This window comes from Bubalus bubalis, chromosome 6 (assembly GCF_019923935.1).
Source record: "Bubalus bubalis isolate 160015118507 breed Murrah chromosome 6, NDDB_SH_1, whole genome shotgun sequence".
Lineage (NCBI taxonomy): Eukaryota > Metazoa > Chordata > Mammalia > Artiodactyla > Bovidae > Bubalus > Bubalus bubalis.
This window is the reverse complement of record NC_059162.1, coordinates 1,941,425-2,052,968: the sequence shown is the minus strand read 5'-3', so window position 1 is coordinate 2,052,968 and position 111,544 is coordinate 1,941,425. Positions and strand designations below refer to the sequence as shown.

The 111,544-nt window shown below is 39.6% G+C and overlaps 1 protein-coding gene and 1 long non-coding RNA gene across 3 annotated transcripts; both read left to right on the top strand.

The window, feature by feature from the left end:
• Positions 1–15,863: 15,863 nt before the first annotated feature.
• Positions 15,864–73,248, top strand: MAEL (maelstrom spermatogenic transposon silencer). Of its 2 annotated transcripts, none has more exons than XM_025287430.3 (12): positions 15,864–16,110; positions 16,355–16,486; positions 17,697–17,796; positions 18,753–18,908; positions 20,924–20,965; positions 41,103–41,227; positions 42,016–42,070; positions 42,190–42,331; positions 68,686–68,748; positions 69,493–69,625; positions 72,094–72,169; positions 72,704–73,248. In XM_025287430.3, the coding sequence occupies exons 1-12, from the start codon at positions 15,979–15,981 to the stop codon at positions 72,889–72,891; spliced, it is 1,344 nt and encodes a 447-aa protein (XP_025143215.2). In that variant the 5' UTR covers positions 15,864–15,978; the 3' UTR covers positions 72,892–73,248. The 2 variants fall into 2 exon arrangements, with proteins under 2 accessions (XP_025143215.2, XP_006057361.2); XM_006057299.4 differs by having other exon boundaries at positions 15,869–16,110; positions 16,355–16,447.
• LOC123333945 lies at positions 36,315–39,154 on the top strand. The gene is made up of 2 exons (XR_006551541.2): positions 36,315–36,632; positions 38,588–39,154. It is a non-coding gene; the product is annotated as an uncharacterized LOC123333945 (long non-coding RNA).
• Positions 73,249–111,544: the final 38,296 nt, after the last annotated feature.

The following is a 111,544-nucleotide window of genomic DNA, read 5'->3' as shown; positions in this document are numbered from 1 at the left end:
GGTGTGATGCTGGTTCAACCCAGAGTAGAATTTATCCTGTCTTTCCTTGATCACTCAGAGCTTTTTGAACCAGGAGCACATGAGACAAGAAGCAGAGTCCTCAGAGAATCGGTTTTGCCACTGAGGGGACAGCAGCCTCCAGTGTTCACAGGTCAACGATGGCAGATATCAGGCCATCAGACTACTCTGAGGTGAGATCTTGGCTGTGCTTTTGGTTGTAAAGCCTCTCTGAGTTCCAGTTTATTTTCTGCACCTGGCTCTTCAGGCTTCCCAGCAATTCTGTGAGCTACCCCTTGTACATTCCCCCTTGTACATTCCCTCTTTGCTTGATTTAGCCACAGATGATTTCTGAAGTTTGCAATTAAGAACCCTGACTAAGATGCTGCGTGAGAGAAATTTGAAGGATTGTTTTATTTCATATACAAAAATTAAGAAAGAAAATAGAAATAAAGGAGATACCTAACAATTATTGGTTTAGATGCTCAGTTGTTCCCGACTCTTGTGACCCCATGGACTGTAGCCTGCCAGGCTCCTCTGTCCATGGGATGTGCATTTCTAGAAATAGTCCTAGATGTTTTACAAGCTTTCTCAATTAATCCAAATAAGGAAACTCAGGCCCAGAGAATTTAACTCCTCTAAAATCAGCTAGCTAATAAATGGCAGTGGTTAGATTTGAACTAATATTTTTTAAAATTAATTTACTTTTTAAATTGAAGGACATTGTTTTACAGAACTTTGCTGTTTTCCGTCAAAATCAACATGAATCAGCCATAGGTACACATATGTCCTCTACCTCGTGAACCTCCTTCCCGTCTCCCTCCTCATCCCACCCCGTAGGTTGTTACAGAGCCCCAGTTTGAGTTCCCTGAGTCATACAGCAAATTCCCATTGGCTGTGTATTTTACATATGGTAATGTGAGTTGCCATGTTACTCTCACCCTCTCCTCCACCACACCCTGAGTCCGTAAGTCTGTTCTCTATGTCTGCTTCTCCAAGGCTGCCTTGTAAATAAATTCATTGGTACCATCTTTCTAGATTCTATATATATGCATAAGTATACGATCCTCCTTCTGACTTCAGTTTAGTTCAATTGCTCAGTCATGTCCAGCTCTTTGTGACCCCATGACCCACAGCACGCCAGGCCTCCCTGTCCATCACCAACTCCCGGGATCCACCCACACCCATGTCCATGGAGTCGATGATGCCATCCAACTGTCTCATCCTCTGTCATCGCCTTCTCCTCCTGCCCTCAATTTTTCCCAGCATCAGGGTCTTTCCAAATGAGTCAGCTCTTCACATCAGGTGGCCAAAGTATTGGAGTTTCAGCTTCAACATCAGTCTTTCCAATGAACACCCAGGACTAATCTCCTCTAGGACAGACTGGTTGCATCTCCTTGCAGTCCAAGGGACTCTCAAGAGTCTTCTCCAACACCACAGTTCAAAAGCATCAATTCTTCGGCGCTCAGCTTTCTTCACAGTCCAACTCTCACATCCATACGTGAACACTGGAAAAACCATTGCCTTGACTAGACGGACCTTTGTTGACAAAGTAATGTCTCTGCTTTTTAATATGCTGTCTAGGTTAGTCATAACTTTCCTTCCAAGGAGCAAGTGTCTTTTAATTTCATGGCTGCAGTCACCATCTGCAGTGATTTTGGAGCCCAGAAAAATAAAGTCAGCCACTGTTTCCACTGTTTCCCCATCTATTTGCCATGAAGTGATGGGACTGGATGCCATGATCTTAGTTTTCTGAATGTTGAGCTTTAAGCCAACTTTTTCACTCTCCTCTTTCACTTTCATCAAAAGGCTCTTTAGTTCTTCGTCACTTTCTGCCTTAAGGGTGGTGTCATCTGCATATCTGAGGTTATTGATATTTCTCCCAGCAATCTTGATTCCAGCTTGTGCTTCCTCCAGCCCAGCATTTCTCACGATGTACTCTGCATAGAAGTTAAATAAACAGAGTGACAATATACAACCTTGATGTACTCCTTTTCCTATTTGGAACCAGTCTGTTGTTCCATGTTCAGTTCTAACTGTGGCTTCCTGACCTGCATGCAGGTTTCTCAAGAGGCAGATCAGGTGATCTGGTATTCCCATCTCTTTCAGAATTGTCCACAGTTTATTGTGATCGACACAGTTAAAGGCTTTGGCATAGTCAGTAAAGCAGAAATAGATGTTTTTCTGGAACTCTCTTGCTTTTTTGACGATCCAGCAGATGTTGGCAATTTGATCTCTGGTTCCTCTGCCTTTTCTAAAACCAGCTTGAACATCTGGAAGTTCACAGTTCACGTATTGCTGAAGCCTGGCTTGGAGAATTTTGAGCATTACTTTACTAGCGTGTGAGATGAGTGCAATTGTGTGGTAGTTTGAGCATGCTTTGGCATTTCCTTTCTTTGGGATTGGAATGAAAACTGACCTTTTCCAGTCCTGTGGCGACTGCTGAGTTTTCCAAATTTGCTGGCATATTGAGTGCAGCACTTTCACAGGATCATCTTTCAGGATTTGAAATAGGTCAACTGGAATTCCATCACCTCCACTAGCTTTGTTCATAATGATACTTCCTAAGGCCCACTTGACTTCATATTCCAGGATGTCTGGCTCTAGGTGAGTGTGAGTGATCACACCGTTGTGATTATCTGGGTCGTGAAGATCTTTTTTGTACAGTTCTTCTGTGTATTCTTGCCATCTCTTCTTAATATCTTCTGCTTAATATCTTTCTGACTTACTTCCCTCTATATAATAGGCTCTAGGTTCATCCACCTCATTAGAACTGACTTAGAAGTGCTCCTTTTTATGGCTGAGTAATATTCCATTGTATATATGTACCACAGCTTCTTTATCCATTCATCTGTCAATGGACATCTAGGTTGTTTCCACGTAGATTTGAATTAAGATCTATTAGCTCCAAAGCATATGCCCTTTGCATTATGACAGGGACATCTAGACCAGAGGGTTGATATAATGAGGTATGTTTATTGTCTACAACTTATTTACACACATGTACTGAGGATGTGTCTGGGTGCTGGTGGGCACGTGCACACAAAGCATGAAAGAGAGTCTGAATAATGTTTAGTATCTAAGCATATAACAAGGATATTTTATGCAAAACTTGAAAGATAATGCTGTGAATGTGCTGTACTCTTTTGTACTTTTCCAGGTAAGAATACTGGAGTGGGTTGCCATTTTCTTCTCCAGGAAGGAGCAGCTAAACTGGACTGAGTCATTGGGGGGTGTGTGCCCCTCCCCAGTACACATATTATTACCAAGGTAATTGAGGATTACGAGGAACTTTAGGTATACCTAATGATTCACAACCTGCAACCTAAAGAGAGAGGTAAGAGGTGGTTCAGACAATGGCATTATTTTGCTGAATTGGTGTTCATAGCAGGATATGCCACTAGAACCCTGATGCTCTTCCAAGTGTGGTTTTGAACTTCTAGCATCAGAATCACATGAAAGTGTTTGATTAAATGCAGGTTCCCAGGCTCTACTAAAAACTTTGAGATCAGAAACTTTGGGTGGGGCCTGGAAATGTGCATTTTAACCACCTTCCTTGCATACTTCTAAAGCTCACTAATATTTCAGAAGCCGTACTTAATCACTTTCTTTGTTTTCTGGGGAAGCTGTTGACTTGATGTTTGCCAATGCGCCTCAGATTCAGATCCAGTTGATCTCTAATTATCTATTTATCCTGGTCAAATAGGACAGGACACCCATAGAGATGCATCTTTCACCACCAAAGGAAGGGTCTGGATCCCCAGTGCTTCAAACTTTCTTCTGCAACCCAGAGACAAAAATGTCAGAACATAGGCCCATGTGGGACCAGATCAGGATTCCTAGGAAGCCACAGCTGGAATTGTGTGTGATGGGAAGAGGGTGTGGACTGACCAGCAGCTTCAGCAAAGTTGCACCCTTTAGAACAGAATTAGGACATGGAGAAAAGAGAAGTGAACCACCGCAAGGAGACAGGCCGGTAGCTGGTAGCAACCACATAGTTATAAATATAATGTAGCTGAATCCTCTTTAAAACATGATTTCATTGCAGGCACATAGGCATGTATGCACATGAATTCTGTGGCGTGTAGGTCTTTTTAAAGCACACAGATAATACATTTCTACTTCTGTCCAATCTGGTCTTCCAGGAGGAATCTATGAGGTGTGACCTTCAAACAGATACCGTGTTTCTTATCTGAGTTTTGTTTCTCTTCCTTGTGCTACCTTTTCAGTTTATCTTTCCCATCCCTCATCTCTTCAAAACCACCTTCAATGAATTATAATTTTTTTTAAAAGTCTAAATTAATGTGAGAAACTAAAATAAATAAATAAATATGAACAAACAAATACTGAAGACTTTAAGCACCCTGTACTAGAAACTGGAAACATGTTCAATCTGAAAGCCCTTTCATATTGAAGAATAAATTGTTTCATTAAGAAAATGCTTTAAAGAAAGGAAATGCAAATATAAAGTGCATGATGCCAGAGAATTCTAAAAAGCTGTACTGCCAAGAACAGTAGAAGATTGGGAGAACATACTGAAAATTTCATGAACTTGAAGCAGATTTAACCCAACAGCCTGCTGTCTCAGGCTTCAAATCAAACTGCAGTGGTGCTGGGGACGGGGGTGCTACAGAATTAGATGTCGTCAGCTTGCCTCATCCTGAGGCCAGACCCCACCATCAGTAGGCAGCCCCACCTGAGTTAGCGCTCTATATTTTCCCCACAGTGGCCCCTCCAAGGATAGTGTGCAGGAAAAAAGAGCAGAACATCAAGTTATATTTAGAGCACAGTCCCAAATATGGAAAATGCATTTAAAGGAGTCAATGGAAATAACAACAGAGTAATAACGGTTATATATATATATATATATATATGCAGTCATTCCTTTATATTTTCTTCTTTAGATTTCCTCTATGCGCTAATAGTTCTGCAGTGTAGAAACTGTTGCTCAGACAATAGGTACAGCTGTGCCACAGTTTATTCAGTCTCTGGGACATCCCTGGAGGAAGGAGAGAGTCAGCGAGAAGAGATGACAGGGGTTTTGTCAGGCCTATATCTTTAGCCAGATACAAAGCCCCCAGATGTACACCTGCTCTCATTCTGTCTCAGTCATGAGCTGTTGATCAAGTTAATTATGAGCAGTTGAAGCCCTGGGAGCCCTTACTGACTGACAGTTCAACCTATAATTTTTCTGAGTAACAGAGCCAAACATGAAGTAAGTCTGCTTCTCTTTTATGAGCCCTATCTTTGGTTTTTGCTTTTGTTTCTGTTTTTGTTTCAGTGTTAGCATCCTTTGGAAATCAGAACAGCATTGACAGACCCCCAAATTAGCAGCAGAGCAGAGTCTAGTAATCAAGCAGCATCCTTTAGCCAAAGGGGTAATGATGAAGGGAGCCTGTCTTTCTGTATTTTATCAATTCTTTGGGTTCTAGGTTTTGGTGATTAAGCTAGAAGATTGCTTCTCAGCCCTAAGCATTCTCCTAGAGGCCTTCTCCCCTGGCACAGGTCTAACATGGACCCTAAGGGAAGGAAGTGAATAAGTATGTCATCCAATGACCTCACCCCCAGAAAACAGGCAGGCGAGGCAATTGGGAAAATGGAGCCAGAACACTGAACATCATGAAAGGAAGCTGCTCAAGCAACAGAAGGGTCATTTGTGGGCTCTTGAAAACTAGTGTTAAAAAACAGCAGCCGTGACTTTTGTGTTGGAGTTGTAGCATGAGCCTGTCTCATAGACTGTTAATTCTGTACTCCTATCACAATCCTGAGGGAGTTCCCTGTACACAAAGATGATCAAGATGTTTTTTGTCTGATTTCAACCTGTTCCAAGGCCTACTTCCTTTTCCTCATCTTCTCTTCTCTCTTTCTTGAATTCATTCATTTATTTATTCCATACACATTCATTGAGCACCTACTATATTTTAGACAGTGTGCTGCCCAGAAATGCAAGATGAGTAGGTATTCAAAGATGAATGAGTCACAGACTCTTCTGTCAAAGAGCTTACAGTTGAACTGTAGCTATATGTGGGTGTGGCTGGGTGTGTGTGTGTGTTGAGGGGGTGAGAGTCAGACACATGGCCTTTGAATGTGATAGTGTGGCAGGACCTATGTAGGGACATTTGTAGGTATGGTGGGGGCACAAAGGGAGAGGGGTCACTCACTGTGGGAGTGCCAGTCAGAGATGTCATCATGAAAAGGTGACCCCTGAGCTAAGTCCTAAACATGATCTGGGCAGAGTTTCTAAAAGCAGAAGTGGAGCAAGAGGTAGGGCAGATGCACAGCAATGGGCTGAGTTGAGAGTGGGGCCTGCTGCCAGGAATGTGAGTCAACAATGAGGCTGGAAAGGCAGGCTGAGGTCAGAACAAGGGGAGCCAGGCTACCAGGCCTGGACTTAACTCTGCAGGCAGTGGACCACCCATAAGGATATCTAAGCGGAAAAACAAGATCAGACGTATATTTCACCCAAGTTATTGCAGCCACAGGCTGTAGGATGTACTGGTGGAAAGAGAAACAACAGGCAGAGGCCTCTTCAGTGGGAGAGCTCATCATAAGAACCCAAGAAGGAACAAGCACCAGAACTCAGCTATAGGGTGGCAGGAATGGGAAGCAAACTGTGCATGAGAGACACTACAGGGAGACATAGGAAGTGGAATCATATAACCTGACAAGAGGTTGTATATGTATAGACTGAGCAAGCTGAGAAACCAACCAGACTTAAGGCTGAGTTACTCAGGAATGTGGTGTGAATTCAGGCAACATCTAGAGATGATGGGGAACTTGGAAATTCCCCCCTTTTTTTTTTTGCTTTGGCAAAGCCTTGTATAATAAACATCCTTGAGCATCTATAATGAATAGCTTAGAATACTTGTGTTAAAGAAGCAGGGATCTCACAGAGGTCAGAGCCATTCATGGGCTGTGTGGCCTGGGGAAGCCCCAATTTCCCATTCTGCAAAATGCAGAAGATCATAGAATTTATTACATAGGGATGTTATGGAGAGGAGAGATCAGATAACCCTTGTGCAGTGTTTAGCAGGGAGTCTGACACAGTAGCTTTCAGTGAATGTTAGCTATTATTATTATTATTAGCACAGGTTGGAGGATGCACTCTATACTGTCAGGGCCTTAATTTAAACTAGCATCAGGAAAAAAATAGCATAAGATAAACATTCTCTTAAAATGCTGTATTTTTTGGGGTGGTTTCATACTCACTTGGCTGAAAATCACACCTCATACTTAATATTTTAAAAAAGTAGAAGCCATGCATGTTTCTAATGGCTTCTCTCCCATTTAGATTGAAATCCAAAATTCTTAGACTGTCTTTGTAAGCCCTGTATGATTTGGCCCAAGCTCCCTCTGCAATAACCTCTCTGAGCCCCTCCCCCCCTTGCTCACTTCACTCCAACTACAGACTTATTTAGCTGTTCCTCAGACATCCCTGACATGTACCCACCTTGGAGTCTTTGAACTTGCTATTTCCTTGATTGGGAGTGATCTTTGCCTGATATCTTCATGGTTTGCTTTCTCACTTCCAGAGTTTACTTAAATGTCATTTCCTCAAATAGGGCTTTTCTGACCACGCTAAAGTTGTACCCTCCATCAATCCCTATTCCCTTATCCTGTATTGTCTTTCTTCATTGGACTTATTGTCCAATAAGGTGTTCAGACAACATATTATATATGTAGTTATTTATTTCTTTATTTTCTGCCTTCCTCATTATGTTATAAGCTTTGTTCTGTTCTACTTATTATTGTGCCTGAAGTAGAGCCTGGTGCTGCATAGACTCTGAACAAATATTTATTAAATGAATGAAGCACTTCTTCTTGGAAACTCTTAGTTTTCCTAGTTTTCTCCCTGCTTCCTCAGACATTCCTTCTTCCTTACTTTTACTAGGTTTTCTTTTTCTAATGAAAGTTGCTCTGTCATGTCCAACTCTTTGCAACCCCATGAACTATTCAGTCCATGGAATTTCCCAGGCCAGAATACTGGAGTGGGTAGTCTTTCTCTTCTCCAGGGGATCTTCCCAACCCAGAGATCAAACCCAAGTCTCCCACATTGCAGGCAGGTTCTTTACCAGCTGAGTCACCAGGGAAGCCCAAGAATACTAGAATGGGTAGCCTATCCCTTCTCCAGCAGATCTTCCTGACCCAGGAATCGAACTGGGATCTCCTCTTTTGCAGGGGATTCTTTACCAGCTAAGCTACCAGGGAAGCCCCATTCTTTTTCTAGTTCAGTCGCTCAGTCATGTCCAATTCTTTGTGACCCCATGAACTGCAGCACGTCAGGCCTCCCTGTCCATCCCAACTCCTGGAGTTTACTCAAACTCATGTCCATTGAGTTGGTGATGCCATCCAACCATCTCATCCTCTGTCATCCCCTTCTCCTCCAGCCTTCAATCCTTCCCAGCATCAGGGTCTTTACAAATGAGTCAGTTCTTTGCACCAGGTGGCCAAAGTATTGGGGTTTCAGCTTCAGCATCCGTCCTTTCCAATGAATATTCAGGACTGATTTCCTTTAGGATGGACTGGTTAGATCTCCTTGCTGTCCAAGGGACTCTCAAGAGTCTTCTCCAAAATCACAATTCAAAAGCATCGATTCTTCGGCATTCAGCTTTCTCTATAGTCCAACTCTCACATCCATATATGACTACTGGAAAAACCATAGCTTTGATTAGATGGACATTTGTTGGAAAGTAATGTCTCTGCTTTTTAATATGCTGTCTAGGTTGGTCATAACTTTTCTTCCAAGGAGCAAGCGTCTTAATTTCATGGCTGCAGTCACCATCTGCAGTGATTTTGGAGCCTAAAAAAATAAAGTCAGCCACTGTTTCCACTGTTTCCCCATCTATTTGCCGTGATGGGACCAGATGCCATGAACTGACTTCTAAATGCTGGTGTTCCTCAGGACTCCATTGTGGGCTCTTTTTTTCTCTCTTCACTCTCAGCCTAAGTGATCTCATCCATTTCCATGAATCTATGTACCAGCTTTATGTGGCTTACTTCCAGATTCTATTGCTAGCCCAGAACTTCAGATAGATAGCCGATTGACTGCTTGACATCTCCACTTGAATGTATAATAGGCATTTCAAAATTAACATCCATAACTGAATTCTTGACTCCCCTGCCCTTGCCATGCATTCCCCAAACAAAAACCTGCCACCCTGTAGAATTTCTGAATAGGAAGATCCATGTGGCTGGTAAGAGGGGAACACTATTCTGTTTACATAGGACCTTAAGTAAAACCAGAAAAAAATCAGTTGTAACAAAGAAGGAGAGGAGCAGATAGTAGTATGAGGAGCAGATCCTCTTTGGTACTAGAAAGCCTAGTATTCCTCCCTTTCTCTCACTTCTATAACCAATCCATCGGCTAGTTCTATTTTTCCACAAAGTACAATTAAAACCATGGTCACTTCTCCGTGTCTGCTCCATGTCTCTGTTCTAGGTCATCATCATTTCACATGGACTCCTGAAGGAACCTTGTAACTCATCTCCTCATGCCCATTGTTGATTTGAAACTGTTCTCTGACTAGCATCAAGAGTGACCTTCTTAAACTCTAAACCATGTGACACTTAAAAAATCTCTTAAATGACCACCAGTGTCCTTAGGATAATACTTGAACCCCTGATACTGGCCATGTCCAGGTCCTTGCTGGTCACTCCATCCTCAGTAAGCACCACATTCCACCTGACTGCATACACTTCAGCAACACCAACCAATCTTCTGTTTGTTCTGAGGATTCACCAAGCTCTTTATTGTGTGAGGCTTTTTCATACACTGTTCCCTCTGTCTGGAATGCACTTCTTCAACTCTTAACATGACTAGCTCCATACCTTTGCATTCTTTCTCATTTTAAATGACATCTCAGAAAGATTTGCCTCTGCACCTATCTAAACATTTAACAGTTAAATCCAAGTATTATTTTAAGTGTTTAAGATAAAGCAATCTGAGCCAAGATGGAGTAACAGGAAATGAATTTATCAACTGGTCAAAATACATGAAACAATCTTTTCAGAAATGACATCAGGGAGCAGAGGCGAAAAATCCCTGAGAGAACAGAAGCAAACAGGGTGAGCCCTGTGATTGCCCCAGGTTGCTGCTCAGAGAGAGTATCCAGAATCCAGAATCAAGAGTAGTAACCTAGGCAGAGCCCTGTGGCCTCCTTGAAAGATGGAGTTTGTTGTCTAGGTAGGCCAAGGTGGCTAGAGTTCACAGGGCAGAGTACCAGACAAAGAGAGCAGCACAAAGAAAAGCTCTGGAAATCTGCTGAGGATCTCCCTTGGAGCTGCAGCTGAATACTGATGAGTGCATGTGTGGGAGGAAACTATACAGTGCCAGGGAAAGAACAACCTGAAAGGACTGGAAGGAACAATCCTTGAAATTCACACAGGGCTAGAAATAGTCTGTGTTTCCATTAGCCAAAGTGGAAAACCCTGCAAATTCATGGGTTATCAGCACAGTACTCAGAAGCATGTTATATCAGCAAAGGAGAAAATTAGTCCTAAAGGTTGCTCTAAATCTGAATAACTAAGCATAAAAGCAAACCTCAAAAGGAGGTAAAACTAGACCCAAATTGTTTCCAAAAACATAGTACAAAGCACAAGAATATTTATTAGAAAAATATGCAGCATCCAACAGGGTAAAATTTACAATGGTCATCCAACCAAATATTGCCAAGCTTACAAAGAAGCAGGACAAAATAAAATCCATAATAATAAAAAAAATCAACCAGTAGAAACAGACCCAGAAATGACATAGATGATGGAATGAGTGGACAAAGACAGTCAGTAGTTACTGTAATACACTCCATGTTAAAGGTAGAAGACAGATAGACCATGTTAAGTAGAAATATGGAAGACATAAGAAAGATTTAAATAAAATTCTAGAGATGAAAACTAAATGATCTGATACAAAAAAATATATGGATGGGTTTAGTAGCCAATTAGATCTCTCAAAAGAAAAGGTTAGTAAACATGAAGAAACAGTAGAAACTGAAAAATAAAACACAGAGAACAAAGACTGAAGGAAAAACAAATGAACAGAGTATCAGTGATTGTAGGGAAACCTCAAGGAGCGTAAGGGGGTAGTAAGAGAACTTTTGGGGGTGGATATGTTTATTATCTTGAGGGTGGCGATGGTTTCACAGCTGTACACATATGTTAAAACTCATCTAGTTGTATGCTTTAGATATATGTATTTAATTTACTATACTTCCATCATGTCTCAACATTGGTATAAAAAAAAATCTGAAACTAAACTCCCAGATAATAACAAGTGGAATGGTGGAGCAGTGAGTTGGGATACTAAGTGAGGGGGAGCAATAGTTTTCTAAGCTTCTTGTCTATTTGAGAAGAATGGATGTGGATACCTGCTAACTGTATAAGTTGTTATAAAAATATGTTTTAAAACAACTATCTTAAAAGTATAGATAGCTACAGAATGAAGCAAAATAGAAAGCATGACTTGAAACCAGTGTAAGAAAAAGCAGAGTAAAAAATACTGATCAATCCATCTAAAGCAGAAAAAGGAAAAATAAGAAACCTAGAACGATAGTAAACAGAAACTGAAAATACTTGAATGAAGCTTTTTATTCAAGAAACTAGAAAAAGAACCACAAAATAGCCCGAAGGAGATACACAGAGGGACTCCATAAACTTAAAGCAGAAATAAAAAGGAACAGGAAAACTGTAAAGTTCATCAATAAAACCCAAAGCTGTTTTTTTTTTTTTTAAGATCAGTAAAATAAACATTTGCAAGAGGAAAAAAAGACACGAGGTAGTAATAACATTAGGAATGAAAAGGGAAAGCAATATTAGAATATGTATGTTTTAAATTATAAACAAATGTTATAATTGTTTTATGCCAATAAATCTTGTTTTTTAAATCAACTTTATTGAAGTATAATTTACACACAGTAAAATGCACACCTTTTAAATATATTATTTGAGAAATTTTGATAACGATATGCCACTTGTAACCACTACCGCCATAAACAAGGTATAAGATATTTCTGACAACCCAGGAGTTCTCTTGTCAGTTCTCAGTCAGTCACCTCCCTCTACCTCTCGCTGCTGCTGCTAAGTCACTTCAGTCGTGTCCGACTCTGTGCGACCCAATGGACGGCAGCCCACCAGGCTCCCCCATCCCTGGGATTCTCCAGGCAAGAACACTGGAGTGGGTTGCCATTTCCTTCTCCAATCTCAGTCAATCCCCTCCCTCTACCTCTTAGCCCTAGGTAACTGCTGATTTGAGCAACCCTGGTGGCTCAGTGGTAAATAATCTGCCTGTCAATGCAGGAGACACAGGTTCCATCCCGGGTCTGGGAAGATCCCCTGGAGAAGGAGATGGCAACCCACCCCACTATTCTTGCCTGGGAAATCCCTGGGGCAGGTGTGGGGGGTGGGGGGGTAGGGTGTGGGGGGTGGGGGGGTAGGGTGGGGGGGTAGGGTGGGGGGGTGGGCAGGGGCAGCGTCGCAAAGAGTCGGACACCACTTAGCAACTAAACAACAACTGTTCATCTTATTTCTATACAATAGTTTGGCCTTTTCTTGAGTTTTGTATAAATGGAATCAAGATATCTATCTACCCTTTTATATATTCTTTTTTTCACTCAATGAAATTATCCTGCAATTCATCCATGTTAAATATCAACAGTTCATTGCATTTCTTTCCTGAATAGCAGCCTAATAAGTGTGTGTGTTAGTCACTCAGTCGTGTCCGATTCTTTGCAACCCCATGGACTGTAGCCCACTAGGCTCCTCTGTCCATGGAATTCTCCAGGCAAGAATACTGGAGTGGGTAGGCTTTCCTTACTCCAAGGGCTCTTTCCAACCCAGGGATCAAACTCAGGTCTCTTGCATTACAGGCGGACTCTTCACCATCTGAGCCACCAGGCTAGCTAATAAGGATATACCACAATTTTAAAATCAATTCCTCTTTTAATGATCATCTGGGTTGTCCAGTTTGAGGCTCTTACAAATAGAGCTGCTATGAAAATTCATTTCCAAGTGTTTTTTTTTTTTTTTTCATTTCTCCTAAATGAATGAAGTTCTGGGTCTGATGGTAAATGTAAGTTTATCTGTATAAGACACTGTCACTGTATGAAAACCCTAGTTGTGTCACATCCTTGCCTACATTTTACAGCACTATAAGTGAAAACCTAAATGAAACAATTTTCCAAAGAGGAATATTACCAAAATTAGCTGAAGGAAAGTGGAGAAACCTAAAGAGTAATAACCATGCAAAATACTGAAATGGTAATCAAAGGTCAACTCCATTCTCCATAGATATACTAGGATCAAAGTGTTTTATTAGTGAAGTTCTATCAAATTGTCCAGAAATAGATAATGCCATTGTTCTTCAAAGTGAACAGAGAAAAAGATGGCAGTTCATTTTATGGTTGCTTATACCAACATCTTGTAAGGATCGCATGGAAAAACTCCATCATTTAATATCACTTCAATCAAGGAGGCAAAAATCCCACATTGAATATACTTTAAAAAATAAACAATGCCAAGCATGATTGAGAAGAGGTTATAGTAGTAGTAATGGTAGGATGCTTTAACAGAAAAATATAGCAATATCATTTACTATACTAAACAAAGGATAAAACCACATGGTCATCTGAGAAGATGCACAAAAAGCATTTAAAAATATTTTAAAATCTTGTTCTTGCTTTTAAAATATATATATACAACATGCATACGCATACTTAACCAAATAGAGACGGACAGTTCTCTGGGAAGCACATATCCAAGAAAATCCAAGAAAATTGACTGACACTATTTGAATCAATTTGAGAATTCAGCAGTATCTAAATACACAAGATTAACACTAAAATCAATATGTTTCTCTACACATCATCAGTAACTAATTAGAAAACATAATGGAAAAAAGAAACATGTATAATACTTCTATATACATTCTAGGAATAAAACTAACAAAGGAATAAAATGAATCAGACCTTTATGAGGAAATCTATAAAACTTTATTCAAGGACAGTATGTAACATCTCAGCCTCTTACTGTGTTTCCTTTATAATACTTATGAAAAGCTTTTTAAAAACCATATTCTTAAGTAATGTTTAAGAATCAGGGCGGAAACCAAATCAAATCATTCTGGTTGGTTCTCTTGCTTTTGTCATCTTACCTGCCCCTCCCCCCATTAGACTGTAAACTTTTTGAGGGAAAAGATCTCATTTGTGGTGTTCCTCCCTCTGTCCACCCAAGACCTTCCACAGTCTTGGCACAGAGTTGGCCCCTTACAACCATGGTGGTGGTGGTCGTTTAGTTGCTAAGTCATCTCCTACTCTTGCGACCCTGTGGACTGTAGCCCGCCAGGCTCCTCTGTCCATGGGATTTTCCAGGCAAGGATACTGGAGTGGATTGCCATTTCCTTCTCCATGGGATCTTCCCGACCCAGGAATCTAACCCAGGTCTCCTGCATTACAGGCAGATTCTTTACTGACTGAGCTATGAGGGAAGCCCCCTTACAACCGTAAAGCACCTATTTCTGCTTTATTGACTATGCCAAAGCCTCTGACTGTGTGGATCACCACAAACTGGAAAATTCTTCAAAAGACAGGAATACCAGATCACCTGATCTGCCTCTTGAGAAATCTGTATGCAGGTCAAAAAGCAACAGTTAGAACTGGACATGGAACAACAGACTGGTTCCATATAGGAAAAGAAGTACGTCAAGGCTGTATATTGTCACGCTGCTTATTTAACGTATATGCAGAGTACATCATGAGAAACGCTGGGCTGGAAGAAGCACAAGCTGGAATCAAGATTGCCGGGAGAAATATCAATAACCTCAGATATGCAGATGACACCACCCTTATGGCAGAAAGTGAAGAAGAACTAAAGAGCCTTTTGATGAAAGTGAAAGAGGAGAGTGAAAAAGTTGGCTTAAAGCTCAACATTCAGAAAACTAAGATCATGGCATCCGGTCCCATCAATTCATGGCAAATAGATGAGAAAACAGTGGAAGCAGTGACAGACTTTATTTTGGGGGGCTCCAAAATCACTGCAGATGGTGACTGCAGCCATAAAATTTAAAGATGCTTCCTCCTTGGAAGAAAAGTTAGGACCAACCTAGATAGCATATTAAAAAGCCAAGACATTACTTTGCCAACAAAGGTCTCCCTAGTCAAGGCTCTGGTTTTTCCAGTAGTCATATATGGATGTGAGAGTTGAACTATAGAGAAAGCTGAGAATGGAAGAATTGATGCTTTTGAACTGTGGTGTTGGAGAAGACTCAAGAGTCCCTTGGACTGCAAGGAGATCCAACCAGTCCATCCTAAAGGAAATCAGTCCTGAATATTCACTGGAAAGACTGATGTTGAAGCTGAAACTCCAATACTTTGGCCACCTGATGCGAAGAACTGACTGATTGGGAAATACCCTGATGCTGGGAAAAATTGAAGGTGGGAGGAGAAGGGGAGGACAGAGGATGAGATGGCTGGATAGCATCACCAACTCAATGGACATGAGTTTGAGTAAACTCCTAGGAGTTGGTGATGGACAGGGAGGCCTGGCGTGCTGTGGTCCATGGGGTCGAAAAGAGTCGGACAGGACTCAATGACTGAACTGAACTGAACCGTAAAGCATGGAAGAACCTGAAGCACTGGCTGGTCCTCTTTACCTACTTTGAAGGATATTACGCAATAATGTACAGAAATTTCTCCACGCCGTCCTCGTGACAACACCCCCCACCGACTCATCTCCACCAATCAGAATGCTTGGCACCCGTGCCCTAGCTCCCCCACAACCCCGCCTCCAAGGTCGCACGAGGCGGAGTCTTCCGGTCTCAGGCTGTTTTTCTCCTGGAGAGGCCGATGCGCCTGCGCATCGCGCCCTGATTGGCTGAGAGCTGAGGACCTGCGCGTGCAGGCCGCAGCCTCGGTTACTAAGGGCGGGAGCCCGGCGAGGGCGCCGGCTGCTGGTGCTGTCTCAGGCTCGCTTCAAGGCCTGGCTACGCTCACCATGCCGAACCGCAGGGCCAGCCGCAATGCCTACTATTTCTTCGTGCAGGAGAAGATCCCCGAACTACGGCGGAGAGGCCTGCCTGTGGCTCGCGTCGCCGATGCCATCCCCTACTGCTCCGCTGACTGGGCGGTAAGGCTGGAGGCCCATGGCCTGGGGCCAGGCAGTTGGCAAGTGGGAGAGTAAGGCGGGAGGGACAGAGGCCTTGAGAAGGCCAGTGACCTCTGGGCCCTGCTGGAGGGGGAGGAAGCTCCCCGTCCCCGGTCCAGGGCAAACCGACGCCGGAACCGCTTCCCAGTAGTGTCCAGGCATCTGCCGGGCCCCAGGCACTAGGCCCTCACTGCTGCTGCTTGTTTTCCCTTTCCATCTCCTCAAGCTCCTGAAGGAGGAGGAAAAGGAGAAATATGCAGAAATGGCTCGAGAGTGGAGAGCTGCCCAAGGGAAGGACTCCGGGCCTTCGGAGAAGCAGGTAAATTTAACCGGAGAAGAGCAGCCACCTGCCTCACAGGTAGGCATGCTCGGTAAATGCTGGATGAGTGAATGGATTAATGTCAAGAGTAGACGACTGGGTGATTTGGTTGAGTGCAAAAGAGTTTTTCATTTTTTTTTCTTGGCGTCAGAATGCTTGCTGAAAAACGAGCAGGCTCCTGAACTAGGGCACACGTTGGTTTCGTTTGATGGTGAAGGCCAGGGAAAATCCCAGTAGGAAGCCTGCAACCAATAAACCTTGATTAGCAAAAGGGAGTGTTGATATTTAGGATTTGTACTAGATCGCCTCTAAGGGTCCTTGTGAATTCTTTTATGATTGAAGAATCTTTTTCAGGTGTTTAACAGTAGTTTGGTCCATTCTCTCTTTTTGAATGACACCAGTCTGTGTTTAAAATATTGAAATAACAGTATCTGTGGATGTTGATTAATATTTTGTGTGCCTTAAAAGGTAAGAGTTGAATAAAGTTATTTGAATTTATGTCTGTGTAGCAAAATGTTAAAGCGCTGAAAAAAATCTGTTGCTTATTCATATGTAGAAAAGGCAAGGTAAATGTGGAATTTTACCCCCTTCCTCTATATTCTTCCCATTCTGACATAGCAAAAATTCTGTTCTTATTATAAACTGCTAAAATTGGATTGAAATTCAGTAGTTTTGCTTGTTTTAGGTTTGAGAGATTTTTATATTATGGATTTATGTTTGAGTAGAAGCTCTACTCAGTTGAATTCGTGTTAATACTTAATTATATTTGTGAGCCCCGATTTTTTTTTGTCTTCTTTTCACTACAGTTTCTTATTTCCCTTCAAAATAAAAGTCATGTTCTACATATACATCATTGAGACTTGAAGTCAACACAATCTGGTTTTTACTTTGAGGAAAAAACAGTATTGGAGTACTTCGGCAAATGATATTCTTTTGGCCACTGGACAAGCATGCATTATGTGACTCCATAGGATTAGATTATCAGTAGTGGGGAAATGGCTTTCAACAATAATTGGATTGGTTATTTACCACCTAGCCCCTTGATTCAAAATATTTTTAGATTTTGCCATCCTCTGCCTTTGGGTGTAGGTGTTATAAGCATTATTTATGTACTCATTGAGTTTACTGGCTTGGAGTGGTTATTAAAGTAATCTATGGGTTGTTTCAAAGTTATTTTGCTAAATTTAAGTATATGATATAAAGTGGGCAAGAGTTTAAATATATGGTCAATGATTATCTTTCTCTTTAGAAACCTGTTTGCACCCCATTGAGGAAGCCAGGCATGCTTGTACCAAAGCAGAATGTTTCACCCCCGGATCTGTCAGGCTTGTCTCTAAAAAGTGATCAAGGTAGAGTAATCCTACAGTGTTTTGCTTGTATAAATTTGGGCACTTAAAATTCTATGTTATGTTGATCAGTAAACTTGTCTTCTCTTCATTTTGATTCTGCATTTCAAAGTAATTGACTATGGTGTTCAAACAGGATGGCACTAAAGTTGTAAAAGATCAGGTAATATGCATTTGTTGAAGTAATACTGGGTTTTTTTTTGTTTGTTTTTTTTTTAAACAAAAATCTGGTCTCTTGGTTTCTACCATTTCATATGTTATTAGACATACTTTTTGAATTCCAGTGTTTATAGCTAGACACTTAAATATGTTTGTTTTAAAATTAAAGATAAATTGAGCCTAGGACAGCAAAGAATATAGTTAATCAGAGTCCCTGCTATTCCTTTTGGCTGTTTTTTGTTTTTGTTTCTTTTTTAATTAAATGTGTTCTGACTTTGTTAAAAACTTACTAATCTTTAGCAGTCCTTAAGCGTGGCCAATCCTGGTAAATAATACCCTTCTTACATTCTCACATTTCTTTATTCCTTTAGAGGATTTATAAGTGGTCTTGTGTGTATTGGTAAAAGGTAAAGAGTGAACTAAAGTGTCCATAGTTTGTACTAGAATTTTTCTATACTGATTCTACTTGGCTTTATTTTCCATACCCTTATATTTCTTGAATATGGGTTACAGCTTTTCTTAAGTCATTACTCACATTTAAGTCTTATGTATAGCTAAGTTATATAGAGCTAGCTGTAAGTTTGAATAATTTTGTTATTTCATGCAAAGAATGGTTACTGCTTTAATCCTTGGTAAATGTTATAAAAATGTATTTATCTGATACACCTGATTTATTTTCTCTTTTCTAATTCATTTAGAAATATAGGAACAGAAGGAGAAAGGTTCTAAAACTCTTGTTTTTATCAAAGGAGTATATCTTGAGATGCTTATCTGTTTGTGTTGCCTTTTTTTTTTTAAAGCTCTCCTTGGAGGCATTTTTTATTTTTTGAATATTTTTAGCCATGGCGAGCTACCTCCTCACTGTGAACAGCGCTTCCTCCCTTGTGAAATAGGCTGTGTTAAATATTCTCTCCAAGAAGGTATTATGGCAGATTTCCACAGTTTTATAAATCCTGGTAAGTAGCCAATTAGAGTAGATGCTAGATGTTAAAAAGTTACTTTTTTATATTGAACTTATTCAATAATAGTATTTTTCTTAAAAGCTGTTGCATGGGTGAGTTCTTCAAATGTAGACTGTTTGAAAAACTATTGAGAATGAAGTGTTGACAGAGTTTTTGGTTTAGGCTTTTAACCTCAAATAAGCATTAAAGTAGGAGGAGAGTGAAAAAGTTGGCTTAAAGCTCAACATTCAGAAAACTAAGATCATGGCATCTGGTTCCATCACTTCATGGGAAATAGATGGGCAAACAGTGGAAACAATGTCAGACTTTATTTTGGGGGGGGGCTCCAAAATCACTTCAGATGGTGATTGCAGCCATGAAATTAAAAGACGCTTACTCCTTGGAAGGAAAGTTATGACCAACCTAGACAGCATATTCAAAAGCAGAGCTATTACTTTGCCAACAAAGGTCCATCTAGTCAAGGCTATGGTTTTTCCAGTGGTCATGTATGGATGTAAGAGTTGGACTGTGAAGAAAGCTGAGCGCTAAAGAATTGATGCTTTTGAACTGTGGTGTTGGAGAAGACTCTTGAGAGTCCCTTGGACCACAAGGAGATCCAACCAGTCCATTCTAAAGGAGATCAGTCCTGGTTGTTCATTGGAAGGACTGGTGCTAAAGCTGAAACTCCAGTACTTTGGCCACCTCATGTGAAGAGTTGACTCATTGGAAAAGACCCTGATGCTGGGAGGGATTGGGGGCAGGAGGAGAAGGGGACGACAGAGGATGAGATGGCTGGATGGCATCACCGACTCGATGGAGATGAGTTTGAGTGAACTCCGGGAGTTGGTGGTGGACAGGGAGGCCTGGCATGCTGCGATTCATGGGGTCGCAAAGAGTCGGACATGACTGAGCGACTGAACTGAACTAGAAGCATTAAAGTTGAGCAGATAGAATGCCTGAAAAAATCTGTAGCCTGCTGTTTGCTTATCTGTAGTCTTACAATTTCCTGAAAGCTTTGCTGTTTTCTTTCTTTACCCCATCCTTCACCTCAGCAGTTCTTAGTTTTTAACTTGGTCTTGACTTGTAACCTTGAGCAAAATATTTATCCTTTCTGAACCTATTAATCTGTGAAGTAGGGATAATACCTGTTGGAGAGCTGTTCTAATGTGGGAGACCTGGGTTCGATCACTGGATTGGGAAGATCCACTGGAAAATGAAATGACCACCCACTCCAGTATTCTGGCCTGGAGAATTCCATGGACTGGTAGTCCATGGGATTGCAAAGAGTCAGACACAGCTGAGCGGCTTTCACTTTTACTTTTCTAAAGAATACATGAGATGGTATGGAAATAAACTAGTATTTAAAAGACTTTCAGCTATTATTATTCCTACTATTCCACTCCATCAAAAGCAGTTAGTAATGAACACATAGGATTTGATTCAGTTCTCAAGTTGGTAGTTAGTAGTTAGGGGAGTATGAGGAATATATAGGGAGAACTATTTGGGGAAAGAATAATTTCATCTTTGGTTTTGTCAGTTGCTTTAAAATTCATTAGGACAGTCCAGCACTTTTCCTTGTTTTGAAATAACAGGAAAACAAATTTTCCTACTTAATGAGAGTTGCTGCTTAGGATAATTTTTGAGCAGGTGTAAAACGTTAAAAAGGCAGAACTTGGAGACTTTCCTCTGAGAAATTTGTCAGTTATCTTGGTATATCAAGGGCCTCATGAACTGTGGACTTTTTATGGACTCCTGGCTAAGACTCCTTTAGCACAGATTTTCTTCACCTAGTATTTCTTTCTCTGTGAGGACTAACTTTTTAAAGTAGTGTGAATAGTATACCAAGATTCTTTGATAGTCATCATACCATTGGTTAGGAAAAAACTCCTCTGAGGTTTAAATCTTCTATAATTTCACATAACAATAGCAATTACCTTTGTTATGATATGGTCATCCTATGGAATATTACTGTAGTACAACCGAGAGCTTATGGATTTCTGCATCTCTCAATAAAATATTTTTAATTACAGGTGAAATTCCACGAGGATTTCGTTTTCATTGTCAGGCTGCAAGTAAGTATAAAGGAGTGGGATAGAATATAGGCATTGAGGATAAGCTACCTGGTTAAGATGCTCTTTAAACAGACACATAAAACACTGGGGGAAGATAATGTTAAATTATTGTTGGTAAATCTTCTTAAAAGTGGTAGTGTATGTAAGCCTTAAAAGTTTTTAAATTACAAGCAATGATAGAATAATGTCCTTTTCCTTTTATGGAGATTGTGTTTTTATTTCTGTTTTTTTTTTTTTTTTTTGCTTATGTCCTTTGGCTTGAAGATCAGTGGCTTTTACTGGCCAGGTGCTTGGGTAGGTCTTCTAACAGGTATAAGGTTATCTAGATTTAGGGCTATTCACAGAAACGGCCATTCAAAAGTAAGGGGGGAAAGTTTATGTTTCAAAAGTAACAGAACAATAGTGTTAAACAGATGAAACAGCTATGAATTGATTTTTCAGATGAGAAAAACAGGTTTTCCTTGTACTCTTGTCTAGAAAAGAGTACATAGGTTTCTTTTTTTTTTTTTTCCTAGTGTTTCTGTAACATTATTATTTTTTTTTAATTTTATTTTATTTTTAAACTTTACAATATTGTATTACTTTTGCCAAATATCAAAATGAATCTGCCACAGGTATACATGTGTTCCCCATCCTGAACCCTCCTCCCTCCTCCCTCCCCATTCCATCCCTCTGGGTCGTCCCAGTGCACCAGCCCCAAGCATCCAGTATCGTGCATCAAACCTGGACTGGCAACTCGTTTCATACATGATATTTTACATGTTTCAATGCCATTCTCCCAAATCTTCCCACCCTCTCCCTCTCTCACAGAGTCCATAAGACTGTTCTATACATCAGTGTCTCTTTTGCTGTCTTGTACACAGGGTTATTGTTACCATCTTTCTAAATTCCATATATATGCGTTAGTATACTGTATTGGTGTTTTTCTTTCTGGCTTACTTCACTCTGTATAATAGGCTCCAGTTTCATCCACCTCATTAGAACTGATTCAAATGTATTCTTAGAAAAGAGTACATAGGTTTCTATGTAAAGTACATAGTACATAGGTTTCTATGTAAAGTATCTTGCAACCAAAGGATGTGTCTGTGTAAATCTGACCTCTTGTACTCTTTTCTAGAAACTAGATTTTAACCAGTTTTTTATTTCTTTTCAAATAAAAATCAGGATAATAGGTTTGTCTTTTAGTTTTTATTCAAAATGTCAGTGTTTAAAAGTTTTTTCTTAAAAATGTAGACAACTAGTCTGTAGAAGTGTTTGAAATTAGAAATAAGTTTTTCAAATCTGCTATAACAAGCAGCTGTTTTGTTATACTTATTCATTTTTGTTAGTGTTCTTTGAGTTTTTCCCAGTCTTAATAAAAAATATGTGTTAGTCCCTTTTTTGTTTGTTTTGTTTTTTTGAGTCAGAGCTGTGGGCTTTGGAATAAGGAGTTTAAGGCAGTCTTTTAGTAAGTTCTCTTATGTAGCTTTGGGTGAAAAAAATGTATAGAATAAAAATGCTGTTGTATCTTTGAGATGTGAACCCAGCTCATCTCAAGTGTTAAATTGTCTGAAGCTATTTGGCAAAATAGGTAGTAGTGTAAAAGTAGAAACTTAGCTGGTGAATTAATTTCACCTTTTTACTTAAGCTCTGTTTATGGTTTGTTCATCTCATGAATGCATTGGAATCCCTATATGCCAGACACTCATTTGTGAGAATGCCCCTTACTGTTTATTTTGTTTCTGATTAATTTTTTTTTAAAAAATCATTTAAAAAACTTATTTTTGCAATGGTCTCAAAATTAAGCGATTAACATAAAATGTGGTTCTTGAAAACAATCCTATTAAGGTCTCCAAGAATGTTTTCTTGAGTTACTTTTCACACTGTTTGAAACGAAGCACGATGTTTTCCATTCAGGAAACCTAAGATACTTGGAGCTTACCAATTTAAGCATGTCTTAAATTGCCAGTTTGATAACCCTAGGGAATGTATCAATTAAATAAGATAAATGACTGTATTGGAATGACAGCTATGTCAACAGAATAACTGAAGATACCGAGGATAGCGTAATCCAGCTGATGTCTCACACAGTGACACACTGAAAGAGATACGCATGATTAATAGCTAAGGACACTGCATTCAGATCTGCCTGACGCTCCTGCGCTATCTGCTCTTTAGGAAGTACGTGTGAGACCAAGTGAAGGCTTCATGGGCATTATGGTTTAGCACATTACATCGAAGAATTTTAAGATTGGAAGAGATTTGATAGTCTCCCATGTCCTGCCCACCCCTACAATGTTCCTCTGAATGGGAGTTCAGGTTCTGTGTGTGTGTTGGGGGTGCGGGGGTGGGTAGGAGATTTGGGCCCTCTCATTCTCCAGTACTTCACCAGAGGCACTCTGCTTCTTTCCTTTTTATAGTTAATCATTTTGAGAGATAAGTTCTGCTTTAACATGAGCCAAGCCTTAGAAACTGCTTTCAGCTTCCTGTATGGAAGGTCTATCAGCTTTTAAAATGAAGCTTCATACACATATAAAAAAGATTATAACATTCACTTAAAATTTGAAGAATATTAATGAACAGTGCACCTGCCGGTCAGCTGAAAAAATAGCACTTTGCTGTTATCACTGAAGGTCCCTGTATTTCTGATTTCATACCCCCTTAAGAGAACCACTGTTCGGAATTTTGTGTTATTTCCTTTGTTTTATGAATAGTTTTATGATAAGTACATATTTAAATAATGTATTTTATTTTGCTTGTTTGAACTTCTCAGTCGTGTCTCTTTGCAACTCCATGTACTGCCCCACCAAGCTCCTCTGTTCATGGAATTCTTCAGGCAAGAATACTGGAATGGGGACTTCCCTTGTGGTGCAGTGAATAAGACCCTGCTCCCAATGCACGGGGCCTGGGTCAGTCCCTGGTCAAGGAACTAGACCCCACATGGCGAAACTAAGTTCCGGGGCAGCCAAATAAATACATGTTTTTTTGTTTTGTTTTTTTTGTTTGTTTGTTTGTTTTAAAGAATACTGTAATGGGTAGCCATTCCCTTCTCCAGGGCATCTTCCCAACCCAGGGACTGAACCCAGGTCTCCTTCATTGCAGGCAGATTCTTTACTCGGAGCCTTCAGGGAAGCCCCACATATTCTGTATATTTCCGTGTATTTTTTAAGTGACGTCTTTCCCACTATTTCTCTGTTGGATTGTTTGTCATCTTTATTGGTGTATGGAAGTTTATAGTATATCTGTTTTTATTGATTATTTTAATCGTGTGCAGATACCTGTTTTCATTTTTCTCTTATGGGTATTTTAATTTATAGCAGTTTTTATTTTTAATGTAATAAATGTATCAGTTTGTTCCCTGATAGTTTGTGGGTACTTGGGGGTCTTAATTTAGGAATTCCCTTTTACTTTTTTTGTAGTAAACTTTAAAGAATTTATTTTCACTTGACCTACTTATATTTCTCAGAATGAGAATATATACATTATTTACCAATAAGTGCTTAATACTTTGAACTTATAATTACCTTACTTGCAGAAATTTGGAAATCATTCCAATTAACTGGAAAAAAATACAAACATTTTTTGTTCTTATAATTCAAAGTATATTTAAAATAAAATTTCTACAGCAGCCAAAACCTTTAACCAAAAGTTCAGAACTGCAGTCTCTTAAGGGTAACAAAATGGCCACATACTAATTATCTTGATTATTAACACAGGAAAAGAAATATTTGACTCTTAAAATAAGGCTGGCTAGCATTTAGTACAGTTTTACTTTCTGGGCATACAAAGCTGTCTTTATTTCATCTGTTCAAACACAGACAATTGCTCCAACTTTAAAGTTTAAATGAACTTTCAACATTTAATATTGGTGATGCTTGCTAAGATTTAATAACTTCCAGCAATGAGAATCATAAAATGACCACAATTAAAATTATCCTAAAGGACTTAACTACTACACAGAGTAATCTGCTATTCAGTAGTGTTTTTGAATTACATGGTATTTTTTCACAAACATAACACCCCATTAAATATCTTGTAAACCACTTTGTAGTTACAATAAGGGTTGGGAGGTTAAGTTCCAAAGATAATTATGTAATTAGTTTCACATAACATTGCAAGACAGTGCAAATTTCAGGCAAAATCAGCATTAGGAATGCAGTCTGTTGATCACTACAGTCCATGGAGTCGCCCATACTCTAAGGGGATGCTGCTGCTGCTGCTAAGTCACTTCAGTCATTTCCGACTCTGTGTGACCCCACAGCCCACCAGGCTCCCCCGTCCCTGGGATTCTCCAGGCAAGAACGCTGGAGTGGGTTGCCATTTCCTTCTCCAGTGCATGAAAGTGAAAAGTGAAAGTGAAGTCACCCAGTCGTGTCCGACTCTTGGTGACCCCATGGACTGCAGCGTGCCAGGCTCCTCCATCCATGGGATTTTCCAGGCAAGAGTGCTGGAGTAGGGTGCCATTGCCTTCTCCAACTCTAAGGGGATGCTCATCTATAATGGGCAACATCTTAATTCAGTCATGGTTTTAATACTACGCTTCCAAAATCCAAGTAGATAAACAGTGAAATGGACTCCTGCTTTACAAATCATCTATTAAATATGCTTATAAAACTAAAAAAATTTTTTTCCGAAAGGTCAGATTAGTTACACTTATTTTATCCTTAAACCCAGGTAAAGAATTCCCTTCTCCTTGAAGACCATGAAGGTATCTTTATTTTATAGTTCCAAGATCTTATCCAGTTGGAATTGACTTGGGTATGATGTGAGGTAGAGGTTCAGTCTCTTTTTTTCCCTGTGGGTAATGCGCTGTCTCATTTATCAAATGATCAGTGTGTCCGCATGAGCACTGCCACCTGTGTCACGCCATACTTCTGCTTATGCATGAGTCTTTTGGATATCTTCTGGCCTATGAATCTGCTTGTTTCTCAGTGCCCGTATATTGTTAAAACAATATTTTCATAATATTTTTACTTTGTTTTTTCGGAATATTATGGCTGTTCTTGTCTCTTTGCTCTTACACATAAAATTTATCGTGCTTCACAGAAAGGTTATTGATATTCAGAATCTCCTGATTTAGAATCACAGGATTCTAATCTTAGGATTTGGGGGCTTTTTAGGGGAGTGTTAGTGCATTTTTATTTTAATTTTTATACATTTTTTAAAGATTACTTTCCACTTTTGGTTATTACTAAATGTGGGTTATATTCTCCATGTTGTACAATACATGCTTAAGTCTATATATTATGCCTCATCCTTAGTACCTCTCATTCCCCCACCCCTGTCTTGCACCTCTGCCCACTGGAAGCCACTGGTTTGTTCTGTATATTTATAGTCTTCTTTTATATTCACTAATTTGTTGTAGTTTTTAGATCCACATACAGTACTGATCTTGGTCTGATTAATTTCACTTGGCATAGTGTCCTCCAAGTCCATCCGTTACAGCAAATAGCAATGTTTTATTCTTTCTTAATGACTGGGTAGTAGTCCTATGTATGTATATATCACATCTTCTTTTAAATTTTTATTTTATATTTGAATATAGTTGATTTGGGCTTCCCAGGTGGTGTGAGTGGTATAAAAAACTCAGTTGCCAGTGCAGGAGAGGTAAGAGACATGGGTTTGATCCCTAGGTTGAGAAGATCTCCTAGAGGAGGGCACAGCAACCCTCTCCAGTATTCCTACCTGATGAATCCCATGGTCAGAGGAGCCTGACCGGCTGCAGTCCATGGGGTTGCGAAGAGTTGGACAGGACTGAAGCAACTTAGCACGCACAGCACACGCATGATTTACAACATTGTGTTAGTTTCAGGTGAACACAAACTGATTGTTGTACACACATGTATATCTGTTGTCCAGATTCTTTTCCCATGCAGGTTATTATAGAGTATTGAGTAGGGTTCCCTGTCCTTGTTGATTATCAGTTTTATATATAGTAGTTCAGTTCAGTCGCTCAGTCATGTCTGACTCTTTGCAACCCCATGAACCGCAGCACTCCAGGCCTCCCTGTCCATCACCAACTCCTGGAGTTCACTCAAACTCATGTCCATCGAGTCACTGATGCCGTCCAACCATCTCATCCTCTGTCGTCCCCTTCTCCTCCTGCCCCCAACCTCTCCCAGCATCAGGGTCTTTTCCAATGAGTCAGCTCTTCGCATGAGGTGGCCAAAGTATTGGAGTTTCAGCTTCAACATCAGTCCTTCCAATGAACACCCAGGACTGATATTCTTTAGGATAGACTGGTTGGATCTCCTTGTGGTCCAAGGGACTCTCAAGAGTCTTCTCCAACACGGCAGTTCAAAAGCATCAATTCTTTAGTGCTCAGCTTTCTTCACAGTCCAACTCTTACATCCATACATGACCACTGGAAAAACCATAGCCTTGACTAGATGGACCTTTGTTGGCAAAGTAGTGTCTTGTGTATACGTTAATCCCAAACTCCTAATTTATCCCTCCCCTCCTTACCTTTCCCCTTTGGTAGCCATAAGTTTGTTTTCTAAATCTGTGAATATGCTTCTATTTTGTAAATAAGTTCATTTGTATCATTTTTCTTTTTTAGATTCCACATATAGCAATGCCATATATATCTTTGTCTGGCTTACTTGGTGTGATAATCTCTCTAGGTTATAGAGATTGTCTATGGGTCTATCCGTATTGGCTGCAAATGGCATTTTGGGGGGGAGGCCCCTCCCCCCACCACACACAATGTGGTATTTCAGTTCCCTAACCAGGGATTAAACCTGTGCCTCTGCAGTGGAAGTGTAGAGTCTTAACCACTGGATGCTGGGTAAATCCCTCCAAATGGCATTATCTTATTCTTTTTTTTTTCCATTGTATATGTGTACTTCATCTTTATCCATTCATCTGTTGATGGACATTTAGGTTGCTTCTATTTCTTGGCTATTGGAAATAGTACTGCAGTGAACATTGAAGTGTATGTATATTTTCAAAGTATGGTTTTCTCTGGATATATGCCTAAGAGTAGGATTCTTAGATCATATGGCAACTCTCTTTTTAGTTTTTTTAAGGAACCACCAGACTTCTTTCATAGTGGTTGTACCAGTTTACATTCTTACCAACAGTGTAGGAGGTTGCTTTTTCTCCATACCCTCTCCAGCATTTACTGTTTGTAGACATTTTGATGATGGCCATTCTGAGGTGATGATTTTTATTTGCATTATAATTTTTATTTGCATTATAATCAAAATTATAGTGTAAATTCATTTTATAATTGTAATGCAAATTTTATAGTAATTTATATTATAAATTATAACAATTTATAATATAATTTACAATAAATTATGCAAATTTTATAATTTATAATGCAATTTTTATGTGTTATAAGATTTATAAAAATATAAAATTTATTTTAAATTTTATATAATTATGCAAATTTTGGAAATCAAAATTATTGAAATAATATTTATTTGCATTATAATTTTCATTTGCATTTTGATAATTATCAAAGTTGGGCATCTTTTTATGTGCTTTTTGATCATCTGTACATCTTTGGAAAAATGTTTATTAAGATCTTCCACCCATTTTTTTTTTTTTTTATTCAGCAACATGAGCTGTTTGTAGATATAGGGAATAATGCCTTGTGGGTTGCATCATTTGAAAATATTTTTTCTAATTCTGTGGGTTGTCTTGTGGTTTAGTTTATGGTTTGCTTTGCTGTGCGAAAGCTTTTAAATATTTATTTATTTTTATTTATGTATTTGTTGAGCCAGGTCTTAGTTGTAGCCCAGGGGATCTTCAAACTTTGTTGCAGCATATGGGATCTAGCTCCCTGATGAGAGGTCAAACCAGGGCTTCCTGCATTGGGAACTTAGAGTCTTAGCAACTAGACCACTAGGGAAGGCCTGTGTAAAAGCTTTTAGTTAGGTCCTGTTTGTTCATTATTGTTTTTATTGTTATTAGGATGTGGATCCAAAAAGATACTGCCGTGATTTATGTCAGAGAGTGTTCTGTTTTCCTCTTAAGAGTTTTACAGTATCTGGTCTTACATTTAGGTTTCTAATCATTTGGAGCTTATTTTTGTGTACATTTTTAAAGAATGTTTTAATATTATATCATTCTGTCTCATGTGTCTGGCCATTTTTCCCAGCACCACTTACTGAAGAGACTGTCCTTTCTCCACTGTATATTCTTGCCTTCTTTGCTGTATATTATTGACCATATGTGAGTGGGTGTATTTCTGGGCTTTTTATCCTATTCCATTGTTCTGTGTTTTTGTATGAGTACCATACTGTTTTGATGACCTTAGCTTTATAGTATAATCTAAAGTCAGGGAGCCTGATTCCTCCAGCTCTGTTCATCTTAAGATTGCTTTGGCTGTTTTGGAGTCTTTTTTGTCTGCATACAAATTTTAAGGTTGTTTTTGTTTTCTAATCCTCTAAAACAGTGCCATTGGTAATTTGATAGGGATTGCATTGAGTCAGTACACTACCTTGAGTATTATAATCATTTTGACAATATTGATTCTTCAGATCTGAGAACATGGTATATCTATCTGTGCCATCTTTAGTTTCTTTCCTCTGCACCTTCTAGTTTTCAGAGTACAGGTCTTTTGCCTCCTTCAGTTCAGTTGAGTCGCTTAGTTCTGTCCAACTCTTTGTGACCCCATGAATTGCAGCACGCCAGACCTCCCTGTCCATCACAAACTCCAGGAGTTCACACAAACTCAGGTCCATTGAGTCGGTGATGCCATCCAGCCATCTCATCCTCTGTCGTCCCCTTCTCTTCCTGCCCCCAATCCCTCCCAGCATCAGAGTCTTTTCCAGTGAGTCAACTCTTCGCATGAGGTGGCCAAAGTACTGGAGTTTCAGCTTTAGCATCATTCCTTCCAAAGAACACCCAGGACTGATATCCTTAAGAATGGACTGGTTGGATCTCCTTGTGGTCCAAGGGACTCTCAAGAATCTTCTCTAGCACCACAGTTCAAAAGCATCAATTCTTCGGCGCTCAGCTTTCTTCACAGTCCAACTCTTACATCCATACATGACCACTGGAAAAACCATAGCCTGGACTAGACGGACCTTTTTTGGCAAAGTAATATCTCTGCTTTTCAGTATGCTATCTAGGTTGGTCATAATTTTTCTTCCAAGGAGTAAGTGGCTTTTAATTTCATGTCTGCAGTCACCATCTGCAGTGATTTTGGAGCCCAAAAACACAAAGTCTGACACTGTTTCCACTGTTTCTCCGTCTATTTCCCATGAAGTGATGGGACCAGATGCCATGATCTTCGTTGTCTGAATGTTGGGTTTTAAGCCAACTTTTTCACTCTCTTCGTTCACCTTCATCAAGAGGCTTTTTAGTTCCTCTTCACTTTCTGCCATAAGGGTGGTGTCATCTGCATATCTGAGGTTATTGATATTTCTCCCGGCAATCTTGATTCCAACTTGTGCTTCTTTCAGCCCAGCGTTTCTCATGATGTACTCTGCATATAAGTTAAATGAGCACGGTGACAATATACAGCCTTGACGTACTCCTTTTCCTATTTGGAACAAGTCTGTTATTCCATGTCCAGTTCTAATTGTTTGCCTCTTTAGGTTAAGTTTATTCCTAGATATTTTACTCTTTTTGATGTGATGGCAAATGAGATGGTTTCCTTATTTTTTCTTTCTGTTCTTTTTTTCTTAGTGTAAAAGTATGCAACAGATTTCTGTGTATCAATTTAGTCTCCTAAAATTTTACTGAATTAATGAACTGTAGTAAGTTTTCTGGTAACATCTTTAGGATTTTCTATGTATAGTATCATGTCATTTGCAAACAGTGACGGTTATGCTACTACTTTTCCAATTTGGATTCCTTTTGTTTTCTTCTCTGATTGCCCTGGCTAGGACTCCCAAACTATGTTCAATGAAAGTGGTGAGAGTAGACATCCTTGTTTTGTTCCTGGTCTTAGAGGGAATGTTTTAGCTTTTCACCATTGAATATGGTGTTGAATTTGTCATATATGGCCTTTATTATGTTGAGGTATATTCCATCTGTGCCCACTTTTTTATGGATTTTCTTTAATTTGTAAATGGGATGCATCACACTGACTTGGAGATACTTAAAAATACTTGTATCTTTGGGATAAGTCCATTTGATCATGATGTATGATCCTTTTAATACACTGTTGGATTTAGTTTGCTAGTATTTACTGAGGTTTTTGCATCTTTGTTCATTGATAGCGGCCTCTAATATTTTTGTGTGTCTTCTTTGCCTGATTTTGGCCTCATAGAATGAGTTTGGAAGTGTTCCTTCCTGTGCCATTTTTCAGAATAGTTTCAGACGGATAGATGTTAACTCTGCTCTAAGTGTTTAATAGAACTCGCCTGTGGTGCCATCTGGTCCTGGACTTAACTTTGTTGGGAGTGTTTTAATTAGTTTCAATCTCAGTACTTGTGATTGTTCTGTTTGTATTTTCTGTTTCTTCCTGGTTTGGAAGGTTGTACTTTTCTCATAAGCTTCCCAGGTGGCTCAGTGCAGGAGTCATGGGTTCCATTCCTGGGTTGGGAAGACCCCCTGGAGGAGGAAATGGCAACCCACTCCAGTATTCTTGCCTGGAAAATCCCATGGACAGAGGAGCTTGGTGGGCTACAGTCTATAAGGTCTCCAAAAATCGAGCACAACTGAGCAACTGAGCACAGATATGCACACACTTTTCTAATAATTTGTCTGTTTCTTCTAGATTGTCCATTTTATTGATGTGTAGTTTTTCATAGTAGCTTCCTATGATCCTTTGTATTTCTGTGGTATCCATTATAATTTCTACTTATTTCACTTCTAGTCTTAAGTTCAACCCTCTCCCTTTTTTCCTTGATGAGTCTAGCTACAGGTTTATCAATTTTGTTTATCTTCTCAAAGAACCAGCTTTTGGTTTCATTGACCTTGTCTATTGTTTATTTTGTCTCTATTTAATTTATTGTTTTGTCTCCATTTCATTTATTTCTGCTCTTTCTTTCCTTCTGCTAATTTTAAGTTTTTGTTTTTTCCTCTGGTTGCTCTAGGCATAATGTTGGATTTTTTTGTTTGATGGATTTTTCTTGTTTCCTGAGATAAGATTGTATTGCTTATAAACTTCCCTCTTAGAACTGCTTTTGATGCATCCCATAAATTTGGATCATCGTGCTTTTGTTTGCATTTATCCCTAAGTATTTTTTTATTTCCTCTTTCTTCCCCATGATCCATTAGTTATTTAGCAGCATATTGTTTATCCTCTGAGTTTTTTTTTTTTTTAGTTTTTTTTTTTCTTGATTTTTAAAAACTTCTAGTGTTGTGGTTGGAAAAGATTGATGTAATTGCAGTTTTACCCAAGCTTGCTTTGTGGCCTAGCCTATGATCACTCCTGGAGAATGTTTCATGTGCACTTGAGAAGAATTTGTATTCTGCTGCTTTCAGATGAAATGTTCTATAAGTATCAGTTAAGTCTGTCTGTCTAATGTGTATTTAAGACCTGTGTTTCTTACTGATTTCGGTTTGGATGCTCTGTCTGTTGATATAAATGTAATGTTGAAGTCCCCACTCTTGTGTTACTGTTGACTTCTCCTTTCATGGCTGGTGCGTGTGTCTTGTTCAGTTGCTCAGTTGTGTCTGACTCTTGTGACCCTATGGATTGTAACCTGCCAGGCTCCTCTGTCCATGGGACTGTCCACTGTCCAACAAGAATCCTGGAATTGGTTTCCATTTCCTCCTCCAGGCCCAGAGGCCCATTTCTTCCTCTTCCCAACACAGAGATCAAACCTGAATCTCTATGACTGTTAGCATTTGCATTATATTATTATTGCTCCTATGTTGATTGCATGTAAAATTGTTAATTCCTCTTTTTGGATTGATCTCTTGATCATTATACAGTAGAAGTGACAAATAGATTCAAGGGATTAGATCTGATAGACAGAGTGCCTGAAGAACTATGGACAGAGGTTCGTAACATTGTACAGGAGGCAGGGATCAAGACCATTCCCAAGAAAAAGAAATGCAAAATAGCAAAATGGTTGTCTGAGGAAGCCTTACAAATAGCTGTTAGTACAAGAAAAGTGAGAGGCAAAGGAAAAAAGCAAAGATATACCCATTTGGATGCAGAGTTCCAAAGAATAGCAAGGAGAGATAAGAAAGCCTTCCTCAGTGATCAGTGCAAAGAAATAGAGGAAAACAACAGAATGGGAAACATTGGAGATCTCTTCAAGAAAATTAGAGATACCAAGGGAACATTTCATGCAACAATGGGCTTGATAAAGGACAGAAATGGTATGGACCTAACAGAAGCAGAAGATATTAAGAAGAGGTGGCAAGAATACACAGAAGAACTATACAAAAAAATCTTCATGACCCAGATAATCATGATGGTGTGATCACTCACCCAGAGCCAGACATCCTGGAATATGAAGTCAAGTGGGCCTTAGAAAGCATTACTATGAACAATACTAGTGGAGGTGATGGAATTCCAGTTGAGCTATTTCAAATCCTGAAAGATGATGCTGTGAAAGTGCTGCACTCAATATGCCAGCAAATTTGGAAAACTCAGCAGTGGCCACAGGACTGGAAAAGGTCAGTTTTTATTCTAATCCCAAAGAAAGGCAATGCCAAAGAATGCTCAAAGTACCACACATTTGCACTCATCTCACATGCTAGTAAAGTAATGCTCAGAATTCTCTGAGCCGGGCTTCAGCAATACGTGAACTGTGAATTTCCAGATGTTCAAGCTGGATTTAGAAATGGCTGAAGAAGCAGAGATCAAATTGCCAACATCCGCTGGATCATTGAAGAAGCTAGAGAGTTCCGGAAAAACGTCTGCTTTATTGACTATGCCAAAGCCTTGGACAGTGTGAACCACAACAAACTCGGGAAAATTCTTAAAGAGAAGGGAATACCAGACCACCTGACCTGCCTCTTCAGAAATCTGTATGCAGATCAGGAAGCTACAGTTTAGAACTGGACATGGAGCAACAGACTGGTTCCAAATTGGGAAAGGAGTACTTCAAGGCTGTATATTGTCACCCTGTTTATTTAACTTATATGCAGAGTACATCATGAGAAAAGCTGGGCTAGATGAAGTACAAGCTGCAATCAAGATTGCTGGATCAATAACCTCAGATATGCAGATGACATCACCCTTATGGCAGAAAGTGAAGAGGAACTAAAGAGCTGCTTGATGAAAGTGAAAGAGGAGAGTGAAAAAGTTGGCTTAAAGCTCAACGTTCAGAAAACTAAGATCATGGCATCTGGTCCCATCACTTCATGGGAAGTAGATGGGGAAACAGTGTCATACTATTTTTTGGGGCTCCAAAATCACTGCAAATGGTGACTGCAGCCATGAAATTTAAAGACGCTTCCTCCTTGGAAGAGAATTTATGATCAACCTAGACAGCATATTCAAAAGCAGAGACATTACTTTGCCGACAAAGGTCCATCTAGTCAAAGCTACAGTTTTTCCAGTAATCATGTATTGATGTGAGAGTTGGACTATAAAGAAAGCTGAGCACCAAAGAATTGATGCTTTTGAGCTGTGGTGTTGAAGAAGACTCTTGAGAGTCCTTTGGACCACAAGGAGATCCAACCAGTTCATCCTAAAGAAGATCAGTCCTGAATATTCATTGGAAGGACTGATGCTAAAGCTGAAACTCCAATACTTTGGCCACCTGATGTGAAGAACGGACTCTTTGGAAAAGACCGTGTTGCTGGGAAAGATTGAAGACAGGAGGAGAAGGGGATGGCAGAGGATGAGATAGTTGGATGACATTACTGACTCAATGGGCATGAGTTTGAGTAAACTCTGGGAGATGGTGATGGACAGGGAGGTCTGCTGTGCTGCAGTCCATGGTGGTCACAAAGAATCGGACACGACTGAGCAACTGAACTGAACTTGATCATTGGGTAGTATCCTTCTTTGTATCTTGTATGTCTTTATTTTGAAGCTCATTTTTTCTGATACGAGTATTATTCCATTGTTGATTTTCTTTTGCATGGAATGTCGTTTTCCATTTCCTCACTTTCAGTCTGTATGTATCCCTAGATCTGAAGTGGTTCTCTTGTAAACAGCATATATGTGGTCTTATTTTTGGGCATTCAACCACTGTATGTCTTTTGGTTGGAGCACTTGATCTGTTTACATAGAAGTCTATATATCCAAGATTAAGTTGCTGGTCTCTTAATTTCAAATGTGTTTCCATTATCCTGCATTTGTACTCTACTCATTCTGTGTGAGTTATTTCCTGTTTTTACTGTGTGTACTGGTGAGCTTTCCTATTTGTAATTTTGTTTCTAGTTGCAGCCTTTTCATTTCCATTTAGAGAAGTTCCTGTAGTATTTGTTATGAAACTGGCTTGGTAGTGCTGAATTCTCACAACTTTTGCTTGTCTATAAAGCTTTTGATTTCTGCATAAAATATGAATGAGAGCCTTGCTGAGTAGAGTATTTTTGGTTGTCATTTTTCCCTTCATCATTTTAAATATGTCCAACCATTATCTTCTGGCCTGTAGAGTTTCTCCTGAAGAATCAGCTGATAACCTTACAGGGATTCTCTTAATGTTATTTGTTGCTTTTCCCTTGTTGCTTTTAATATTTTATTTTTGTCTTTTATTTTTATCAATTTGGTTAACATGTGTCTTGGCACATTCCTCCTTGGGTTTCTGTTGTACATGACTCTGCCTCCTCAACTTGGGTGACTTTTCCATAATAGGGAAGTTTTCAGATATTATATCTTCAAATATTTTGTCAGGCCCTTTCTCTACATCTTTCAGGACCCCTATAACATGAATGCTCGTGCATTTAATATTGTCTCAGAGTTCTCTTAAACTGTCCTCATTTCTTTTTATTCTTTTTTCTTTTGTTTTCTTTATTCTGTTCCACAGCCGTGAGTTCCACCATTCTGTCTTCCAGCTCACTTATCCATTCTTCTGCCTCATTGATTTTGCTATTGATTCCTTCTAGTGTATTTTTCAGTTACTGCATTTTCCACTCTGTTTGTTCTTTATATCATCTGGCTCTTCGTTGAACATTTCTTGTGTCTTCTTGGTCTGTGCCTCCATTCTTTTTCCAAGATTTTGGATCCTCTTTACTGTCATTACACTCAATTTTTTCAGGTAGATTGTCTGTCTCCACTTAGTGTTTTTTTTTGTTGTTCCTTCATCTGGAACCTATTCCTCTGTCATCCCACTTTGTCTCACTTTCTGTCTTTGTAGTCCCATTGGCTACAGGGTTGTAATTCATTTTTCTTCTGGTGTCTGCCCCCTGGTGGTTGGAGCTGGGTCCTGTTCCTCTGGCGGGCAGGGCAGTGGCAAAGATTGTGTTTAGAGGCAGCTTTGAGCTCAGGAAGATCCCCTGGAGAAGGAAATGGCAACCCACTCCAGTACTCTTGCCTGGAGAATCCCATGGAGGGGAGGAGCCTGGTAGGCTACAGTCCATGGGGTCGCAAAGAGTCAGACACTGAGTCGGTCACTTCACTGAGCTCAGGAAAACTTGAAGCAGCTTGTCTGCTGAGTAGGGATATGTTCCCAGCCTGTTTATTTTTTGGCTTGAGGCATCTCAGCACTGGAAGCTTCAGGCTGTTGGGTGGGGCTAGCACCTGGCATTAAAATGGTATCCTTCAGGACAGCTCACAGCAGTGTGCATGGCCCAGAACCTTTGCCACCACCAGTGCTCTTGTCCCCACAGTGAACCACAGCAGCCCCTGCCTCGCAAGACGATCCTCTAGGACCAGCAGGTGAGTCTAGCCCAGACTCCTATGAAGCTGCTGCTTTTCCCCCTGGGTCCTGGTACACGTGAGATCTTGTGTGTGCTCTCCAAGAGCGGGGTTTCTGCTTCCCTCCAGCCCTCTGGAGCTCTTGTAGCAAGCCTTGCTAGCCTTCAAAGCCAAATGGCTCTGGTGGCTCCTCCTCCCAATATCAGGCCCCCAGACTAAGGAGCTTGACACAGGGCTCAGAAGTGTCATGCCTGTGGGAGAACTTCTGAGATATAATTATTTTCCAGTTTGTGCTTCACCCAACTGGCAGGTGTGAGATTTGATTATTTTGCAAATGTGCCCCCACCATCTTGTTGTGGTGGTGTTTTTTTGTTTTTGGAGGTAGAATATTTTATGGAGAGGTTCCAGTCCTCTTGATTGCTAGTTTTTCAGCAGTTAGTTGTGATTTTTAGTGTCTCCTGCTGCTGCTAAGTCACTTCAGTCGTGTCCAACTCTGTGCGACCCCATAGACGGCAGCCCACCAGGCTCCCCCGTCCCTGGGATTCTCCAGGCAAGAGTACGGGAGTGGGGTGCCATTTCCTTTTCCAATGCATGAAAGTGAAAGGTGAAAATGAAGTCTCTCAGTCGTGTCTGACTCTTAGCGAGAGGAGGTGAACTCAGGTCCTTTTACTTTGCCTTCTTGTCCTCTGTGCAGAGAAACTAATCTCAGTATTTTGAATATATTTAAATCTTTGAATCATTTTGAAAAGAACTGACAGCTTCATGATATTCTTTATGTTTACACATTTTTGACCAGAGACATATTAATGCCACTGGCGTTGGTTTCTGCAAAAATTCCCCAGTTAGAAATGTTTTAATATAGAGCTACTCTTATTTTTTAAATGTGTAGTTCTTTATAATAAAGTCTTAGTTTTCTCTAGAGTCTTTATCTTATTAGTTATAGCTTATCATTTTTCTTGCTAATTATATGTAATAGATCTCAATTGTATTTTTTTCTCAGAAATAAAATTAATTTTATTTAAAAATTATTCTCTTTAGTATTTTTTAAATTGAATCAAAATTATATTTTCTAATTGTTTATTTTTTGTTTTGGTTTTATCCCACCTTTGCTAAACTCTGAGGTTTTTAGAAAGTTCCTTATATTTGTGAAATGACTTCTTTTAGTCTGTATCTTTTATTTAAAACACTTAAAACCTGTTTGTCCTGGTGTGCTGGCTGTGAACTCTCGTTTCTAATCTTTCACCAGTGAGTGTTCTGTTTGCTATCGTTTTTCTCTCTCTTTTTTAGTTTTGGTATATACTGTTTATCAGGATAAAGAAGTTCCCTTTTGTTCCCAGTTTCACTAGAGATATCAGTTGCATATTTTAATGAATACTCTTTCTGTATATCAGAATTTGTGTCTTTTGTTTATATGGTGATTTACTAATCTTAAAAACTAACCTTACATTCCACGAACAAATCCAGCATTTTCACTATATAACTCTTAAATAAATTGCTGGATTCAGTTTGCTAATATGCGTTGATCAAAAAGTTCCTTTGGTTTTTAAAAAGTAAAAGGACACGTTTTTCATTTTTACCAAGAGCTTTATTAAACAGTGATTCACCATTTTTTTCCACTTACTTCTACCATTTTTCAGCAACTTCATAATTCCATCTTCCTTTTAGAACAAAGAATTATTCCAGGTGCATTTTACACCAGGGAATTGAAATTTTTTTCTTTAAAATAAGTTTGTAAAGATAAAAATAAATGGAAATTTGAAGGTGCAATGGCTAGTGAGTATGGTGGATAAATCAGAACTTCCCAGCCAAGCTTTAACAACTTTTGCCTGGTCATCAAAGAAACATGCAAACTAGTGTTATCCTGATGGAAGATTCTGTTTTCTTTTGGCTAATTCTGGATGCTTTTCATTGAGTGCTGCTTTCTGTTGGTCTAATTGGGAGTAGTAATTATTGGAATGAATCGTTTGGTTTTCCAGAAGAAGCTCATCCCTTCCAGTCCCACCATGTACACACCATCACCTTCTTGGATGAAGATCGGCCTTTGGTGTGGTTGGTGGTGGTTCATTTTGCTTGCCCCGTGATATCTTCCACTTACATTATTATACTGTATGTGCTTTTTATCACCCATCACAATTTATTCAGAAAACGAAATGTTTTTGTTATGTTTTAAGTAGAGAATTGCATTCAGAAATATGATCAAGAAGGTTGTGTTTTTTTTTTCCTCATGTGCAGCCCAAACATATTTAATAAAAGCAGTTACCATAGTGTTTTGATTTTCAGTGGTTGAGTTGATATTCTGAGTATGTCACTTATCTCCCATGGGGAATAAAGTTCATTGTTCTCCATGTCTCAGTTTGATTGCTGTCGCCTTCAACTGGTCTGCCCAACCGTGGAGCATCGTCCAGCAAGAAATCTCTACCATGAAACTGGGCAAACCACTTTTGGCACATCTGATCAGTCACAAGACCTTTTCTATATACTTTACAAGTCTTTCTTTGTGCTTCAGTTGCGTTTTTACCTTGAAATAATAAAGCATATTATTCTGAAAATGTGGCTTTTTTTCCCTTCCGTCTTCAATATTAAAATGGCTTCAGAAAAATTCAGCAGTTTTGGTAAACTCTTTAAAATGCACACTGATATGACAACTGTTACAATACAATGCAACAAAACTGTTTTGAATGAAGTTAAAGACACCTAAGCACTACTAGAGCCGTTTTACAGAAAAACCAAACTTTTTGGACAAGCCAATAGTTTGTTTTAGGATTTGTGCATTCCTGTTAAACCTGAGGTTAATCTTTATTTTCTCATCAAGGCTGTTTTGCCATTCTAAAATGGTTTGGGGAATGTATTTTCAGTTTTTGAGTCTACATTTGTTCTTTTTTATGGTTCTGTTTAAGTTATCAGTAATTTTATTTCCTTGAACATAATAAACCTTGTTTTTTAAAGTTTTATGTTGGTTAACTATTATGGGGATCTTCTTTTTTGGATATATTTTTGTAGTCTGTTTATCTTGATGTTCAGTCACATATTCAGCTCTCTTAACAGGTCTTGTCATTTCTGAGTGCTGAACAGTAGATATGACTTGGCACACATGCAAAGAAATCATCAGTAAAGTCTATAATGGGCTTCACAGCATTAACAGTGGAGGCCAGAAGACAATTGAGTATTTTTTATAAATTTTTATATATACACAAGTAATTCTGGAGTAATAGTTTAAATTCTTACTAGCTCTAGGTCTGTAGAAATCTCAGTTTCTCAGTCTCTGTATCTCTTCTACCCAACTGCCAGATTCAGCTCTCTAGGATTTCTTCATTTTAAGATTTTGGACTTACAATTCCTCTCTTCATTTGTATCTCTGCAGTGCCTTCAAGCAGGTGTTTGATGTGTTCTATCTTTTCCTTAGTCTGTCATTACCAGAACTTGAACTCTTCCTGTATTATTTTTTTAATTGGCTGCACAGCGCTGCTTGAAGGATTGAACCCAGGGCCCCAGCAGTGAAAATGCCAAGTCCCCATCACTAGACCACCAGAGAGTTCCTAGCATTCTTTTTCTTAATAGTTTCCAATTTTATGTTGAAATTTGTAATTTGATCTCATCAAATAATAAGCATGATTATTTAAAATCTATGTCCAGAAACTTCTGCTTCTGGACTCGATTTTGTCTTTCAACTTTTGTCTTGGTTCTCACTCTTTCGTGTGTATTTACCTGGTTTATTCATATAGATTATCTGGAAAAAAAATGGTTTAAGGTAACGAGGTTGATATTTCTCTTCTAGAAAGGATTTATGATTGCTTTTTCTAGACACCAGGGGTCTCACAAACCAGGCCCCCAAAGCTGTCTGGAACACAACTTCTTAGCCAGTAAACTTCCTATTAAGGAATTAGCAAATGACTCCAGGGTAAAAACTGCCTCCGGAGTTAGGCTGACCTCTCTGACTTCTTTGCATTTTGATCACCTCTCTTTGCATTTGATCACCTCTGTGGCTTATTTTGCTTTTGACCTAATAATTCCTTGCTACTGTAGCTGTTTTTGATATCCTAAATTTTTGTGGGAAGTTTGTATTACTTGGTCTGTATTTTACTGGAAGTGGAAATACCATTTTACAACCTTCTAAAAACCAGTCATTACTGGTTTACAAGGTCTCCAGCCTTTTTAATAAAACAGATTCGTGAAGAGCAGCTTAGAAATGGTGAAAACACTGCTACTTTCACTTTACAAGCCTGGGCTTGAGTCCTGACTCCACTGTTCACCAGCTGTTAACTTACTGTTAACTTCTGTGATTCTCAGTTCTCTGTTCTCTAATATGTATATTACCTATTTTATAATATTATGGGATAAAATTTGTAAAGTACCTGACCATAACCAGGCTTGGTACAAGTACTTAAATACAAGTTACCCACTACTCCTTCCTATACCCACCCTTCTATACCTAATCCATAATATCTGTCTTGGTCAAATTTTAACTCCTACCTATCTTTTTATTTCCTTCAGGTGATTCTAGTCACAAGATTCCTATTTCACACTTTGAATCTGGGCATGACCAAGCAACTGTGTTAGAAAATCTTTATAGATTCATTCATCCAAACCCAGGGAACTGGCCCCCTATCTACTGCAAGGTAATTTCAACATAAGAATTTCTTTTAAGTCATCTACTTAGAAAATCCATGAAAGATATCCAAAGAAAGAACTTTCGCCTGTGTCTTAACTGTGTGTTAAAATATGTTCATTTTTAGTTGCTTTGAATGTAATTAGGTATGTATAATGCCTTTTCTTCTACATTTGTGTAATATTGGAGGGATTTTGAAGACTGCAGTAACTGAATATATTTCACCTTTGGTAGATTTCATGTTCATAGTTCCTCCTTCTGAAATATCTTCAATATCTTTTTACCCTGAAGGATGGGTTTCTAGTTTGTACACCTATCACTTCCAGGCAAGAGTACCATTTATTCAGAACTATTTTTGTAGTAATTCCTTGATCTTCTTTTTGCAATTTTATTCTTTGTTTTGTGTAAATTCTTTCAGGCTTGAAGTAGTAGAATTGGGTTTTAACCTTACTGTTTTATTAATAAAACAGTAAAAATCAAACATTTCTCACCATGAACACAAATCATCTTATCTTTTTCTGAACATTGGTTTCGTTTGCCTACCCTAAGTCTCACTTGCTGTTCATAAAGTATGTTAACAATGCCTTATGAACGTAACTGGTTATTATTAGCAGTATTTTCTAGTATAGGTTGCCCTTTTTTTTTTTTTTTTTTTAAACCATTCTCATTTAGTTATCGTGGACTCTTCAGCCTTTCCCTTCCCCTTGCCCATCCTCCCTCCCACAGTTTGAAAGGGCCTTATTAATTGAAAGTAACAGGATAGAAGAAAATACAAGTAAAATTTTTTCCCTTCTCTAGTCTGATGATAGAGCCAGAGTCAACTGGTGTTTGAAGCATATGGCAAAGTCATCAGGTAAGTTAAACTGGGCCACTGCTCAAATGCATTTTAGTATGTGTGTTTCCATTTTGATGTACATGTTCTGTGTACCTGAATTCACTAATTTTATGTTTGTTTTTATTTACCAATGGAAGAAATCAGACAAGATCTAGAACTTCTCACTGTAGAGGATCTTGTAGTAGGGATCTACCAGCAAAAATTTCTGAAGGAGCCTTCCAAGACCTGGGTTCGGAGCCTCCTAGAGGTGGCCATGTGGGATTATTCTAGCAACACAAGGTACTTAATGTGATTTTGTGATAATAATACTGACTTTTTTCTGAACTGAGAAATACAGTAGGATTAGTTTGTGCCATTTAAAGCAGGACTTTCCTATGAAACTTTGGAATCATTGTATTTCCTTGAATATAAGGTTTCACTGATTATAAGATACATTGTTACTTTGTTTATCACTAAAAGCAAAAGCAAAATACTAAATAAAATGACAGTGTTTTATCATTTAGAGTGTCTGTATTGATGAAAGTATATAGTATCCATTTAAATAAATACTCTATTACATAGAATTCTTAAAAGAAATATAAAAATGAAATGGAAAGTATTTTTTATTTTGATATTTCAGGCTTACAGAAAATTTGAAAGACTCTAGTACAAGGAACGGAGAAGGCAATGGCACCCCACTCCAGTACTTTTGCCTGGAAAATCCCATGGATGGAGGAGCCTGGTGGGCTCCAGTCCATGGGGTCGCTAAGAGTTGGGCACGACTGAGCGACTTCACTTTCACTTTTCACTTTCCTGCATTGGAGAAGGAAATGGCAACCCACTCCAGTGTTCTTGCCTGGAGAATCCCAGGGACCAGGGAGCCTGGTGGGCTGCCGTCTGTGGGGTCACACAGAGTCGGACACGACTGAAGTTACTTAGCAGCAGTACAAGGAAATTGTATATACCATTCTCAGATTCTAATTGCTAATATTTTAATATGTTTATAAAAATAAACAGTTTCTTTTTCTCAACCACTTAAGAGTGAGTTGCTGCCCCATGCCTTTTCACCCTGAATATCAGAAATGTTCGTAAGAACAGGAACATGTGTATTGCCACAATACAGTTATCAAAACAGTATATTACCATTGCTACAATCAGTTCAGTTCAGTTGCTCAGTAGTGTTGACTGTTTGCGACCCCATGAATCACAGCACGCCAGGCCTCCCTGTCCATCACCAACTCCCGGAGTTCACTCAAACTCACATCCATCGAGTCAGTGATGCCATCCAGCCATCTCATCCTCTGTCATCCCCTTCTCCTCCGGCCCCCAATCCCTCCCAGCATCAGAGTCTTTTCCAGTGAGTCAGCTCTTCGCATGAGGTGGCCAAAGTATTGGAGTTACAGCTTCAGCATCAGTCCTTCCAATGAACACCCAGGACTGATCTCCTTTAGGATGGACTGGTTGCATCTCCTTGCAGTCCAAGGGACTCTCAAGAGTCTTCTCTAACACCACAGTTCAAAAGCATCAACTCTTTGGCACTCAGCTGTCTTCACAGTCCAACTCTCACATCCATACATGACCACTGGAAAAACCATAGCCTTGACTAGACAAACCTTTGTTGGCAAAGTAATGTCTCTACTTTTGAATATGCTATCTAGGTTGGTTATAACTTTCCTTCCAAGGAGTAAGCATCTTTTAATTTCATGGCTGCAGTCACCATCTGCAGTAATTTTGGAGCCCCCCAAAAAACAAAGTCTGACACTGTTTCCCCATCTATTTCCCATGAAGTGATGGGACCAGATGCCATGATCTTCATTTTCTGAATGTTGAGCTTTAAGCCAACATTTTAACTGTCCTCTTTCACTTTCATCAAGGGGTTCTTTAGTTCCTCTTCACTTTCTGCCATAAGGGTGGTGTCGTCTGCATATCTGAGGTTATTGATATTTTTCCCGGCAATCTTGATTCCAGCTTGTGCTTCTTCCAGCCCAGCATTTCTCATGATGTACTCTGCATAGAAGTTAAATAAACAGGGTGACAATATACAGCCTTGACGTACTCCTGTTCCTATTTGGAACCAGTCTGTTGTTCCATGTCCAGTTCTAACTGTGGCTTCTTGACCTGCATATAGGTTTCTCAAGAGGCAGGTCAGGTGGTCTGGTATTCCCATCTCTTTCAGAATTTTCCACAGTTTATTGTGATCCACACAGTCAAAGGCTTTGGCATAGTCAATAAAGCAGAAATAGATGTTTTTCTGCAACTCTCTTGCTTTTTCCATGATCCAGCGGATGTTGGCAATTTGATATCTGGTTCCTCTGCCTTCTCTAAATCCAGCTTGAACATCTGGAAGTTCATGGTTCACGTATTGCTGAAGCCTGGCTTGGAGAATTTTGAGCATTACTTTACTAGTGTGTGAGATGAGTGCAATTGTGCAGTAGTTTGAGCATTCTTTGGCATTGCCTTTCTTTGGGATTGGAATGAAAACTGACCTTTTCCAGTCCTATGGAGACTGCTGAGTTTTCCAAATTTGCTGGCATATTGAGTGCAGCACTTTCACAGGATCATCTTTCAGGATTTGAAATAGCTCACCTGGAATTCCATCATCTCCACTAGCTTTGTTCGTAGTGATGCTTTCCAAGGCCCAGTTGACTTCACATTCCAGGATGTCTGGTTCTAGGTGAGTAATGACACCATCATGATTATCTGGGTCATGAAGCTCTTTTTTGTAGAGTTCTTCTGTGTATTCTTGCCACCTCTTCTTAATGTCTTCTGCTTCTCTTGGGTCCATACCATTTCTGTCCTTTATCGAGCCCATCTTTGCATGAAATGTTCCCTTGGTATCTCTAATTTTCTTGAAGAGATTTCTAGTCTTTCCCATTCTATTGTTTTCCTCTATTTCTTTGCATTGATCGCTGAGGAAGGCTTACTTATCTCTCCTTGTTATTCTTTGGAACCCTGCATTCAGATGCTTATATCTTTCCTTTTCTCCTCTGCTTTTCACTTCTCTTCTTTTCACAACTATTTGTAAAGCCTCCTCAGACAGCCATTTTGCTTTTTTGCATTTCTTTTCCATGAGAATGGTCTTGATCCCTGTCTTCTGTACAATGTCATGAACCACCATCCATAATTCATCAGGCACTTTGTTTATCAGGTCTGGTCCCTTAAATCTATTTCTTACTTCCACTGTATAATCATAAGGGATTTGATTTAGGTTATACCTGAATGGTCTAGTGGTTTTTCCTACTTTCTTCAATTTCAGTCTGAATTTGGCAATAAGGAGTTCATGATCTGAGCCACAGTCAGCTCCCAGTCTTGTTTTTGTTGACTTCTCCATCTTTGGCTGCAAAGAATATTATCAGTCTGATTTCAGTGTTGACCATCTGGTGATGTCCATGTGTAGAGTCTTCTCTTGTGTTGTTGGAAGAGGGTGTTTGCTATGACCAGTGCTTTCTCTTGGCAAAACTCTATTGGCCTTTGTCCTTTATTCCATACTCCAAGGCCAAATTTGCCTGTTACCCCAGGTGTTTCTTGACTTCCTACTTTTGCATTTCAATCCCCTATAATGAAAAGGACATCTTTTTTGGGTGGTAGTTCTAAAAGCTCTTGTAGGTCTTCATATAACCATTCAACTTCAGTTTCTTCAGCGTTACTGGTTGGGGCATAGGCTTGGATTACCGTGATATTGAATGATTTTCCTTGGAAACGAACAGAGGTCATTCCGTCATTTTTGAGATTTCATCCAAGTACTGCATTTCAAACTCTTTTGTTGACCAGGATGGCTACTCCATTTCTTCTAGGGGATTCTTGCCCACAGTAGTAGATATAATGGTCATCTGAGTTAAATTCACCCATTTCAGTCCATTTTAGTTCGCTGATTCCAGGAATGTTGACTTTCAGTCTTGCCATCTCCTATTTGACCACTCCAATTTGCCTTGTGTTGGAGAAGACTCTTGAGAGTCCCTTGGACTGCAAGGAGATCCAACCAGTCCATTCTAAAGGAGATCAGCCCAGGGTGTTCTTTGGAAGGAATGATGCTAAAGCTGAAACTCCAATACTTTGGCCACCTCATGCGAAGAGCTGACTCATTGGAAAAGACCCTGATGCTGGGAGGGATTGGGGGCCGGAGGAGAAGGGGATGACAGAGGATGAGATGGCTGGATGGCATCACAGACTCGATAGACGTGAGTTTGAGTGAGCTCCGGGAGTTGGTGATGGACAGGGAGGCCTGGCATGCCGCGATTCATAGGATCATAAAGAGTCGGACATGACTGAGCAACTGAACTAACTGAACTGAATTTGCCTTGATTCATGGACCTAACATCTGATCTGAACATTCCAGGTTCCTATGCAATATTGCTCTTTACAGCACCAGGCCTTGCTTCTATCACCAGTCACATCCACAACTGGGTATTGTTTTTGCTTTTGCTCCATCCCTTCATTCTTCCTGGAGTTATTTCTCCACTGATCTCCAGTAGCATATTGGGCATCTACCGACCCGAGGAGTTCCCCTTTCAGTATCCTATCATTTTGCCTTTTCATACTGTTCATGGGGTTCTCAAGGCAAGAATACTGAAGTGGTTTGCCATTCCCTTCTCCAGCGGACAACATTCTGTCAGACCTCTCTGCTATGACCCACCCATCTTGGGTGGACCTACAAGGCATGGCTTAGTTTGATTGTGTTAGACACGGCTGTGGTCCGTGTGATCAATATTACTGTCTAATCTAAAGGCTATATTCATATTTTGCTGGTTCTAATAAGGTCTTCTGTAGCAAAAAATAAACACCTAGGGTCCAACCCATGATGACATGTTACATTTAGTTATTATGTCTCTTTAGGATCCTTTTAACCTGGAATTATTCATTAATCTTAGACTTTGGTGGTCTTGACCTTTTTGAAGAGTGCAGGCCAGTTACTTTGTAAAATTTTTCTCAGTATGAGTTTGCTTATATTTCCTCATGGTTAGATTGGGGTTGTGTGTGTGTGTAATTTATTTATTTTTAATTGAAGGATAATTGCTTTACAGTATTGTGTTGGTTTCTGCCAAACATCAACATGAATCAACTCTCTCTCTATATATATATCTATCTATCTATATATATATATAGATATATATATCCCCCCTCCCTTTTGAACCTCCCTCCCACCTCTCTCCCCGTCCTTCTGGTCTAGGTTGTTACAGAGCCTCAGATTGAGTTCCCTGAGTCATACAGCAAATTCCCATTGGCATCTATTTTATATACTGTGATGTATATTTCCATGTCACTCTCTCCATATATCCACTCTCACCTTCCTCCCCTTCTTCCATGTCCATAAGTCTGTTTTCTATGTCTGTGTCTTATTTCTTCCCTGCAAATAATTTCACTAGTATGAGGTTGTATATTTTTAGCAAGAGTACTTCAAAAGTGATGTCTCTTCTCAGATGTGTCAGATCTGGAGGCATCTGATTTTAATCTCATTACTGATAATTTTGATCACTTGCTTGAGATAATGTCAGCCAAATTTTTCCATTGAAAAGTTATTCTTTTTCACTGTACAATTAATATTCTGTTTGGAGAGTCTTTGAAATTTGGTAGATTATCTATTCTTTAATCTTTAATCTGCTAGCTTATCATCTGCTAGTCAGTTATGACTATATTTGTGAAATGGTGGTGCTGTAATTTGGTTGTTGTCTGTGCATGTACTAGCATTCTACTGTACGAAGCTTTTCCTTTTGGCTGACTTTTTCTTTCGTTTATGATTATGGGCTTATATATTCCTAGTATCTTACTCAGTGAGCTGTAATGTCTTATTAACTTATTTTTTGCTCAGATTGGTTTCTTTATAGCCAGTGGTTTCTTTGTTGTTTGTTTGGAGTTTGGGTTTTGTTGTTGTCAAATTTTACAATGCTGCCTCATTCTTTCAGTGTTTCTTTGCTTTTCCAGCTCCAAATATTCCAGGTTCATCTTTTACTTTCCCTTCTCTAGCTTTAAATTAGCCATTTATCCAAGGAACCCTGATTCTGTTTAATGGAGGAGAGTATTTAGGAGATAGAATCTGGGTGCTAGGTGTACATTCCTACTAGAGCATCTTTGGTTCTAGTTCTCCTTAGTGGAGAGAGCTAGGAAATGTGTTGTGTACTACCCTTAGTACACATTTTTACGTGGCTAGACTCACCTGCCCACTCCTTCCTCCCTTTCTTCCTCCCTCTCTGTCTTCATCTCATCATGAGTTCATACATAAACCTGCAATTGCCATTTAAAACCATAGAGTTCTCTAGTTTTCCATTTTTGTATTGCTTTTCTGTGTGGAAAAACCTGATGCTCAACAATTTTGTTGGTTCAGTCCTAGAATGTATTAGGTTGTTGTAAAATTAAGTGATACCACCATTTAAAAAAGACATATTAACAGTTTAGAATCTTTTTTTCAGTTTTGTTTGTTAGTCAGAGGTTAGTCAAAAAGTTATTGGTGAGGGACTGGTGGTCCAGTGGTTAAGAGCTCATGCTCCACTACAAGGGGCACAGGGTTTGATTTCTGGTCAGGAAGCTAAGATCCCTCATGCTGCAGGATATGGCCAAAAAAAAAAAAATTACTGGAATTTGTTCTTTTTTTTCTCCTTCGCTGTGGTTAAATTATTCATTTGAAATAGTTTATTTGCTTGATTTATTCCAGTTTGTTTTTGCCCATATTTGTTGGTTTTATTACATTTTGAATATGAAGTATATTAGCACAGTTCAAACAAAACAATTCAGTCTAGTTCTGTAAAATTTCTTTTAAGTGTTAGTCACTCAGTCATGTCTGACTCTTTGTGACCCTGGGGACTGCAGCCCACCAGGCTCCTCTGTCTTTGGGATTCTTCAGGCAAGAATACTGGAGTGGGTAGCCATTCCCTTCTCCAGGGGATCTTCCTGACCCAGGAATCAAACCTGGGTCTCCTGCATTGCAGGCAGATTCTTTACATTCTGAGCCACCAGGGAAGTTCTGTAAAGTTCCTTGGATTGCATTAAATTTATAAACTAACTTGAGAACTGAAATCTTCACATATGAATTCTATCCAAGGACAGATGTCTTTTCATTGTTCAGATCTATGTTTGGGTCTTTCAAGTTGGTTTTACAGTTTTTCTCACATAGATTGTGTGTATCTGAAACTGGTGAGTTTTTGTGGGGTGATAACTTTTGGGGGCTCCAAAATCACTGCAGATGGTGACTGCAGCCATGAAATTAAAAGACGCTTACTCCTTGGAAGAAAAGTTATGACCAACCTAGATAGCATATTGAAAAGCAGAGACATTACTTTGCCAACAAAGGTCCGTCTAGTCAAGGCTATGGTTTTTGCAGTGGTCATGTATGAATGTGAGAGTTGGACTGTGAAGACAGCTGAGTGCCGAAGAATTGATGCTTTTGAACTGTGGTGTTGGAGAAGACTCTTGAGAGTCCCTTGGACTGCAAGGAGATCCAACCAGTCCATTCTGAAGGAGATCAGCCCTGGGATTTCTTTGGAAGGAATAATATTAAAGCTGAAACTCCAGTACTTTGGCCACCTCATGCGAAGAGTTGACTCATTGGAAAAGACTCTGATGCTGGGAGGGATTGGGGGCCAGAGGAGAAGGGGATGACAGAGGATGAGATGGCTGGATGGCATCACTGACTCAATGGACGTGAGTCTGGGTGAACTCTGGGAGTTGGTGATGGACAGGGAGGCCTGGCATGCTGCGATTCATGGGGTTGCAAAGTGTCGGACACGACTGAGCGACTGAACTGAACTGAACTTTGTTTATTCTATGAAAGTTGACTTGATTAGACTTTCTAATTTTAATTGCATCAATTTTGGTAATCTGTACTTCCCTAGGAAATTATTCATTTTATATAGGTTTCCAGACTTATTTAAGTCTGCAAACTAAGTCTCTTATAATTTAAAATTCCTTGTTTTATTGGTTTCTTATATATTTGTGCTTCTGCTTTCCCCTCCTAAATCACACCTCGTGTATTGTCTTTTTTTTTTTTTTTTTTTAATGGCAGGATTTCAGTTTATTAGATCTACTAATTTTTTTGTTCCTCATTCATTTCTGTTTTTGTATTCTTGGTACTTTGTGATTCTTTGTTTAGATTTGTGGGCTCAGTGTTAACCTTTTTGATTTTTTAATTGATAAGTGTTTTTAGTAGAGTGAATTTTCTCAGACATGGCTTTCAGTGCATCCCGTAAGTTGTTGACATAGCATTTTGTCATTTTTTTTTTTTTAATTCTGTAGTTCCAGCTCTCTTTAACCCAAGAGTTAATTTGAGGCTTTTAAATGTCCAGATGGAAAGAAAGCCTTTCTGATTTTTGTTGGTAAACTTTAATGTCTTTAAATTCTGTTCAAAGTATTGTTTATAACATTTCTACCTTATGAAAGTTACCAGTGTTTTGCATATTAAATAATCAATTTTTGGACTGTTTTATGGATATATGAGAACAATATGTATTTGTCAGGGTGCAACTTTTGACAAGTACCCATAAGCTCTACATTATTATGTCGTTTAAGCTGTGTTACCTCTTTATGTTTTTTCTCTGCTTGATCTGTTTTATATTGAAAATGGGGTGGTCTCATTACTATTGTTTATGTCTATGTCTTAGGACATCTCCTATAGTTATAAGTGGTTGCTGTGTTATTTGATGCCTTTACAGAAAAAGTTCGCTGAATCTTGATCTAGTAGATCAAGGGCTCTTGGGAATGACAGTAACTGTGTTCTTGCGTGCTTAAAACTTTTTCCATTGGTTTGCATTTTATTTCCTTGAGTTTTTAAAAAATACAGCTGTACTGTATTGCTTTATGTTGTTTTTTAGAAGTTTGGTCATTAAATTCTCTTGATTTTTTTTTTTTATCTTTTTTGCCTGGAGACCTTAAGAATGATTTTTTTTTTCATCTTTAAACTCGAATAGTTTTTTAAGAAATTTATTTATTCATTTATTTCTTCTTGCGCTGGGTCTTCATTGCTGTGCGTGGGTCTTCTCTAGTTGTGGTGCACAGGCTTCTCACTGTGGTGGCTTCTCTTGTTGCGGAGCATGGGCTCTAGGGTGAGTGGGCTTCAGTAGTTGAGACCCATGAGCTTAGTTGCCCCACCACATATGGACTCTTCCTGGACAGAGATTGAACCTATGTCTCCTGCTTTGGCAGGTGGATTCTCCACCACTGTTCTACCAGGGAAGTCCTGAAGTCTAACAGTTTAACTGGGATATGTCTCTGAGTTCATTATTGCAGGTGAGTTTTCCCAGGTCTTTGGCAGCCCCTTTTAGTGTGCAGAATCAGGTCTTATTTCTGGATATTTTTCTTAGATTGTAGTGTAATATTTTTTTCTATTTCATTTTTCTTAAGGATGTCTGATATATGTATGTTTGGTCTATTTTACCTATCTTTATGGTCACTCTTTCTCACCCCTGTTTCATCTTTCATTAATCTCTTATTCTTATGTTAGTTTTCCAATTTCTTTAGTTTTTCACTTCTCATTTGTATCTGTTCTTCCTTAGGTAGTTTGAAATTCAGTTATTTTCCTATACGATTTTTCTTTTCTGAGTTTTGTCAACCCTTATGTCTTATTTTTGTTCTTAGTTTTGAAGTTTCTTATTTAGGCCATGTTTTCATATTATCAGCATTTTTGTTTGAGGATATTTAATTCATATATTAATAACAGTGTAGAATGTGTGTGTGGTCGCTAAGTAGTATCCAACTCTTTGCAACCCCATGGACTACAACCCTCCAGACTCCTCTGTCCATGGGATTTCCCAAGCAAAGATACTGGATTGGGTTGCCATTTTCTTTGTACAGGGGATCTTCCTGACCCAGGGATCAAACGTGCATCTCCTGCATTGGCGGGTGGATTTTTTGTTGTTGTTTTTTACTACTGAGCCACCCCGGAAGTCCTTGTTGTGTTATGGTGTTACGTTACAGTTTTCTTTTCCTTCGTGGTTTTTTTTTTTTTGGGGGGGGGGTGGGTTGGGCAGGAGTGAGGGTGGGGAGAGTTATCAATGACAGTGATTCTCGTTTTCTGTTTTCTCCTACAGTGGCTTTGTGTTGTTCCTTTGCATTTCTTGGACAGAGGTGGTTATTTCCAGTGGTTTGAAATGTATAGTTTAAGTACTCTGTCTTCTGTCAGTGTAAAATAAAGTATGGTTTCTTTGAATGCTTTCAGGGCGGTGGGGATGTGGTTATGTCTTTACTTTTTTTTTTCTTCTTCTGCTTTCCTTGTTCTGGAAAATATTAAATTTCCCCCTCTTTGCTTTTTTACTCCTCACACAATCTCTGAAGGACTTTATCCTCTTGCCTTCTGCTGCCTAGAAACATTGCCTTCCAAGCTGCCTTCTAGAGTCTTCAGGCACTTCTAAGTGCCTTTCCTGTAGTCAGTGCTCTGATCTTACCAGGATTCTGAATATTTATGGACCTCCTCATTGTGGGAATGATTATGATTTAATCTTGGGCTCTTCATTTCCCTTCTCTCTTCCCTCATGTTTTCTGGGCTCCACTCTCTATATGAAGTTATGTAAAGGCTTGGGTGTGAACTTGAGAAATGACTCCATTGGAAATTAAGAGGTGGGTTTTTTTCCCTCTATTTATAGGTAACTGATGCTTGTAGTCTTATAATGTTCTCTTAGTTATGCTGCAGGCCTGTACTTTGTTTTGTTTATTCTTGTTAGGCTTTAAGTTTATGGATGATGTATTAGGATATTTAGATTTATATGCCATTGCCTCAGCCACTCACTAAAGTATGCCTAAAATTTCATATCCAGAATCATTGTCTGTGTTTTTAGACTTTATTGTCTCTGTGCCATCCAGAGTGGTAGTGCAGCATTTCTTAAAAGATAACTGCACTATTATCTCAGGATTTTCTACCAAGCCAGTGATAGACACCTTTTATGCAGATTTTGATGCTGGTTCTTTCTTGATCTTGTGAGATGATATCAATAGAAAATTTCAGAGACAAATCAATATTTTCTCAATGGTTTATTGACTAAAATTTTGAAAGATTACAGTTGTTAGATAATCAAGAATAATAAGCAAATGTATATTCAAACCAGAAACAGAGTCACAGATACAGAAGGCAGACTAGAGTGGTTACCAAAGGGAAAGTGGGTGAAGGAGGAACAAATTTAGGAGTATGGGATGATCAGATTCAAACTAATATATACATAATAGATACACAACAAGGATATACTGTATGGCACAGGGAATTACTATACCATTATCTAGTAATAACCTGTAGTGGAATATAATCTGTGAAAATACCAAATCACTATGCTGTGTACCTAAAACTCACACAATATTCTAAATCAACTATACTGCAATAAAAATAAAAATACTATATATGACTTCTTTGAAAAATAAAAAATTTGTACTTGTTTAGGCAATTTCAACTGTTTCTAGACTGACCAATAGCAATTGTAGAATGCTTTACTTTGTATGTTGCATTTCACCTTCAGTTAAAATGTGAAAAAATCATTTTAGAATTGAAGAAACAGAGTTGAGTCTCAGATTATGTACGGGCTGCAACAGGAATAGTGTCGCTTTGGTGTAAGGCGTTTTGGGGGGTCTGTGCCATGGGATCCTATTAAAGACAGAAGCATTACATAGAACTTTAAGCACTGTAATGATACATTTCTTTGGAAAGGATGGATCTGCCTTTTCCTGAGCTTCATAATGTCGTATGATTCTGAATACATATATTCAGAAGATTCCAAATAGTATCTTACAAAGGAGTTCTGGTTTTAGTGGACAGTTGTTAGAATTTGTTAGTTAATATAAGCTGATAGGACTCAGTTCATATAAGCTAGATATGACTCATTTCAAACACTGCTCTTAAACTTCTTAAAGTTTATTAAAATTTGTAATAAGTTTTTGATAAATATTGTCTCTACCTCCAGGAGAAATGGGTGGGTTTTATATTGGTGAAATTGAATATAGTTGCATAAAAACAGTAGCAAGAGTCTTAAACAGGCTGTTAATGACAATCATGTTATTTTGAAGGCTAGAGTATTTATAACTTTTATAAATTCCCCCCATTCTCCTTGTTGTTTCCTGTCATAATTGTCTTTTGACTAATTCACTGTGACCTGCTGACTGAAACAAGGCAGCTTTTATTTAATCAACAAATATTTATTAAGCATGTCCCAGTAAGTGTCCTAGGCACTTACCAAACATATAGTGGTGAATGAGATTAATATGGTCTCTGCTTTCATGCAGCTCACAGTTAAGTGGGAAAGAGAAACACCCTGTTAAAAAAAAAAAAAAACAACAGTGGTTTTAACTGTGATCAGCGATAAGGAAGTCAGCAGGGTACTATAGTAAGAAATACTGTGCAGAAAAGTAGACTGCTTCCTAGAATGTTAAGGAGACTTTTTTGATAACTTAACATTAAAACTGAGATCTTAAGCAAGAGGAGAGAAGCAGCCTTGCTAAAAATAGAAGGAACAGCATCCTGAGCAGAGGGTTGCAAAGACCTTGAGGTGAAAACTTGGTGTTTACTGGAAGCTGTTAGACAATCTGTGTGTCTCACTGGAGAGTTAGTGAGCAAAGGGGAGATTTCATGAGATGGAAGCAATAAGCAAGGACCATAAAGATAGGGCCTTGTTAGCTAGGGGAAGGAATTTTATCAAATTAGAGAATCAACAGGATTAGCTAAGATTTCTAAAAATTTGTGAGTATTTAACAGATGTATTAGGAGAGGTCAAGAAAGAAGGTATTGAGCCTGTACTTATTAGTCATTTCTCTGGTCCATGTAAGAAATGGCTTGAACAAGGATGGTGGCAGCAAAGTTAGAGCTGAGTAAGGAGCTGTCAGATTGGTCAAGATCAGTGGACCTTGCTGATGGGCTGGGTACAGGAAGAGACGATGAAAAGAGGAAGACCTAAAGGCAGTGCACGGGTTTCTAGTGTAGACCTCAGAGTAGAGGAGGAAATGAAAGAGGAGGAAGTTTAGAATATGTTGAGGCCCTGGTGAGGCAAGTTCTAGAAATAGTATGTAAGCAGCTGGTCGTTCTGGCCTAGAACTCAGTGGAAAAGTTTGGATAATGTCAGCATTCGTTTCACTATATTTCAGGCACTGTTCTGGATACTGAAAACGCAATGAAGAAAGCCAAATCCTCTGCCTAAATGGATCTTACAGGGTATAGATGAAGATCATCTAGGCAGAGGATGCAGAGAGAAGAGGGCCCAGCACAGAGCCCTCACAAACTCTGACATTTTCAAGCTGGGGAGAGATTGACTTTTTGATCTTCTAGAACCTTTCAGCCCACCGTTGCTGTCCATATAAATCATCATAGCCAATCATCAGTGTTGATGAGGGTTGAAGAGATGAAGAGAAAACCTAGGATTATAGATGCAGTAATTTCACAAATCTCACTGGGGTACTTGTTGGTGGGGCAGAAGTGTTAGCTTGCTTTGTTTCCCTGGATTATCTCATCCTTTTGGGTTGGGAGTTGTGATCCTCCTGTTGTTGTTGAGTCACTCAGTCGTGTCTGACCCTGCGAACCCATGAATTGCAGCACTCCGGGCTTCCCTCTCCTTCTCCGTCTTCCTGTGACCTTCCTATGTGGACCTTTCTTGTGTTGCAGGCTTTCCTTGAATGTCTGAATTGTCCTTGGCTCTGTTCACATTTTAGAATGAGGCTGTAAATAAGCGCTCACAGAATAAGTGATCTGTGTTGTCCAGTGGGGACTGTCAACTGACCAAGCTTTGCTGAGGGAAAGCAGACAAGGAGCTGGTTGTAAAGCTGGAGGTGGAATCATGAACTCCAGAATCCTGAGGGTTTTTCCCTGGTTTCCAGCACCCATGCCTGCTGCCTACTTCTCCAAGAACAGGTCACTTCCGTGCATGGAGTCAGGGAAGTTAACTGTTCTCTGTACAGAAGAAGTCCAGTCTCATAGCTTGCCTCTGCTCTCTGGCCAGGGACATGTCCATGAGTTCAGAGCTTCTCCAGAGGTCCATAGGTAGATTAGCGTCTGTGCTGCCTAATCCCTGAGCACTGAAGGCTGGGACTTCATTTGTCTAGTTCCATCAGTTATCACTCCTTCATTTACTTTCTGTATCCCACAGATTTGTTAAACTCGCTTCCTTGGAGGCCTCTTCCTGTTTTCTCCTTTATTGTGGGCATCTACTACTATGACTGTTTGACTTTCATTTTGATAGGGTCTTAAGGGCAAGAGGAGATAAATTTAGGCATCTTGAGCTAGAAGCATTCATAGTTTTAAGAGGTGCAGTTTTCTATTTTGACATCACTTGAGAAGGTTTTTCTTAGTCCAACTTGAGGTTTTGATATTTAACAAATATAACTTTTGTATATAAGGCATGAGACTAGGTTCTGTGGGAAACAAGGGAAAGAGTAACAGGATTGCCCTTGCCCTCAGAGTCTCCTATCTGATAAGAGCAGTAAAGCACATTATGTGTGAGTTATATATGATAATTCCTGAAAATTCTTAAAGAATTTCAAAAGATTATGATAAATCACATGAGGGAGGAATTGCTTCATGTATTTAATATATGAAGTACTTTATAGAATAAATGTTTTATTTGCTTCTTCTGGAAAGATGGATAGAATTTCTTTCTTTTTTTTTATTTAACTTTACAATATTGTATTGGTTTTGCCATATATCAAAATGAATCTTCCACAGGTATACATGTGTTCCCCAGCCTGAACCCTCCTCCCTCCTCCTTTCCCATGCCATCCCTCGGGGTTGTCCCAATGCACCAGCCCCAAGCGTCCAGTATCGTGCATCGAACCTGGACTGGCAACTCGTTTCATATATATTATACATATTTCAATGCCATTCTCCCAAATCATCCCACCCTCTCCCTCTCCCACAGAGTCCAAAAGACTGTTCTATACATCAGTGTCTCTTTTGCTGTCTGGTATACAGGGTTATTGTTACAATCTTTCTAAATTCCATATATATGCGTTAGTATACTGTATTGATAGAATTTCTTTGAGCAGAAATTTGGGTTAAAGGGAGGACCTTTCCAAAAGAATAACATGGCCTGAGCAGTGATTCAGGGTTGAAAACATAGAGAGTCTGATTGAGAAAAAGCAGTGAGTCAGTTTGACTAGAGTGGAGGGCATCAGTAACTGTCAGATGACGGTGGTTCCTAAGAAAAGGGAAAGGCAGGCCTATCCTTGAAAAGGAGGAAACTTAGCCCTGAAATAAGAGGAAAAGAGATCAGAGACCTTGGGATATCAAGGGAAGAGTGCAAAAGTCCTCTATGCTGCACATAATTTTAATGGATAAGATAGTTTTGAAACTTCGGGAGTGAGTTGCAGACTTAACAGACATACTCACTTATGATCTTATGTTATTACTTTAGAGTGGAACTTCATAAAGGAAGCACATTGGAAATGTATTAAAGTTGAAGCTAGATTTGAGGTTGCATAATGCATATTATCATAACAGTATACAAAGTTCTGATTATTGACAGTTTTTAGAATGAATCGTCCTTTACTAGAAAATACATTCATCTTTGGGGATAATTTGGAGGGAGATCAGTAAGTATAAATAAAAACAGATCAAAATAATGTCCTTTTCAACAGTATGATGAGATTTGGAGACATTTTTCCCTGGAGACATTTTTCCCTGGAGTCAGATTTTTCTGGGGTTTTTGTTGTTGTAGTTTATTTTAATACCGGGATACATTGTAACATTTTCAATTGCTTTCATTTAAAATATCTCCAATGGAAAATGTGTATATTAAGTAGGTGCTCTTGGGAATTAAGATCTGAACAAGGGGCAAAACTAACTGGAAACTTAAAATTTCTTGATTCCACATGGACATGTGAGAACTAGATTTAGTTTTCTTTTGTTTGTTTCTTACTGGAGTATGCTATGCTATGCTAAGTCACTTCAGTCGTGTCCGACTCTGTGTGACCCCATAGACGGTAGCCTACCAGGCTCCCCCGTCCCTGGGATTCTCCAGGCAAGAACACTGGAGTGGGTTGCCATTTCCTTTTCCAGTGCATGAAAGTGAAGTCGCCTAGTCGTGTCCGACTCTTAGCAACCCCATGGACTGCAGCCTACCAGGCCCCTCCATCCATGGGATTTTCCAGGCAAGAGTACTGGAGTGGGGTGCCATTGCCTTCTCCGTACTGGAGTATAGTTAACTTATAATGTTGAGTTAGTTTCAGGTGTACAACCTGGTGATACAGTTATAGATACATGTATCTATTCTTCTTCAGATTCTGTTTCCCATATAAATTATTACAGAGTATTGAGTAGAATTTCCTGTGCTATACAGTAGGTCCTCCTTGGTTCTCTCTCTGATATATAATAGTGTATATGTGTTAATCCTGGCCTTCTAATTTATCCCTCCACCCTCACCTTTCCCCTTAGGTAATTGTAAGTTTATTTTCTTTTTTTTTTTTTTTAACTTTATTTTTAAACTTTACAATATTGTATTGGTTTTGCCAAATATCGAAATGAATCTGCCACAGGTATACATGTGTTCCCCATCCTGAACCCTCCTCCATCCTCCCTCCCCATACCATCCCTCTGGGTCATCCCAGTGCACCAGCCCCAAGCATCCAGGATCATGTATCGAACCTGGACTGGCAACTTGTTTCATACATGATAGTATACATGTTTCAATGCCATTCTCCCAAATCTTCCCAGCCTCTCCCTCTCCCACAGAGTCCATAAGACTGTTCTATACATCAGTGTCTCTTTTGCTGTCTAGTATACAAGCGTTATTGTTACTGTCTTTCTAAATTCCATATATATGCGTTAGTATACTATATTGGTGTTTTTCTTTCTGGCTTACTTCATTCTGTATAATAGGCTCCAGTTTCATCCATCTCATTAGAACGGATTCAAATGAATTCTTTTTAATGTCTGAGTAATACTCCATTGTGTATATGTACCACAGCTTTCTTATTTTCTAGCTCCGTGTGTCTGTTTCTGTTTTATAAATAAGTAAATTTTAATATTTTTTTTAGATTCTACATATGCTTATATGGGCAGATGTCATACAATATTTGCCTTTCTCTGGCTTACTTCACTTGGTAATATCTAGGCCATGTTACTGCAAATGGCATCATTTCATTCTTTATGGCTGAGTAATATTTCATTGTGTGTATGTATCACATCTTTGTCCATTCTTCTGTTAATGGACATTTAGGTTGCTTCTGTGTCTTGGCTGTTGGAAATAGTGCTGCAGTGAACATTGGGGCACAAGTATCTTTCTGAAATATCGTTTACTCTGGAAATATGCCCAGGAGTGGGATTGTAGGATCGTATGGTAGGTCTGTCTTTAGCATATTTAAGGAACTTCCATCCTCTTCTCCAAAGTGGTTATACCAACTTACATTCCCCACTAACAGTGTATGAGCGTTCCCTTTTCTCCACACCCTCTCCAGCATTTATTGTTTGTAGAATTTTTGATAATGGCCATTCTGACCATTGTGAGATGAAATCTCTTCATAGTTTTGCTTTGCATTTCTCCAATAGTTAGTGATATTGAGCATCTTTTAATGTGTTTGTTGGCCATCTTTATGTCTTCTTTGGAGAACTTTCTGTTTAGGTCTTCTGCCCATTTTTTTGATTAGGTTGTTTGGTTTTGATACTGAACTGTCAAGAGCTGTTTGTATATTTTGAAGATTAATCCCTTGTTGATTGCTTTGTTTGCAAATATTTTCTCATATTCTGGGTATTGTCTTTTTGTCTTGTTTATGACTTTCTTTGCTGTACAAAAACTTTTAGGTTTCATTAGGTCCCAGTTGTTCTTTTTGTTTTTATTTTGTTTATGAGGTGGGTCAGAAGAGAGATTGCAGTGATTTTTATGTCAGAGTTGTTCTACCTGTGTTTTCCTCTAAGTTTTATAATAGTTGGTCTTACATTGAGGTCTTTAATCCATTTTACTTTATTTTTATGTATGATGTTAGAGAATGTTCTAATTTCATTTCCTTTACATTCCAGTTTTCCCAGCACCTCTCAATGAAGAGACTATCTTTTCTCCATTATATATTTTTGTCTCCTTCAGTTCAGTTCAGTTGCTCAATTGTGTCCAACTCTTTGCAACTCCATGGACTGTAGCACGCCAGGCCTCCCTGTCCATCACCAACTCCCAGAGTTTACTCAAACTCATGTACACTGAGTCGGTGATGCCATCCAACTGTCTCACCCTTTGTCGTCCCCTTCTCCTCCTTCCTTCAATATTGCCCAGCATCAGGGTTTTTTCCAAGAGTCAATTCTTCGCCCTCAGGTGGCCAAAGTATTGGAGTTTCAGTTTCAGCATCAGTCCTTCCAATGATTATTCAGGACTGATTTCCTGTAGGATGAACTGGTTGGATCTCCTTGCAGTCCAAGGGACTCTCAAGAGTCTTCTCCAACACCACAGTTCAAAAGCACCAATTCTTCGGTGCTCAGCTTTCTCTATAGTCCAACTCTCACATCCATACATGACTACTGGAAAAACCATAGCATTGACTAAATGGATCTTTGCTGGCAAAATAATGTCTCTGCTTTTTAATATGCTATCTAGGTTGGTCATAACTTTTCTTCCAAGAAGCAAGCATCTTTTAATTTCGTGGCTGCAGTCACCATCTGCAGTGATTTTAGAGACCCCCAAAATAAAGTCTTGTCACTGTTTCCACTGTTTTCCCATCTATTTGCCATGAAGTGATGGGACCAGATGCCATGATCTTAGTTTTCTGAATGTTGAGTTTTAAGCCAACTTTTTCACTCTCCTCTTTCACTTTTATCAAGAGGCTCTTTGGTTCCTCCTCTTCACTCTGCCATAAGGGTGGTGTCATCTGCGTATCTGAGGTTACTGATACTTCTCCCTGCAATCTTGATTCCAGCTTGTGCTTCATCCAGTCCAGCATTTCTCATGATGTACTCTGCATATAAGTTAAATAAGCTGGGTGACAATATACAGCCTTGACGTACTCCTTTCCCGATTTGGAACCAATCTGTTCCATGTCCAGTTCTAACTGTTGCTTCTTGACCTGCACTCAGATTTCTCAGGAGGCAGGTCAGTTGGACTGGTATTCCCATCTCTGTAAGAATTTTCCACAGTTTATTGTGATCCACAAAGTCAAAGGCTTTGGCATAGTCAATAAAGCAGAAATAGATGTTTTTCTGCATCTCTCTTGCTTTTTCCATGATCCAGCAACTGTTGGCAATTTGATCTCTGGTTCCTCTGCCTTTTCTAAATCCAGCTTGAACATCTGGAAGTCCACAGTTCACGTACTGTTGAAGCCTGGCTTGGAGAATTTTGAGCATTACTTTACTAGCGTGTGAGATGAATGCAATTGTGCAGTAGTTTGAGCATTCTTTGGCATTGCCTTTCTTTGGGATTGGAATGAAAACTAACCTTTTATAGTCCCATGGCCACTGCTGAGTTTTCCAAATTTGCTGGCATATTGAGTGCAGCACTTTCACAGGATCATCTTTTAGGATTTGAAATAGCTCAGTTGGAATTGCATCACCTCCACTAGCTTTGTTCGTAGTGATACTTCCTAAGGCCCACTTGACTTCTCATTCCAGGATGTTTGGCTCTAGGTGAGTGATCACACCATCGTGATTATCTTAGTCTTAAAGATCTTTTTTGTACAGTTCTTCTGTGTGTTCTTGCCACCTCTTCTTAATATCTTCTGCTTCTGTTAGGTCCATACCATTTCTATCCTTTATTATGCCCATCTTTGCATGAAATGCTCCCTTGGTATCTCTAATTTTCTTGAAGAAATCTCTAGTCTTTCCCATTCTATTGTTTTCCTCTATTTCTTTGCACTGATCACTGAGGAAGGCTTTCTTATCACTCCTTGCCTTTCTTTGGAACTCTCCATTTAGATGGGTGTATCTTTCATTTTCTCCTTTGCCTTTCACTTCTCTTCTTTTCATAGCTATTTGTAAGGCCTCCTCAGACAACCATTTTGCTTTATGCATTTCTTTTTCTTAGGGATGGTCTTGATCACTGCCTCCTGTACAGTGTTATGCACCTCCATCCATAGTTCATCAGCCACTCTATCATATCTAATCCCTTGAATCTATTTCTCACTTCCACTGTATAATCATAAGGGATTTGATTTAGGTCGTACCTAAATGGTCTAGTGGTTTTCCCTACTTTCTTCAATTTAAGTCTGAATTTGGCAATGAAGAGTTCATGATCTGAGCCACAGTCAGCTCCCAGTCTTGTTTTTGCTGACTGTATAGAGGTTCTCCATGTTTGGCTGCAGAGAATATAATCAATCTGATTTCGGTGTTGACCATCTGGTGATGTCCATGTGTAGAGTCTTCTGTGTTGTTGGAAAAGGGTGTTTGCTATGACCAGTGTGTTTTCTTGGCAGACTTCTATTAGCCTTTGCTCTACTTCATTTTATTGGACAAGGAAATGGCAACCCACTCCAGTATTCTTGCCTGGAGGATCCCAGGGACAGAGGAGCCTAGTGGGCTGCCATCTATGGGGTCCCACAGAGTTGGACACGACTGAAGCGACTTAGCAGCAGCAGCTACTTCATTCTGTACTCCAAGGCAAAATTTGCCTGTTACTCCAGGTATTTCTTAACTTCCTACTTTTTCATTCCAGTCCCTGTAATGAAAAGGACATCTTTTTTGGGTGTTCTAGAAAGTCTTGTAGGTCTTCATAGAACTGTTCAACTCCAGCTTCTTCAGCATTACTGGTCGGGGCATAGACTAGTATTACTGTAATATTGAATGGTTTGCCTTTGAAATGAACATAGGTCATTCTTTCATTTTTGAGATTGCATCCAAGTACTGCATTTCAGACTCTTTTGTTGACTATGATGGCTACTTCATTTCTCCTAAGGGATTCTTGCCCACAGTAATAGATATAATAGTCATCTGAGTTAAATTCACCCATTCCAGTTCATTTTAGTTCATTGATTCCTAAAATCAATGTTCAGTCTTGCCATCTCCTGTTTGACCACTTCCAATTTACCTTGATTCATGGACCTAAGATTCCAGGTTCCTATGCAGCATTGCTCTTTACAGCTTCAAACCTTACCTCCATCACCAGTCACATCCAAAATGGGGTGTTGTTTTTGCTTTGGCTCCATCTCTTCATTCTTTCTGGAGTTATTTCTCCACTGATCTCCAGTGGCATATTGGGTACCTGCTAAGCTGGGGAGTTCCTCTTTCAGTGTCCTGTCTTTTTGCCTTTTCATACTGTTCATGGGGTTCTCTTTTGCCTCCTGCTGTAAATTAATTGATCCTAGGTGTGTGGGTTTATTTCTGGGCTTTCTATCCTGTTCAGTTGATCTATAACTCTCTACTTGCGCCATTTATTGTTGTTGTTACTGTTCAGTCGCTAAGTCGTGTCCAACTGTATGCACTCCCATGGACTGCAGCACGCCAGGTGTCCCTGTCCTTCACTATCTCCCAGAGTTTGCTCAAACTCATGTCCATTGAGTCAGTGACGCCATCCAACCATCTTACCCTCTGTTTCTGTTTCTCCTTTGCCCTCAATCTTCCCCAGAATCAGGGTCTTTCCAGTGAGTTGACTCTTCACATCAGGTGCCCAAAGTATTGGAGCTTTAGCATATTCAAGGTTGATTTCCTTTAGGATTGACTGGTTTGATCTCATTGATGTCCAAAGGACTCTCAAGGGTCTTCTCCACAGTTCAAAGGCATCGATTTCTTCAGCACTCAGCCTTCCTAATGGTTCAACTCTCACATCCATACATGAGTACTGGAAAAACCATAGCTTTGACCAGATGGACCTTTGTCAGCAAAGTGATTTCTATGCTTTTTAATACACTGTCTAGGTTTGTTGTGAGAAGGCGATGGCACCCCACTCCAGTACTCTTGCCTGGAAAATCCCATGGATGGAGGAGCCTGGTAGGCTGCAGTCCATGGGGTCGCTAGGAGTCAGACACGACTGAGTGACTTCACTTTCACTTTTCACTTTCATGCATTGGAGAAGGAAATGGCAACCCACTCCAGTGTTCTTGCCTGGAGAATCCCAGGGACGGGGGAGCCTGGTGGGCTGCGGTCTATGGGGTCCCACAGAGTCGGACACCACTGAAGTGACTTAGCAGCTTAGCAGCAGCAGGTTTATCATAGCTATTCTTCCTGAGAGCAAGCATCTGTTAATTTTGTGGCTGCAGTCACCGTCTGCAGTGATTTGGAGCCCAAGAAAATAGTCTGTCACTGTTTCCACTGTTTACCCATCTGTTTGCCATGAAGTGATGGGACTGGATGTCATGATCTTTGTTTTTGCATGTTGAGTTTCAAGCCAGCTTTTTCACTCCCCTCTTTCACCTTCATCAAGAGGCTCTTCAGTTCCTCTTCACTTTCTGCTGTCAAAGTGGCATCATCTGCAAACCTGTCGTTGTTGATATTTCTCCCAGCAATCTTGATTCCAGGTTGTGATTCATCCACCCCAGCATTTTGCAGGATGTACTCTGTTTTGTAAGTTAAATCAGCAGTGTGACAGCATATAGTCTTGACATAGTCCTTTCCTAATTTGGAACCAGTCCATTGTTCCATGTTCAGTTCTAACTGTTGTTTCTTGTCGTGTGTACAGGTTTCTCAGGAGGCGTGTAATGTGGTCTGAGATTCCCATCTCATTAAGAATATTCCAGTTTGTTGTGATACACACAGTCAAAGGCTTTAGCATAGTCAGAGAAGCAGAAGTAGGTGTTTTTTTTTTAATTCCCTTGCTTTTTCTATGATCCAGAGTATGTTGGCAATTTGAGATCTGGTTCCTCTGCCTTTTCCAGATCCAGCTTGTACATCTGGAAGTTCTCAATTCACATACTCTTGAAGTCTAGCTTGAAGGATTTTGAGCATAATCTAGCTGGCATGTAAAATGAGTACAATTGTACAGTAATTGTACATTCTTTGGCATTGCCTTTCTTTGGGATTGGAATGAAAACTGACATTTTCCACTCCCGTGGCCACTGCTGAGTTTTCCAAATTTGCTGGCATAATGAGTGCATCACTTTCAAAACATCATCTTTAAGGATTTGAAATAGCGTAGCTGGAAATGCATCACCTCCACTAGCTTTGTTCATAGTAATGCTTTCTAAGGCCCACTTGACTTCACACTCCAGGATGTCTAGCTCTAGGTGAGTGATCACACCATCATAGTTATCTGGCTCATTAAGAGCTTTTTTTTACAGATCTTCTGTGTAGTCTTGTCACCTCTTCTCAACCTCTTCTGCTTCTGTTAGGTCCTTGCCATTTTTGTCCTTTATTGTGCCCATCTGTGCATGAAATGTTCCCCTTTGCATGAAATGCCTCCATTTTGCTTAAAGAGATCTCTAGTCTTTCCCATTCTGTTATTTTCCTCTATTTCTTTGCATTGCTCACTTAAGAAGGCTTTCTTATATCTCCTTACTATTATCTGGAACTCTGCATTCAGTTGGGTATATCTTTCCCTTTCTCCTTTGCCTTTCACTTCTTTTCTCAGCTATTTGTAAGGCCTCCTCAGACAACCATTTTGCCTTTTTGCATTTCTCTTTCTTGGGGATGGTTTTGGTCACCACCTCCTGTACAGTGTCATGAACCTCCATCCATAGTTCTTCAGGCACTCCTCTACCAGATCTGGTCCCTTGAGTCGGTTAATCACCTCCACTGTATAAGCATAAGGGATTTGATTTAGGTCATACCTGAATGTCTTGGTGGTTCTCCCTACTTTATTCAGCTTGAGCCTGAATTTTGCTATAAGGAGCTTATGATCTGAACCATAGTCAGCTCCAGGTCTTGTTTTTGCTGACTGTATAGAGCTTCTCCATCTTTGGCTACAAAGAATATAATCAGTCTGATGTCAGTATTGACCATCTGGTGATGTCCATGTGTGGAATCGCCTCTTGTGTTGCTGGAAAAGAGTGTTTTCTATGACCAGTGTGTTCTCTTGGCAAAACTCTGTTAGCCTTTGCCCTGCTTCATTTTGTACTCCAAGGTCAAACTTGCCTGTAATTCCAGGTGACTTCCTTCTGCATTCCAGTCCCCTGTGATGAAAGGACACCTTTTTGGGTGTTAGTTCCAGTAGGTTCTGTAGGCCATCATAGAACTGTTCAGCTTCATGTTCTTCAGCATCAGTGATTGGGTCTTTGATTTGGACAACAGACTGGTTCCAAATAGGAAAAGGAGTACGTCAAGGCTGTGTATTGTCACCCTGCTTATTTAACTTACATTCAGATTACATCATGAGAAACGCTGGGCTGGAAGAAACACAAGCTGGAATCAAGATTGCTGGGAGAAATATCAATAACCTCAGATATGCAGACGACACCACCCTTATGGCAGAAAGTGAAGAGGAACTAAAGAGCCTCTTGATGAAGGTGAAAGAGGAGAGTGAAAAAGTTGGCTTAAAACTCAACATTCAGAAAACTAAGATCATGGCATCTGGTCCCATCACTTCATGGGAAATAGATGGGGAAACAGTGGAAACTGTGTCAGACTTTATTTTTGGTGGCTTCAGAATGACTGCAGATGGTGATTGAAGCCATGAAATTAAAAGACGCTTACTCCTTGGAAGGAAAGTTACGACCAACCTAGATAGCATATTGAAAAGCAGAGCTATTACTTTGCCAACAAAGGTCCATCTAGTCAAGGCTATGGTTTTTCCAGTGGTCATGTACGGATGTGAGAGTTGGGACTGTGGTGAAAGCTGAGCACCAAAGAATTGATGCTTTTGAACTGTGGTGTTGGAGAAGACTCTTGAGAGTCCCTTGGACTGCAAGGAGATCCAACCAGTCCATCCTAAAGGAGATCAGTCCTGGGTGTTCATTGGAAGGACTGATGCTAAAGCTGAAACTCCAATACTTTGGTCACTTCATGTGAAGAGTTGACTCATTGGAAAAGACCCTGGTGCTGGGAGGGATTGGGGGCAAGAGGAGAAGGGGACGACAGAGGATGAGATGGCTGGATGGCATCACCGACTCGATGGACGTGAGTTTAAGTGAACTCCTGGAGTTGGTGATGGATAGGGAGGAGGCCTGGCGTGCTGCAATTCATAGGGTCGCAAAGAGTCAGACACAACTGAGCAACTGAACTGAACTGTGATATTGAATGGTTTGCCTTGGAAGCAAGCTGAGATCATTCTAGCATTTTTGAAATGACACCAAGTACTGCATTTTGGACTCCTTTGTTGATTATGAGGGCTACTCCATTCCTTTAAGGGATTCTTGCCCACAGTTTTAGATATAATGATCATCTGAATTAAATTCGCGCATTCCCTTCCATTTTAGTTTACTGCTTTCTAATATTCAGTTTTGCCATCTTCTGTTTGACCACATTCATTTAATCTTAACTCATGGACCTAACATTTCAGGTTCCTATGCATTATTGTTCTTTATAGCATCGGACTTGACTTTTACCACCAGACACATCCATCGCTGGGCATTGTTTCCGCTTTGGCTCAGCCTCTTCATTACTTCTCGAGCTATTGCTCCACTCTTCCCAGTAGCATATAAGGCACCTACCCAGCTGGGGAGTTCATCTCTCAACGTCATATCTTTTTGCCCTTTCATACTGTTCATGATGACTGTAGCTTTATAGTATAGTCTGAATCAAGGAATCTTATTTCTCCAGCTCTGTTTTTCTCTCAGGATTGCTTTGGCTGTTTGGGGTCTTTTGTATTTCCATAAAATATTAAGTCTTTTGTTCTTGATCTTCCATTGGTAATTTGACAGGGATTGTGTTGAATCAGTAGACTGAGGTGGTATTTTGACAATATTGATTCTTCCAGTCCAATAATATGGTTTATCTTTCTGTTTGTTGATGTCATCGTAGATTTTTTAATCAGTATCTTCTAGTTTTTGAACTTCAGTCCTTTTGCCTCCTTAGGTAGGTTTATTTTTAGGTATTTTTTGTTCTTTTTGATGTAATGATAAATGAGATTATTTCCTTCTCCTTATCTTTAGTGGTTAGTAGATAGACATGCAGTACTTACTGTTTACCCTGTTTATAATTTTTAAATGGAGATTCATGCTAAGTTGAGGCAAGCCTCCTACTGGATTGGCCAAACAGTTTGTTCATCTTTCAGAAAGCCCCAAACTTTTTGGCCAACCCAGTATTATGCAGGTAATGCTGTTCTGAGTCTCAATAGACTTTGGCACTCAGGGGAAAGATATATGCAGGTTTATAGTGGTTCTTGTATGTATGTTGTTGGTCATTTTAACATCACTGCCTGAAGTCTTCACTTAAACATCCCCTTTCTAGTCGTACCTTCCCTGCCTAACTTATCTAAAATGTCACCCTTCTGTAGCATTTCATATCACCTTTTTGTTTTTTTTTTCCTTCTTAGAACTTATCATCTAACTTACTATATGTTATATCTACATATCTTTAATCTGACTTCCCCATTAGAAAGTAAGTTTTGTATGCCTAAGTGTGTTTCACTCAATGCTGTATCCCTAATGCCTAGAACAAGCCTGGTAAGTAGTATGTATTCAGTAAATGCTTGTTTTATGAATGCTTGCTAACCATAGTCACTAAATGTCTCCTGAACTCTCATTTTATTTCCAGGTAAAATTTGTCTTTTTATAGTTGTGTGTTATTTGCAATATATCATGAATCTGAATCTGAGGAAGTAATGTAAAAAACTTGTTTTTTTAAAAATCTTATTTTTGTATGTTAAATTAGAAATTTTAGTATTTGAGTAATAATTGAAATCATTTAAGAAAAACTGACCCTAAGTAAGGTTGAAATTTAGCACATGAAAACTCATTAGATCAGGATATTAAAGTCTTTTTTTGTACAGGTGCAAGTGGCATGAAGAAAATGATATTCTCTTCTGTGCTTTAGCTGTTTGCAAGAAAATTGCGTAAGTTAGGAGTGTCTTCATAATACTCTAATCTGCATTGAATTCTTTGCAACTTGCCTTGTTGCTTTGACATACAGGATGCATCACTCTTCTCCTCTGTTTCCACAGTTCCCTTTTAAAACAAGCGCTTTTTAAAATCATGTTACTTTTATTATCACTGTTACTACTTGTTGGTTGTAGTTACCACCTGAGCAATTTGACTGACCCTTCAGAGGCACTTAAGCTGAATTTTTCCTTCTAGGATTCCAATAGGAAAGCAAAATCCCCTACTGTCATTAGGAACAGCACTTCCTTGTGAAGGTGCTCAAAAAATACAGACCCTTTTCTCTTCCTTTTGTCAGGAAAGTACTTGCAGCCTCAGATCTCTAGGTGCTCTGTTGATGACTTTATACAGCTGCTGATAGTTGGTCTGAGAATGAATAAGTGTTTAAGTATTAGCCCTCCTTCTGGTGTTGTTCCTTGCTGACTTAAATATATGAGAATTCTGGTAATCTTTACCGTCATTCCTGTTCTTTCATAATGAGGCTGATATTATATTTGCTAATCAAAGTATTGGTTACCACTGATGTCCAATTTTATGGACATCCTGCTACCAATTCCCATTTTTATTCACATCTCTAAATATATTTTTCCCAGATTTACAATATCTCTCACATACTTTGTTAGAAATTTTTAAAATGTGACTGCTGTTTAAATGAATTAGATAAGATTCTGATAATGAACATTTTGAATTCCTTTTTAAAGGTACTGCATCAGTAATTCTCTAGCCACTCTCTTTGGAATCCAGCTCACAGAGGCTCATGTACCGCTTCAAGATTACGAGGCCAGCAATAGTGTGACACCCAAAATGGTTGTGTTGGATGCAGGGCGTTACCAGGTACGGAGCTGACTCTGGTTGCTGCTAGTTTCTTATGTCCTGCTCAGTGTGGTCCTGGTCCATAACAGATAACGAGCTTTCCTTTTTTGGTTCTCTCTTCTCTTAGAAGTTTTTTTAATCCTTCATGGAATATCAGTTTTTAATCCAGTTGAATTTTGCATAAGATCATTTTCTTTCCTGGTATATTTTTTCCTCTGGGGGACATTTGGCATTAGTCTTTATACAAAACACATTCAAACATTTATTCAAAAAATTATATGATACACATTTTTGAAGTAGATATTTTAAGTACAAGACCTGATTCAGGATTTGATTAGAGGCTAATATAATTTCTCTACCACCTCTCTTCCCTCCTTGCTATTTACTTACTCATAGGCCTCGCTATACTACTGAAAGCATAGCAGTTAAGAGTATGGGCTCTCTAGTTAGAATTCCTGAATTTCACTTCAGGCTCTGCTACATATAGGCTGTGTGACTGCGAGTTATTTGAACTTTCTGTGATTTCTTAACTGTAGAACAATAATAATAATGAACTAGTAGTTGTAGGGTTGAATGTAGCAGTATACGAAAGTACTAAGAATTCTGCCTTAGAATATAGTAGATAATAAATAAGTATTGTTATTTTAAAATAGTCAATAAAATAGTGAAAGGGGAACCCCAAAATGCAATGAATGATTGATACAAATAACTATTAGTATCAATCTCAAAGGCACTACTTATGCTTAGCAAAAGCAGCAGTCTCAAAAGGTTATATACTGTATGATTCCATTTATGTGACATTCTTGAAAATACAGATGATAATGATGGACATGTCAGTGGCTCCTAGCAGGTGGGAGAGGGTGTGTCTGTAAAAGGGATAGTGTGAGGAAGGTTTTTGAGGTGATAGGATGGCTCTGTCTCCTAATTGCCGTGGTGGTTTCACAGATCTCTTTGTTAAAACCCAGAAATGTCAACCCCCCCAAAAGTCTGTCTTAGTTGTGTGATAATTTTAAAATCTGGGCAAAACTGTTCTCTTTCTGTATTGTTAACCCTTAGCGCAGTAATTCTTCACTAGGACCCATTTTTGTGCCGTTCAGGAGACATTTGGCAACACTTGGAGACATTTTTGGTTGTTACAGCTGGGAAGGGGGTGCTGCTGGCATCTAGTGAGTAGACACCAGTAAGCCTGCTAAACACCTGATAATGTACAGTGAAAGAAAGTGAAAGTTGCTCAGTCGTGTCCAACTCTTTGCGACCCCATGGACTATATATATAGTCCATGGAATTCTCCAGGCCAGAATACTGGAGTGGGTAGACTTTCCCTTCTCTAGGGGATCTTCCCAGTCCAGGCATCAAACCCAGATCTCCTGCATTGCAGGCAGTGGTACTTCTCCAGTGGTACTATCTCCTGCCATCCATCAAATATCCACTCCCATGATAGTCTAGGTCCCAGTGGCATCTTCCCACAATCTCAGTTTCAAGCATCCTACTCTCCTACCACCGCTGTCTTTCTCTGGTACTTCAGTGCCAACAGCTCCTTCACCTTGACTGAGACCTTCTATGTCCCCACTGTGCGGAAGCCCTCCTTCGCAGGGTCACTGCATTGCACAACTCTGGGGGTCCATTCACACGTGGACAGTGCTGCACTCTCTCCTCACCTTGCCCTTCACCTCCATCCTTCCCTGTTTAGATTCCTTGCTCTGTTATTTCCACTCACTTGCACTGTCAACTCCATTGGCCTTTCATTCTTCATCATACTTGGTTAATAAACACCAACCCTGATTAAATCAGCTTTTTACCTACTCTGTTCTTATACATTTGAAAAGAAACTACCATACTGACTGGTGGTATTGAATATCTATCAACACCAACTTCAAGTGAGCCCTTAGCAGTGCGTGGCAGTTGTCCATTTCTCTGGTTTGATTAATCTTCCTCTCTCCTAGACAGTTATTTCTCATCTTTGCTCACTTCAAACTTCCGTCACCTCTTCCTTCATCCTTGTTCTAGCTGACGCTTTTATCCCCTCCTTCTCCGAGGAAATAGAAGCAATCAAGAGGTTTTCCATGTATTCCCACCATTACATTCACCATATACTCTGCTTTAATGCATGAATTGTCTATGTTTCTATCTAAGGCTAATCCTTCTATTTCTATATATCTCATTCTCTCACCTACCTAAGGACATGGCTCTAATGGTTTTATACTGTTTCCTTCATCACTAGGGTTTCTTTCTTTTCTGAGTCATTCTTGTTAGAAACATTGTATGATCTCATATTTAAAAATAAAAACCCTTTTTTATGCTATAATTACCCCCTCGAAGATTTCCTTCTGCTTTCCCTTTTACAACAGTACTCTTCAAAAGTTGATTAGACATTGGAAAGTGGGTGTTAGTTTGTATTTAAGGAGTAATTTGAAATAGATGATCCAGTAATAAGAAGTAAATGTTTCCCACTGTTTTTTGTTTGTTTGTTGGTTGCTTTTTACTTATAGAAGCTAAGGGTTGAGAGTCCAGGATTCTCTCATTTCAGCTCTTCTAATCAAGAACAAAGATCAAACACACCCACTGGTAAGCATCTTATGTTTAATAAGGCACCTCAAAAAGTTAGGGTCTTTCTAAGATCCCAGGGTATGGTACTTAAACCAATTCCAGATTGGCTTTAGGACATCAGAATTTTGAATTGGGAGTTTTACCTGTCAAAAGCACTTCATTTGGATATGTGTGGCTTTTTATCACTTTGATAAAATTTAACTTACTCTTCAGAATTTTGTTCAGGGCATTTAAAATAAAGCCTGTTACTCTTGTAGCAGCTACTGTTTTATAGTTTTGATGTGAGGGTGTCTTTGAGGAAATGGGAAAGTTTAAAAAAGCTAGTGACATGAATTTTCAAATGGTCCCTGAAGAACTTCAATTAAGATTTCCAGGACTTAAAAAGAATGTTCAGCCTTTTGGCATCTACTCTAAGAATCATCTCCCCTTTTGATGATCTGTTTAATCATGGTTTAGTGAAAGGCGTGCAGTTGGATGAATCAACTGAGGAAGCTGTTTATAATAAGACTGTAAAATTGCTACATTTCTTTTCTTGTATTTTTAATATCCTAGGTGACTACCCATCTGGGGTGAAAATCGCTGGCCAAAACAGCAGTGTTCGGGGAAGAGGGATTACCCGCTTACTAGAGAGCATCTCCAGTTCCTCCAGCAATATCCATAAATTCTCCAACTGTGAGACTCCAGTCTCACCTTACACATCCCCAAAACATGGATACAAATCTTTCTCTTCCTTATCTTAATGATGGTACATTTTTCAATTTCTGGAAAAATAACAGGGCCAACTTCCCTTCTGACTATAGTCATATATTAAACAGATGACATCAATGATAAATGTCATTACTATAAAAACTACTTAATTTGTAAGGAAATTCTGTTTCATGGATTAAAAATAATTGTGGTTGGAGAAGATCTTGGCATTTTTGCTTTTTTTTTTAGGGCTTGTTCTACTTTCTGACTGTATTATGGGAATGCCATTAAAGTTTTGAGTCCTGTAATAAAACCAGCATTTTAAGAGTTGTGCTTTTGGGAATGTTATATTTTTGTATCTTTTCCTCCACAATAAAGGTATTGAATATCTGTTATGAAAGATTTTTAAATAGTTTTATGTATTTCTTTCCATTATGAAATGTGGAATGGTACCCTTGAGACCAGCTCTTTTCATTGCAAATATCTAAAAAAAATTAGTCTTTAACAAAAATACTTTTTCTACTTAAAGTCTTTGAAACATGCTGACTTTGGCAAAAGTCATCTGAAGAATGAGAAACCAAAAGGAGATTATGTCATTTTCCCCAAATCATATGGCTGGAGAGTGACCAGATGCCAGGTTTACTTGACCACAAGGCCTTCTGCATATTCCAAGCAGATATATTTTGAGTCAAGAATTTGGCCTGTTTGTGACTGACTTAAACTGGCTCATGTTCTCTACTTGGGCTATTATATAGCCCTGGAGTAGGAGAAGAGAGAAAGTAACCCTTTTTTCTTGGAACCATAGTAAGACCATAGATGGCAGTATGGTCTTACTATGACAGAAAGAGCAATCTAATTTAGGTCTATTATATAGCCCTGGAGAAGGCAATGGCACCCCACTCCAGTACTCTTGCCTGGAAAATCCCATGGACAGAGGAGCCTGGTAGGCTGCAGTCCATGGGGTCACTAAGAGTCAGACACGACTGAGCAACTTCACTTTCACTTTTCACTTTCATGCGTTGGAGAAGGAAATGGCAACTCACTCCAGTGTTCTTGCCTGGAGAATCTCAGGGACGGGGGAGCCTGGTGGGCTGCCGTCTCTGGGGTCACACAGAGTCGGACACGACTGAAGTGACTTAGCATAGCATAGCATAGCATATAGCCCTGGAGTAGGAGAAGAGATATAGTAACCCTTTTTTCTTGGAACCATAATAAGACCATAGATGGCAGTATGGTCTTACTATGGCAGAAACAGCAATCTAATTTAGGTCTGTTTGACTCAAAACCCAGGAGAATTACTTGGACTCTAATTTTTCTCAATAGCCGTATTCTCCTTTACTACTGAGTACCTACATTGTGGAGATACACCCACCCACACACATTTACACAAATATACACATACATCTTGTAAAGTTCTTAATAACCACTCTGAAGAAGGTGATACGATTCCATCTTACACACACAGGTGGCACAGTAGTAAAGAATCTGCCTGCCAGTGCAGGAAATAAAAGAGATGCAGGTATGATCCCTGGGTTGGGAATATCCCCTGGAGAAGGAAATGGCAACCCACTCTAGTATACTTGCCTGGAAAACTCTATGGACCGAGGAGCCTGCTGGGTTACAGTCCATGGAGCCTCAGAGTCAGACACAACTGAGTGACAGAGTCCACACATGCAATTCAGAGATTCAGGTCATATAGCTACTCTGTGAAAGAAATGTTAACCATGTCTGCCTCCAAAGACCATGTTACTCATATCCTCACTGTCTTTTTCCCTCCTTTTCTTCTGTCTCTGATATCAGATCTTTAAACAAGGAACAGTTATTGAATGTACCTTTATATATTGCATTTTCTACTAGCAGATTGGTTTTTAAATCTTTATAAGCTATGAGACCATTTTATCTTTCTTCAAAATCAGCATGTTGACAGTAATTGAGTTCAGTCATTCAGTCGTGTCTGACTCTTTGCGACCCCACGGACTGCAGCACGCCAGGCCTCCCTGTCTTTCACCGTCTCCCAGAGCTCACTCAAACTCATGTCCAATGAATCAATGATGCCATCCGACCAACTTGTCCTCTCCTCCCTTCTCCTCCTACCTTCAGTCTTTCCCAGCATCAGGGTCTTTTCCAAGAAGTAGGCTCTTCTCATCAAGTTGTCAAAGTATTGGAGCTTAGCATCAGCTTCCAATGAATATTCAGGGTTGACTTCCTTTAGGATTGACTGCTTTACTCTCCCTGCAGTTCAAGGGACTCTCAAGAGTCTTCTCCAAACCCATAATTCGAAAGTGTCAGTTCTTCGGTGCTCAGACTTCTTTATGGTCCAACTCTCAGATCCATACATGACTACTGGAAAAACCATCGCTTTGACTAGGTGGACCTCTGTTGGCAAAGTAATGTTTGTTTTTTAATACATTGTCTAAGTTGGTCATAGCTTTGCTTCCAAGGGGCAAGCATCTTTTAATTTCATGGCTGCAGTCACAATCCACAATGATTTTGGAGCCCAAGAAAATAAAAGCTGTCACTGTTTGCATTGTTTCCCCATCTATTTGTCATGAAACGATGGGACCAGATGCCATGATCTTCGTTTCTTGAATGTTGGGATTTTAATCAGCTTTTTCACTCTCCTCTTTCACTTTCATCAAGAGGCTCTTTAGTTCTTCTTCACTTTCTGCCATAAGGGTGGTGTCATCTGCGTATCTGAGATTATTGATATTTCTCCCGGCAATCTTGATTCCAGCTTGTGCTTCATCCAGCCTGACATTTTTCATGATGTACTCTGCATATAAGTTAAATAAGCAGGGTGACAGTATACAGCTTTGACATACTCATTTCGCAATTTGTAACTGGTCCATTGTTCCATGTCCGGTTCTAACTATTGGATTCTTGACCTACATACAGATTTCTCAGGAGGCAGGTGAGGTGGTCTGGTATTCCCATCTCTAAGAATTTTCCACAGTTTGTTGTGATCCACACAGTCAAAGGCTTTATCATAGTCAATGAAACAGAAGTAGATGTTTTTCTGGAATTATCTTGCTTTTTCTATAATCTTAATGATGTTGGCAATTTGATCTCTGATTCCTCTGCCTTTTCTAAATCCATCTTGTATATCTGGAGGTTCTGGGTTCATGTACTGATAAAGCCTAGCTTGGAGGATTTTGAGCATTACTTTGCCAGCATGTGAAGTGAGTGCAGTTTTGCAATAGTTTGAACATACTTTGGCATTGCCCTTTGGGATTGAAATGAAAACTGACCTTTTACAGTCCTGTGGCCACTGCTGAGTTTTCCAAATTTGCTGGTATACTGAGTGCAGCACTTTAACAGCATCATCCTTTAGGATTTGAAATAGCTCAGCTGGAATTCCATCACTTCCACTAGCTTTTGTTCATAGTGATGCTAAGGCCCACTTGACTTCAAACTCCAGGATGTCTGGCTCTAGGTGAATGATGACACCATTGTGTTTGTGTCATTAAGATCTTTCTTGTATAGTCTTCTGTGTTTTCTTGCAACCTCTTCTTAATCTCTTTTGTTAGATCCATATCATTTCTGTCACTTATTGTGCCCATATTTGTATGATATGTTCCCTTGGTATCTCTAATTGTCTTAAAGAGATCTCTAGTCTTTCCCATTCTGTTGTTTTCCTCTATTTCTTTGCATTGTTCACTTTAGGAAGAATTTCTTATCACTCTTTGCTATTCTTTGGAATTCTGCATTCAGATGGGTTTATCTTTGCTTTTCTCCTTTGCCTTTCACTTCTTTTCTCAGCTATTTGTAAGGCCTTCTCAGACAGGCATTTTGCTTCTTGCACTTCTTTTTCTTGGGAATGGTTCTGACCACTGCTTCCTGTAAACATTACAAACCTCTGTCCATACTTTTTCAGGCACTCAATCTATCATATCTAACTCCTTGAATAATCATGATGGTGTGATCACTCACCTAGACCAGACATCCTGGAATGTGAAGTCAAGTGGGCCTTAGGAAGCATCACTGAGAACAGAGCTAGTGGAAGTGATGGAATTCCAGTTGAGCTATTTCAAATCCTAAAAGATAATGCTGTGAAGGTGCTGTACTCAATATGCCAGCAAATTTGGAAGACTCAGCAGTGGCCACAGGACTGCAAAGGGTCAGTTTTCATTCCAATCCCAAAGAAAGGCAATGCCAAAAAATGCTCAAACTATCACATAATTGCACTCATCTCACATGCTAGTCAAAGAAGGCAATGGCAACCCACTCCAGTACTCTTGCCTGGAAAATCCCATGGGCAGAGGAGCCTGATGGGCTGCAGTCCATGGGGTTGCTAAGAGTTGGCCATGACAGTGACTTCACTTTCACTTTTCACTTTGATGCATTGGAGAAGGAAATGGCAAACCACTCTGGTGTTCTTGCCTGGAGAATCCTAGGGACGGGGGAGCCCTGTAGGCTGCCGTCTGTGGGGTTGCAGAGTCGGACACGACTGAAGTGACTTAGCAGCAACAGCAGCAGCACACGCTAGTAAAGTAATGCTCAAAATTCTCCAAGCCAGTCTTCAGCAATATGTGAACTGTGAAATTCCAGATGTTCAAGCTGGTTTTAGAAAAGGCAGAGGAACCAGAGATCAAATTGCCAACATCTGCTGGATCATCAAAAAAGCAAGAGAGTTCCAGAAAAACATCTTTCTGCTTTATTGACAATGCCAAAGCCTTTGACTGTGTGGATCACAGTAAACTGGAAAATTCTGAAAGTGATGGGAATACCAGACCACCTGACCTGTCTCTTGAGAAACCTATATGCAGGTCAGCAAGCAACAGTTAGAACTGGACATGGCACAACAGACTGGTTCCAAATAGGAAAAGGAGTACGTCAAGGCTGTATATTGTCACCCTGTTTATTTAACTTTTATGCAGAGTACATCATGAGAAATGCTGGGCTGGAAGAAGCACAAGCTGGAATCAAGATTGCCAGGAGAAATATCAATAACCTCAGATATGCAGATGACACCACCCTTATGGCAGAAAGTGAAGAACTAAAAAGCCTCTTGATGAAAGTGGAAGAGGAGAGTGAGAAAGTTGGCTTAAAGCTCAACATTCAGAAAACTAAGATCATGGCATCCAGTCCCATCACTTCATGGGAAATAGATGGGGAAACAGTGGAAACAGTGTCACACTTTATTTTTTTGGTCTCCAAAATCACTGCAGATGGTGTTGGCAGCCATGAAATTAAAAGATGCTTGCTCCTTGGAAAGAAAGTTACGACCAACCTAGACAGCATATTGAAAAACAGAGACATTACTTTGTCAACAAAGGTCCGTCTAGTCAAGGCTATGGTTTTTCCAGTAGTCATGTATGGATGTGAAAGTTGTACTATAAAGAAGGCTGAGCATCAAAGAATTGATGTGTTTGAACTGTGGTGTTGGAGAAGACTCTTGAGAGTCCCTTGGACTGCAAGGAGATCCAACCAATTCATCCTAAAGGAGATCAGTACTGGGTGTTCATTGGAGGGACTGATGCTGAAGCTGAAACTCCAATACTTTGGCCACCTGATGCGAAGAGCTGACTCATTGGAAAAGACCCTGATGCTGGGAAAGATTGAGGGCAGGAGGAGAAGGGGACGACAGAGGATGAGATGGTGGATGGCATCACGAACTCAATGGACATGGGTTTAGGTAAACTTGGGGAGTTGGTGATGGACAGTGAGGCCTGGAGTGCTGCGGTTCATAGGGTCGCAAAGAGTCAGACATGACTGAGCAACTGAACTGAACTGAACCCCTTGAATCTATTTGTCACTTCACTGTATAATGACAGTAATTGGGTTACTGAAGAAAAAATATCTTTATTGAAGATCACTGGACTGTATTCATCTGGGTCTGTTTATGTAGTTCTGTTCCACTGATCTAATTGTCTATTATTTCAGTAGCACACTCATTTTATTACTCTGCTGCTGCTAAGTCACTTCAGTCATGTCCGACTCTGTGCAACCCCATAGATGGCAGCCCACCAGGCTCCCCATCCCTGGGATTCTCCAGGCAAGAACACTGGAGTGGGTTGCCATTTCCTTCTCCAATGCATGAATGAAAGTGAAAAGTGAAAGTGAAGTCACTCGGTTGTGTCCGACTCTTCGCGACCCCATGGACTGCAGCCTACCAGGCTCCTCTGTGCATGGGATTTTCCAGGCAGGAGTACTGGAGTGGGGTGCCATTGCCTTCTCCATTTTATTACTCTAGCTTTATAGTAAACCTTGAAGTAGGATAGTGCGTCTTCCAACTTTGGTGTTGTATTGAGTCTGTATTGTCTATTGAGTTGGCTGGGTCTTTTACTTCTCCATATATAGTTAAAAATCAGTTAGTTGATAATCACAAAATAACTTACTGGGATTTTGAGAGGGATTGAACAGAATCTGTAGATCAATGTTGGTAAGAACTGCCCTTTTGACAATATTGAGTGTTCCTATCTGTGAATATGGAATCTCTCTACATTAATTTAGTTCCATCAGAATGGAGCTATTTCATTTTAGGATGTACTAATGAAATAATTTTTTCAATATTTAGAGACAGTTTTTACAGGAATTTTATTATTTTAAATTTTTATTGAAGCATAGTTGATTTACAATGTATTCGTTTCTGCTGTACAGCAGTGAATCAGTTACACTAATAAATATATCTACTCTTTATTTGGACTCTTTTCCCAAATAGGTCACTACAGAGTACTGAGTAGACTTCCCTGTACTGTACAGTAGGTCCTTAGTTCAGTTCAGTTCAGATCAGTCGTTCAGTCGTGTCCGACTCTTTGCGACCCCATGAATCGCAGCACGCCAGGCCTCCCTGTCCATCACCAACTCCCGGAGTTCACTCAGACTCACGTCCATTGAGTCGGTGATGCCATCCAGCCATCTCATCCTCTGTCAGTCCCCTTCTCCTCCTGCCCCCAATCCCTCCCTGCATCAGAGTCTTTTCCAATGAGTCAACTCTTCACATGAGGTGACCAAAGTATTGGAGTTTCAGCTTCAGCATCAGTCCTTCCAAAGAACACCCAGGACTGATCTCCTTTAGAATGGACTGGTTGGATCTCCTTGCAGTCCAAGGGACTCTCAAGAGTCTTCTCCAACACCACAGTTCAAAAGCATCAATTCTTCGGCACTCAGCTTTCTTCACAGTCCAACTCTCACATCCATACATGACCACTGGAAAATTCATAGCCTTGACTAGACGGACCAGTGTCTGCCTAAAATGAGGGAGACCTGGGTTCAATCCCTGGGTTGGGAAGATCTCCTGGAGAAGGGAATGGCAACCCACTCCAGTATTCTTGCCACCACCCCTCGCCACAAAAAGGGCTCAAAGAAAGGTCCTTATTAGTTATGTGCAAATGTCAATCTCAATTTACCACCCCACTTTTCCCCTGGTAATCATAAGTTTGTTTTCTATATCTTTATTGGAGCTTTAGATTCACAGCAAAATCTAGAGGAAGCTACAGAGATTCCCCATATACCTTGTATACCCATACATGTATAACTTTCCCCACATTAGCAACATCCCCTGGTTACAATTAATGAACCTAAAATACACTGACATATAGTCATCCAAGGTCCATAGTTTACCTGAGGCTTCACTCTTAGTAGTGTGTAACCTGAGTTTGGACAAATGTAAAATGACATATATATACCCATCATTATGATACAGAGTATTTTCACTACCCTAAAAGTTCTCTGTGCTCTGCTGGTAATTTGTTTTTAATTTCAAATTCCACTTGTTCATTACGGGTATATAGGAAAATGATTTTTTGTATGTTAATCTTGTCTCCTGCAACCTTGTTATAATCATGAGTTTATAATTAAACTCGCAGTTTTTTGGTCAGTTCTTTTGCATTTTCTGCATAGGTTATTATGTCATCTGTGAACAAAAATAATTTTGTTTCTTCCCTTTCTGGTGTCTGTACCTTTTATTTCCTTTTCATATCTTATTGATATCCAAATAAATGGTCTTATTATGATGACATGAGTATCAAAGCTAGAGGTTTGGGGGAGAAGGAAGATAGACCTGAAAGAAGCACTGGAGAACAAGGAGATGCTACCCAAACCTTTAGGCCCAGTAGCAACAAGGGGTCTGAGAGGAGAAACAGCATTTGAGAAGACTGCAGGCAAAACTGCTTTCAGGGGCAATCCACATTTCAGTTGTTGCAAGAGGGTGATGAGGGCATCCAGGGAAAAAAAGGTTGAAAGGCAGTTTTGATGAATCATGAATTTTAGAGGGCATGATAGTTTCAGGAATTGGAGAAGAGTGCTGAAGGGGGCAGGATTAGGGATGTATAGACCCTTCGATCTGAGTGTGGGAGCTGACCTAGGAATCTGGCGGTTCTTGTGATAACTGACAAAAACAGGGCACGAGAAAGCTGCTCCTGGTAGATTCAAAGCAGATACTGATGCTAAGACTATCATTGTTAGCAGGTCAGGATGAGTGAATTTCTGTGACTTTTCACTCATGATGGATGAGCATACACCTATGGGAGGTGTACTTCTGGACCCAGACACTGACTCGTGCCAGACCTCTGTTGAGGGAAGGGCAATCAATCTAAACATGTCTACCTCATCTTGTTGATGCACAGCAGGAATTTGAAGTTGTGGAGGGCCTGGGGGTAGGAGATGGACATAAAGCATAATGCAGGTGGCATGACTGCTATCATTTGACTTGCTAGGACCCGGAGCAAGATGGAGAATCTGAGCCTGGTCTTCTACCTCTTTAGAGGTCTGAAAGAGTACCGTGTTGGTGAAACCCCCTGGATATTGTCAGAAACAGATGGTGATCCTTGTAAGAAATGTTTGTCCAATTTAGTCCTCCAAAATTCCCTCAGATTAAGATCACGAAGTAGCTCATTAAGCACATGAAGCCTAGGGAAAGGTAAAACATTTTGACAGTAGAAATAGCAAATAATGGAATTATTCATTCAGGTACCACAGATGCTGAAACTGTTAAATATGGAATGCAGAATATCTATGCATGAAATGTTTTAAGACTCACAAAAAAGTAAGCAATAATTATTTGAATGAGGAGGCATATTTGAAGGACAAAAAATGAGAAGTTCTAGAAATGAACAAAATATAATTGTTGAAGTGAAAAAAATCTCACTGGAAGATTAACCACAGATGAAAAGAAAATTAGCAAGCTGGAAGATAGTACTGAAGAAATGAGTAGAATGTAGCATAGAGATACAATAGAATGAAAAATTAGAAACATGATAGATTTGGAGGAAAAAGTGAGAGTCTAGTATTTGTCTAATTGGAATTTCTGTGCAAGAAAAACTAAAGGAGAGGTCGCTGAAATTTTTCAGAAATGATGAAAAACATGAATCTTTGGTTAAATTTCTCAGGCAAGAATACTGGAGTAGGTTGCCATTTCCTTCTCCAGAGGATCTTCCCAAACCAGATGTCAAACCCTGCGCTGCAGGTGGATTCTTTACTGACTGAGCCACCAAACCTAAGCAAATATTGTTCATGTAAAAAACTGAGTATTATATTGTTTAATTCAAAGGGGTTATAAAAGGACAGCTCGAAAATGCTGGATCTGTAATAACATAAGTAGACAGGGTGTTTGCTGAAATTACTGTTCTAAATTCCTAGAATTGTTCATTAAAAGTTTAGTATATTATTTGATACTGTGCTGTGCTGTTCTTATTTGCTCGGTCATGTCCTACTCTTTGAGACTGCATGGACATTAACCTGCCAGGCTCCTCTCTCCATGGGGATTCTCCAGGCAAGAATACTAGAGTGGGTTACCATGCCCTCCTCCAGGGGTTCTTCCCAATCCAGGGATTGAACCCAGGTCTCCCACATTGCAGGTGGATTCTTTACCATCTGAGCTACCAGAGAAGCCCTATTTGACACTAGATCTTACCAAATAAGTTTGGTAAAATGTCCAGGGTAACCACTGAGAGAACAGAAATAGAGTGAATAATTTATAAATTTATAAAGAGAAAATAATTAGAATACAGAAATATATAATAACAAAAATAAACTCACCCCCCTGGGGAAGCAGGAGAGAAGAAAAGAAAGAAAATGCATAGAGTTTGGGGAAAGAAAAATAGTAAAAATAAAATGGTAGAATCGAGTGCAATATATCAATAAGTACAATAAATGTAAACTCACTGGTCAAAAGTTTACCATATTGAATTTTTTTTTAAATCCAGTTATATGTATATACTATGTACAAGATTGCACTAGAAGCAAATTGGCAGGAAAAATGAAAAAAAAATTTAAATGCATATGCACCAGGGAAATACCAACCCCTGAAAAATCTATGGTGTTAATATCAAACAAGAGTGTTTAGCAAAAATCATTGTTAGATTTTTAAAATATTTCCTGATTAATTCAGTAATTTTTCCTTTTTCAATAGTTTCCTAAAATGTAAAATTAAAGGTAAAAGAGAATAAGGAGAAACTGACAAGTCTACCATCATGCTGTAAGATTTAAACATGTCTTTGATAAGCATACTAAAAATCAGTAAATATATAGAATATTTGAAAACTTTACTTAAGCTTAAATAGACAATTTGTTAACTACATTCATTTCAAATACACATGGAATTTTTTTTCAATAGTAATGGACCAAACTGTAAGAAGAAAAGTTTCAATAAATTTCAAGGAATTGACAAATCATATTTTTTCTCAATTATCTGTATATATCAAAAATCTTTTTTAATCTCATACTTTTGGAAATCATGATGAAATCCAAAAACTTATGACTAAATTGATAGTAAAAATCTGCATAACAATTTTATTAAATACTACATACTACATGAAGAGAGAGGAAAACATATAGCTTTAAATACTTACATTGGAAGAAAAGGACTAAAATTAAGCAACTAAATAACCAACTTAAATTAGAAAAATAACAATTTACCCATGAAAAGTAAAAGAAAGGAGAAAATAAAGAGAAATACAAAACAAAGATAATGAACTTCAACAAAGCCCAAGCTGACTCTGAAAAGATTATTAAAATAGATGAAAACTCTGAGATGAACCAAGCAAAAAAGAAGGCATATACAATAATTAGGAATATAAAAAGAGGCATAAATCCAGACCAGCAGAGGCTAAAGACATGAAAAAATACTGGAATATTTCATACCAATAAATTTGAAAACCTAGGTGAACTGGAAAAAATTCCTAGAAAAATGTATTTCACTAGAAATGCATTTAAAAGACATAGAAAGCCTATACTTCCTGTAATGGAGAAACTGAAATGCTAAAAGATTCTTAAGAATAAAATGCCAGGGTCACACAGTTTAACCAGCAAATTCTACTAAATTTTCAAGAAATATATCATTCCAAATATATACAAAAATATATCATCTGTGTTCAAGTTGGGTTTATTCAGGAGAGCAAGAGTGATTTAGCATTAGAAAAATCTATAAATGTCGTTCATCACATTAATAGGTTCAAGGGAGAAAAAGCATGTTATTAGAATGGATGGAGAAATTCAACATCCACTTATGATTTAAAATACTATAAGTGAACTAGAATTAGAACTCCCTTTAGCCTGATGAAAAGCATCTACAAAAATTTTATAACAAGTATTCTCAATGAAAATTTAAAAGCTTTTCCTTTAAAATCAGGAGCAAGAGGGGAAAAAAATGTCTGATGTCACTAATATTTAACATTGTACTGGAGTTTCTAGCAAACACAATATAAGATAGAAAAGCACAAGTTTTGGAAAGGAATAAAGTTGTCATTATTCACAGATATGGCTGTCTATATAGCTTAAAAGAATCTACAGACACAAAGTAGAAAAAATAAGGAATTCCCTGGCGGTCCAGTGGTTAGGACTCTGCACTTCCACTGTGTTTTCACTGCCATGGGCCTTGGTCAGGGAACTAAAATCCCATAAACCATGTGGCAGAGCCAAAAAAAACAAAACTAACAAGCAAAAAAAAAAAAAAAAAAAAAAGTAGAAAAAAATAGAAGAGTTTAGCTGGCTAAAAGGTCAATAAAAAAATCAAATATATTTCTATACACCAGCAACAAATAGTTTGAAAAACATTTTTAAAAAGAAGGGGGGGAAGACAGCATTTACAACAGCAAAACAACAAAATAAAACAGAAACCCAAACTGTGAGGTACTTAAGAATCAGTTCAGTTCAGTCACTCAGTCGTGTCCGACTCTGTGACCCCATGAATTGCAGCACGCCAGGCCTCCCTGTCATCACCAACTCCCGGAGTTCACCCAAACCTATGTCCATCAAGTCAGTGATGCCATCCAGCCATCTAATCTTCTGTCGCCCCCTTGTCCTCCTGCCCCCAATCCCTCCCATCATCAGAGACTTTTCAATGAGTCAACTCTTCGCATGAGGTGGCCAAAGTACTGGAGTTTCAGCTTTAGCATCATTCCTTCCAAAGAACACCCAGGGCTGATCTCCTTTAGAATGGACTGGTTGGATCTCCTTACAGTCCAAGGGACTCTCAAGAGTCTTCTCCAACACCACAGTTGAAAAGCATCAATTCTTCGGTACTCAGCTTTCTTCACACTCCAACTCTCACATCCATACATTACCACTGGAAAAACCATAGCCTTGACTAGACGGACGTTTGTTGGCAAAGTAGTGTCTCTGCTTTTGAATATTCTGTCTAGGTTGGTCATAACTTTCCTTCCAAGGAGTAGGCGTATTTTAATTTCATGGCTGCAATCACCATTTGCAGTGATTTTGGAGCCCCCCAAAAATAAAGTGTGACACTGTTTCCACTGTTTCCCCATCTATTTCTCATGAAGTGATGGGACTGGATGCCATGATCTTCGTTTTCTGAATGTTGAGCTTTAAGCCAACATTTTCACCCTCCTCTTTCACTTTCATCAAGAGGCTCTTTAGTTCCTCTTCACTTTCTGCCTTAAGGGTGGTGTCATCTGCATATCTGAGGTTATTGATATTTCTCCCTGCAATCTTGATTCCAGCTTGTACTTCTTCCAGCCCAGCGTTTCTCATGATGTACTCTGCATAGAAGTTAAATAAGCAGGGTGACAATATACAGCCTTGATGTACTCCTTTTCCTATTTGGAACCAGTCTTGTTCCATGTCCAGTTCTAACTGTTGCTTCCTAAACTACATATAGGTTTCTCAAGAGGCAGGTCAGGTGGTCTGGTATTCCCATCTCTTTCAGAATTTTCCACAGTTTATTGTGATCCACACAGTTAAAGGCTTTGGCATAGTCAATAAAGCAGAAATAGATGTTTTTTCTGGAACTCTCTTCTTTTTCCATGATCCAGCAGATGTTGGCAATTTGATCTCTGGTTCCTCCACCTTTTCTGAAACCAGCTTGAACATCTGGAAGTTCATGGTTCACGTATTGCTGAGGCCTGGCTTGGAGAATATTGAGCATTACTTTACTAGTGTGTGAGATGAGTGCAATTGTGCGGTAGTTTGAGCATTCTTTGGCATTGCCTTTCTTTGAGATTGGAATGAAAACTGACCTTTTCCAGTCCTGCACCCACTGCTGAATTTTCCCAATTTGCTGGCATATTGAGTGCAGCACTTTCACAGCATCATCTTCCAGGATTTGAAATAGCTCACCTGGAATTCCATCACCTCCACTAGCTTTGTTCGTAGTGATGCTTTCTAAGGCCCAAATGACTTCAACATTCCAGGATGTCTGGCTCTAGGTGAGTGATCACACCATCGTGATTATCTGGGTCATGAAGATTTTTTTGTACAGTTCTTCTGTGTATTCTTGCCACCTCTTCTTAATATCTTCTGCTTCTGTTAGGTCCATACCGTTTCTGTCCTTTATCGAGCCCATCTTTGCATGAAATGTTCCCTTGGTATCTCTAATTTTCTTGAAGAGATCCCTAGTCTTTCCCATTCTGTTGTTTTCCTCTATTTCTTTGCATTGATCTCTGAGGAAGGCTTTCTTACCTCTCCTTGCTATTCTTTGGAACTCTGCATTCAGATGCTTATATCTTTCCTTTTCTCCTTTGCTTTTCGCTTCTCTTCTCTTCACAGCTATTTGTAAGGCCTCCCCAGACAGCCATTTTGCTTTTTTGCATTTCTTTTCCATGGGGATAATCTTGATCCCTGTCTCCTGTATAATGTCATGAACCTCCATCCACAGTTCATCAGGCACTCTATCAGATCTAGTCCCTTAAATTTATTTCTCACCTCCACTGTATAATCATAAGGAATTTGATTTAGGTCATACCTGAATGGTCTAGTCATTTTGTCTATTTCTTGAATTTCAGTCTGAATTTGGCAATAAGGAGTTCATGATCTGAGCCACAGTCAGCTCCTGCTCTTGTTTTTGCTGACTGTATAGAGCTTCTCCATCTTTGGCTGCAAAGAATATAATCATTCTGATTTCGGTGTTGACCATCTGGTGATGTCCATGTGTAGAGTCTTCTCTTGTGTTGTTGGAAGAGGGTGTTTGCTATGACCAGTGCTTTCTCTTGGCAAAATTCTATTAGCCTTCGTCCTGCTTCATTCTGTATTCCAAGGCCAAATTTGCCTGTTACCCCAGGTGTTTCTTGACTTCCTACTTTTGCATTCCAGTCCCCTATAATGAAAAGGACATCTTTTTTGGGTGTTAGTTCTAAAAGGTCTTGTAGGTCTTCATAGAACCATTCAACTTCAGCTTCTTCAGCATTACTAGTTGGGGCATAGATTTGGATTACTGTGATATTGAATGGTTTGGCTTGGAAATGAACAGAGATCATTCTGTCGTTTTTGAGATTGCATCCAAGTACTACATTTTGGACTCTTTTGTTGACCATAATGGCTACTCCATTTCTTCTGAGGGATTCCTGCCCACAGTAGTAGATATAATGGTCATCTGAGTTAAATTCACGCATTCCAGTCCATTTTAGTTCACTGATTCCTAGAATGTCAATGTTCACTCTTGCCATATCTTGTTTGACCACTTCTTGTTTGCCTTGATTCATGGACCTGACATTCCAGGTTCCTATGCAATATTGCTCTTTACAGCATTGGACCTTGCTTCTATCACCAGTCACATCCACAGCTTGGTATTGTTTTTGCTTTGGCTCCATCCCTTCATTCTTCCTGGAGTTATTTCTCCACTGATCTCTAGTAGCATATTGGGCACCTCTCGACCTGGGGAGTTTCTCTTTCAGTATCCTATCATTTTGCCTTTTCATACTGTTCATGGGGTTCTCAAGGCAAGAATACTGAAGTGGTTTGCCATTCCCTTCTCCAGTGGACCCCAGTCTGTCAGACCTCTCCACTGTGCCCAGCCGTCTTGGGTGGCCCCACACGGCATGGCTTAGTTTCATTGAGTTAGACCAGGCTGTGGTCTGTGTGATCAGATTGACTAGTTTTCTCTAATTATGGTTTGTGTGTCTGCCCTCTGATGCCTCTTGCAACACCTACCATCTTACTTGGGTTTCTCTTACCTTGGACATGGGGTATCTCTTCACGGCTGCTCCAGCAAAGCGCAGCCGCTGCTCCTTACCTTGGACAAAAGGTATCTCCTCACCGCTGCCCCTCCTGATCTTGAACGTGGAGTGGCTCCTCTCCGCCCTCCTGCACCCACGCAGCCGCTGCTCCTTGAACGTGGGGTAGCTCCTCCCGGCCACCGCCCCTGACCTCGGGCGAGGGGTAGCTCCTCTAGGCCATGCTTCAGCACTGTTTGTCACAGTGGCGACTATAATTTCTTACACAAAGTGCTCCTGACCAAAAACTTAGACCTAGTTTTTCCATCTATCAGTTCAGTTCAGTCGCTCAGTCGTGTCCGACTCTTTGCGACCCCATGAATCGCAGCATGCCAGGCCTCCCTGTCCATCACCAACTCCCGGAGTTCACTCAGACTCATGTCCATCGAGTCAGTGATGCCATCCAGCCATCTCATCCTCTGTCGTCCCTTCTCCTCCTGCCCCCAATCCCTCCCAGCATCAGAGTCTTTTCCAATGAGTCAACTCTTCGCGTGAGGTGGCCAAAGTACTGGAGTTTCAGCTTTAGCATCATTCCTTCCAAAGAACACCCAAGACTGATCTGTATAGAAATACTCAAAATTGTACAGATTTTCATTCTTCCTGGACTGGTCTGTAGATCAGTACAGTTTCAATTAAAGTCCCAACCCTGTTTTTACAGGACCTAACAAGCTAATTCTAGGAAGATAGAGATGAAGGAAGCCTGGACACACCTAAAGAAGAATAACGTCATAAGAGGGATGGGACTTGCCCTGTCAGATATTTAATTGATTATAAAACTTATTATAATGATAATTAAGACTGTGAGATATTAAAGTAAGTATAGCCAAATTAACAAATAGCATAAAATCAGAAGACCCACTCATTATTATTTTTCCCATTCATTTATGAAACTGATATATGACCAAGGTAAAATTTCAGACCAATGGGACTATTTAGAAAATTGTCCAGGAACAATTCATTGGTAAATGCATAAAGGGAAAAAGTTGAATTTAGACCCCTTTCCCACTTTATTCATAAAAAGCAATTCCACTTGGTCTAAGATTTTAAATATGAAAAGGAAACCTTTTAAACTTTAGAAGGAAAATGTATAAAAATATCACTGAAGTCATAAAGATTTTTTTGAACATGTAGTACAGAAAGAATTGACTATAAAAGAGACTACTGATAGTCGTGACTACATTAATGTAAGAAATTATGTTCATTAAAAAAAAGCTACAGAGAATATGAAAAGACAAGACATAACCTGGAAATTATAACCATAGAATCAAGAGAGCAAATTGCCTCTGGGAAATGGGAGTGAGAAAGCAGAGGAATGTATGTGCCAAATATTACACTTAAAAGGACAATAAAGAGTCAATTTTAATAGAGGCTTTTTGGTGACTAAAGCAATAAATAGTGAAATAACAAGTTTCTTTCTCTCATGTTATGATATCTCAATCTTCCTCTAAGACAGTTTATACTAATTGTTATAGAAAGGGCTAGAGTTAATGAGTTACCTGAGACCTTTCTTCTACTTTGAAAAATAAAGGCAGGTGAGTTCTGTTTGCTGTCTCAGTAAATCAGATGTCTTTATCAGCTGCTGAGCTGAAACTCTGCATCCGTCCTTACTTTTAGGGGAAATAAAATCCCCAAACTGTCAGTCGAGCCACAGTTGGATGCCACGTTGGGAATTTATCCACCCATTACATCCCTGCTTGAGGAATCTAAAAAGTCCATTTCTCCACTTGAGATGACAGACAAGGATGGCAATTTAACTAAATTTGGCCTCCCAGGAGCTGAGAGGCAAGTCTGCCAGCGAGTCCAAAGAGCATGCCTCCACTGGTACTAGAATTTGCTAAAAATAACATATATTTTCTGTCTCCTGCTGGCACACAATAGTGTTAAGCACGGCTACTTTAACACTGGAACAGGTCATGATGGAGGGTGATGTGCACTTAAAAACGCTTTGAGTGAGTGAAGTCACTCAGTCGTGTCCGACTCTGTGACCCCGTGGACTGTAGCCCACCAGGCTCCTCCATCCATGGGATTCTCCAGGCAAGAATACTGGAGCGGGTTGCCATTTCCTTCTCCAGGGGACCTTCCCGACCCAGGGATCGAACCCAGGTTTTCTGCATTGCAGGCAGATGCTTTAACCTCTGAGCCACCAGGGAAGACCACAGTTAAAGAGGCTTTAACTAGTAACATTAGACCCCTGACTTGTGCCAGATGCTATCTGGGCTGTTTTAGAACTCTTTTGAGTTTTAAGGCACCTGCTTTTAACCAGAAAAAAGTCTTGTTGGAGGCCAAAGTACTGCTGAATATGACTTGAACTTGGAGGTTAGAGCACTCGTTCTAGCTCCATATACTGCTGCTGCTGCTGCTGCTGCTAAGTCGCTTCAGTCGTGTCCGACTCTGTGCGACCCCATAGACGGAAGCCCACCAGGCTCCCCCATCCTTGGGATTCTCCAGGCAAGAATACTGGAGTGGGTTGCCATTTCCTTCTCCAATGCATGAAAGTGAAAGGGAAGTTGCTCGGTTGTGTCCGACTCTTACCGACCCCATGGACTACAGCCTACCAGGCTCCTCCATCCATGGGATTTTCCAGGCAAGAGTACTGGAGTGGGGTGCCATCACCATATACTATAATATTTAAATAAAATACAAGCATCCTCCTGCCTAAATTTCCATGAATGCTATCTTTTCAGCCCAGTCAGAACATAATTTCATCCCTGGCTCTCTTAGGATGCCAAACACTTTCCATCTTGTAGTAAAGCAATAAATGTATGTCTGGTCTCCCCAACTTGAGGACAAAAAGACGTTCACTTTGTTATGATCACTACTGTTATTTGGAATAGGTTACTGTGAGTGAGTGAAAGTCATTCAGTTGTATCCAAGTCTTTGCAACCCCATGGACTATTAGAGTCCATGGAATTCTCCAGGCCAGAATACTGGAGTGGGTGGCCTTTCCCTTCTCCAGGAGATCTTCCCCCAAACCCAGGGATTGAACCCAGGTCTCCCACACTGCAGGCAGATTCTTTAGGTTACTATATTTGAGTACAAATTCAGAAGATACGAAGGATTTGTAATCCTTATGCATGACTTGCAAGATAGCCCTTGTATTCAGTGTACTCAATTCTGTTCTCCAGGGGCACCCAATATTTCCAGTTTCTTGGATGTCTTTCTAAAGTACCTTACACCTATAGAAACATACCAAACATTCATATAGTTTTTTATCCTCTCTTTCAAAAATTAGAAATGATAGCATACTATCCAGCATCTTGTGTTTTTCCGCTTGTTGTATATGGAACTCATTCTGTATCATTCTACAGTTTCCTCATGCTTTTTAACAGGTTCTTGTATTTACTTGTGTGTGTGTGGAGCAACATCCTGCTGTATGGTGTGACCTATCCCTGTTCATGTACAATTAAGTTACTCCTTACCTTCTGCTGTTACAAAAGCTGCAATGAATATCCTTGTATGTATGTATGTAATGTTGCACACGTACAAGTATGTAAGTATCCCTGTTTCCCCAGACCACATAGTATGTTCCCAAACCTGGATTTTCTCCAGAGTGATAGTGTTTAACTATGTTTGACTATGGTATTACAGCATAATTTAAATTCCATTTCTCTTAATGTGAATGACGCTGAATGTGTTTTATATACTTAAGAACATATATATATATATATATATATTATTTTTTTCTGTTAACTAGGCATTCCTGTCCTTTATCCACTATGCTCTTGAGTAATTTTTACTTTGATTTTTAGAATCCCTTTATATCTATGACATGAGTTGCAAACACTTTATCACAGCTTATTGTACTTTTTTATCTTTACCAATTGTTTTTGTCATGCTGAAATTTCTGTTTTTACATTGCTCAGATTTATTGATCTTTTATATATAGGGCTTAATATTACATTTAGAAATGACTTCCCCACATTGAGATGAAAAATAAATATATATATATATATATATATATATATATATATACACACACACCATGCTTATTTCTCAGACTTCTAGAATTTCATTGTTTTATAACTTTTTGATCCATCTGAATTGTATCTTGGTGACAGTGTAAGACTGTATTTTTGCACTGTATTCAGATTGTATTTTTTTCCAGATGATCAACTAGTTTCCCCAACATCATTTATTAAATAATCCACATTTCCACACTAATTTCAAAGTGCATATTTTTCATACCATAAATTCCAATGTCATTTAGGTCTAATTCCTGACTTTATATTCTACTCTATTCATGTGTTCTTATGTCCTGTTTTACTTATTATAACTCTACAGCAAGCTTTTAATATCTGGTATGGCAAAGGAACTGTTTTATTCATTTTTAATTTAACCTCTACCCTTCATTTTTCTACTTATTAATACATTTATTTACTAGTCAAGCATTTATTAAATGCCCTCCATATTCCTGGCATTATGCCACATGTAGGAGAGGAAAGGATTAACAGCAGTCCCTATTCTTAGAGAGTTCACAGAGAAGTGGGTAGATGGGTGGTACCCAGTCAATGTTCAATGAATGTCAAATATCTGTATGTTAGCGGTTAAGAGTATGGGCCTTGGGCAGATGAACAGTCTCCACTCATATCTGGACTCCATCACTTATTGGCTGTATAGCCTTGGCAAATTGTTCTTCTCATCTAAAAGTGGTACTAATAGGAGAATGGGGTTGTTAGGAGAATTAAGAGATTTGATGTACTTAGAAAATTCTTGCACTATGTATTTTCTAGGTGAGACAATCTCACCCTGACCCCCGTAGGCCTTCAGGGATCTCTGAATACTCTGATAAGATGTCCTCTCTCCGGCCTCCTCCTCGCTGGCTGGCAGGAATGTCACATGACCCAAGACCCCAGCAACCTTCACACTCATGGTGGCTTCCCCACCATGTGCCTTGAGACCGTTGGACCAATCTCACTGTGCTTCCCCCAAACAACCCTGGCTCCAAACACCAGGCTCTTAAGTAATCTCTCTTCCTCCACATTGGAAGCTGCTATAGCCCTGTATGTTTCTTTTCGGCCCCGCCTCAAAGCCATCCCCATCTTATGAAACCCTTCCACTGGGCCCTCTGGAACTCAAGGGCAGTTGTGCACACACCCTCCTGTATACACCACCTCTTGTAAGAACACTCCTTCCGCTTCATGCTCTGTATTCACCTACATTGCTGGCTGCTTCTCTCCCACCTTCTTATACCCCCAGACCTAGAGTTGAGAAGGGTCCCCCCTGCTTCTTCAATGCTCTTTAAACACCCTTTTCCCACCATCTCCCTTCTCCTCCCTAAAGCCTAAACCCTAAGAACCTCCAGACTTAAGTGTCCATTGATAGACTGTCACCCACTACCCCTCCTGTTGCTGCCGTCTACCCCACCAGAGCACTCCCACTCATTCCTTGCCAAGTTCAGCCCCAGGCTCACTGTCACACTCTCCAAAGCTACTTCTACCATGGTTTAGGTGATTTCAATCTCCATGGAGATGACCTTTTCAAATCCTGACCTCTTACTCCCTCTACCCAGTGAACTTGTCCTCAATCCCTCTTCAACTACCCACTCTCCTAGTCATGAAAGTGAAAGTGAAAATGAAGTCTCTCAGTCGTGTCTGACTCTTTGAGATCCTGTGGACTGTAGTCCACCAGACTTCTCTGTCCATGGGATTTTCCAGGCAAGAATACTGGAGTGGGTTCCCATCTCCTTCTCCAGGGGATCTTCCTGACCCAGGGATCAGACCCAGGGATCAAACCCGGGTCTCCCGCATTGCAGGCAGCCTCTTTACCATCTGACCCACCAGGGAATCCTAGTCATATCTGAGTCCTTATCACTAATAATAACACGACCCCACCATACATTGAATTTCAAGTGTTCTGTGCTTGACTCATCACCTTACATTTTTAATTCATACCTTCTGGCACCCCAAGTTCAGCAATTCTTCCGTTGCACATGGGACCCACAACCTGTTGATTCAGTCACCATTTTCCCCATCTCTTACCATTCTTTGTCTTCACTTTGCTTTTTACCAAACTAAAAGGCCCCAGTCAAGCGTTATGATCACTCCCTTGCATACACATTCTCACCTCCTTTGCTCATCTTTTTCTCTTGTTGTTTGGCACAGTCCAAATCTTGCCAGAAACCCAGTCCGGTGCCTACTCTGTGTCAACAGCCACAGATCTAAATACCGCAGGAGAAAGATACCCAGCCATGTTGCCCAGTCTTACTATGAATTCCTGACCCCCACCTGCAGGGGGCGCTTAATGCTGCCATATTTCCCTAGTCCCTGACTCTCCCACGGGTCTAGATGATTATACCTTTTTTTCTTTCTTTAAAATTCCAATACCCACCTCCCCATCCACACTCCTAGTTTTGTACTTTTAGAATTTCAATAAGCTCCCTCTGCCACATCTACCCAGTGACTGGCATCTGTCCCACATCTGCGTCCTCCCCAACCTAGCCCACTGAACAGATGACTTGCTCCTGCCTCCTCTGTAAGGCCAGCACCACTCCTCCAGGCTACATCTCATCCCTCTCACTCAGGGCATTGCACCTGCAATCTGGCTTTTTCCTCGGATACCCTTAATGCTTCCCACCCTAACTGATCATTCCCACTGGGGTACAAACTTGGTATTGTTTCTCCCATTAAAAGTCAAAAACAGTCCTCATACCCCTCTGTTGTTCCACTCGGGGCTCCCTTTTAGAGCAAAGCTTCTCGTCCTTGCCTCTATTCCTCTCCTCCCCTTGTTTCTTGAAGCCAGTCAGGCATTTGTCCGTTTCAGTCAACTATGACTGTTCCTATCAAGGTCACCAGTGACTTTCATATTGCTAAACTGAATGGTCAAAGTCTCAGTCCTCCTCCTCTTAATTAACCAGCAACCTTTCTCTAAAGAAATGTTGAAACACAATTGAAACAGGCTCTTCACTTAGCTTCCAGAACACCACATTCTCTTGGTTCTCTCCTATCTTAGTGATTGCTCAGTCTTAGGTTCATTACCCTCCTTCTTCAAAATTTTACAGTTCCTGAGGGCTCAACCTCCAGAAAGGATCAACCCAGCTGACACCCTGATTTCAAACTGCTGGACTCCAGAACTGTGAAAATCATTACTGTTGTTTTAAACTACCCAGTTTGTGGTATTTTGTATGGCAGCCCTAGGAAATGAATACATAGTTCAATAAAACTACTTAAAAACAAGCAAACAAACCTTTAATGGCTTTCAATCTCAAATCATGAACAAGTCAAAAGTCATTTTCTAGTTACCCAAGCCTGAACTACTTCTTTGACCTTACTTCCACCCTCACCTTTGATCCAGCCTCGCTCTTCTCCTAGCTATTCAGTAAGCATTGCAGGCACACTCCTGCATGGGGTCTGCATGGGGTCTGCATGTTGGCTGATCCATTTACCTGCAGTGCTCTTCCATAGATATCTGTATAGCTCTCTTCTTACTTCCTTTGTTTGCCCAGATGCCATCTTCCCAGACATCTTTTCCTCAAAACAACTGTTTCCCCCCCCCGCCCCATTCCCTAGCACCCTAGCCAGATTTACTATTCACTATTGCATTAGCAGCAGCAGCAGCAGCAGCATTTAGAAGTACCTGGGATACTTTGGGAATTTCCTAATGGCCTAGTGGTTAGGACTTGGCAGCACTTTCACTGCCAAGAGATTTGATCCTTGATGTACAAGCTGGACAATGAGGCCCCCTCCCCCAAAAAAATGGATCTTTTCATACCTTGTTTCACTCACTCATTTTTTTTCTAGTTGATTTTGTTTTTTTCCCAAATAGTAAATTTTTATTTTGTATTGGGGTGTAGCTGATTACAAAATAAAAATTTAATATTTGGGAAAAAACAAAATCAACTAGAAAAAATAAAACAAAATAAAAAATGAGTGAGTGGCTGATTAACAATGTTGTGGTAGTTTCAGGTGAGCAGTGAAGGGACTCAGCCCTACATATACATGTACCCATTCTCCCTCAAATCCTGATCCCATCCAGGTTGGCACCTAACATTAAGAAGAGTTCCAGGTGCTGTTCAATATGTCTTTGTTGGTTATCCATTTTATTTTTATTTATTTTTTTAAAATTTTATTTTATTTTTAAACTTGACATAATTGTATTAGTTTTGCCAAATATCAAAATGAATCCGCCACAGGTATACATGTGTTCCCCACCCTGAACCCTCCTCCCTCCTCCCTCCTCCCTCCCCATTCCATCCCTCTGGGTCGTCCCAGTGCACCAGCCCCAAGCATCCAGTATCGTGCATCGAACCTGGACTGGCAACTCGTTTCATACATGAAATTTACATGTTTCAATGCCATTCTCCCAAATCTTCCCACCCTCTCCCTCTCCCACAGAGTCCATAAGACTGTTCTAAACATCAGTGTCTCTTTTGCTGTCTCGTACACAGGGTTATTGTTACCATCTTTCTAAATTCCATATATATGCGTTAGTATACTGTATTGGTGTTTTTCTTTCTGGCTTATAGCAGTATATACATGACCTTCCCAAAGTCCCTAACTATCCCTTCCCCTTAGCAACCATAAGTTCACTTTCTAAGTTTATGAACCCCTTTCTGTTTTGTAAGTTCCTTTGTATCATTTCTTTTTAGATTCCACATATAAGGGATGTCATATGATATTTCTCCTTCTCTGTCTGACTTACTTCATTCAGTATGACTCTCTCCAGGTCCATCCATGTTGCTGCAAATGGCATTATTTCATTCTTTTCAATGGCTGACTAATACTGCATTTTGTATATATGTACCACATCTTCTTTACCCATTCCTCTGTCAGTGGACATTTAGGTTGCTTCTATGTCTCAGCTATTGTAAACAGTGCTGTAATGAACATTGGGGTCCATGTATCCTTTTGGATCATGTTTTTCTGTGGATAAATGTCCAGGAGTGTGATTGTAGGGTCATATGATAGCTCTATTTTTTGTTTCTTAAAGAACCTCCATATTGTTCTCCATAGTGGCTGTACCAATTTACATTCCCACGAACAGTGTAGAAGGGTTCCCTTCTTGCTAACCCTCTCCAGCATTTGTTTGCAGATTTTTTGATGATAGCCATTCTGACCAGTATGAAGTGATACCTCATTGGAACTTTGAGTTGCATTTCTCTACTAATTTGAACATCTTTTCATGTGCCTGCTAGCCATCTGTGTGTCCTCTTTGGAGAAATTTGATTCAAGTCTTCTGCCCATTTTTTGAGTGGGTTGTTTCTTTTGATGCCATTAAAGCATCATAAGCTGTTTGTAAATTTTGGAGACTAATCCCTTACTGGTCACATTATTCACAAATATTTTCTCCCAATCTGTGGGTTGTCTTTTTGTTTTGTTTATTGTATCCTTTGCTGTGCAAAAGCTTTTAAGTTTAAGTAGGTCCCATTTGTTTATTTTTACTTTTATTTCCATTTTTCTGGGAGATGGATTGAAAACGATGTTGGTTTATGTCAGAGAGTGTTCTACCTATGTTTTCCTCTGGGAGCTTTAGACCAGAGGAGTGTCCAGTCTCACATTTAGGTCTTTAATCAACTTTGAGCTTATTTTTGTGTATGGGGTCAAGGAATAATCTAATTTCATTCTTTTGCATGTGGATGTCCAGTTTTTCCAGCACCATTTATTGAAGAAACTGTCTTTGCAATATTGTGTAATCTTGCCTCCTTTGTCATAGATTATTTGACCATAGGTACATGGACTTATTTCTAGGTGTTCTATCCTGTTCCATTGATCTATATTTCTATTTTTGTGCCAGTTCCATACTGTTTTGATGATGGTAGCTTTTAGAATAGTCTGAAGTCAGGGAGCCTGATTCCTCCAGCTCCAGTTGTTTTTATTTTTATTTTTTTCCCCAAGATTGTTTTGTCTATTCAGGGATTTTTTGTGTCTCCATAGAAATTTTGAGATTTTTTTGTTCTAGTTCTGTGAAAAATGCCATTGGTAATTTGATAGGGATTGCATTGAATCTGTAGATTGCCTTGGGTAGTATAGTCATTTTGACAATATTGATTTTTCAATCCATGAACATGGTATATCTTTCCATCTGTTTATGTCTGCTTCAACTTCTTTCGTCAGCATCTTATAGTTTTTGGAGTACAGGTCTTTTGTCTTCTAGGTAGGTTATTCCTAGGTAGTTTATTCTTTTAGATGCAATGGTAAATAGAATTACTTCTTGAATTTCTCTTTCTGATCTTTTGTTGTTAATGTATAGAAATGCAACAGATTTCTGTGTATTAATTTTGTAACCTACAACTTTACCAAATTCATTGTTGAGTTCTAGTAGCTTTCTGGTAGCATCTTTAGGATCTTCTATCTTCTATCATGTCATCTGCAAACAGTGACACTTTAACTTCTTCTTTTCCAATTTGTATTCCCTTTACTTCTTTTTCTTCTGATTGCTGTAGCTAGGATTCCCAAAACTATGTTGAATAAAAGTGAGAGTGGACATCCTTGTCTTGTTCCTGATCTTAAAGGGGATGCTTTCAGCTTTTCACCGTTGAGTATGATGTCAGCTGTAGGTTTGTCATGTGTGTGTATGTGAGTTAGTTGCCCAGTCATGTCCAACTCTGCCAACCTGTGGACTGTAGCCCACCAGGCTCCTCTGTCCATGGGATTCTCCAGGCAAGAATACTGGAGTGGGTTGCCATTTCCTCTTCCAGGGATCTTCCCAACCCAGGGATTGAACTGAGTCTCCTGAATTACAGTCAGATTCTTTATGCTCTGAGCCACCAGGGAAGCAGGTTTGTCATAGATGGCCTTTATTATGTTGAGGTATGTACCCTCTATGCCCACTTTCTGAAGCATTTTATCATAAATTGGTGCTGAATTTTGTCAAAAGCTTATTCTGCATCTATTGAGATGATCATATGGCTTTTATTCTTCAATTTGTTGATGGTGGTACATCACATTGATTGATTTGCAGATGTTGAAAAGTCCTTGCATCCCTGGGATGAAGCCACTTGATCATGGTGTATGATCTTTTTAATATATGGTTAGGTATGAACTGCGAGCATTTCGTTGTGGAGTTTTGCATCTATGTTCATCAGTGATATTGGCCTGAAATTTTCTCTTTTTTGTGTGTGGTATTTTTGTCTGGTTTTGGTATCAGGGTGATAGTGACATCATAAAATGAGTTTGAAAGTTTTCCTTCCTCTGCAACTTTTTGAAACAGTTTCAGAAGGCTAGGTATTATCTTTTCTCTAAATGTTTGATATAAAATTTGGCTGTGAAGCCATCAGGTCCTCTACTTGTATTTGTTGGGAGGTTTTTAAGTACAGCTTCAATTTCAGTGCTTAGGATTGGTCTGTTTATTTTTTTCTTCCTAGTTCAGTCTAGGGAGACTGTACATTTCTTCACATTGTCCATTTTTATTGGCAAATGGTTGTTAATAGACTCTTATGATCATTGGTGTTTCCGTGGAGTCAGTTGTAATTTCTACCTTCTCACTGATAATTTTACTGATTTGAGTCCTGTCTGGTTTTTCTTGATGAGTCTGGCTAAAGGCCTATCAATTTTGTTTATCTTTTCAAAGAACCGGCTTTTAGTTTCATTGATATTTGTGATTATTTTGTCTCTATTTTATTTCTGCTCTGATCTTTATGATTTCCTTCCTTCTACTAACTTTAGGTTTTGTTTGTTCTTCTTTCTCTGGTTGTTTTAGGTGTAAGATTAGATTGTTTATTTGAGATTTTTCTTGTTTCCTGAGGTAAGATTGTATTGCTATTAACTTTCCTCTTAGAATTGCTTTTGCTGTACCCATTAAGTTTTGAACTGTTGTGCTTTTGCTTTCATTTGTCTCTAGGCAATTTTTAATTTCTTCTTTGATCTCTCCAGTGATCCAGTGGTTGTTTAGTAGCTTATTGTTTAGCCACCGTGTGTTTGTGTTTCTTCGAGTTTTTTTTTTTTTTTCTTGTAGTTTATTTCTAATCTTATAGCGGTATGATCAGAAAAGATGCCTGATATGATTTCAATTTTCTTAAACTTACCAAGGCTCATCTTGTGGCTCAGCATGTGGTCAATCCTGGAGATGTTCCATGTGCACTTAAGAAGACTGTGCAGTCTGATGCTTTTGGAATTAAGTTTGATTCATCTAGAGTGTCATTTAAGGCCTGTATTTCCTTATTGATTTTCTGTCTAGATGATCTGTCCATTGATGAAAGTGGAGTATTAAAGTCCCCCACTATTATTGTATTACTGTCGACTTCTACCTTTCTGATGTTAGCATTTGCCTTACATATTGAGGTGTTCCTATGTTGGGTACATACATATTTATAATTGTTATATCTTCTTGGATTGAACCCTTCATTGTTATGTAATGTACTTCTTTGTCTCTTATAACAGTCTTTGTTTTAAAGTCTATTTTTTCTGATCCGAGTACTGCTACTCAAGCTTTCTTATAATTTCCATCTGAGTGAAATGCCTTCTCCCATTCCCTTACTTTCAATCTGTAAATGTCCATAGGTCTGAGGTGGGCCTTTTGTAGACAACATATACATGGGTTTTTGTATCCACCCAGCCAGTGTGTATCTTTTGGTTGGTGCATTTAATCCATTTACATTTAAGGTAATTATTGACATGTAAGATCTTCCCTGGTGGCTCAGAGGTTAAAGCGTCTGCCTCCAATGTGGGAGACCTGGGTTCGATCCCTGAGTCGGGAAGATCCCCTGGAGAAGGAAATGGCAACCCACTCCAGTATTCTTGCCTGGAGAATCTCATAGACAGAGGAGCCTGGTAGGCTACAGTCCACAGGGTCGCAAAGAGTTGGACACGACTGAGCGACTTCACTCACTCACTCATTGACATATATGATCCTATTACCATTTTCTTAATTGTTTTGGGTTAATTTTTTGTAGACCTTTTCCTTCTCTTGTGGTTCCTGCCTAAAGAAGTTCCTTTGGCATTTGTTGTAAACCTGGTTTAGTGGTTATAAATTTTCTTAACTGTTGCTTTGTTTGGATAGCTTTTGATTACTCCATCAAATCTTATTGTGAGTCTTCTCAGTAGAGTATTCTTGCTGGTAGATTCTTCCCTTTCATCACTTTAAATATGTCATGCCATTCCCTTCTGGCTTGTAGAGTTTCTATTGAGAAATCAGCTGATAGCCTGATGGGAGTTTCCCTGTGTGTTATTTGTCATTTTTCCCTTGTTGCCTTTAATATTTTACCTTTGTCTTTAATTTTTGTCAGTTTGATTTCTATGTGTCTTGGTGTGTTCCTTCTTGAATTTATACTGCCTGGGACTCTCTGTGCTTCCTGGACTTGGTTGACTATTTCTTTTCCCATGTTAGGGAAGTTTTCAACTATTATCTCTTAAAATATTTTCTCAGGTCCTTTCCCTCTTTTCTCTTTCTATAATGTGAATGTTGGTGCACTTAATGTTGTCCCCGTCTCTTAGACTGTCTTCATTTCTTTTCATTCTTTTCTTCTATACTCTGTTTTGCAGAGTGATTTCCACCATTATGTCTTCTAGGTCACTTATTGATTCTTCTATCTCAGTTATTCTGCTACTTCTATGTATTCCTTCTATGTATTTTTTCATCTGTTTGTTTGTTCTTTAGTTCTAAGACTTTGGTAAACATTTCTTGAATCTTCTCCATTCTTTTCCCAAGATCTTGGATCATCTTCATTATCATTATTCTGAATTCTTTTTCTGGAAGGTTGCCTATCTCCACTTCATTTAGTTATTTTTCTGGAGATTTATCTTGTTCCTTCATCTGGGACATAATTCTATTTCTTTTAATTTTGGTTAGCTTTCTGTGATTATAGTATTAGTTCTGGAGGCTGTAGGCTTGTAGTTTTTCTTGCTTCTTCTCTCTGCCCTCTGGTGAATAAGGTAAGAGGCTTGTGCAAGCTTCCTGATGGGAGGGACTGGCTGTGGGGAAAACTGGATCTTGCTCTGGGTGGGCAGGGCCATGCTCAGTAAAACTTTGATCCAGTTGTCTGCTGATGGGATGGGCTCCCTTCCTGTTAGTTTTTTGGCCTGAGGCACCCAGTTCTGGATACCTCAGAGGTGGCAAAAATACACAGAAGAAGTGTACAAAAAAGATCTTCATGACCCAGATAATCACGATTGTGTGATCACTCACCTAGAGCCAGACATCCTGGAATGTGAAGTCAAGTAGGCCTTAGGAAGCATCACTATGGACAAAGCTAGTGGAAATGATGGAATTCCAGTTGAGCTATTTCAAATCCTGAAAGATGATGCTGTGAAGGTGCTGCACTCAATATGTCAGCAAATTTGGAAAACTCAGCAGTGGCCACAGGACTGGAAAAGGTCAATTTTCATTCCTATCCCAAAGAAAGGCAATGCAAAAGAATGCTCAAACTACTGCACAATTGCACTCATCTCACACGCTAGTAAAGTATGCTTAAAATTCTTCAAGCCAGGCTTCAGCAACACATGAACCGTGAACTTCCAGATGTTCAAGCTGGTTTTAGAAAAGGCAGAGGAACCAGAGATCAAATTGCCAACATCCGCTGGATCATGGAAAAAGCAAGAGAGTTCCAGAAAAACATCTATTTCTGCTTTATTGATTATGCCAAAGCCTTTGACTGTGTGGATCACAATAAACTATGGAAAATTCTGAAAGAGATGGGAATACCAAACCACCTGACCTGTCTCTTGAGAAACCTGTATGCAGGTCAGGAAGCAACAGGTCAATTAGAACTGGACATGGAACAACAGACTGGTTCCAAATAGGAAAAGGAGTACGTCAAGGCTGTATATTGTCACCCTGCTTATTTAACTTCTATGCAGAGCACATCATGAGAAACGCTGGGCTGGAAGAAGCACAAGCTGGGATCAAGATTGCCAGGAGAAATATCAATAACCTCAGATATACAGATGACACCACCCTTATGGCAGAAAGTAAAGAAGAACTAAAGAGCTTCTTGACAAAAGTGAAAGAGGAGAGTGAAAAAGTTGGCTTAAAGGTCAACATTCAGAAAACTAAGATCATGGCATCTGGTCCCATCACTTCATGGCAAATAGATGGGGAAACAGTGGAAACAGTGGCTGACTTTATTTTTCTGGGCTCCAAAATCACTGCAGATGGTGATTGCAGCCATGAAATTAAAAGACGCTTACTCCTTGGAAGGAAAGTTATGACCAACCTAGACAGCATATTCAAAAGCAGAGACATTGGGTGGACTCCAGGAGTTGGTGATGGACAGGGAGGCCTGGCGTGCTGCGGTTCATGGCATCACAAAGAGTTGGACACGACTGAGTGACTGAACTGAACTGAACTGAACTGAACCCAGTCCTAGAGTATACAGGCTCTATGATAGGGCTAATAGCAACCTCCACGAAGCCTTACATCAAGACACAACTCTCAGGACTGCTGCTGCTACTGCCTCTGTCCCTGTGACAGGTCACTGCCGACCCACGCCTCTGCAGGAGAACCCTCAAACCCTCACAGGGTAGGCCTGCCTCAGTCTCCTGTGGAGCTATGAGCCCTTTCCCCTACTCCTGGCGTGCACAAGGTTTTGTTTGTGCCTTCCAAAAGTGGAGACTGTTTCCCCCAGTCCTGTGGAAGTCCTGTAATCAAATCCCGCTGGCCTCCCAAGTCAGATTCCCTGGTGATTCCTAGTCCGTTTGTTGGATCCCCAGACTGGGGAGCCCGATGTGGGGCCTAGAACATTCACAACAGTGCAAGAACAGTATTATTGTTCTCCAGTTTGTGGGTGGCAACCAGAGCTTATGGGATTTGAATTTATTGTGATTGCAACCCTCCTACCATCTCATTGTGGCTTATCTTTATCCTTGGGATGTTGTGGTGTTTATACTTCAAATAGGATGAACGGTTTCTTGTTTTCTCTCTTTTTAAGGGGTTGTTGATTATTGCCCAGATTTTTTTTTAAAATCTACTTCTTTGTTAGTTACTCAATCATGTCCATCTCTAAGTGATCCTTTGGACTGTAGCCTGCCAGCACCTCTGTCCATGGGATTCTCCAGACAAGAATATTGGAGTGGGTAGCTATTTCCTTCTCCAGGAGATCTTGTTGACCCAGGGATCAAACCTGGGTCTCCTGCATTGCAGGCAGATTCTTAACTGTCTGAGTCACCAGGGGAAAATAGTGATATTCTATCATTTCCCTCTCCCATTTTTTAGCTGAAATATTTCTCACCTCCACATTCACCACACATCAACTATCAAGTTTCCCTGCCCATTCACAAAAAAAGAGGGCAAATGCTTCATTTACCTATTTTTCAAATTAATGATGTGAGTTAATAACCATCTCTAGCATCTTCCAGAGGTTGTTATTTTAGCATCATTATGAACAATAGATAAAAGTATTTTTATATGTTTTAATCTATAGCAATTATCTTTATTGTTGCTCAAGTTGTCCTGTCTTTGCCCAGTGGGAACTCATTTAGATTGACTTCTGAATTCTATTAACACAATTCAAATGGTCTATGATAACTCTCTTACTCTGGTATGACAAAATATCCTTACTTAACTTTGTACATTTCTTGCCTTAGAACTGGATTCAACCCTTTTTCCAAAAAGCCCTATTTTCTTTTCTGGCCAATAGTGTTTAAAGACAACCTGAGCTCTAGTGGTAATTCAGTGATACTAGGACACTGTGCCTAAGAAGACATAAGTTATCCAAACACTGCTTATTCCAAAGAAAGGTTTGGCTCTTGACTAGCTCCTAGGAGAGAACCTCTAACTAGTTCAGTTCAGTTCAGTCGCTCAGTCGTGTCTGATTCTTTGAGACCCCATGAACCTCATTGCACCAGGCCTCCCTGTCCATCACCAACTCCCAGAGTTTACCCAAACTCATGTTCATAGAGTCAGTGATTCTATCCAGCCATCTCATCCTCTGTCGTCCCCTTCTCCTCCTGCTTTCAGTCTTTTCCAATGAGTCAGCTCTTCACATCAGGTGGCCAAAGTATTGGGAATTTCAGCTTCAATATCAGTCCTTCCAGTGAACACCCAGGACTGATCTCCTTTACGATGGACTGGTTGGATGAAGGAACTTGGGCCACACCAGGTTATCTGTGCTAACAGTGTGAGTTATGGTGTGGCCTTGGGCCACACAATATCTGTCAGTTGACCACTGGAGGACATACCTACATTATTGACCTCTAAAATAAAAATCCTGACATCAATGCTTAAGTAAGCTTCTGTGCTTGGGAAGTGCAAGTTGCTACACACTCTTGCTGGGAAAATGAAATTTTGTCTGTGTGACTTACCTGGAAGCAGGCAACTGGAAGCTTGTCCCTCATCTGCCTTATATGCCTTTTTTCCATTGTTGATTTTTAGTCTGTATCCTTTCATTGCAAAAACTGTAATCCTGAGTATAACAATTTTATTGAGCTCTGTGGGTTCTTTCAGAGAATCACTGAGCCTGAGGTTGGTTTTGGGGACCACTGATTAGAGTCAGGAACTGTGTCTGGACCTCTTCAGTAGATAGAACTATAAAAATATGTATTTTTAAGATCTAATATACATCATTATTTCATAGTGATGAAGTACAGGCCTACAGACTCTTATTTAAACTCACTAATCTTGCATTTGTATCTTCTTTCAACCACACCAAAAATATGTGGTTCTTAGTATTACCAAATAAGCACACTTCTTTAATCCTGTAATACAGCAGTCTGAGAATAGCAATACCAAATCTACCACCAAACTGAGAACAATTTATGGTTTTATTTTCTGTTGTTTTTGTCCTTGGGGTTAATCTCAGGGTAAATATATGATCAAATTACTGTTTTTAAAGTCATTTAAAATATTTCGTTTCTGAGAAATATGTTAGAAACTGGATATACAAATATAATCACTTATTTTTGCTTTTTTTAGGGATTATATTTTTATTTAATTAAAAAAAACAACTTGTTCTAAATACAATCTTTGGAATATTCAGAAAAGATCTTCTCTTTTCTGAATATATAACAATTAAATTTTTTATTATTCTTTTATTGGCTTTTATAACATGAGCAAATACATATGTGTATATATATTACCTATATATCTATCTGTAGATATATAATTATATTCACATCTCCCCTTTCTTATAATTATACTCACATCTCCCATACTCTAAGTGTCTTTCTTCACTTTGCTTTTTCCACTTAACAATATTCCCTAAAGAACCCTCCTACACCGTTGATGGGAATGTCAGTTAGTGTAACCACCATGGAAAACAATATGGAGGTTCCTCAAAAAACTAAACACAGAGGTCTGTGGGGATTTCCCTGGTGATCCAGTGGTTGAGAATTGCCTTGCAGTGCAGGGGATGTGGGTTTGGTCCCTGCTTGGGGAACTGGGATTCCGCATGCAATGAAGCAACTGAGCCCACGTGCTGCAACAACTGAGGCCCCTGTGTTTTGGAGTCCCCACGCCACAACTAGAGAGTCTGTACACCACAAGTAAAGATCCCACATGAGGCCACAAAGATCCCACTGCCACAACTAACACCTGCTGCTGCTGCTGCTGCTGCTAAGTCGCTTCAGTCGTGTCCGACTCTGTGCGACCCCATAGACAGCAGCCCACCAGGCTCCCCCGTCCCTGGGATTCTCCAGGCAAGCACACTGGAGTGGGTTGCCATTTGCTTCTCCAATGCATGGAAGTGAAAATTGTAAGTGAAGTCGCTCAGGCGTGTCCGACTCCTAGTGACCCCATAGACTGTAGCCTACCAGGCTCCTCTGCCCATGGGATTTTCCAGGCAAGAGTACTGGAGTGGGGTGCTATCATCTTCTCCAAACTAACACCTGACATAACCAAATTTTTAAAAAAAGTGTAAGTGCCATACAATCCAGCAATCCGACTCCTGAGCATGTATCCAGACAAAATTATAATTCAAAAAGACACATGCACCTTATGTTCATAGCAGCACTATTCACAATAGCCAAGACAGGGAAACCGCCTAAATGTCCATCAGCAGATGAACAGATTTTAAAAAATGTTATACATATATACAATGGAACACTACACAGCAAGAAAAAAAAGAATGAAATAATGGCATTTGCAGCAACATGGATGGACTTAGAGATTATCATACAAGTGAAGTCAGACAGAAAATGGCAAATATCATATGATATAATTTATATGTGGAATCTAAAACATGACACAAATGAACCACTAAAAAAAAAAAACAGACTCACAAACATAGAAAGAATAGACTTGTGGTTGCCAAGGGGGATGGGGTGGGGGAGGGATGCACTGTGAGTTTGGGTTAGCAGATGCATGTTATTACACATAAAATGGATAAACAACAAAGCCTGATTGTATAGCACAGGGAAATATATTCAGTCCCCTATGATAAACCATAAGGGTTTGAATACGCCTGCCAATGCAGGGTATGCAAGGTTGATCCGTGGGTCAGGATGATCCCTTGGAGAAGGAAATGGCAACCTCTCCAGTATTCTTGCCTAGGAAGTCCCATGGACAGAGTCTGAGCCTGGCAGGCTACAATCCGTGGGATCACAGAGTCAGACATGACTTAGCAACTGAACACAAATGATATCAAAATGAAAAAGAATATTTAAAAAAAATGTACACGTATGTACAACTGAATCACTCTGCTATATAGCAGAAACTAGCACAACATTGTAAATCAAATATATGCCAATAAAAAATGCACATTCAACAGAAAACAATACAAAACAAAAAATAATATACCCTAGAGATTACCACATTGTAGCTTTTCCTTTTATACTGTTTATATTCCATTGTGTAGCTAAAGCTTCATTTAACTGTTTTCCTGTTGATTCAGGTTGTTGCCAGTCTTTTGTTATCATAAATAATGCTGTATTATAGTACCTTGTTTGTACATCTCATCATATTTTTGTTAGTATGTTTTCATGATAGTGTTCTAAAACTCTAGATTCTTTTTTTTAATACAAATTTATTTATTTTAATTGGATGTTACTTACTTTAAAATATTGTATTGGTTTTGCCATAAATCAACATGAATCTGCCATGTGTATACACGTGTTCCCCATCCTGAACCCCCCTCCCACGTCCCTCCCCATACCATCCCTCTGGGTCATCCCAGTGCACCAGCCCCAAGCAACCAGTATCATGCATCGAACCTGGACTGGTGATTCATTTCATATGTGATATTATACATGTTTCAACGCCATTCTTCCAAATCATCCCACCATCTCCCTCTCCCACAGAGTCCAAAAAACTGTTCTATACATCTGCGTCTCTTTTGCTGTCTTGTATACAGGGTGATCGTTACCATCTTTCTAAATTCCATGTATATGCGTTAGTATACTGTATTGGTGTTTCTCTTTCTGGCTTACTTCACTCTGTATAATAGGCTCCAGTTTCATCCACCTCATTAGAACTGATTCAAATGTATTCTTTTTAATGGCTGAGTAATACTCAATTGTATACATGTACCACAGCTTTCTTATCCATTCATCTGCTGATGGACATCTAGGTTGCTTCCGTGTCCTGGCTATTATAAACAGTACTGAGATGAACATTGGGGTACATGTGTCTATTTCAATTCTAGTTTCCTCGGTGTGTATGACCAGCAGTGGGATTGCTGGGTCATAAGGCAGTTCTATTTCCAGTTTTTAAGGAATCTCCACACTGTTCTCCATAGTGGCGGTACTAGTTTACATTCCCACCAACAGTGTAAGAGGGTTCCCTTTTCTCCACACCCTCTCCAGCATTTATTGCTTGTAGACTTTTGGATAGCAGCCATTCTGACTGGTGTGAGATGGTACCTCATTGTGGTTTTGATTTGCCTTTCTCTGACAGTGAGTGATGTTGAGCATCTTTTCATGTGTTTGTTAGCCATCTGTATGTCTTCTTTGGAGAAATGTCTAGTTCTTTGGCCCATTTTTTTATTGGGTCATTTATTTTTCTGGAATTGAGCTTCAGGAGCTGCTTGTATATTTTTGAGATTAGTTGTTTGTCAGTTGCTTCATTTGCTATTATTTTCTCCCATTCTGAAGGCTGTCTTTTCACCTTGCTTAGCGTTTCCTTTGTTGTGCAGAAGCTTTGAAGTTTAATTAGGTCCCATTTGTTTATTTTTGCTTTTATTTCCAATATTCTGGGAGGTGGGTCATAGAGGATCCTGCTGTGATTTATGTTGGAGAGTGTTTTGCCTATGTTCTCCTCTAGGAGTTTTATAGTTTCTGGTCTTATGTTTAGATCTTTAATCCATTTTGAGTTTATTGTTGTGTATGGTGTTAGAAAGTGTTCTAGTTTCATTCTTTTACAAGTGGTTGACCAGTTTTCCCAGCACCACTTCTTAAAGAGATTGTCTTTTCTTTATTGTATATTCTTGCCTCCTTTGTCAAAGATAAGGTGTCCATAGATGCATGGATTTATCTCTGGGCTTTCTATTTTCCATTGATCTATATTTCTGTCTTTGTGCCAGTACCATACTGTTTTGATGATTGTGGCTTTGTAGTAGAGCCTGAAGTCAGGCAGGTTGATTCCTCCAGTTCCATTCTTCTTTCTCAAGAAGAAAGAAGAATGGCTTGCTTTGTCTATTTGAGGTTTTTTGTATTTCCATACAAATTGTGAAATTATTTGTTCTAGCTCTGTGAAAAATACCGTTGGTAGCTTGATAGGGATTGCATTAAATCTATAGATTACTTTGGGTAGTATACTCATTTTCACTCTATGGATTCTTCCGATCCATGAACATGGTATATTTCTCCATCTATTAGTGTCCTCTTTGATTTCTTTCACCAGTGTTTTATAGTTTTCTATACATAGGTCTTTAGTTTCTTTAGGTAGATATATTCCTAAGTATTTTTTTCTTTTCGTTGCAATGGTGAATGGAATTGTTTCCTTAATTTCTCTTCCTATTTTCTCATTATTAGTGTATAGGAATGCAAGGGATTTCTGTGTGTTGATTTTATGTCCTGCCACTTTACTATATTCATTGATTAGCTCTAGTAATTTTCTGGTGGAGTCTTTAGGGTTTCCTATGTAGAGGATCAGACTTTATTTTTCTGGGTTCCAAAATCACTGCAGTTGGTAACTGCAGCCATGAAATTAAAACATGCTTACTCCTTGGAAGGAAAGTTATGACCAACCTAGATAGCATATTCAAAAGCAGAGACACTACTTTGCCAACAAAGGTTAGGGTTATGGTGTTTCCTGTGGTCATGTATGGATGTGAGAGTTGGACTGTGAAGAAAGCTGAGCGCCAAAGAATTGATGATTTTGAACAGTGGTGTTGGAGAAGACTCTTGAGAGTCCCTTGGACTGCAAGGAGATCCAACCAGTCCATTCTGAAGGAGATCAGCCCTGGGATTTCTTTGGAAGGAATGATGCTAAAGCTGAAACTCCAGTACTTTGGCCACCTCATGCGAAGAGTTGACTCATTGGAAAAGACTCTGATGTGGGGAGGAATTGGGGGCAAGAGGAGAAGGGGACGACAGAGGATGAGATGGCTGGATGGCATCACTGACTCGATGGATGTGAGTCTGAGTGAACTCCGGGAGTTGGTGATGGACAGGGAGGCCTGGTGTGCTGCGATTCATGGGGTTGCAAAGAGTCAGACACAACTGAGCGACTGATCTGATCTGATCTGATGTAGAGGATCATGTCATCTGCAAACAGTGAGAGTTTTTCTTCTTCTTTTCCAATTTGGATTTCTTTTATTTTTTTTCTGCTCTGATTGCTGTGGCCAAAACTTCCAAAACTATGCTGAATAGTAGTGGTGAAAGTAGGCACCCTTGTCTTGTTCCTGACTTTAGGGGAAATGCTTTCAATTTTTCACCATTTAGGATAATGTTTGACGTGGCTTTGCCATATGTAGCTTTTATTATGTTGAGGTATGTTCCTTCTATTTCTGCTTTCTGGAGAGTTTTTGTCATAAATGGATGTTGAATTTTGTCAAAGGCTTTCTCTGCATCTGTTGAGATAATCATATGGCTTTTATTTTTCAATTTGTTAATGTGGTGTATTACATTGATTGATTTGTGAACATTGAAGAATCCTTGCATCCCTGGGATAAAGCCCACTTGGTCCTGGTGTATGATCTGTTTAATATGTTGTTGGATTCTGATTGCTAGAATTTTGTTAAGAATTTTTGCATCTATGTTCATCAGTGATATTGGCCTGTAGTTTTCTTTTTTTGTGGCATCTTTGTCAGGTTTTAGTATTAGAGTGATGGTGGCCTCATAGAATGAGTTTGGAAGTTTGCCTTCCTCTGCAATTTTCTGGAAGAGTTTGAGCAGGATAGGTGTTAGCTCTTCTCTCAATTTTTCATAGAATTCAGCTGTGAAACCATCTAGACCTGGGCTTTTGTTTGCTGGAAGATTTCTGATTACAGTTTCAATTTCCGTGCTTGTGATGGGTCTGTTAGGATTTTCTATTTCTTCCTGGTTCAGTTTTGGAAAGTTGTACTTTTCTAAGAATT

What these genes read in the sequence shown, in the direction of transcription:
- MAEL (XM_025287430.3), top strand. Translation starts at nt 15,979, where the DNA reads ATGCCGAACCGCAGGGCCAGCCGCAATGCCTACTATTTCTTCGTGCAG. An exon ending in ACTGCTCCGCTGACTGGGCG is followed by an intron (nt 16,111 to 16,354) that starts GTAAGGCTGGAG and finishes CATCTCCTCAAG; the next exon opens with CTCCTGAAGGAGGAGGAAAA. An exon ending in CCACAGTTTTATAAATCCTG is followed by an intron (nt 18,909 to 20,923) that starts GTAAGTAGCCAA and finishes TTTTAATTACAG; the next exon opens with GTGAAATTCCACGAGGATTT.